Below are 101,955 nucleotides of genomic sequence, written 5' to 3' on the forward strand. Positions count from 1 at the left end.
AGCAAATCTATCATTACTGTGACATCACTGCATCCTGCCTGCATTCAAACTGATGATGGCCTTCATGGAGAGCTCAGATGGAAGTTTTATTCAAATGATACGCCTTGCGCAGAGGGGAATCAGCCATGAGAAGAAATTTGCCATCGTTGAAATGTGGACCTTATAGCTAGTGAAAATTAATTAAATGAAGCTTCTCTTTATAAATGAGTATCACAGTCTCATATTGTACACCCATTTACATCTACATACAGTAGGGTCCAAAAGTCTAAGACAAGACCATATAAAAAAAATGAGTTTTTTATATATAATTTAATTTAATTTAAAAAAAATTACATTCATGGATATGGACCAATTTAAGAACAAAGAAAAGTTAAAATGGAAGAAAAAAAAGAAAAAAAAAACTCCCACTGGATAGGCTTAGATCTCCATTCTCTCCTAATTGTGACTGATAAGCGGTGCATCCCGGTGGTCCACTTTCAGCACAAACACATTTATAACGACCATCACTGCCTGTATTCAACAGCCCTGCTGTGATGACTGTGAATAAGTGAGGTTACTTAAGTTTCTTAGTGCATAGAAAAGCCAATTAATCTCGTCTTATTCAGCTCATCGATTGCATCAAGTGATAAGTCTGAAAAGGCAATTTCAGAAACTAATGCTGACAGTTGCTGTTGGCTCATCACAACTTAAAACTGCTTAATTGTATTTCAGTATATCACTAAATACATACTGAACAATATCTGTCTTGATTGTCTGTCATGGACGGATCGATAAATCCTTGGAGATTCAGTTTTCATGTGTACTTGTATATTACATATGGTAAGGGAGAGGTTTTATTGCCCATCTAAATCAGTCTCTCCATTTAACAAAGTTTCACCGTGAAATCGTTTAGACACCGCTCATCAAAAACTCCTGTTTGACTTTATGATCTATCAAATACACAGTTTAAGATTACTACACAACACGGAGCAATATTGGGCAGCTGATACAAGACAAAAAGCCTGCAGCCTCAAAGCACCGTGACAAAAACACACACCAACAGATCAACCTCCTGCACTCTCATGTTCTCATGCTGCCTGTGGGCTTTGTTTTAATGGGAAGTAAGGCAAAGATCAGTTAGAAACCAAGAAGAGCTGTTAATGAAAGCATGTCATATAGGGCAATAAGTGTATGAACAGTAGAGTTTCAAAAAAAAAAAAAAGGTGATGTGTGTTTTTAAAGTTGAAGGTTTTTTCCTTATGCTAAACATGGTTGTGCATCATTTAGCAGTGAATGCCCTTTTAAATTCCACTTCAATTACTTAATTGAATTAGAATTTAAAGTCATTTTTTTAAGGAATTTAAAGTAGCACACAGGATGCAGAATTATGAATACAAGTAGACATTAAATACATTTAAATTTAAAGAAACTTAATTATGACATTTTAATTAGACGAACCTTTTAAAACAAACTTTGAAAGTTGGCTTATTTGTAAAGTTAAATGTTATTTTAAAGGTTCCTAATTTTGTTTTGAAGGTCTCCTGCAATAGGTTTACTTGCATCCAAGGTCAAAAAACACTTTAATTTTCTCATAATATACATTGCAGCAGCACTGCATTTCTCAACATGTCTGAAACAGTTTGATAAAGATTTCAGTCTCTCTAAACACCTCCTTCAGAGCCTACTCTGCTCTGATTGGTCAGATGTCAAAGTTTGTTGAAGATTGGTCTACCTCTTACAGCATGTGTCTCCTAAAAGAACCAATTCTGAATTGCCTGAAATGAGTTGCCAGTAATTCCTGTCTTAAGGCCCGTTCACACAAAGGATGATAACTATAAAAAAATCATTCTAAATATAAAAGAATAGCAGAGTCAACACCACAACTACAGCAATAACAGCACAGAGAAGCAATATCATTGGAATCACTTTAAGAACATTTTCAGCTGATAAATGATAAAAACATTGACAGCCAATCAGAATCCTTTCTGCTTTAAAGAGCTCGAGTATTTAAAGTGCCATGCGACATAATTGCAGCACGTACTTAGAATAAACAGCACAATATCGTCTGCTGGTGTTGTTATCATTATAGTTATCTTTATAGTTAGTATAGAACAGGCCTTTTCCTGCACAAACCTACGTAGGTTTTTAACAAACTTGTATAATGCCAACCTTCATTGGCTGCCCACAAACAATGTCTACTACTACAGCTACACTGATACACTGAGAAAAGCTTGGTTCGTGTTATGTGCTTTTCCACTGCGTGGTACAACTCAGCTCAGCCCGGAACGGCACGGTTTGGCTCACTTTACTTTCGGTTTGCTTTTCCACTGCAGTTTAGTACCACTTCAAAATGGGTGGGATTATAGACTGATTGTATAGTTGCGCCGCCTCTACTGCCGTGGATCTGCTCCTCATCTACCAACAAGTCTGCACCTCGTCTGCTGACTACAATACAGCCATTTCTTTATTCAAGTTGCGTGCGATGGTCGTTTAAAGCAAGTCGTTTAAAAAAAGTTGCTTGAACAAATGACACTGCGGTGGCTGTTACTGACTTTGGTTTGGTGTCTCGTGCTTCAAATCCAGTGACGCTGGTAGTGACGATTCTCTCTGACCAATCAGTGATCTGCAGTGTTTACACATCACATTTAGTATCGGTAAAGCATGCTTGGAACCTCCACGAGGTGGTACTATTTAAGCGAGCCATACCGAGCTGTACCAAGCAGTGTAAAAGTGCCAAAATGTGAAAGCCATACCGTACCGAACCGTACCATACAGTGGAAAAGCGCCATTAGTGACATTTTGAGAATGCGCTGTGAAAGCAGATCCACTAAAGATGAGACCAAAACTGACCTTTTTTTTAACTGAAGTCCAAGCGCTATGTTTGGATGTACTGCCAAGTACATTTAAATTCTTGAGGAAAACCGGCATTCCCTGTGCTAGACAGCTGAAGATGAGCAGCTCATTCACCTTCCAACATGACAATGATCCTAACCATACCGGCAAAAGAACAACGCAATGGCTTAAGGAAGGTGAATGTCCTTGAGTGGCCAAGTCAGAGTCCTGAGTCAAATCCAAAAAACTGTGGATGGACTTGAAGAGAGCAGTCCATTGCTACTCACCACAGAATTTAACTAAACTTAAGCAATTCTGTAAGGAAGAATGGGCAAATATTCCCCAATCTAGGGGCCCTATTTTAACGATCTAAACGCAAAGTGTAAAGCGCATGGCGCAGGTGCACTCAGGGCGTGTCCAAATCCATGTTTGCTATTTTAACAACGGAAAAACGGTCCGTGCGCCGGGGCGCATTTTTTAAATGGGTTGTCCCTATTCTCTTAATGAGTAATGGCCGTAACGTTCAATAAACCAATCAGAGTGTCATCTCCCATTCCCTTTAAGAGCGAGATGCGCTCGCGTCATGGCAGATTGCTATTTACATGGCGTACACGCGATGAGTCAGTTAATATATATGTGTGTGTATTGGCACGATTGTTCAATTAATTAGCCAATTTCGTTCATCATTATAAGTAGTAATAGGCTGAATTGAAAATAGGTAGCCTAATTCTAATACACGCAATGACTATTCATCATTACATTTTTATATTTATGTAGCCTACACAATAATATTCTTTTACAATGTAATCCTTTTGTTTTTAAAGGTGCCCTCGAATGAAAAATTGAATTTATCTTGGCATTGTTAAATAACAAGAGTTCAGTACATGGAAATGACATACAGTGAGTCTCAAACTCCATTGTTTCCTCCTCCTTATATAAATCTCATTTGTTTAAAAGACCTCCGAAGAACAGGCGAATCTCAACATAACACCGACTGTTACGTAACAGTCGGGGTGTACACCCCCAATATTTGCATATGCCAGCCCACGTTTCCAACATTATAAAAGGCATTAGACAAGGGCAGCCAGTATAAACGTCTGGATGTGCACAACCAAATCATCAGACTAGGTAAGCAAGCAAGAACAATAGCGAAAAATGGCAGATGGAGCAATAATAACTGACATGATCCATGATAACATGATATTTTTAGTGATATTTGTAAACTGTCTTTCTAAATATTTCGTTAGCATGTTGCTAATGTACTGTTAAATTTGGTTAAAGTTACCATCGGTTATTACTGTATTCACGGAGACAAGAGAGCCGTCGCTATTTTCATTTTTAAACACTTGCAATCTGTATAATGCACAGGATTTAAAGGGGCCGCAGCATAAAATCGGCGCGTTTATAATGATGCCCCAAAATAGACAGTTAAAAAAATTAATAAAAAAAAATATTACATCTTTTAAAAACATAATCTAGGGCACCTTTAATATTTGGCATGTTTGTGTGATGCGCATCCCTGTGTGTAATAAGCAAAGTCAACACGCACTGTGGACGTGCCCAGAGGCGCAGTTTCTACCAACGCGCTCTAACAAAAAAATATTGCGCCATTGACTTTAGACTTTAGACCAGGTTTGAGTTGGTCTATGGCGCAGTCTATTTTCAGCTCCTTAAAATAGCAATGCGCCAGCAATGCGCCTGAACACACCTCTTTTACTTTTAGACCAGCACGCCCATGGGCGCACTAACTGGCGCAAATGCATTTACTAATTTAAGGACGAGGCGCTGAACGGGAAAACGCGAACGGCGCCGGACGCAAACTAGCAAACACACTTGCGCTGCGCCTTGCGTCGCATTGCGCCGGGTGAATTATAGGGCCCTAGGTGTGCAAAGACGTATCCAAAAAGATTAATGGCTGTAATTAAAGCAAAATTTGGCTCTACCAAGTATTAAATCAGGGACTGGTGACTTTTCCGACCCTGTTTTTCAGAAATTTTCAGAAATGTTTCTGTTTCTTTTTCTTTCATTACTTTGATGTTGTAAGGCAAAATTTGTAAATAAAGCTGGAAAAGGTTGTTGTTGTTTTTTTTGTTTTGTTTTTTTTTAATGGGTTTTTATTTCAGGCTGTACAGAAAATAAAGTAACAATTTCAAAGGGGTATGATGATTTTCTATAGGCAATACAGACAGACAGACGGACAGACAGACTGACTCTGTAATATCTTGGCTGTCCCTTAAGCAGAACTCGATTATTTGCCTGCTGTTCTGTGGGTTTGCTGGGTCCCTCGGATGAAGCTGCTGAGACTGTCTGCTCTGGAAGTCTGTGCTCTCTAATGATGGCAGGTTAGCATTAGAGTTTGACAGGCACACCTGCGCCAGGCTCACACGATGCCAATTCTGACTCTTTATCAGCTGAGGATACCTCTCTGATTGAGGGTACCTCAGATTGTTAAAAAGGTTCAAGCATAAATACCCACCAAACTCCAGCTCCATTCATTGCATTTTTTCAATGGTATTTTTTTCTCTGCCCCCCAAGTCAGCCTGCAAACACCTGGCCTTGTTAACTACACAGCAAAGAACATTCCTAGTTTAATTTATCTTCTTAAAAATGAGCAACTATTTGAATTTGTCATTGTGGTCCTTGAGTTGGAATACATCCAGAGCCTCTTATATACCCTTTCATTGAGTCTATTCTTCTTGCACACTTTTCTCCGCTATTCATTCAATCCATTGAAGCTTTAATAACATGTTTCATTTTACCAGGTGTGCCTCACGATAAATGTGAATGTTTCTCATCTATAGCTGCACCCGTTAATTCTTTCCACTAATTATTATACTGCGGCTTTGCGGAAGGAAAATCGCTACTTTCCTTTATGTCTTTGACTATGTTTGCTCTCGCTTCCTTTACACAGTAGGGACCAGAATTAGCGACTAGATTTCAAATTATCATGAGAACTTTAGCACTGCATGAATCAAAATTGACTCTGTCAAGCATAAATATTTGTTTCATCTGATCAGAACCAGAACAGTGTTTCAGGCTAAAAAGTACTATTCTCAAAAAAAAAAAAAAACATAATCAATGAGTCATAAGCTGAAAGGGTTACCAATTTCAATAAGCCATTATTGAAATTATTACAGAATACCATTAATTTATACAATAAAACTGTTGTGAATATGTATCAAATTACATCATATGAACAATCAGCAAGTCAATAAACAGTCTCACAAACCTAAAACACACATCACAATAATCGGTTCTGATTAAAAATCAAACGTCTGGAAAGGTAAGACTAGATTCAGCACCACTTCACCATATTTCTTGAACTTTACCAGACACCTCCAGAGTGCTGTTAAATGTACTTTCTTGGAGATAGCTTGCATTCGGAGTTTGTTGACATCTACTAAAGTTGATTTTAATTTCACTATATTACCTCTGAGAGATATCCTGTCATGTGAGGTTAAACTAACCATAATGAAATCTACAGACAGGCAATTTGCCAAGCCACGGGGTACATTGCTCCTAATTCTACAGGAGGATGTGAGACAAATCAAACTTTATAGACATTAAAAGAAGGAGAGCCGTTCTCCACAAGTCAAACTGTGCTGAGTAGATTTTAATCAAAAGAAAGAAGCACAACTAAATTGAATAAAACGTTATCCAAGAGCCAGAAAATGGAAGTGGAATTTATGGTACATTATGTTGCCCTGATAAACAGAACTGATATGGAATTTAGCCCACACAAGTCGTTCATCACCCACCGCTCAAACTCTTCTCTCCTACTCCTCACCTTAAACCAGCTCGGAACATTGGCCAAATTGATTTTGTGTGAACTTCTACAATACACTGGAGATGTTCAGAGCGATGAGAAGCACTTTTCATTCATCAGGCATTTCATTTTCATTTTTGCTTTTCATTCTTCAAGCACAACAAAAACATTAGTGTCATTATATACCGAAGCATGAGGTCTAGCAACAGGGTTTTGTTCTTTATTACGTAAAATGCTTCAATTACGGTTCTCTCTTTAAGTATTTTATTATTTCTGCTCTGTTGGAATTTTATTATTATAACATTACTAAGAGTTTTTATTCCCAGTGTAGTTATATATTGCCACTTTCTGCATGCAAAATAATAATGAAAATGACAGTTCCATTTATATGATTCCAATTCTTAACTTTTAAAGTCATATTTTGCTTTTAAAACCAAAGACAATTTTTGCATTGTTCATTTCCAGGGATTCCATTAATCTCACTAAAGGTCTCAGACCCAAAACTGGCCATGGCTGGGAGATGAGAACAAAGTTAGCACACAAAGCCATAACTAACAGCCTAGCACCTCTAGGGCTGATATTTCATTATAGTCTACACTACACTGCGTGTTTATTTTCTCACCCATTGCTTTGCTTCACATTTGTTTTATTAATCCAATCAAAACCATGTTTGGTTCTCTCTGAAAATGTCATTTTAAAACTTAAGGTCACTTCTGCCCAGAGGTCAGTGGAACTCAGAGTCCAAACAGTAATTGATGGTCCAGAGGCAAGATATAAAGATGAAGTTCAAATGTTCAATGCTCCAGATAGGTTTTCCTAGCGGCAAAAGACCACCCCCCCACCCCCTCCCACCAATTCACACATTTCCTTTCCTTATCTTCATTTAACCTTGAATCAGAAGATAGAAGCCCACGTCTGTGGTCTCAGCCCTGTTGATAGACACAATTTATTATCTTGTCACTTGTTCATGCACTTTCATATTTCCCCCCACCATCATTTCTTTTCTTCTCTCCAAAAATAAATTCAACTCAAAGCCCAGGCTCAGCGACAGCAACAAATCAATGAGTTTCTCATATTGGACAGTAAATTCAGACTTTGTTCGGAAAGCTATTGCTTAATCTAATGTTAAAAAGTGCATGGAATGTGTTGAAAGAGCAGGCGATGGATGAGGCCGTTTAGGTTTGATGGGATTCCTAGATCATTAAGCTGTGCTGGATTTCATTGGGCGAGCGGTACTGAACTCATCTCCTTTTCATCTACCTTTGATATTCACCACCAACGTGAGAGTCTAAAATAGACTCTTGTAATTTAGCTGGAAACTCTGGAAATGCCATTTTATTTAAGTAAAACTGTGGGCGGTTTGAATACATTTTGAGTTTCTGATATTTTAGTGCAGTGGCTTAACTGAATTTGCTTCAGGACACACATTTACATTGGACATCAATTAGTGACCGAACACTAATATCATACGCAAAACTGCCAAAGTCACATGATTTCAGTAAACAAGGCTTTGTTACGTCATAAGTGTTTTGAAATGTCAGTGGTTTACTACTGGGGTCTGACTTTGGCAGTTTGATACATGCTCCGAACCACTGATTCGAAACAAAAAGATTTGTAAAGCTTCAAAGCTTCATGAAGCAGTGTTCTGAAATCGCCCTTCACTAGATATTGTTGAATAAAGTCGTTATTTTGTTTTTTGGCGCACAAAAAGTATTCTCGTCACTTCATAACATTAAGGTTGAACCACTGTAGTCACATGAACTGTTTTAAATATATCTTTTGTACCTTTCTGTGCATTTGAAAGTGTTAATTATCTTGCTGTCAATGCAGGCCCCACTGAGCCATCGGATTTTATCAAAAATATCTTTATTTGTGTTCTGTAGATGAATGAAGGTCTTACAGGTGTGGAATGACAAGGGGGCGAGTAATTAATGACAGAATTTTAATTTTTGGGTGAACTAACCCTTTAACATTACAGTCCTGGTTTTTAAATGTCTTAGGGCCAGATTTACTAAACAGGACAAAATAGTGTGAGACCGCAATCCCATAAAAGTGGCGATGGGAGTGAAAATCTACTGACAATTAAAGAACACAGAAGCAGCTCATTTCCATAACGACCAAAGCAATCTACCAAGAACAATGCAAATTAGTGTAGGGTCACAGCAAATTAAAAATAACATGGCTTGGCAATCGATATGTTCGGATAATGTCTTCCTCTGGCATTCTAAATAAATTAACACAAGTGGAGAAAATGCTCTACCCTCTACCATGCGCTTTATATGTTTGCTTTGTTGTGGTGTGGTGTGTGTTAAGAGTGATTGAATCTGCTCGGAAGAACTTCGGGACTGCTCCGATCTCAAATCGTAATACAACATGTTGAATACTTCCGATTAGAAATCCTGTTGTGTGGGGGGAACACTGAGGACAAACGCGCACTCTCTGTAGATTGTCATAATTGACCATGAGAGATTTTGCATGATTTCCTGAGTTCACAGTCGGGACTCTGGTTGGTTGTGATTGTGAATTGAATCTGTTAGTGTGGTGTGCTGTCTTGGTCGCATCATGGCACTCCACACACTATAGGAACAAAAACAGTTAAATCTTTGATTTTTTTATTTATCATCGTGTTCGTGGTCTCTCACATTTTGAAAATCAAAAAAGATTTTAAAAATCGTTTAGTGTGGGACAGCCTTTAGTAAATCACCTTGCGGGATTCATTTAAATACTCTCCTCCCATAAATTTTGCATCAGAAAGTGAAACTCCAACAAATGTATATGCAATAAGGTCAGCTGCAAAAATAACTGTGTCCATGCCTTTTCATCAATAATTTCTGCATGTCTTTAGTAAATCCTGACAGTAGTTTTTAATGCCAAAAGAGGATTTGCACTGGTGCAAGCTGTATTTGGCCCTTAAAGTCACAAAACTTTTTTGCTCTAAAGCATCAATTAAAAAAAAATATATATATATACCATATATATATACCATAAATACCAATCCAAATGTGTTGCTTTATAGGACAAACTCTCTGCACCTGATTCCAGTTCAGACCATCTGTCTGAGTTTATGAAGAAACCTCTTGACTCTTGATTGGTTTGATTTACGATTGATTTGATTTACAGTTAGGTCATTTCATCCTGTGTTATCCACTATTATCACAAACACTGAATGTAATTAACACTGACAACTATGTTAGAATGATTTGGTCACTTAGAATTTGCACGGTCTTCTAAACCATTCAAAACGGTCCACAATTAAATAATCACTTGCTGCATCACATCTTTGCAGTTCAGTTTGCTTTGATTAAGCATATTCAGCAGAACGAAACATTTGCAAGTTGCAGAATGGCTCGGATTTTGAATGACCTGGAGGTAAAAGATGGCACATTACATTAGATGACTCAATTTGATGTTTGATGATTGAGTTTAACAACAATCATCCCCAATATGGGGAAAAATTGGACCCCAGCCACAACATTTCAATAATTTTCTCAAGTTTTCATAAAAAGGTCCAAGCTTTAAAGCCACCATTACACAACCATTTGCTATTACGAACCTCAAATCTCACCAGTTTTATTCATGTTGACGGGTAACTATGGCGTTAATTAATGCAGCAGATTTGATTTTCATCAGACAACTGGGCAGTTCCATAATGAATTTTGAGTCTTCATAATAAAGATAGGAATACTTAAGAGCTCATGAATATCACAAACAAAAAGCTGGCACTTGAACAGGCACTCGAGTTCTTATGGTTGACCCCTTTATCTACTGTAATAAATTTCCTCTTAAAGAAATATTAAAATACCATGAAGCTCTACTCAAGCCATCAGAACAAAGTGCTCGGAAAAGCCCCAGCATTCAAACAGCCATTAAAAATGACCCCACGGTTTAGATGACCTTTGAGAGGAAATTAATTGGGAAACGTTAGTGGGAAAATTATTGAATGTAACTGCCAGGAAATTTTAGTTTCAGCAATACGCCATCTCACATATAACATTTCAAATACTGCCTAATCATGTATATATATATATATATATATATATATATATATATATATATATATATATATATATATATATATATATATATATGTCTTTGCATAGTGTATTTCTAATAGGTGCATTGTGAATAAATGGCTAATCAATAAAAAAAGATCATGAAAATAACAAATTTCATTATTAGCATCACTGTGCTATGTATGGAGAAACATCACTTTATAGTAATGGTATAGTGAACACTACAAACTAAACTATATTAAACTTAATTACCAAAATAAATACTCATTGCAACCCAAGCATTTAATTTGGGAGAGTTGTGGAGACACATGGATCCTAGATTCAAATCATCATAACACTGTTCTCATGTCGGCTCGGCATCTTTCCATGTGGGTGAGCCAAGACCCACAGGGTTTCTTATTCTTATCCTTAAACACCTTGTTATTCAAGCTACCACGGTCAAATCAGAGTCAAAATGTGTAGTGTTTTTACACTGACCTCTACAAGGGCAGGGCTGTAGAATTTTTTATGTGATCACTCGTCATCCTTGCCCTGTCCTCGTGCCCTTCTATTTGTGTCCCATCTTTTGTGCCAATCATCTTTCCATTAGTATTCATTTATCTCTTTATAGCTTACTCCCTCTTGGCCTCAGGGAGGTCTCGCTCCCATCTTTCTCCCATTGTTTTTATCTGCCCACATCGACATGCTTGGCAACCTGCCACTCCGCCACATCTCTCTCTCACCAACACACACACACACACTAAAAGCCTATCAATTAATAGTCTGCTGGCACAGGGACGAACAAACATGGACAGGTACTCTCCCACCATATAAAGGAATATAATTGGCATGTGTCATCCATATACTTTATTTATTTATTTTGCTGTGACTTAATTTTAACTCATATTCAGCAGCTTGATACGCTAATTGTTATTTGAAAAAATGGCACAGATTATAGTATTCCTTTGATTACGCAGACGGTGAAATTGTTCTTCAAATGATAGTTTTTTTTTGTTGTTGTTGTTGTTGTTGCGGCACCCTGGCCTGTTGCAAAGCACGGTTTGATGAATAGAAATCACATGTCGATTGAGCATTCATTTGAAATAAATGACTGCAAAACATACTTTCCGTCCCTAAAAACGCTGCCGTGTGACAAAGATGTTTTCGAAGTTTCTCGATGACTATTTTTGGGCAGCGCACCTGGTTTCATTTAAACTAATCAAACATCCCCCTGTTGTTAAAGTTCATTTTCTGTCTTTGTGTTTCAGTTGGGTGAAACTAGCCTTCATACGGACACACTTTTTTCCAATCTGCAAGTGACAGCTTTATTTCTGATTGATGGCTTCTGCTCAAGCAGAAAGAACGTGAAGAAGAAGAATAGAAGGACAAAATAAACGGATCAGGTTGAGTATACTTCATCTAAAGTTGTTGTGTTGCTGCTTAATTGGCTGGAGTTTGTACAAGAAATTACAAGCCACTTAGCGTTCACAGGTGACAACACTTCACATAAATAGATAATTTTATGCGAAATTAAGAATATGTGTGGTATGGCTGTGTAAACCATTTCTTTAAGATAAATCTACTCATACTGTAATATAAGCCATACCACTCACCCCTAATTTGCCAAATTGAAGATATTTCCTGTCGCAATTGGCACCTAGTGGCAGTCATAATGCACTTTCAGTTTGTTAGAATTTGTAACATATGTATGGCTTGTTTAGTTGTGATGTAGGGGTCATACACGCAAGACACTTTCGTGGATTTATCAAACACAATCTCATGGATATTCATAACTATTTTACATTTTGGTGAATTGGTATAAATTTGTAAGCTCTCATTTTAATCTTTTTACATGATCTACTTACTCCCCAACACGGTTTGGTTTAGGAGTGGTTTAGGAGTGCTTACTTTTTTTCCTAAAAATACATTTTCATACTAATTACATTGTACAAGTTCATGCGAAATCGACACCTGGCGAAATAGTTTTGGTTGGTTTATCTGTTTTTTATCTGGGTTTGGTCCATGCCAGACAGACTTTTGCTCTTCCAACATGTTTCTCTGTCTTTTCAGATGTTTGGATTAGAAAATCAGGTAACACTTTAGTATGAGGAACACATATTCACTATTAACTATGACTTTTCCCTCAATAAACTCCTAATTTATTTGTTTATGAATAGTTAGTAAGATAGTTGTTAAGTTTAGGTATTGGGAATAGGATTAAGAATGTACAATCAGGTCATATAGAATAAGGCATTAATATGTGCTTATTAAGTACTAATAAACTGCCAATATTCTAGTAATATGCAAGCTTATAAGCAACTAGTTAAAAGACCCTACAATAAAGTGTTACCGAAAATCACACATACACTCTTCACAGTCACTGTACGGAAACAAATTCCTTCTGACCTATTTTTTTTTTTGTCAGAAGCAAACGCAGCATTAGATCGAACCTTACCAAAACCTGAAAACCCTCCAATCGCTTTTCTTTTTGATTATCTATTTAATTTATTTTGTCTATAATTATAAACCTACAACCAAGCAAACCTGAAGTTATGCAAAAGCAAAAACTGACCTAAACCCAAAGCGTATAGCCTATGGACAATGCGTTGCACCAGCTGAATTGAGTTCACCTAGTACCCCAAAATTCTATTATTGGTTGAAAGAACTTAAAGTGGAACAAAATATGCCATCTAAACTACACTTATGTTCAAAAGTTAGTTCAAAAGAAATTATTACTTTTATTCAGTAAGGACACATTATATTCAAAATTAAGTGACAAAAGTGACATTTATAATGTTACAAAAGATTTCTATGTCAAATATATATGCTGTTCTTTTAAACGTTCTATTCATTTATCACTGTTTCCACAAAAGTATTAAGAAATGATCAATTCAAATCAGAATATTAGAATGATTTCTGAAGTATAACGTGACACTGAAGACTGGAGTAATGGCTTAATAAATGGGATTGCTAACATATCTTACTTCACAAAATATAGACCTTCTTGACCTGAACCCACGCTGAAACTCGACAAGTTTCTCTAGTCACTCTAGTCCCCTACACTTACATATCTACATACAGTATCTCACAGAAGTGAGTACACCTCTCACATTTATATAAATATTTTATTATATCTTTTTCATGTGACAACACTGAAGAAATGACACTTTGCTACAATGTAAAGTAGTGAGTGTACAGCTTGTATAAAAGTGTAAATTTGCTGTCCCCTCAAAATAACTCAACACTCAGCCAGTAATGTCTAAACCGCTGGCCACAAAAGTGAGTACACCCCTAAGTGAAAATGTCCAAATTGGGCCCAATTAGCCATTTTCTCTCCCCGGTGTCATGTGACTCATTAGTGCTACAAGGTCTCAGGTGTGAATGGGGAGCAGTTGTGTTAAATTTGGTGTTATCGCTCTCACTCTCTCATACTGGTCACTGGAAGTTCAACATGGCACCTCATGGCAAAGAACTCTCTGAGGATCTGAAAAAAAGAATTGTTGCTCTGCATAAAGATGATGTAGGCTATAAGAAGATTGCCAAGACCATGAAACTGAGCTGCAGCACTGTGGCCAAGACCATACAGCGGTTTAACAGGACAGGTTCCACTCAGAACAGGCCTCGCCACGGTCGACCAAAGAAGTTGAGTGCACATGCTCAGCGTCATTTCCAGAGGTTGTGTTTGGGAAATAGACATATGAGTGCTGCCAGCATTGCTGCAGAGGTTGAAGGGGTGGGGGGTCAGTCTGTCTTCTAAAGATGATGCACAAGAAAGCCTGCAAACAGTTTGCTGAAGACAAGCAGACTAAGGACATGGATTACTGGAACCATGTCTTGTGGACTGATGAGACCGAGATAAACTTATTTGGTTCAGATGGTGTCAAGCGTGTGTGGCGGCAACCAGGTGAGGAGTACAAAGACAAGTGTGTCTTGCCTACAGTCAAGCATGTTGGTGGGAGTGTCATGATCTGGGGCTGCATGAGCGCTGCCGGCACTGGGGAGCTACAGTTAATTGAGGGAACCATGAATGCCAACATGTACTGTGACATACTGAAGCAGAGCATGATCCCCTCCCTTTGGAGACTGGGCCGCAGGGCAGTATTCCAACATGATAACGACCCCAAACACACCTCCAAGACGACCACTGCCTTGATAAAGAAGCTGAGGGTAAAGGTGATGGATTGGCCAAGCATGTCTCCAGACCTAAACCCTATTGAGCATCTGTGGGGCATCCTCAAACGGAAGGTGGAGGAGCTCAAGGTCTCTAACATCCACCAGCTCCGTGATGTCGTCATGGAGGAGTAGAAGAGGACTCCAGTGGCAACCTGTGAAGCTCTGGTGAACTCCATGCCTAAGAGGGTTAAGGCAGTGCTGGAAAATAATGGTGGACACACAAAATATTGACACTTTGGGCCCAATTTGGACATTTTCACTTAGGGGTGTACTCAGTTTTGTGGCCAGCGGTTTAGACATTAATGGCTGTGTGTTGAGTTTTTTTGAGGGGACAACAAGTTTACACTGTTATACAAGCTGTACACTCACTACATTGTAGCAAAGTGTCATTTCTTCAGTGTTGTCACATGAAAAGATATAATAAAATATTTACAAAAATATGAGGGGTGTACTCACTTCAGTGAGATACTGTACAAGACATGTTATATAAATATTATAAGCAGAACCACCTACAACCACTCAAGCAATCACACATCAGACATGCAATATGATGAGGCACTCCAGATTCATTACATACGACTACATGTAAGAGTGATTAAACGTGGCTTCTGCTGTGGGTTTGATGGAGACCCGTTTCATTGGGGGGAAACACAGTGTAAATCGAGTGTGCAGAGCAATTTAAAAAGTGCCTTCTCGTGCAGGCTGACACTGCAGTGAGAGGATAAAATATAAAGCGGACCCTGGAGCGCTTGGCAGCACTGCGATAGAAGTGTCAAACACGCTTATGAGAGAGTTTTTACTGCCTCTCTAGCCCCCGCAGTCAATGCAGACAGACACTAAAGGATCCACCAGCTTGTGTTCCTATTGTGCCTCAGTGGGACTGGGCTGTCAATTCATCAGAGATATAAATATACATTCATAAAAGTGCAACAAGAGGTGGCCTCCGTGGGTTCATCAGATGAAGGCGTAGCTGGATGGAAATACGTTAGGTGGCTGAGTTCACAACATACATCTTCTTATTATCATCAATATATCATCTGCATCAAACTCTTGAACTCTGATGATTTAAACTATAACTTTTATATTCCCTGCTAACCAAGCTAATCAAATAATGGAGAAGCGGTAACACCCACACCTTTTTTTTTTTTGAAAATGTGAGCCTAAAAATGACATCCAAAGTAAAATCGTAGCAGTTCTTGATTATTTCAAATGAATCAAAGTAATTAACAATGAGTTCAAAAATGTATACAGCATACAGTATACAGCAAATATTGAATAAAATTATTATATATGAGACTAGGTGCTAGACTATGGCTACTCTCTGCTGTCTCAAACTACATCTACAAACTATAGTTCCAATTAACGAACATTCGTAAACAGCATCACAAAGTTGTGTGCTTGGAATGACAGCACTTGAGTTGTAGAAGCATAGTTTCTTGTTTGCATGACATGGACATAATTAATCCTCATCTTGAGCCAAATAAGCAAGCTGGGTAACACTTTATTTTAGGGTCTTTTATCTAGTTGCTTATTAGTATGCATATTACTAGAATACTGGCTATTTGTTAGTACTTATTAAGCACATATTAATGCTTTGGTCGGCATGACCTTAATCTACATTCTTAATCCTACCCAATACCTAAACTAAACAACTACCCTTCTAACTATTAATAAGCAGTAGGAGTTTATTGAGGGAAAAGTATAATTAATAGTTTATATGTGTTCCCTATACTAAAGTGCAACCACAAGCGGACATTCAGTACAATCTATATCTTTCAATTCGAACATATACTAATTATTTTACATCTTTTAGTTTTAGTAGTCAAGAGATTTAAAGCGCCGTTTTTGAAAAGTGTGCATGTGCGTATGTGCTCTAGTTTGGAAGAGAGAGCCTATGACTGAATATGGAAATAAAGCAAAATAACTGAGAAAAATGAGAATTAGTTCTCAGATGCCCTGTACATAATTTATAGCAAAAAAATCTGGCATTAACTTAATCTCAAGTTATTACTCGTGTCTGCGTGACATCATTGACCAACGTGGTTGAATGACAAATTTTTGACAGTACGGTTTCAGGAAAGTAGGGAAACTTGGGAAGCTAGTTGATTTCTTCAACGATACATTGTACTATGGTAGTTAATAGGGGTGTGACGAAACTAAACTGTGACGAGATTTCTCGTTGAGGCGAAAAGTAGTCTCATGATGTTGCCATGACAGAGTGTTAGGATGATTAGGAAAGAATATGCCACCGCTACGTTTACATTACGCCTCCACTGTCGTTTTGCTTTGTATTTAAATAAAAAACATTAAATTCAGTTGGATAACGGTCGCCGCCGCTCCATATTCACAGAGTACGCGCGATCGCTGAAAGTGAAAGTAAACGCAAGCGCGCATTCAAACGCGATTTCAATACCTCGCATTTTGAAAGCGGCTCCCTGATGAATGCAAGTATCTCTCAATATGAAAGCTATTTTAGGCTGGGCAGTGTAGTTGTAATCATCTCTCAGCTCTGTATCACAGACAAATTTGGTCTTATTTGCACTTTGAATATTGAGAGAGTGCGATTATGGTTGCACTTAATGTAAAGTGTTACCATGAAAACGAATAACAGTTTTCTCTTAATCTTATTAAGCACAAACAACAAGGTTTCATTTGTTAACATTAGTTAATGCACTGTGAACTATCATGAACTAACAATCAATGACTATTTTTATTAACTAACATAAACAAAGATTAATAAATACTGTAGCAAATACAGTAGTTGTTAGTTGATGTTGGTTAATACATTAATGTTAAAAAATGAGACCTTATTGTAAAGTTTTAACATTTTTATTTATACTGTTTTTATTAAGTAGAACTGAAATGACATTCATTACAAGATGATTAGTTAAAACATTTCAAATACACCTGCAGAATATTTTTTCTAGTCATGTATTTCACCATTGAGGATTTCTTATAAATAATGTGTAAAAATCTTGTCTCGTCTCGTCTCGTGAACTCAATCTCGAGTCTCGTCTCGTCTCGTCTCGTGAGATACCGGTCTCGTCACACCCCTAGTAGTTAAGCAGTGAGTTACGTCGTTGTACAGGAAACGCACCCCAGAGCAGTATTGACAGAATGGGAAGAGAATGTCCAATCACTTAAAAAAAAAATAAATAAATAAATAAGGACACTCATTTTGTTCATAAGAACATGACATTAGGGTGGTTTTTGAGCTTTTAAATAAACTGCAATACATTATAATGATACATTTCCCAGTTAAACATGAATTAAATGCATTTTGAAAAGCCAATTCAGTTGCCTGGAATGCAGTGATGGAGTGAAGCTGTACAGTAGCAATAAATTACACTAGATCATGGTAGTCTGCTGCATCCTCTACAATAAGCACTCAAAATCAGCATGCCGTTTTTTTTCTATCATTACAATTATTTCATTAATGAGTTGGCCACTAAAACAATACACAAAAATAAACAATGTTATTAGTGGAAACAGTTCTTTTTTTAGGAGAATTCGCCTCAGAGTTTGTATTCTAGCAAGTCGTTTCAGTAGGGCTCAGCTGGTTAACTTCAGGTCACACTCAGCATGGAATGGAAGAAACTGATCTTTATACTCAGTGCAGCTCTGGATAGCTTATAGCACCCAGAGGCAGGGGGAACTAATATGGTGTGACCCCAAAGTCGTGTATACATACACCAGAGGAATTAAAGAAACTAGCCAACAGCAAGAGCAGACGCGTTGCCAGGGAGATTAGCCCAGCAAGCTTTTATGCGCGCATCAATGTAAGCAGGAAGATGGCAAAATAAATAAATAAATGCGGCAAAATGGAACATTATTTGGTGTTAAATCTGTAGAAATGAAATGCTAATGCCTGCTCTCTCTCTCGCTCTCGTTCCCTCTCTGTCTTTTCTGTCTCTTTTTTATTCATACCTTCCTCTAAAAGCTGGGCTTGTTTGCCATGCTGGGATCATTTAAAAGTATAATTTATTTGTAATGAAGTTGAGAAGCTTTGATATGACACTGTGAGTTGGAATGAGCGAACAGTGAAGAGAAAAGCCACATTTCTGTATTACATGAAATGTGTTCAGGAAAGTAACTGTCACTTTCTCTGCCCACCTAAAGGCATGTGCTAAACCTATTAATTTGTGGTGAAATATGGTGAAAGTGAAGGGAAAGTGTGGAATATACCATTTATGTCATAAACATGGAATCTAAACTGCAAAATGGTGACGAAAATAACATGCTGCAATATAAAAGACACTCGGCTTTTGAATAGTTTGTTTACTCAAGAATGCATATAGAAAGCACTTTAGTTGGACCTTCTTGAAAAAAATTCTAAAATTTATGATACGATTGTTGTCAGATTTTATAGTTAATTTGAAAATTGTTATTAAAATATTATCTTGAAAAAGTTATGGACATTTTACTCTTTCAAGCAGATTGTACTTTCTTGCCTATTGCTTACACAGAAAATAGCTGCCTGGGGGGTTTCCAAAACAGCCACGAGTGAACTGAATTGCCTTAAAGGGAGTTTAGACATAATATGTGAGCAGAAACTGTACTTTCCACCTGCATATATTCTTTGAGAAAAATCTCAAAGCACAGATCCTGTAGGCTATTACATGCCATATTTGCTTTTCTCTAGGGAAAAAGAAATGTGTTTTTTCTCTTTTCAGTCACCACATTATGTGTTTTAATTTCACAGCTGTCATGTTTTGAATTGAATCAGAGCTGTTAGGATTAAGATGAATGCATTTTGATAATTTATAATCCGGAACTGAGACCAGGCAACAGGGCAGAACACATCTGTCATGTAAGACTTCGCATATTTAACCACTTCCTCTTAATAGATAGGGTGAGAAAATAAGCCAGAAAACGGAGCTCTCAAACCAAGGGCTCACACTCTGAAAAGACTCTATACGAACGCAGTTAACCTCACAAAATATCCACAGCCTCCTCAAGACATTTCACACCCACGTTCTGCTGAGTCATCCAGGTAAATTAACATGAATATGTCTTAATAGAGTATGCTATTTTTGCTGTTATTCTTTGTTTAAAAAAGCTCAGCACAGGTTCCAAAACCTGTAAATGAGATGCAAGTGAAAGTGTCTGTTCCTGTTTAATTTAAACAGGTTTCTGTCTAGATATATAACAATACCAACAGGTAAAGCAGGTACAAGACAGTCTTTTCATGCCAACATGATAAAAAAATCTGTGATAGAATAGAAAGGGGAAAAATGATTGTTGACAATATAAATGTCAAGAGATTTTAAAACAAGTACATTAAAGAAACAGCGATCGCAGATAATTATTTGCAAATATTATTCCCATATTATGACATATTTCAGTGTGAAACAGGATATTCAAAAATACACATGGGATGCACAACATAGGTATCACATCAATTATCAGATGATATTAGAGAACTTTTCAGTAACTGTCAATGTTGTATATATCAGCCAAATTGCATATTAAATTGTGTGTGCTCTTTATTTACATTTAAATTAGCTTTTTCTCGTACCGGCTAATCTTTAAAAACACTGATAACTTAATAATAACAATGTTAAATGTAATCTTTAGCCATCCACAAAGTAAATATCCATTTTGGATATATCCTAAATGTACTTGTAGCATTATCTACCATAGAATCTTACTACTGGCAATATTGTTGGTGCATCCCTAAAAATGTAGACTTTTTTTAAGAGTTGGTTAAATCATAAAAATGTCTCTTTATTCTAAGTGGTTAGATAAGACCAGGACCAGCTAACAAAATATGTTCTAAAAATGTTTTGCTAATATTCCCATTAAGTTATGAAAATTTTATTTCTGAATGTTCTCTGAACGTTCAAAACGTCCAGTTTTTTAAATGGGTTACACTTTATTTTACCGTAGTTACATTGTAATTACTCAAATAAGTACTGAGTACTATTAATTAACTACATGTACTTAATATAGAGTAACAGTTAGGGTTAGGGTTTGGTTTAGGGTTAGTTACTTGTTTTTATGCATAATTTACTGTTATTACTATAGTAAGTACATGTAGTAACGTGTAACTACGGCACTGTAAAATAAGGTGTTACCAAATAATGTTTTAAAAATGTTTTTTCATGGTTATACAAACATTAAGGTAACATTCCATTTTATTATTTTGCAAACATTATGGGAATGTTACTTTTGAATGTTCTCTAAACAAGTAAATTTCAGAAAAATTACAAAAAAAACACTCCAACGATGTACAGTACTGTGCAAAAGTCTTGGGCACATCAGTATTTTCACCCCCAAAAAAGGTTTTAAGCCAGTTATTTATATCTTTTCCTGTGTCAGCAGGAGATATCAGTTCACATTTCCAAACATTCATTTTGCCATTAATTGTAATAATCCAGTGAGATTTTTGAATACACAAGGAGTCTGACAACAGGCTGGTGCTCCAAACGGTGATCTGATCTCACCATCATTGAATCTGTCTGTGATTACATGAAGAAACAGATGAAACTGAGACAAACTAAATCCAGAAGAACTGTGGCTGTGTGTCCAAGATGCTTAAAGAAACCGACCTGCAAAGATACAGTACTGTGAAAAGTTTTAGGCACTTGTGTAAAAATGCTGTAAAGTGAGGATGCTTTCAAAAATACTGTCATAAATAGATTTTATTTATCAATTAACTTCTATTACCTAAATCAAATCAATATTTGGCGTGACCACCCCAAAAACAGCTTTTGTCCAGGCACACTTGCGCATAGTTTTTCAGGTAGCTTTGCAGGTCGGATTCTTTAAGCGTCTTGGACACACAGCCACAGTTCTTCTGGATTTAGTTTGTCTTAGTTTCATATGTTTCTTCATGTAATCACAGACGGATTCAATGATGGTGAGATCAGATCACTGTTTGGAGCACCAGCTGTTGTCAGACTCCTTGTGTATTCAAAAATCTCACTGGATTATTACAGTTAATGGCAAAATGAATGTTTGGAAATGTGAACTAATATTTCCTACTGACACACTACAGCAAAATATATAAATAACTGGCTTAAAACCTTTTTATGGGGTGAAAATACTGACGTGCCTAAGACTTTTGCACAGTACTGTATATATAATGTTTTTGTGAATGAACGTTCTCTAGGTGCAATATGTAATATTTTAGCAGTAAAATATCCAAAAACCACTAGGCCAGTGTTATATATTTTGTTCACTTGAGTACTTACAATATCCCAAATGTTTCCAACTATTTGTAGATCGTGAGAAAATTGCAATTTTAACCAAGGCTCCGGGACATGTGAGGAAGTCGCCTGTCAATTGCTTCACACCCGCATTACCCTCGGTTTCTGGTTTTATTTTGTAGAAACCATGGAAACCAAAGACGCTTTAAAATATTACACGTTTTAATAGACAAGGGAACATCTGTTTTGATATATTTATAGACAGAAAATGAATTGTTATATAGCTCACGTTTAGTCTTATTGTTTAAATAATTTTTCTTGATTTCTTTTTCGAGTACCATTCTTTACCGTGCCTCAGAGAAAAACACTATTTTGTCAAATAGCTAACATAGCATAATCAGATGCAGCTTTATTTTTATTAACAGTAACCTAATACAGAATTTTCTCCATCATATAATACGTTTTAATTAATTGCATTCTGCCATTTATCAACACAAGCCAACCAGCATTTAATATGATATTCTAAAATCGATCTATCTTACTGCAGTGTGCACCAAGTGTCTCACAGCAGCCGCCGAGCGAACGCACAGAAAAACGTTATAACATTTTCAACACACTCAAATGTATCTAATACTACAGTAACGTTAATAATCTCATCCATGAACATGAGTTCTTCCCGACTCCAAACCCTATTCTTTTGCACCATCCGTTGAGATGGAGACCACATGTCCCAAAATTCTGCTCTAAAACTTGGCGTCATCAAGCTACGCCTTTGTTTTGAATAGGCTTCTAGCGACCTCTAGCAGACAAAATTATGACATATTGTACCTTTAACGTTACTAGAATAATGTTTGTTCATAACTTTGAGAAAACCTTGCCAAAACATTAACCAAAGTTCTGAGAACATTTCCTGTTAGCTGGAAATGTGCATTAAGAAAGTAAATAAGGTGAATTGTGATTTCATGTTGACTTTAAGGCTTGTAGTCATCTTTTCCAGCTGTCTCATTGTCTCATCTCATTCTCCCTGCAGACTGCAGAAATGATAAAACATTTCAGTGTTTTGCTTGCCATCTTGGTCATCGCCATTAAAACATTAAACACTGAAGAGGAGCTGAAAGAGACTGGGTTTGGATATCCACCACCCCGACACGGACTTGCTCTACTTAAGTGGTATGTGAATAATTGCATTGACAATAACATGGTGGCTCTCTGTGATCCTGTGGCTGGAGAGTTTGGGTTCCATGTGTTTCGAAACATTGGGTCACTGCTCCCTCCACTGAAGGACAAACGGACATATACGTACTTCACCATAGGAAACCTTCACTACCCGCACTCTGAGGATCTTCCCTATGAAGTAAGGAAGTACTATGATCGACATAATAAACAGAGCAACATGGACAGAGTCATTGTGAAACTCAACATGAACAAGAACAAAATCGAGGAGATCTACATATCAGAGCACTATAATCCTCCTAGAACTTTTCAATTAGGAGCCTCTCTCATCGATGACTTACGATGGCATCAGAACTCAATGCAGAAGGTTTTTCCAATAATCTCTCAAAACATTTTTACCTGAGATGTTCTATTACAAAAATAACTGTATTACCACATTAGCTTCCTCTATTTCCCCACAGCAGGTGCCTTTTGCACTTTCAGTTTACTAGATTTAGTTAAACAACTTTCACTTCTGAGTTTTTCTTCTTTTTTCTTCTCTACTAGCCCATTTTATACCACTTCTCAAATTCCTTCTCTCCATCACATGCCACAAAACAATTTAGTAACTTCCTCCATGAAGCTGAATGTGGACTTTGAACCTGGGTGGGTTTACTGTTTACTGCAATGATTAACATTTGCCTACCTTTGGTCGTATCTATTATAAATATAGGCTTTAAAGGTGAATTGTGGATTCTGTGCAATTTTTTCTTTGATAATAAGTTTTCTTCTATCCCAGCTTAATATGCAGTCTGATCTCATAGTGTTCATAGGTACACTTAGCATTTACATGTACATTTTTGTATGTTTAAATATACATCAAAAAAATAAAAAAATTGTACAGATCTGTATTACTCCTTTACATTATATATAAAAAATATAAATATATTGAAAAAAATTTTTGAATTTGGGGTATGACTATCTGTATGTCCAACAAATTGGGTATCAGGAACCATTAAAATGTCTTAAAGCATTTATAATTTCTGCAATTGCATTTGGTGATGTAGTGGTGAAAAATTACACATTTCACCTTTAATTCTGATGTAATTCAAATGATTAAAATCACTCTTTGAAGAAGGGATAATGGGTTGCATTATTCATTAATTCTGTTTATAAATGCAAATGCAAGACAATTTCCTTTCTATGAATCTAAAAAAGGACCTCTGATAATAAAACATTATACAGAATTTTGCATAATGTAAATATCTGCCTATGCATGTGCCTAAAACTAACAGATAGTGACCGATTAATGTAATGCTTACTAATGGACAAAAGAAAGTGTTTATTGTGATGTAATGTAATGTGACAGATGTAAATGCATCCAATCTGGGAATATTAAAGATGTCACACACCACAAATGTTTAAATTTTCTCATAATGGAACCAAAGTGTTTCATTTGTTTTTCAACTTTAGTCAGAGAAAAACTGTCTCAACCTCACTTGCTTCAAGAACTAAGACATTTGCTAAAGAGCTAGATAAGCATTAAAATATGAGTAGACAGTTGATATAAATCATGGGACAAAAGTGTGAACATGTCAAGAGTGGACATTATAGTTTGCAAATCAAAGATTTGCATATTGGGGTGAAACTAATGATGTAAGAACATGAACAAAGCAGCACTGCCACCAAAAACAAAGAGTGCTTATGGATATACTGTAGTCAGAAATCAGAATATATATTCTGAAATATCTTTAGCTCATCACCGTCTAATGTGCTTCTGCAATTTAAAATACATTGCCATAAGACAAGATGAAAGATCTCACAACGCTTCAGTGTCTGCACAATGAATCTTTAAATAATAATGTCTACACTTTGTTTTAATCAGAGGATTTGCCAGCATGCAAAGCATTCAGCGCTGAACAAAAACTCCAGCATTTTGAGCGGTGAGTGGATCCTAACATCTCATTGCGTTCCAGAAATCAACAGAATTGTCTGTGATTGGCTACACTGCTCAAAGCAGCAATATTAGAAACTCTGTCAATGCTTGAGGCCGCAAAGCGTTTTTATTTGATCTTAGTTCTTTAAAAAAACAGCCCTTTTAAAGTGTTTATTACTAATAAATGTAACTGAAAACACTTCCTGCGCTGAGATATAACAACTGTCATAAAAAACACCACAGCCAGAAAAAAAAAAAAAAACAGCCCATTTCTTTGACAAAATCTATATATAGCATACAGACTCTGAACAAATAACATAATTGCCTTCAGTTTATTTACGTATTCCTTCATGTTAAGATTAAAATTACTCTGCTTCAGTGGCGTTATTTGCATAACGTTAGTTCAAATGGAGAAGACTCGATGGAGTATGTGCGTCTAAACGGTGCTGGTTTATGTATGAAGTAGTACTAGGGTAAATTATATGTCCAGAAAACAATTAAACATGATCGGCCACAGTGGCCCATATGGTGAATGTTCAACTTACCGCGGTCAAAGTCCCTTTAAGACAAGTCATTTCACTCGGCGGCCATCTTTGAAATGCCTCTTGGGCATGCAAGTGCAGCTCCTATCTCTTTGAATAGGGAAACATCAAATTCTCCAAAACTTTTTGCCAAGCTTTTGATTAAATTTCATATTTGAAATCACCAATGAAATCTGACAACAACTGTCTCATACATTTTGTTTCTAGATGCTCAAATCATGACAAAATGGTATTTTCCAGGCTGGATCAAGCTAATGCGCATAAGCAATGCTAAATGCACATCTCTTGTGTCTCATTTCGGAGGCTCGCATCTGACTGTTTCTATAGGATTTGGAGCTTCTAAGGGCCGCTGCAGTGGCGCGGTGACTTTACCAATCGGCGATTGGCTCTTATTTAGAAGGCGGGCCTTATAGACCCCTTAAAAGTTTGTAAACATTGCAACGTTTCCTGGTGGGCGGGGCTTAGCTGGAGGCAAAAAGAGACGCTGGACTCAATGTTGACAAGCGTAAGCTAGCATGTTTTAGGAGGGATTTATTAAACATAGATGCAGAAGGTTCAGAACTGTCCGAATATGTACAGTCACTGACTCTGCGGGACCGTGACAGCTATTTTTGTAAATTAACTTAACTTTTGGATATTTCCTAGACAACATATGAATTACTTTCGGGTGGTTCGGGGAATTTTGTCAAGGCTTATTGTCTAATGTAATGCTGGGCTAACTATGATTATGGCTAGCAATGTGGATTATTTTAAGAGACCATTCAAAGGATGGCACACACATCTATCGCCGTATGTTTGTTTAACATTTATGCTAGCTAGTGCGCTGAAAGTTGGCGACTTTTCACCTATAAAACAGAAACGTGCTGATTTGTACTAGAAAAAACCAACACACCATTACATATGCATCGATTATTTTACCTGATATGAAGTGTGCACTGCAAACACAAGTATTATTTATGATCGTCTCCGTCCAGTCTGTACGCCGTATTGCTTTCAACCACAATTATCTTTTTGATTTCTGTGAAGGAATGTCTGCCGGGATCTGGTAAAACTTTAGTTTTGAACCAAAAGTCCTGTTCCTTCTATTCTGGCAGCCAAAAACACAAGAAGACGACATTTTAAAGTCAAAACCTCAAACTTTTAGCGCGCCTGCTATTAGTTCTTATTTATGTTTTGCCTCCAGCTAGAGCGCTGATGTCACAGTGACGTAGGCAATTAAGGGGTCTATTCGCCTGGCTGCAGATCATTCATAATAATACGAGTTAAACGCTGTCATCGTCCACTTTTCCATTTTTCGAATTCCTCGCTCACTCTGCCCGCACGCTTCCATATTATACAACGCAGCGATTGGATGCTAATCAATTGGGGGCGTTTCCTCTAAGTTCATCATACCAATCAATCACAATTTTATTCACTTTAGACTTTTATTTTATTTCATTAAAAAATAACAATTTTCCCTATAATATTAAAAATATTGTGCTGCATCAGTGTTTATATTGTCTTCTTTATGTGTAAAACTTTATTTTTATTTATAGTTGATGTAAATTGTAAATCCTGTTATCATTTTCATACCCTATTGAATGCATTTTCAACTAATCATTTTAATCAGTACACTTTTAAAGTCTATAATTTTATAAATTATTATAATTAAGTGTAACTCTTATTTTATTCTTACATTTTTTCATGTTTGAAAAGCAGTTTCACTCAGATACACGTCACAATAGAGTAAAATTAAGCTTGCTGTGAACATAACTTGACTATACTATGACGTTTTGTTCAATTTGATGTCATCCCTCTGATGGCATCACTTTGTAGGGAAGAAAAGACTATGGCAACTTCCGTTTCATGCCAACTTTAAATGACTCAAGTAAAAATGAATTGGAATTTAATGAGATGTGAAGATCATAGACTTAAAGCTAATGTTTCACTCAGTCTGTCCATGAAAAAGAGATGACAATTTTTGGCTTTTTCCGCCAGTTCTCTTTTTTTTCCCCCCATTTTTCTGTGCGGCTATAGGGGGGAAGTCAGGAGAGCTTTGACAGAATTCTAAAGCAGCAGAAAGAACAGATGTCTTGGGATGATTAATGTGCCTCTCCTCCTCTCCACTGAAGAGCAGTGAGTCTGTGCCTCTTGCACCCTCCTCTCCAGAGTTACTGTGCAGAGTTCCTCCCTCCCGTCCCCCAGAGTCAGGGCCACCTTCCAGCTCTGCGTCTCACCGGCCGTTCCACTCTTAACCGAGGGATGATGGGAAGGTGAGCTGCAAAGAGCCGGTCAATTGAGAGACACGATAATGTGCCATCTGAAAATCCAATGCTTGTGAACGTTGAGGGCAGGATAGCTCACTGGAGACAGGGTTTTAGGTGAAGGGCCTCTGAGAGATGAAGTGATTCTGTGAAGATAATGAGCAATATTAAACGTTGCAGTTTTGTTTTCTCATAGAGGGTTATATTTTGACACCTTTGTAGTGGTCTTGAAAGAGATACACTTGGTGATCAATGGGCTTTGGTCAGTTAAGGAGGAGTTTGAAGGGCAGGTTTGTATGCTCAGGGGATTACACCTAAATCCCACAGATAGAGATGGGCAGAAAGATGAACAGAAGCCAAGTGTGACTGTTTCTAGTGGTCAGGGGATGTTACAGCTAAAAATGCTTGCATAGAGCAATCCTGCCCCCTTCTGGAAGATGTGCAATTTGTCCTTACTAGCAGACTAAACTATGGCTGCATCAGATATGCATGCAGTAGGTAAAAACAGAATGTCAAAACAGTGTGCGAATTCACAGTAAAAGCATAGTGCTAGCAACACCAAGGTTATGGGTTCGATTCCCAGAGGGTACACATACTAACATTGTGACTTTCAAATGCAGTGTTCGATTTTTTAATTCCCTAGAGCAGGGGTTTTTAAATGTTTTAGATGCCACGAACCCCCAAATATGATCATCCTCATGCGAAGGACCCCCTGACCCATCCTATAACTGAACAAGCATTTCTCCCCTAAAAGTGATCGGGCAGACCAAACCAAACCGTAAGTCGTAGAGACTTGAAACTTGAAAGGCTCACCCCGATTGGCCTGATGGGGGTGCTACATCGGTCAAAAGTACGAAATGGCTCATAACTCCTGAACCGTTAAGGCAGGAACACACCAAGCCAATGATCGGCCATCGGGCAGTTTTTGTTCATTGGCTGACTAAGTTTTCTCAGTGTGTTCCACACTGCTGGCTGAAGTTGGTCGTCGTCGGCTTTTTTTCCACATGAATCGGCGTCAGAGCTCGTTAGTCCATTTGATCACTCTGATTGGGTGTTCAGCTACTACCACCTGCTGAGACGAAAAGGCATTTCATCTTACGCAGGCATATAGCTGACGTGCTACTTGGCTGTCAGGTGTTGAGCGTCGGTTTGGTGTGTCAGGGCAACTTTGGACCCAGTCACTGCCGACGTGAGCCAACCCCGCAGTCTGCTTTCGTCGCCACTAGTTTGTCGCCGTCGGCTTGGTGTGTTCCTGCCTTTAGGCCTAGGCTCAAGAGTCTTATATTGTTGAAATCCTTGGCTCTGGAGACTGATTGTCAGTAATTATCAAAAAAAAGTTGAAATTCCGATTCACAGTGCCCAAGGACCGCCAAAACATTTGAGGTGGGTGGAGCCACTTTTACTAAAACTGTTATAACTCGTGACTGGTCTAAGATTAGTTATTACCTAGTTATTATGTAGTTATTATCTATCTTAGGTAATAACTAGTTAATAACTAGGTAATGAACAATCTTAGGTAATAACTAGGTAATAACCAAAGATTAGTTATTACTTAGTTATTACCTAAGATTGGTTATTACCTAGTTATTACCCAAGATATGTAATAATGAGATAATAACTAGGTAATAACCAATCTTAGGTAATAACTAGGTAATAACCCATCTTAGGTAATAACTAGGTAGGTAATAAATAGGTAGTAACTAGATAATAACTAGTAACTAGTTAGTTATTAACTAGATTAGTTATTACCTAGTTATTACCTAAGATTGGTTATTACCTAGTTATTACCTAAGATTGGTTATTACGTAGTTATTATCTAGTTATTACCTAAGATTAGTTATTACTTAGTTATTGCCTAGTTATTACCTAAGATTGGTTATCTAGATAATAACTAGGTAATAACCAATCTTAGGCAACAACTAGGTAATAGCTAGGTAATAACCAATCTTAGGTAATAACTAGGTAAGTATAACTAGATAATAACTAGGTAATAACCAATCTTAGGTAATAACTAGGTAAGTATAACTAGATAATAACTAGGTAATAACCAATCTTAGGTAATAACTAGGTAAGTAATAACTAGGTAATAACTAGGTAATAACTAATCTTAGATAATAACTAGGCAATAACCAAATATTAGTTATTACCTACTGGTTATTACCTAGTTATTACCTAAGATTCATTATTACCTAGTTATTATATAGTTATTACCTAAGATTGGTTATTACCAAGTTATTATCTAGTTATTACCTAAGATTTGTTATTACCTAAGATTGGTTATTACCCAGTTATTACCTAAGAATGGTTATTACCTAGTTATTACCTAAGATTGTTATTACCTAGTTACTACCTAGTTATTACCTAAGATTGGTTATTACCCAGTTATTACCTAAGAATGGTTATTACCTAGTTATTTCCTAAGATTGTTATTACCTAGTTACTACCTTGTTATTACCTAAGATTGGTTATTACCTAGTTATTATCTAGTTATTAACTACGATAACTAATTTTATGGCACCTACAGTAAATGCTGTATTGTTTTATATATTGTTTATTTTACCAGTTGTGGAGTCCAACCATTCATCCATCTGAGGTAACGTAGTTTGCCTACTTTATTGAGTACTTCCATTTTATGCAACTTTGCACATTTATTAATAGTAAATTAATAATTAATACATTTAAGATAAATCATATTTGCAGCGAACAGTATATTTCAGACCTAGTGGAATAATAGTAAAAATAGTATCAAGGTCTGAATTGAAATAGGCTATATTCGATGTTTTAATGGATCATGCTACAGACATAATGATCTTATAATACATGATACATTGCTGTGTCCGTTATCGCATAATTCCCACTTTTGGACACTTTTGCTTTAACAGACTTTAGACAACACTGCAAAATCAAGCTGTTATATTCATATATTTATAGTCCAACATTCCCAATTTTTCTGATGCATGTCCTTAATTTAATTTTATATGTTGGTATTAATTCAGTGTTTATACGTCTAATACTAATACTAGATCTTTTAAAGAATTTTAACCCAAACAGACTGGGTTTTGAGAGAGCAAAGGTTTTGTGAAAAAAGTGGAAGACTTAAACACAAAGTGTGTAAAATAAACTGTAAAAAGGATTTGATGATCACTAGTGATAGTATTTTATTCTGTGTTTTCATCATTCAAGTTGGATTTCAGCTTTAATGTATGGTTTTTTTTTTTTTTGTTTTTTACAAAGCAGCTGATATTGCCATAGAAACTAGTGGGCTGCCGACTCGCTTTCACCCCAAAATGGCAGAAACGCAGGGCCACTGCTGGGTGTTACGGTTTGCTGTTGTAGAGATGAGGCGTTTACGGATTTCCACAATCGATGGGTTTTTATTGACACAACGAGGAGACAACAATCAAACACTTCCATATAACATTTAGGACAGACAAGGAGTGGAGGGAGTGAGTCCATTATAAAGGGTGTACTGACAATCAGGAACAGGTGCAGGCAATCCGTGATGAGGAGGAGAAGACGAGGGAAGTGAGTGCAGGTGAGGAGACAAGAGGATCATGGGATTAGGAGTCCGGGAGACAAGGGATCCGTGACACTGGGCGCCGGTGTTGCAATGGAACGTTCTATTTAGTGTCGCTTCTTGTTAGTGTATATTCTTTGAGGTCAAGGTGCTGTGCATTGTGGTAATTGATGCGACATGACGTCACTTCCAAAGGACCAATGAACATTTCTGACCAATTTCATGGAATGTGAAAATGAATCTCATTGAATAAATAACATTTAAATTAAACTGGGCATCAGCGCAATTCAATTGGTTTGGTAATAGCAAGGGAAAATAGAATGATCTCCAAAAAATAACTTTTTGACTGTAAATAAAATTGTAAGGAGTAAAAAGTACTTTTTTCTTCAAAAATGTAATTAAGTAAAATTAAAAGTATTGATTTTTAATTGTACTCAAGTAAAGTAAAAATCCCCCAAAATAATCCTTAAGTACTCAAGTAAAATTACTCAAGTACTTTACACCTCTGAGAATGAGATATTTTCACCAAACTCAGCACACCTATGTGGGAGCTCATTCTGTGGTCTCGTGAAAAAGGACGTGGCGACTGGCCACTTGGTGGTGCTATAACAGTAAAAAACATGAAAACAGCTATAACTACTTCACCATTAGTCTGAGCGACTTGAAAATTGCCATGCAGCGTCTTTGTCCGAGGGGCCACTATTGTCTATGAGGACATTGACGCATCTCGAAAAACATGTCCACCGTCGGCCACTGAAGTTTGAGCAGCTATCAGACTAAGGCCGATCTGAACAAAACTCGCTGGGCCTGTTTGACTCACGGCCCAAGAGGCCTGTGTGAAATTCTAAAGAAATTGGCCACGGGGCGCCATTGTGTTTTTCATGTGCGTAAAGCATCGTGTCTCGCAAGATTTTTCGCATACGCCAACGACATTTGTACCACATGGTAGAACTCCGCACTCTGAGAAACTTTGCCTCCTGGACCGGCACTGTCCATCGACTTATTTCAAAAACCAACTTTGGTGAACTAGTCTTAGGTTTTTGGATCAACCTCAAGAACTTTAAAAAACATATATTTTCAATGGTAAATTGCCTGTATTGGCTGTAAATGGTCTTTTACTTTTATAATTGAAGTGGTTACATGCGTAACAAGGTGGGACATGAGGTGAGATCCATATGCAAGCTTTATTAAACTGAGTTCATAGTTAAATGGTGGAACAACAGCAAACAGGTATGGCAGAATCGTAGTCAAGGAACAGGCAATGGGTCAGGGCTGGCAGATAACAATCGTAAATCCAAAACAGAGCAAATAGTCCAAGGGGCAGGCAGCAGAGAATCATACACGGGGAACAGACAGGAACAGTAACAGGCAGACAGACACAAGGATAAACACTCAGAATCGCAACAGAGTATACAAGACCTCGCAATGTGTGTCAGGATGTGACTAGCTTATGTAGTCCAGGTAATGCGTGGCAGCTGGGTGTGGTGATTAGTGTTAGCTGATTGGTGGAGTGAGTGCAGGTGATTGGCAGGGAGGGTTATGGGAAGTGTAGTCCGGGAAGTGTAGTGTAGTTTTTGCGCAAGTACTTAAAGGCCTTTAAAAGGCCTGAAAACCGTAGAGAAAATACCTATTAAATTGTGACCATTTGACTTTGGTAGTTGGCTGGTATTAAATATTAATGCTTCAATATTGTATTTTACATCTAATATTTTATATAAATACAATAGTAAGTGCTCTTAAACATGAATTCAGACATCTCTGGATATTAAAAGTTTAGGTTCTCCCAGTCCAGCCTTCATAATCTTCCATTTATTATATATATATATATATATATATATATATATATATATATATATATATATATATATATATATATATATACATCTGCCAAAACACTTGGTTTTTGTCAACAGATGTTGCAGGTCAACAGGGCCTGGAACCTAGTAAAATTTAGATCATGAATCACAATTATAGATAATATGAGTCTGTTCAGGAAGGAATTACAGTGAAGAAGCCCTACAAGTGTGTGTGTGTGTGTGTGTGGCCTCAGCATTGCAGACCTCAGGGTCATGTCAGGAGCAGTCACACACATCTCAATAGCCAAAGTCCACACTCATACCATCATAAACAGCTTCTTCTCCTCCTCTATGTGGCAGAAATGGGCCTGAGGCAACGAGCCCAGAAAGCTGATGATGAAGCGGGCTGCCAGGCTTGAGTGTCCCCCGCCAAAGTGTTTCAGGAGGCAGTAGTAATTGATCGGCAAGGAGAAGAGCACGAGTGAAGGAGATGATGTCTGGAGAGACTGCCAGCCTTAGTGTCTAATGGGCCTCATCTCTTCTCACACGTGCGGGCTCATTTTTCTTCACCACTTCTCAATCTATCTGAGCCGCATTTAAAGAAAAATCTATGTTTATAGCCCTCTTTTCTTTATATTTAAGACTGGAGAGTGGACTAGAAATATTACTACTAAAAATATTTAAAATATATTTATCAAGGTAATAACCAATATTTTAAAATATAAATTAATATTATAGTACATTTAAAAAAAAAAAAATATATATATATATATATATATATATAAAATATATATATATATATATATATATATAAAAAAAATATATATATATCACACACACATATTAATTAATACTACTATATTCACACTATAACTGAACAACAAAACAGATAGTACTAATCATTTTTGTTTGAAATAATCTCCCTAAAAACATTTAAATATATCAGTATGACAAAGTTTGTGTACCTTAGAAAGACAGCACTACACATTGCTGTAGCATCTGAAGAATTGGTTATCAATCCGTTGGATTTATTCAAAGTTGCCTGACAAATTAAACTCAGAGCCATTGCAATCTCCAAAAAAGCTGAGCCTGATGAAATGTATTCCATGTGGCTTTTAAATGTATAAGTTTGCTAAAGGACAGTCAATGTCAGTGTACTGTATGATGCTGAAATACATCTGAAGGTCAGTCCAATTATCTGTAATGGAGCCCATCCCTTACAAGATGCCCACCCCACCAAAATATTAACAGGGCCTTACATGAATATGAATTACACTGAGGGTGGGGTAGAAAGGGTGATCCTGTCCGGCTCCTATCAGCGAGTACACCAGCATCCCAATGTCAAGTCGACGGGAGAGGACACTGCCTTCATTAAGGTATGGGGTGCGTTTGGTGGACGATGGGGGCGCATTTACATGAGAAACGAGGCAGGGAAGCATTCACATCCTAATCACTCATTCACTTATCTCATTCAGACAGAGTCAGATAGAGCTCTGATGACACCAGGGTCACGATTAGAATGCATTAAGCATTCATTTAGAGAAATCGGAGACAAAAATGAGCATGAACCACACTCCTAGATGTTCACTTTTCTGCATTCCCGGCAGTGATTTGCTGATTGTCCCATTCAGGCACCCATCAGGGGGCTAATGCAACAGAAATGACAAGGAAAACGATGTGCGATGGATGGAGCTAAAAAAAAAATTAAGGGTTTTATGATTTCACTCACTTAAGGTTCAGATATTCATAATGCATATGCTTAATTCTGTCACACTTCAGATGGTGGCAGTAGCAGCAGCAGTTGGTGTGGGGAGACTGTTATTATTTGTTATCTGCAAATGTTGTAGCCTACAGTATATTTGTAGCCTATGCAAAAAAAATGAACAGACAAGAGTGACTAATCTGTGTAGCAATACTGCCCCTCGAGGTCACTTATAGTCAGTGCTGTACACAATGTCAGAAGAAGGCTTGAATACTGTACGTTGAAAGAGGTTTTGATTAGTCATATGGTGTGTGGAAGTTTTATTGAGAAGAAGGGAGGAGTCTGATCATCTGTCCAGCGAATAGTGTAAAAAAAAAAAAAAAAAAAAGTTTTTGTGAAGTGATGACATTTACATCACTGGATTAGTTTAAAACCACTTGGTTATGTATACAGGGGGTTGTGAACAGATAAAACACCCATTAAACACCCTTTTATTTTTATTTTTTTTTTCTGCAGGGTTATTAAAAAAAAGTGCCTTTTGTGTCCCTTATGCATATATATGACTTTAAAGGGTTAGTTCACCCAAAAATGAAAATAATGTCATTTATTACTCACCCTCATGTCGTTCTACACCCGTAAGACCTTCGTTCTTCTTCAGAACACAAATTAAAGATATTGTTGATGAAATCCGTTGGCTCAATGAGGCCTCTATTGAGAGCAAAGCCATTCAAACTCTCAAGGTCCATAAAGGTACTAAAAACATATTTGAAACAGTTCATTTGAGTTGAGTGGTTCTATCTTAAAGGGATAGTTCACCCAAAAATTAAAATTTGATGTTTATCTGCTTACCCTCAGGGCATCCAAGATGTAGGTAACTTTGTTTCTTCAACACAAATGATGATTTTTAACTTTTAACTTTTTTCATTTTAATGCATGTCAATGGGAACACAATCTATAAGAGACAAAAAAAAAACATGCACAGACAAATCCAAATTAAACCCTGCAGTTCGTGAAGACACATTGATGTCCTAAGACACGAAACGATCGGTTTGTGCGAGAAACCGAACAGTATTTATATCATTTTTCACCTCTAAAACACCACTATGTCCAACTGCCTTCAGCATCCGGTTAGTGAGGTCTGATCGCGGTCTGACAACAGAAGTGATGTCTTGCACTCATTGAAGTATAAGCGCGAGAGATCACTTCCATCATCAGAACGCATTTTCATATGTTTTTAGTTTTTAGTACCTTTATGGACCTTGAGAGTTTGAATGTCTTTGCTCTCAATAGTGGCCTCATTGAGCCAACGGATTTCATAAAAAAATATCTTAATTTGTGTTCTGAAGATGAACGAAGGTCTTACGGCTGTAGAACGACATGAGGGTGAGTAATAAATGAAATTATTTTCATTTTTGGGTGAACTAACCCTTTAATGACTTGAATAATGAAAAGTTCACTTTTCTGTGTAATTATAGGGATTTTCATAGGCTACAACAAAAATGTTTTTGCACTTTTTTTATCTTGTTTTTTTTAATGGTGATGCTTTTTCTTCATCTCTGTATTAGGAAAGATTTATATTTTGTTTGGAATAAATGGAAATAAAAGATGTCATTTGTGTTTATTCTATATATAATAAAGATTTTAGTGTTTCAAAAACATCATAACTATCACAATGTCAAAAGAAGGCTTGAATACTGTACCTTGAACGGGACCCAAGATGAAAATTAGATTATGCTATACTCTCGATGTATAATACTGTCCAGTGTTGACTGGAATCATGTTTCTTTGTACTACTGTCCCTATTTAAATAAACTTATAAATAAATAAAATCACTTACAATATTTTAAACAAATCCCATCAGTTAAAAAAGCTACACTTAAAAGCATTAGGGTGAGAGGCCCTGAGCCTGAAAGAGAAAACTCTCTAAGCATCACCTGTGTTGAGTGCATTTCTCCAACATGGCAACCCAAAAACACACGGAACTGAACCACCCAATCAAATCCCCGTACCCATGTGACGTGACACGGCCAATAAGCTGTCAGTAATCCCACGGTTATTGTAGCGGGAAACTTTATGATAAACTGTATCATTTCAAACACAATGTGAACATTAAAGGATTTACTGTATATTCATATTCCAGCTGTATTGGTGAGTCTTTTGCGTCCTGTGTTTTCTCCAGTTTAGCAAACATATTGACCGTTTCTCTCGGTTACCATGACAAACGAGCTAGCGAGCTAATAACGAAACCTCTGTAATCACAGGACAGCATATATGTGTTAGATCTCATCTAACAAATCAAACAACAACCTGTTTGTTTATAATGCAGCGCGAGCAGACTTTCCTGTCTCTCTCCCAGAATCTTTCTGTTTTAGATTGCAATATTTAGCAGATATTTAACATAACTTTTGTTTGTTTTAAAGGAGTTATTCTTATAATAACACGTTTATATAAAACATATAACGTTAGGTCTAATTCTAATACGTTTGTCTCACAGTGAATTATGGCTCATAGACTGACTAAAGAGGAGTTGGATCAACAGTTTGAGCAATTCTTGAAAGAGGTAGGCTACTGTTTATAGTCTTTTGTTTACTACTTCTGACAATTTTTTGTTTAATTACGTTTGTATATGCTTTGATATGCTTCTTGCGGTGTGACATACTGTAAGTTACTCCATCTAAAATGATTTTAAGCAGGTTCATTCAGCAATTTTTTTTTTTTATAATTCTTCCATATGCAGTGTAATAATAGAAAGACAAATTAAGTCCAGTATTGCAGGTAAACTTTATGTTGTTGTGTACCTATGCTTTTTTCCAGTCTGTCTCTGATGACTCTATTGATTTGGGCTCCAGCACCAAGCACCCTAGTGTCCTTGACAGCTTGGGAAAAGCACCTGTCAGGCCAGTGAAGAAGACTGCAGTGTCTGTGCCATGGTGGCAGGATGACGACGACAGTGAAGAGGGAACAGGTGAGTGCTGGTGTTGCCTGAATTAAAAGAGAGCTTGGGTGAAATCTCCAGCCTGGCTGAAAGCTTTAGCATAATCTTTGTTATGGGCTCAAAAGCCAAAGGTTTACATTCTGGAAAGTTTTTGAGATCCACTAACACTATTGTGCCCTTTAGAAAGACACTTTATCCCAGACTTCCAGGGATGCATGCTGTTCTTGTAATAAGTGTATTGTAAGTACTTTTGAGAAGAGAAGGTGTCAGCACATACAGTATATCTAAGGCCATGTTCAGACTGCCAGCAAAAATCAGATTGTTTGCATATCCAGATTTTATTCAGATGGGTTTTTGAGAATCTGGACAGCAAAAAACACAGGAAATTGGATTTTTTCAAATCTGATTCAGACCACATATAGAGGTAGTTTGAAATAGGATTCCAGTCAGATTGTTTCTGATGTCTCTCAGTCTGGATGCTCTGGCTGCTCAAATTGTCTTTTGCATCACTCTTAAAGGATTAGTCCACTTTTAAATAAAATTTTCCTGATAATTTACTCACCCCCATGTCATCCAAGATGTTCATGTCTTTCTTTCTTCAGTCGAAAAGAAATTAAGGTTTTTGATGAAAACATTCCAGGATTATTCTCCTTATAGTGGACTTCAATGGCCTCCAGACGGTTGAAGGTCAAAATTACAGTTTCAATGCAGCTTCAAAGGGCTTTAAACAATACCAGACGTGGAATAAGTGTCTTATCTAGCGAAACGATCGCTCATTTTCTAAAAAAAATACAACTGTATATGCTTTATAAACACAAATTATCGCCTTGCACGTGCTTCCACTTTCCGCATTCTAAAGAGAGTGCCTATTAAAATTAATTTGAGCCAATAGGATCACTTGGGGTCCTAATAGAGACCCGATTATGAGGAGGAACTGATTTGTCCCCACACCGGAAATATGGAGTTCGAATGGCATGTCCAAAATTTCTGCAATTTTCCATTTGTGACAGAGGAGTTCTGCACTGCAACTCAACAGGGAGCTTATTATGTCTGGACACACAAATCTTATTCGACCACTTGCAATTAATAGTGCGGACAGTCTGCCTGAAAACATTTGATTTGAGAAAAAATATGATTTGCTTGCAGTCTGAACATAGCCTAACTGTCTTGGGGATTTTTGAACAACAATATTGTAGTTTAGGTGTTTGTCCACTCGAGGGCAGCAAGCACAAAGCAGTTGACAAAATAAATTATGCACAATCAGTTCAAGATTCAGATCAGATGTGTCATCAGGAATACCTTAAAATGCAACTATGAATTGCACTTGCTTTGTTTCTAAATTGCTTGAATTATCCAAATCTGTAACTTGATTGATTCCTTTTTTTTAGCAATTTGATCAGCAAATTATATTCATTTTTCTGAATAGAATCAGTTGAATAGGATAGCTGATTAGAGCTGTTGTTGTCTTATGTTGTTGGCTTGCACATTATAACACAGACAAAGCTGACTGGTGTTTTTTGTTCAGCACATCATTCTAGATATGAACTGATGCATGTTTGTTTTGATATGATTAAACCTGATTTAGTCTTTACTCTTTACCTGATGTTATTCATCTAGGCAGCCTAATTACTTTCTCTTCTGCGGTTGAGGAGTTGCCATTTTCTCATTATGCTCTGCACTTAAAGTACTTATTTTGTTTTTTGGGATTTGGGCTTCCCAGTGCTTTTGCACTTGCGTGCCTATAAATTGGCTTTGCATTTAGTCATTTATTTAGCCAATGCTTTTATCTGACTTAGCAAATAAGGAACATGAAGCAATTTATCATAGGTGCCTATCAACACTTAACACACAATATTGTGGGAAGGTCTATTGAATGTCACAAGTGCATTTATTACTAAACAACAGTAAAGCAGTGTGGCATAATAAAATATTAGGAAGATACTTAAAATTAATTGTACATTGTTCTGCCATAAAGGCTTGCTGCTATGTCCCTCAGTGATTTGGGTGTTTACTACATAAATATTTTTTTACTGAAGTTATACTGAATTTGGCAACAGAATCAAATAAATTGTTTCTCAAAATTGCTCTGTAGACTTCACATAAGTTGTCTTCATTTTCACTCTTTTTTTAAGAGTAATGTGAATGAGTCCGGATATTTTTACACTCAATAAAGAAATATTGCTTTTCATTTACTTCCAATGCATTTTGAATGAAATAATTTATCCCCCAGTTTCACAGACTAGGCTTAAGCTTAGTCCCAGACTAAAATGCATGTTTGAGCATTGACATGTCTTAAAAAATGTCATTGCCATGCTTTGTCTCAAGATACACACCGGTAATGTTTTTTTTTTTTTTTTTTTTTTTTTTTTTTCCTAAGACAGGTTTATAAAAGCTAATTAAATGTCCTAACCTAACTGAACTAAAGCCTAATGTTCAAAGGTTTGAGGCCAGTGAAATTTTTTTTAGTTTTTTTGAATAAATTTTTTTAATATGATTTATAATAAAAAAGAAATGTTTCTTGAGCACTAAATCATCCTATTAGAATCAGGATCATGCTGTGACATTGAAGACTGGTGTAATGATGCTGAAAATTCAGCTTTGCCATCATAGGATTCAATTTTAAAATCTATTAAAATGCAAAACAGTTATTTCAAGTTATTATAACAATAATAACATTTCACAATATTAACAATCTCGTTCTGTTTTGGTTTCGTTTTTTGTTCTGTTCCTGTTTGCCAGTGTTACCTGTTATAGTTTCCTTGGTTACTGATTATGTTATGCACCTGTTTCAGTTTCTGTTAATTAGCCTCCCTTGTGTATTTAAGCCCTGAGTTCCTTGTCCAGTATTTATTGTTATGATAGTTGTTTGGTGTATGCTCTCACTCTGTGTGGTAATTAAAAAGCATCTAGTCATTCATTCTGTGCCCCACTCCTTGTTCCTTGAATTATACACAGCAGCTTGTAATAATTTACTGTGTCAAATAAATGCATCCTTGGTTGAGCACGAGAGATTTCTACCTAAGACACTTAAAAACATATATATATATATATAATATATAAAAAAAACTTAATGACCCTAAACCCTTTGAATGGTTATATGTGTGTGTGTGTGTGTGTGTGTGTGTGTATGTGTATATATATATATATATATATATATATATATATATATATATATATATGTGAGTCATTCCACGAAACCGGTACGATTTGAGTCCCTCTGACCTTTTTTAGTGTATTTTATCTATTGGGTCACCAAAATATATTTTTAAAAGCTTTTTGTATTAATTGAACAGTAATTTAAAGTTAGTTGAATTCTGTCTGAAATGTTCAGAGCAATCATAAGAATACTGATTTTAGTTCAAATTCTGAAGTTAAGCCTTTGATTAAAACTTTTATATATTTTTTTATATATTATAACTTTTATATTTGCAATTACTGAATTAGTGTGAGGGACATCTGATTAATAGGAAAATGTTGATTTTATCACAAATACATTTTATAATAACATTCAGAGAGCTCCCGTAGTGTCCATAACTTAAAATAATGACCAATAATAATAGGGATTTGATGCCTGAGATGGGAAAATATGTTTTTCTGGAAGTTAAATATGTCATTTAATGTTGTGGGGTGTTCAGAAAAGTAATACATTTTGGTAAAAAATCTAAAAATGTGTAAGTCAAAATTGTATTGGTTTCATGGAATATACACACACACACATTACCATTCAAAGGGTTTAAGGTCGTTAAGTTTATATATATATATATATATATATATATATATATATATATATATATATATATATATATATATATATATATATATATATAATTAGCTTCTTTAATTAAAAAGAGCTTCATAGTGAGAACTATGGAAGATTTTCTATATGTATATACTGTATAGTGTGTACTGTATACTGTATAGTGTGATGTTTACTACTGATAACAGAACATTGTGTGTACAAGTATTGTGTCTGATAAATAATAATAATTCCAAGAATGTTTTTTGTACACTGTTCCTTGAACTTCTGAAGCACTGCTCACAGAGATGTGTTTTTTTTTTTTTTTTTACTGCTATTACTGTTCAGCATTTCAATGGATAAAAAGTCTGCCCTGCAGGCACCACTTATGTCATTTGTCCAATTTCACATTTTTTTCTGTCAAGCTGTAGTCTTTCACTTTTTCTTTGTATTTGACATAATCGTCTTGTTTGTACTCTCTCTCTCTCTGTCTCTCTCTTTATTCTGCTTTTCTCTTTGTCCATCAATATTGCAGAAAAAGCCACTAAACGTCGATTTGCTAAAATTCAAAAGTCCCAAGCTGTGGACACTCAGGTGGGATCCAGACAGAAAGAAAGCCCCCCTCTGGGTATATCTCGCTCATTATTCAATGAAGTGTGTAATTTCTGCACCAGAGAATTGGTTTCAAACTGGTTTCCTGAAAGTATTGTAACATGGCAAAACTACACACTTCATTCCACAGTATTACTAGGCTATTTCCTTATATTGTGTGTCAGATGTGTGTCCCTAACTTACAGTAGACATATTCTGGATCTACCTAGGGTTTTTTGTTTTGTTTTGTTTCCCAATTGAAAAAAATAATCTATATTAGTTGTCCAAATCTTCAAGTGTCATTTTCCTATTGCTGAGCACTGTATGACTTTTTAGTGTGTAATTAGGCCTACCTGTTTAACTTTTTTGTGTCGTTTCTTTGTCTGATACCCTTATACACCGTAGTCCCTATTAAACCCATCCCTAAACCTCGTAGCAAAGCTCTTGATAGGGTGAGCCAGCTGTCCAATCAGAGGGCATCCCACTACACAAGCCATCAGAAGAGTCCTGAATATGATGCAGTCGATGAGAAGATACCATCACCTGAACATAGTTACTGTTCAGAGGAACAGAGGTTCTCAGAGGAAGACTCTTGCTGTGTACCAAGTCCAGCACCTGATAACTCCTCCTGTACATCAGGACAGAAGAGTCCCATTCACACTGATTCTAATGAGTTTTCTGTGGAAAGCAATGCTAGTGATTCAGTCGAGAGAGTAGATGGTAAAGATTCAGAATGTTTAGAACCAGAAGGTTGTGTTTTGATTTTTAACATGATGTTTTGTGGATATTTACTCACCATTATTGACCTTTATATATATATATATATATATATATATATATATATATATATATATATATGTGTGTGTTTTTGAGAATGAACTCTCTCACTGGGATTTTAGTTGGGAACCAATCTTTTTGTTTTTTTCCCTTATAATTTTACCTTAATATATAATTATATGCAGTACTTAAACACAACAGACCAGAGCTGTTGTTGTGGGGTTATATGTAATTGCAGCCGCAGTGTTTTCAGCACCGTTTTTTGCTGCAAACTAATTCCCTGGAAAAGTACCTGTTTGAAGAACATGTACTGTGCCAGTTAGTAATTTCTCTGATGTCTAGTTAATTAAATATGTGCAGCTCAGAATGATAATGTACCACACAGAGGGCCAGTACATGAAAAAGTGGATTTAAAACCTGTTCACACCAAGAACGCTAACTATATTAGCGTCCATGCCAACAGATGATAACGTTCTGTTTATTAAAAGCACGCTCTGCGGTTAAGCCATGTGGCTCATTAAATGCTCTGCCTTATTGAAGTCTGGTGGATTCTGATGTCTGCTGTCAATGGTTTTTATCATTCATCAGACAGAAAATATCGTTCTGAGAGTGATTCCAACAATATCATTCCTCGTTGTTAGTGTTGTAGTTGTGGTGTTATCATTACCTAATTATTATTGGCACTTCAAGAATTTTTAATAATTATTAAAACTTTACACTTACAGTAATCATTATCATTTTTGGTGTGAATGAGCCTTTAGTCAAAATAAGTTTGGTCTGGTGTGGATAATTGGCTTGTTTAATACTTACAATACGTATATTTGCTTGACATGCAGGGATGTCGTCAACTGGGAAGTCCTTCCTGAAGTCTCTGAGGAAGACTCCATCCATTAAGGAGGTGGATGAAGAGCAGCCGAATGAGCTACTCTTGGAGGATGAAGGGAATAGAGACCTAGTCATCTTTAGCAGAGACAGTCTTGAGCCTGAAGGTCAGTCTAACCTATTTTCCTTCAACTCAGCCTACCTCTGAATTCATAACATCCAAATATGCTCTGTTTGTTTGACCATCAGCATCTGTTATTGCTTCTTTACAAATTCTGTGATTGTTTCTGGAACAGTACCAACTGCAGTTTCTCTAAATCTGGACCTGTTGGATGAAGATGACAATACCAGGTTTTTATCCAATCTAAAGAAAGAGTCCTCATCCTCCATTGACTATTCCAGGCCGAATCAAGAAAAGGAGCCATCCACCCCCACCAGCCCACAAAAGTGCCTGAAAAAAGCTTTATGTGACTTGAAGGCATAATGAATTATAAGGATGTTCTTTGTAAAGGAGCATTTGCATAGTGTCCTTCTTTAAATTTAGTTTCACTGTGTTCCTTTCAGAAGAGAAGAAATGGATTCAACAAATGAAGAACAGAGGAAAAATAAAGACACCGCTGGTAAGAGCAGAGCAGAGAGAATAAGAATTTGAAAGGGATGTGTTTTGTTATTACTTTCTGAAGCAATAAAACGCGTGTATATTGCTTCTCTGTCAGCATCTCCTTCATATAGTGAAGATTTTGAGGAAGAGGCAAGTGAGAAAAGTGATGAGGGGCTTCAAGAGAAGGTGAATATAAATTTTTATATAATATGAGCCCTGTCTTAGAAACTGGTGAATTAGTGAAGTAGTGAGTTATGTAGAGATGAAGGTCCCTATCTGCATTTTGTATCACATGCTGGTTGGGAAATATAGTGTTAATATTAGGCAATATTTTAAAGAGCACTAGACAACTAATCAAAGTAGAATCAAAATTGTAATATTTTTATTTGACAAAATTGCTTTCACAGCAATTAAATTGCAAAAGACTGCAATTTAAAGTCAGTTTTTCCAAATGTTTTCAATGGTGTTTACTGTTAAAGTGATAGTTCACCCTAAAATGAAAATTAAGTCGTCATTTGCTGTATACAAATGGACCACAAAAGGAGAAATTCGAAAAAAAATCTCCTACTCAGCAGAAGAAGAAGCAAAAGCATCACAGAATGATCTCATATGACACGTCGTATATTCCAGGTATTCTGGGGGTATACCATTGGTTTGGTAAAAAACAAAAAACAGAAATTTAATGTATTATTTAATGGAAATCCTGGCCTTGGCTGTTGTTATTTGCTATATGCTATATTATTATTAAATTATGTTTGGAATTTTTTCACTAAAGAAATCAATACTAATCAATCACTAAATTAATAGTAAATTTGACATTCTTAAAATGACAAGATGAATACTAAGTCAAATTAGTGGCCAAGAAAAGGTTTTATTTTACATTTTGTCGGTCACTCTTATGGGGGGCTGCTGGAGATGTTTTGTAGAATATGATGATGATGATTATTCTTATCTACTGTATTAGAGAGAGAACAAAAACAGTCTTGGCTGAAAAACTAAAGATTATAGGACATGCTAATTTGCATCTCAGGTCCCAAGGTATCTTGAGTCAAAAGTTTCTCTAAATGTTGTCTTTGTTTTTTATTTGTATTTTATTTGTATTTTTTTGCTCACTCTACACGTCAATTGCAATATGTGTAAAAATAAATATAATGTGATTTTATGGCAAAATCTCTTAGCCCCTAATTTTAACCATTCTTTTATCCTCTTTTTTTTTCAGAAACCTGAAAGACATGGGATGCTGGCCAAAGGTAAACGCCATCCCAATTTACAGTGTATAATAGTGTAAAAGTTTAGATCAGGGGGTGAAAAACTCTTCTTATGTCTCAGTGTCACTACATGACTCTCTAAATTCTACGGATGGAGCATTGCCTCCTGCAGTTCCAAATTTGGCAGGTGGAAAAGAAAAATGTCCAGAAGCCAAACAAACAGTGACGCCAGCACTGGAACCTGCAGGTTTGAGAACCAGTTTCTTTTCTTAGAGCTTGTATTGTTAAAGTAAACTTCCAACAGGTGATGTGACACATTCTCTCCTCCATATCTTTGAAGTCCAATCATACGGTCAGAGTGGAGGGAGTGAGATGGAGGCGCTGCAGGAGGCGTACAGGCAGATCAGCAACTTAGCGGGGGAGTGTGAGGACGGACGAGCCGAGGGCAGCAGGACTCCCCTCTCTCTCACTACACTCCAACCTGTCTCCACTGAGGAGTCAGGTCAGACTCAGCACCTAGCTAATTTTTGCCAGTCACTGTAGGCATGCCTGTGCTTCTAACCTTTTGATTTGCAGCTTCCCCCCCACAAATGCTTCCAGTTTTGCTTTAAACTAAATACGTGAGGTTTTTAACAGCCGCGTTGTTTGCGCCGTCGGTTTAGGTGAAGTCCTGTGAGCCGACTCTAAACAACTCGATTTTGGATGAGGGTGTCACACCAGCTGTTTTTCCTGAAATCTCACTGTCTTCTGTTGGAAGTCTGTCACCCTGACTGAATAAGAATGGAAGGGGGTGATGGACTTAAACAGCTGTCTGTGACATTTCTGTCTGATTCCTTGTCACATGTATCATAGTGCCTCGTTTTAGCAAATCACTTGATTATTGGATATTTTTCAGCTAATATTTAATTGTAGACTCTTTTTTTCCCATATTTTAAGATTTATATGACTTTTATAAATATTTAGCACTAACTTAAAGGGACAGCAATATATAATGACATATCTGCCTCTAAAAAACATCAGAAAGACATCTTTAGTTTTAAAAGCAAAATTAGAGCATTAAAGGCAGGGTAGGTAAAAAATGTATAAAAAACTTTTTTTTAAAAATTTGTTTAAACTTTATTTATATATCAATACATATTTAAAATGTAAGTACTCTGAAAAAGAAAGTATAAAAATCGAGTGTCTGTAGACCTCTCACGACTGTTTTAAAGACAGCTCATTATTTCCATTCACTCCACCCCCTCCCTTCTGGGCTCCTTCCAAAGCCACGCCCCCAAAACGCATGAACGTGCGACTCCGACCACTGAGCTGGAAGACGCATTATTTACCTGAGACGAGCGGAGAGGAAGGAGCACAGTGCATGTAGTGACATCATGTCAGAATCACATGTAATAAAAATAACTTTATAATTATGAAGATAAACATAATTTATTTCGCTAACGAGTTAGTTATCTATAAGGCAAAGCTAAAAACAGGTTGCATGATACACGTTTTTCCATTACCATCATTTACACTGTGATGAAGATGAATTTCGTGTAAGATTCATAACATATACGTTGTTCTACAGATAAACAGAGTAACATACACTCAAATATCAACTCACAACTGCATTGCAGACACAAAATAATAACACACACATACAACAAAGTGTGTACGACACACACAGATACAGAGCAATTCCAGCGTTATGGACGTGACATTTGGAGTCAAAACTTGAAATATAAACGCTCAAAGAATGCATTTAATAGCAACATATTGAACCGTCTATTTATATATTCATAATCCCTTACTAAAGGAGTCCAGACATTAGAAAAATGTCAGTCTATACAATTGTTTTATATTTTAGATGAGGGAAATATACAGCGTTACGGACGTGACAAAAAAAAGTCACTAAGTTTTGGGTGACAACATATTTTTTAAGAATTCTGCGAATTATATTGCGCAAACCAAAAGTAATACTGCCCACCGAATAAAGAAGGGTTGGCTTTCCACAGAGCATAAAATAATAATTTTATTTCATTTTTCGTGTTCGCATAAATGAGGAAAAAACAACGTTACGGATGTGACAGTTTTCCGTTACAGACGTGACCGGTCTGAAAGCGGCACATGAGACTGCTTTAAAAATGCTTTAAAACTTTCACAGAGACCTCAAGCAGGCATTTAAACTACCAAATATTGAAATCTGGGATACCAGTATAAGACTGCACAATTTATCAACATTTTACTAAACTTTATACCAGGGCTTAAAAACGAAAAAATAATAATAATAATAAATCACTCCACTCCGAGCAGAATCGGTATTTTAACGTTTATGTTCCAGCGTTCCTTCTGTATTATAAACGTTCTGAAACTGGTTTGATTAGAAAAAATAAAGGTTAATAACATTTGATGTTATTATTGAATAACATTAGGCTAGTAGCCTATATATGCTATAATGTTTAGTGATTTTGATATCGCAGACTAAATACCGGCAGGCAGGAATAACTATAGGCTAATTTACTAATTAAAACCAAAGGTGTTCATCAGTGATTGTACATCAAGAGCAAGGACACGTTGTGTGCATTTTGTTTTGTGCTTTTACCAGAACGAAACGCTCGATTGTCTGTGTGAAAACTGCGCGTGTGCACGAGAGCCAAGAGAACTGATAACTGCAGCAACGAGCACTGGCCATGATTTCAGAAACAACACATTCCAGCGGATTGATCGCCTTATTTAAACCAGACCTATGAATTTCTCATCGAAAAATGTTTTTCTTTTCTTTAGGTAGCCTACAATTATTCTCTGAGTTTAAGTAAAATTTCTGAGACGTTCCAGAAAGATTCTAGCAGAGAGACAGCTGAAAGCGCACGCAGTTTTTTTTATTTATTTTATTTTACAAAAGTACAATGGTTTGTTGTTATTGTGAGCGTACACAAATAAAAGTAGACCATCTGTAGTCTTGCATTAGTCTAGGCTATCGCCTAAAATGAGGGAAGGCCTGTTTTCAGCTGTCATGGAAAAAATCCATCAGAAAGCGCCGGCGCGTTCGTCGGCCAGAGGGATAAAACGTAGCAAATTTAGTTTCATATTTATAGTGGGCTGTAGCCTATTATTATTATTATTATTATTTTTTTTTTTTTTTATTTATTTATTTATTTATTTATTTATTTTTTATTTCATCTCGTTGATTATGATAATTGAATTGCATGACGGATGCGCAATGTTGGGAGACATGCAGCGGGTCAGACATAAGTTCGACCACTTCATTAAGTTTTGTTTTATAGTAAGTCTTTCTTTAAAGTGAATTTCGTTTTGTAGAAATTGTATCTTAATTTCAATCAATGTTTCATCAACCAATTGCCTATATTTAATAAATGGGAAGAAAGCCATGAACGTCGGGTGTGGAATGGATTGCGTAAGAAACGAACTCATGTTTCCGCGGCCTTTGAAGGCTGAAGCAATAGACGGTTTTTTTTTTTAATTTATTTATTATTATTATTATTTTTTTTTTCTTTATTACTTTATTACATGTCTTTATTACTTAATTAATCGATAAGATATTTTTGGTCTAACAATATATTTTAGCTGGTCTAAATTCTAAGTTAGACAAATTTGCGTATATAAGGTTCCCTTCTAGACAAGCGCGTAAATTGCTGTTTCGGCTGCAAATTTTCAGGAATTTGCATCATGATAATTCATGTATAGTAAAAGAATAAAGAAACAACTCTAGACTTATTGGCTAGGCATGGAAAACTTCAGCCATCCCGGTAGCTGACCATTAGCAGAGCTGGCGATGGGGTAAATACGCTTGGGCAATATATAATAATAATAATAGCCTAATAATAATAATAATAATAATAACAATAATAATAATAATGTCTCAGCAAAGACCGGACATATTTATTTGTCTCGGCACACGTCCGCTAACGGTAACACAGCGCGTCAAGGCTTTCTGTTGTCTTGGCTACCTTACAAAAGGGCGATGGAAACAATAGTGAATTTTTCCCCCTTTTGTAATTTACACTGTAAAAAAATGAATGTGATTTTAACGGTGAAATTTTGTAAAAACACTACGGAAAAAAAAAACTGTAAATAGATTAACAGTAAGTTCCCATAATACAGGGAAAAACTGTAAAAGCTCTTACCAGACATTTAATGTAAATTTTTAGACGTAAAAATGAACAAATCAATATATAATTTACAGTCAAAAACTGTAAACTGATATTCCCACAATTCCCTGTGTGACACTCCACATTTGAAAGTATTTTGTTTAAATAATCATGTTTCTTAATAGTTTTTGTTATCAGTTATGTACATTAGGGTTTTATGTTACATCTTCTGTTGTTTAATGAATGTTTATTGCATTATGTAAGTGTTGTGGGTTACCATGATGGTGTATTGTGTTTGCGTGAATGACTCTTTGCACCTTCTAAATATTAGTATATACTTCAGCTCGTGGAAAAGCTACTTGTGATGAACTCTGATTCTTCATGTGGCTTTCTCTTTTACCACCTGCATTATTATGGTGGTTGTCAGTATATGTTAAAGGTACAAAACAGATTTTAATGGTAGTGTGCATTGAATTTACTGGTTTACATTCATATTTTCTTGTTTGTACATTACAGTTTTATACTGTAAAATTTACGTTTTTCTGTATTTTTACAAAATTATTCTGGCAACCACAGCTGCCAAATTTATTTTGTAAAAACTATGGAATATTTTTTACAGTGTAGCACTAGCCTATTTTCTATGATATTCTGCTTTCATTTTTGGGCTTCAGTTGGATGCTTTATTTTCATCTTTAGTCAACTGAGTTCAGTTCTAAAAAAAAAAAAAAAAAAAAAAAAAAAAGCAACGGCTACATATAAATAGGTGAATCTGCGACGGGGCCCATCATAGGGTGGGGACCCCCACGCACCGCGGGGGCTGCGGGGGTGTCCCGTACGCCCATGATTAGACCTATTTCTCACGTTGACAAGCGTGTGCGTTGTTCAAGAATCAATTCAGAGACCATGAGTTCTTACAGAACTGCTTGCTAAAATACATTGACAAATATTAATGTTTATCATAAAGCAGTTTAAAATCGCATGTTTCCACACAGTCAGGTGAACCGATTGACGTACACTATTGTCAATCGCAATCATGTTTTGTCTAAATGATCACACGGATTTCGGCTAGCTTTAACAGTTTAAAGCGGAGTCTTAACCAACAGGTAAAAACGCGACATCCGAGGGAAGTGTCCATGAGACACAATGCTCTTCTATAAGTTGTACTGTATCATATAGCCTACCTTTTGATGTTCATATTTCGTTCTGTAACCTGCAAGAGGAAGAGAAGATCGGTTCAAGCGCCTGATCCGCTTGATCTGAGGCGCTGCAGTAGCTAATCTGTCACGCGCCGTAGCTATTAAAGAGCGACATCTATGGTTTAAATTTTGTTATAAATCGACTGAATTTGAAAGTTAAACCTTTTTCATATTAAAACTAACAAAGCACAAAGAGTATTGCGATTATTGGATATGTTCTGATATGGTATGCCTGAAACAGATGATGGCAAAATAAAGAAGCAAAGTCAAAGGATTTAGTAGCGTCCGTAACGGTCACGTCCGTAACGCTTTTTATGGTTGTTCAGAGCAACGTAGTGAAATGAATTGTTTATCCTAATAAGCATAAACATAATTTAGCTTTGCATATAAAGTTTCAAGTTATTTGCATAAATAATTGTTATATGACATAAACTTAATCTTTAAAACGTTACGGACGTGACAGAGCACTGAAGCGTCTTGACCTCTTTATTCCCGCCCATATAAATTAATCAGGCAGTGCTGTTATGACAAAATGAGTGTATTTATTTCTCAGGCATGCCTCCATCTTTCTGCACAACGCTTACTGTTAAAATAAAGTTTAAAAAAGGGTGGTCTTTGATCCCTTTTTTGAAAGCATGAAATATGGTTGGTTGAAAATGTAATTTAAGCATTGTTGCTTACCACATATATTGTGGATAAACATGGCAATTTTCTTAAAATTTCTGTTAGAGCACATTAATACAGTATAATACAGACCTAAATGGATAATTTAAAAAGGGTTTTGTGCTTTTGGTAAAAACGTTTTTTTTTCATGGTAAAGATGACATTTGCGTGGAATTGCCCTACAAGATAAAGACATCAGTAAACATAGGTAGAGAATATAAAAACGAAACAAAGGCGAAAAAACGTGCAGGTAAACTTACAGGTGAACATGGTAAAAGAGTTAGACAGAGGGTAAATATAGTTCTAAGAAAAGTTCCTAGATGCGGAGTAACGTTAGGCCTACTATCTGTTAAACATGTATTTAGTTATCTAAAGCAAAAATATGCACAATTCAACACTATAGCTATCATCTTGTGCTAGGCCTATAGATTATTTATCGTCTCTACTACGGCTCGCTAAGTAATGTTATGTTAGCTATATTACGCAGCTACGTGTGCTAATGACACATGCTTCATGAAAAAATAAACAAAAAAATATGTATGATCAAAATACAAAAAGAAAGATTTACCTGTCCAGCAGAAATAAAGCCATCAAGGAGTCACTTTTCAGCCCCTTGAGTTCCCTCAGTTCTCGCCATCGCTGGAGAGCCACGCCGATATTAACTCGCGTTTTATTTCTTTGTTTATCCAAAGACTTTTTGTTCATTGCCTTTTCTTGTACTGTTACTGACTGTCTTCCTTTTTTGCCTGGTTTGCCTTCACTAACTGCATAGGCCGGTACTGTGAATTTTGCTTGCTGTTTCTCTGCCATTGTTTTGGTATTCCTAGGATCCATGCCTCTTGAATTCCCCAAATCAAACGTGCGCGCGCAAGTGGGCAGGTCATGTGTGGCAAAAGGGTGGTTGCCATGGTTGCGAGAGAGTGACAGCCGCCTAAGCCAATCCTATGTTTCGTCCCGGATGGAAATAATGAGCTGTGTTTAATACAGATTAAACGGTCTAGAGTCACTCGATTTTTATACTCTTTTTATCAGAGTTCTTACATTTTAATTATGCATGTATATATATAGAAAGTTTAAAAAAAATTGGAACAAAATTTCTTACCTACCCTGCCTTTAAATTAGCTTATTTTCTGGAAAAAAGTACAACCACCTTTATTAACGTTTAGGGGTGTAACGATTTATCGTAGTACGATATTTTGCGATGCAAACATGTTACGATATGAATCGTAGAGTGATGGCGATACTTTTACGATATGACGGCAGTTTAATCTTATTGGTTGAGCTGCCGACGTGACCTACTCTGCAAGGTGGCAGTGAGAGAAGCCGGTTGTCACCGCATATAAATGTGTCTCAATCAGCTCTCTAGTTCAGTAAGTGTTTCGGGCACACATTGAATCTTGCAAGCAGGTTTAAACGTTTCTCATGTCAGTCTCTTGCATGGTCGCGTGAGAAAAGTCGTGGCTTTCTTTCACCGCAGTGCACAGCAACAGCTGTGCTCACAGAAAAGCAAAAGACGCTTGCGATGCTTTGCTTTAAGAAGTTTTGTGGGGCCGTTCACATATTGCGTCTTTTCCGCGTGCAAGTCAGTTATTTTTTTCAAATGTAGCCGCGCGGCATGCGCGCTCATAATGGGATCAACGCGGTCGCGACGCGCATGCAATTCTCAACTTTTCAGAATGCCGCAAGCGCACCGCAGGTCGTGTGACAAGAATCAACCGATCAGCTATGGCCTTTCCGTAACAACATCAAAAGCTCAGCCGAACAGCTGATCATAGCTGTACATGGTGGTTTTTATATCTTATCTCCATCAATATATCTCGTAGTAAAACTAATGCAAGGGCTAGAAATCATTTATCCTTTGCAGAAACATCCTGATCCTCTTGGAGAGCTCAGTTCATGGTTGCATAGCAACGACCGACGCCACGGGAGCGCAAGCGCTTTGGAAAGAAGGAGAAGCGGTGCGGCTGCGCCTTCCACGCGTTTTTAGACGCGATATGTGAACAGCCCCTATTCATAATAAAGTTCATGTTAAATTTAACATTTTTTTTTCAGTGACAGACAGCCCTATTCAACTGTTAATTTGAATACAGAAGGTTTTTATTAAACCTTGAAATGTGATCTTGTAGCTATGTACAACAAGGAAAATTATTGAAATTTGTTCATGTTTTTTTAATAAATCTTGTTTGAATTTCAGTTTCATTTTGTTCAAAATATCGTGATACGTATCGTATCGTGAACTCCGTATCGAGATACGTACCGTATCGTGACCTGAGCATATCGTTACACCCCTATTAACGTTACTTACTTACAACTTTTTACTACCGTTCAAAAGTTTGGGGTCATTAAGATTTTTCAATGCTTTTATTATGCAAGGATATACAATATAACAAAAAAAATATTTAAAATAAATGCTGTTCTTTTGAATGTTTCCACAAAACTATTAAGCTGCACAACTATTTTCAACATTGATTATAACAATAAATCAGCATAATAGTATGATTTCTCAAGGATCATGTGACACTGAAGACTGAAGAGTAATGGCTGATAAAAATTCAGCTTTTCCATCACAGGAATAAATTACATTTTAAAATATATTAAAGTAGAAAACAGTTATTTTAAATTGTAATAATTTTTTTTTTTAATCGTTTTTGACAAAGAAATGTAGCCTTGCTGAGCATAAAACATTGAAAATCATTTAAAAAACCTTTGAACAGAATTGTATGTTTGAATAGATTTTTCATACTCTACAATATAATGCTGTGATGTCTGAAATCACCTTTTCCAGCTTACAAAACTGTTTTTCGTGTGTTTTTAATTTCCTTTTTTGACAGCACTAGGATGGATTTATGATATCCATTTATTGATTATGGGACAAAATTAGTTCATCCATACAATGACTCATGCTCAATTTGTTAGTTATTTAAGTTCAAGTGAATCACAATCAAAAGCTTGGTTTTAAATTTGCCATGGATGACAAACAAAATCTGTGATAATTGGCTTTGCATTTGCTGAGGAAGTCTGTATCTGATCACACCAATCCCTAAAACTCTAAATAAAGCTTATAACTGTAAATCGGCCAGTGTGACTCCAGCCTTAGTGAAATTTTGTCACCAGGGTCTCATTTATGTACTGTAGATTTACCCACTGCTGAGGAACTGATGCGGCCAATTGGACCAGACTCTGGTTTCACCCGTGGCTTCTCTCTCCAGCCTATAATGTGAGTTCACTTTTTGCCTTCAAACACTGAGTCATATATTCTCAGTATAGCAGCTTTAGATGAAATATTTGTCTTTCAGTGAGACTGTGCCTCAAGGCAGCGAAATTCATAGTCCATTAAGGATATGTTCAGATGAGAGCCCTTTCAGTTTCACTAATGAGGACTGTGGAGGGGGTAATACAGCTAGTCTTACAGGAGGGGAACATCCAGCCTCCCTTCAGTACACTCGGAAGAGCATCGCTGAGGAGATCAAACGGCTGATGCAGGAACAGGACAGCTCCTCTGTGGAACCTCCTCCTGTCAAACCAAAGAAACGCCAGGTCAGAGACTCTGCTATTATGAGTCATTTGCCTCATGAATTTCCTCTGTAAATTAGATCCTGTTATTTCTGGGGTTTTGAGAAATGAAAATCGAAAGAGAGAGGCACAGACTCTGCAAAGTAAATGAGGTATAATTTTTGTGGGTAACTACGTGCCTTCTTTATTCACATGGTGATGATAGTCAAATTTATGAAGATAATGATGGAATATTAACTTCTTTCTCTCTCAGGTTCCTTCTAGAACCAGTGCATTTGCATCTGCTTCCTCTAGAAAAACTCCTGTTCCATCAACAAGGGCCAAAAAACCTGAGAGCAGGCTGTTACCCAGAGGACCTGCACTTAGCAAAACCGGCCAAGCTGCCAAACCTCCGTCTCCACTAACACAGAGGAAAGCTCAGAACCAGACCCTAAAAACGACTCACGACCTCAGTCAAACACAAGCAGTCAAAGGTACCTGTACCTGGGTTAACCTCACCAAAACTGAAGCTATATTTTGCATTAAGAAAATTGAACTGATTTTCATTTATTTTTTTATTAACATTTATTTGATAAATTTTCATTATTTTCCTGAAATTATAACATTTTCATGACAGCTGACATGATTTAAATACTGTCTACTGTAATGCAAAAAGAACTTATCAAAATAAAGAAGACAACTATTGTGTTATTGGAGTTTTGTAATGTAATGAGAAATTAGGGGGATATGCAAAATCTTAATATAACACGTTATCTTTTTCTTGTAATTTTTTTTGGTAAAATATGATAACTATTCTTTGTAAATTCACAGCCATATTTGCATGCTTGAAAATAAATGGTCATCTGTCTTTCTTTACTGTTTTGCACCCCTTACAGGTTTAGACACAAGTTTAAGGCTAAGCAGTGAACTGGTGACATCCGTGCAGTCCTTTGCTACATTCTTACAGCATCAGGTAGAAGCCATCAGTCTGAAGGATAATGGCCATCTCCGAGCAGACAGGATCACACCCGAATCAGTGACAGGAGTGAGTTAACTGGGACTGAATCAGAGCATTGAATCAAATCCTCCAGCTCATTAACTGCCTGTTCTGTTTGTCTGTCAGCTTGAGGTGATGCAAGAGAATATGGATGGTGTTACGTCCTTTCAGCAGGAGCGCTCATCACTGGAGCGTTTCCGTCTTCAGCTCGCCCAAAAAGAGAGAGAGCTCCATCTGAGGGAAAACCAGTTACAAGAGGAGCACAAGCAAGAGCTGGCAGCACTCAGGCAGGAGAATTATGTGTTACAGAGCAAGGTAAGCTCTTGTGTAGTTGTATAGCTTAGATGATATTTTTAGAAATTTCTCATGGTTTGAGAGAATTCTGTACATCCATTGAAAGTCTGTTCACCCAAAACTGTGACGCTTCAAAACGTTCGTAAAGAGATTGTAAAATAAATCCATATGAATTGATCAGTTTAGTCAAAGAAACACAATTGCCTTATATGATGAGCAGATGTAATAGACTTTTTATTTTAGAAATAATTTAACAGAATCTTATTCACATATAAACATTGATTGCTCAGCAAATGTACATAGAGCACTCAGATTTGGTAAACAGAGACTCAAGCATGCCTAACTTTGTGCACAGTAACAAACCTCATTGTTTAAAGCAAGTAAATTTGAGTTTCCGTTAGCCATATTTGAGTGCTCTATGTATGTTAGCTGATCAATGTTTATATGTGAATAAAAGCCTGAATTAAATCTGTTTATTGTATAAAGTGATAGTGAGAAGAGTTGGATTAAACTGCTTGATTAATATGGATTGATTTATTTACTCTTTATAAACCTTTTGAACTGTCAGAGTTTTGGGTAAATAGACTTTTCTCTAAGATTTCACTAAAAAATATCTTAATTTGTGTTTCGAAGATGAGCAAAAGTCTTATGGGTTTGGAACAACATAAGAGTAATTGATGACAGGATTTTCATTTTTGTGTGACCTATCCTTTTAAAATCTACTCAAGTTCATCTATTTTCATGGCCTATTTAACCAGCCTTAAATCACATCGGAGCTTCTTGTTAAAGTTCAATAGAAAACCTTCTGCTGTCTGGTAGCTCTCCTTAAGTAGGGTATGTTTTGAAACATGCTGCATAAGTGCGTTTGGTAAAAAGGGTAGTCTGAACTTTCAGGTGAATGATAATGCAGTCAAAAACGTCTATAATGGCAGACATATATTTCAATGGCTGCTCTACCTATGTGCATACTGTAGATTTTACTTGTATGCCGTTTAAATACTCTTAGAGATGATGAGTTGTGCTTTTAGTACAGGTGCATTATGTAAGGTTTATTCAAGTTATTTGTTTTAATACCCTCAAAGATTTATTTAAAAAAAAAAAAAAAACTTTTTTAAAAGCAATGCTGTGATTCAATTTGGAAGTGCTTTTTTTGTACTGGCAAATAATTAGTCTCCTTTTTAAAACTCAACTTTTTAATAGGAAATGAATGTAAAACAGGGCACATTGGGGCATGCAACATTTTATCCCTTCTGGTGAAGTGTAAATATTGATTATTGACAGCAGATAACAGGAAGAAGTATCAATTAAATTTGAACTAATTATTACCATAGAATATTTCTCACCACATGACCGAGGCTGAATTTGTTTTCATGATTTATACACAGTGTTGCCATACAATGGCACCATAAACGTATTCCAAGGACAATTGACCATATGCATGGTTACTTCCTGGTTTTAGTTAAGCCAGCTTTGGCATTTCCGGTGATCTTGTAGCTGTCATTCTGTACTCGCTGTACTACGACACAAAAACATCAATGGATCAATGATTTTTTTAATGTTGTATTTATATTTTAATGTAGTTATCACACTTTGCCAATTTTACCACAATTTGCCAATAAACCAGTTTTATTGATTGCAGTAAAGGCAAAGCTAATGAGTACATTTGAATAAGAAATGTGATGTGATGACCAAAAACATTTTTTGTTTCAGTATGAATTACTCTCAAAATCTTATGAAAAACAATAACTTTTCTTGTGAATTAATTACACAGAAAGCAAGCACCACGCTAGCACCATGCTCTCCCTTTATAATCACAGAAGCTGTCAGTCAGTGCAGCGCAAGCTCAACGATTTTGGCACACTTGTGAAAACTACATTAACGTTAGGCCTAACTATTTAAGTGACTATATTCTGATTATAAACTAAGTATTACACTATTGATGCTGTTAAAGCTACCTCAGGACATTGAAGATACCGAATCACCAACAAGTGACATTTCACTAGACGTTTTCCAGCTGGCATTATATTATTGCGGAACTTCTTAAGAACGTTCCGTGCATATGGTCAGTTGACCTCGAGCATCCTGGGGTTAAGGGCACAATGAGGATGACTCCTTACAGGGTGCCCAGAGCCACTTAACTACACCATTAGACCTTTCTGAATTGTTGAATAACCACCTAATCATGACTATTACATCTAATCAGGCCTATTTAAAATAACCATCATTATGCACTTGAATTTCTAATTACATAATTGTAATTCAAAATAAAAGAACTTTGTACTTTGTGCTGCATTTAAGACCATGTATATGTCTTTCCATTTATATTTATGTATTTGGCAAATGCTTTTATGGAAAGCATCTTACATTTTCAGTAGGTATATTTTATTATTTCATACATTTCCTGTGAATCAAACCCACGACCTGGCTTTGCTAGTGCATCACTCTATTCTTTAAGTCCCCTTTCCAGTGTTGTAGTGTCTGAGAGAACAAGAAGATTTGTGTTCATTTTTACATTCACATAGTTGTTTTTGCCAGGTTACCAACTTCGAAGGAGACGATTGTTTCTTCACATTTGGAGTAAGCGGAACATTAAAAGACTTTTCCAACTTTCTTCCTTTGTGTGAAATAAACCTTACATTCTAACTGACATGAACAAAAAATACAATTAAATCATTAATCGTAGTTATTTTCATGACAATTACCTGCCATAGTGAAATCATTGCTTATGCAATTGTTACATAAAAAACAATTTAGCAATGTCACAAAAAGAAAAGCTTTAAATGGAAAAGCTACACCATTATAAAAAACGTAACTATTTACATACTACTGAAAAATGCATTTAAGTTAGTAGCATCAATATTTTGTTACCGCACCTAATAAACTGATCAGCCTTGGCATAAATTCTGAGCAAACTGTTCCATGTCGTTTATCAGAGTTAGGTTCTGACCTGTTACATGCTAATTCCATAGCTACACTGTGCCGAAGAGGCGAGTAACAAGCGAAAGTGGAGTTTTGGCGAAGCTTCGGACCCTGTGACTGAAGAGAAACTCAAGCTCATAGAGAAAGAGATGAAGGAACAGGAGACTCTGATTCAGGGTTACCATCATGTGAGTCTCTCTCCCTATCTTTGCTCATTTTCTGGCATATATTAGAATGAGCCATGTTGAAACATGGCTCACATGAATGTGCATTTATTATAATTAGGTTTTTTTTATCCCTTACCCTGTATCTCTTCTTATGGAGAGATCTTACAAATGTCAATGAATGAAACAACACAAGACTCTGTAGCCTCTCGTTTTTTAGATCATTATACACCATTTCAGCATAATGAGGTACATAATTAAACACAGTGCTTTAAAAATGACACCATTACCACTCAGAATTTAGAATAACCTTGGTAATTACTTCTCACATTTCCTGTAATTACAGAAGAACTCGTGGCCTTTCCAAAAACCAAATCCAATTAATTCTTATCTGGGACTATATTCAATATAATGCATCCACTGAATACATTTGCATTTTGGTCATTAGTATTCATATGCTACAAATAGGTTCAGAGCAAAATGTGTGGAACTTCTTTCTGATGGTTTTAACAGGAGAATGAGAAGCTATATCTGCAAATGAAAGCACTCCAAGCTCAAAGCAAACAAAGCGAGGAGGCTTTGTTCATGGAAAACCAGAGACTTCTCACTGAGCTTGCCCTCACCAGGTCAGTGCTCTAAAAGTGTGTCAGTAGTGTTATAATACATATCACAGCGGGTTTTCACTATTCATGCTGTTCTTTGCAGCAGCTGATATAAAAGCAATGAATATTCATTTCCCAGGGACCGATTGAACATGAACACCATTCAAAGAACCGTCGGAGGGAGAAGCATTGCTGACCAAAGCTTCAGCATTGCAGAGTTGACAAGTCAGGTACAAGCTGCACAGGTAAGAGAACTACATAATATCAACAGTATCAACATAATATCAAAGCCTACCTAGACAGCATTTTAGGTGCACTCGTGATGCAAAGTCTTTCTGTTTAGAAAAAGGAGGAACGACTGCAAGACGAGATCCACAGGTTAAAACAGGAGAAACAAGCCCTGCACGTAGACCTGGAGATGATGAGGAAAGAGCGAGACCTTGCCAGAGTTCAGGCTGTCTGTACTTCAGGTAAGAGCTTCAGATATGAAAATGTTATGGCGACAGTCTATTTTTGGTGATGTAATTATCATATTGACAGAAATAAGCATCTAACAGGTGATAAAGGTTTTGAGCTAAAGATGCTCCAGGAAAAACATCGGGAGGAGGTTGCAGATATGAAGAAGAGACTGCAGTGGTATGCCGAGAATCAGGAGCTTCTGGACAAAGATGCATCCAGACTCCGAGCCGCCACCGCTGAGACTCAAAGGCTCACTGAGCAGGTGGAAAAGCTAAAAATGGAGGTCAGCAGGAGGGCCAATGAGCAACAGAGAAAGGCAAAGGAAAGGGCGGGTGAAGCTAAAAGAATCCAGGACCTGGAACGACAGGTCAGACACAACTTTCTCCCTCTCCACATATTCTTGTTGCCTTGTTCTGCAGGTACATCTCATTCAGGGCACGTTCTTCTTTGTGCTCCACTTCCTGAGAGCTAGAATTATCCAACTGTGTCTGTGAGTAACAGACCATCTGTCTGGATAGTCAGTTTTCCAACTACCTTCTCCTTACCACCTCCTCTTCATGTTAAACTCATTTCTTTGACAGATATGCATCTGGTTAAGTAAATTAACAACTTTGTATGCATTTGGCCCAGTGGTTAGCGTACATTTTCTATTCGGTGTGAGCCATGTTGCTCATGTAGCTTTGAGTTTGGCTTGCAACATTTCACAAACCCTTAATAGTTTCCTGTCTCTGCTTCTGTATCTATCTAAAAATAAAGCAAAAAAATAATGTTATGATAATGATTTTGAGCTCCACTCCCGAGTATTTTGTAATATTTATTATTGGCTGCATCAGTAATAAAACTTCTTAGATTCTGTACCATCTATCACTCATGTTCCCATTTCCTCTCTCAGCTTAAACAGATGGAAGAGCTCTTGAAACGCAGGCATCCAAACTCCCTGCCCGCCCTGATTTTGGCTGCTGCATCTGCTGGCGCAGATGTTGATGGATTGGATGTCCATCCCCCAACTGCCCCTCAGTCCTCCCAGACAGCGGCTCTTCTGGAGAGACGTGTACATCGACTGGAGGCGGAGCTAGAGGGCCACGATGAAGCAGCCAAACGCAGTCTCCGAGCAATGGAACAACAATATCACAGAATCAAAGTACTCATTTCAGATTTAGTACTGAATATGTCACAGGGAATTTTGTGTAAAATAGGGGTGTAACAGTACATGTATTCGTCCCGAACCGTCACGGTACGGACATTACGGTTTGGTGCATACAGTTAGACGATGAATACAGCTAGTCACAGGCGATTCACACTCCAATCCAGAAGGGGGAGCGCGCAGTAATGCAATGCTGTTTGCTAACCGCCTCAACAGTAAAAAAGCAGAAGAACAGATGATCTATGCATAGATATGTTTACATGTAATCTCTCAACCAGTGTTTCAACCGCAGAAAGACATCAATAAAACAGCTTGAGAATAATATCTCACGTAGCATTACATTTACCTCAGGCAAGTCATTTAGTGTCCACAGCATGTTTTTTTTTTTTTTTTTTTTTTTTTGAGTGATGGTTATTATTTCTAAAAATTGTAACCTTTAATATTATAGTAATGTGCAAGAAAGGGCTCCCTGTATATAGTTTACAGCATTAGCTGAAATACATTTTTCTATTCTTAAGAAAATGTTAATTATAATTTAATTTATTTAAAGAGGGAGAGACATGATTTGTTCAATAAACCACTGTTTAATAAAAAAAAGAAGTAAAAAAGAAGAAATTTTATTTTTGGTTTTCTCCCGCCTGCTGTACCAAACCCGTACCAAACCATGACTTCAATACAGAGGTACGTTCAGAACCGTGATGTTTGTGTACTGTTACACCTCTAGTGTAAAAACATTGAACGTTAAATCTAATCTAAATTTGAGACTAGGTTACGAAATACGTTTGAGCTATTGGAACTTGGTAGCTCTGATCTCACTGACTGAAGTGCTGTGTGTCCTTAATTAGTATGGGAAAAAAGCAACTCAAACTACTTTTCTTTTTTCAAAGCATGTTATTTACCAGAGCCCACAGCTGGATCGATCTATTTCCAGAAAAACAAGTTTGCCAAGAAAATTAGGTTTCTATTTTAAGTCTTAAGTGCACAGAGCTTTTAATATGCTTTCAGAGTGGCAGCATTTCTCTCATTTCTAAACCCTTCTGTGTGCCCTCATGACTTGAATGTTAGAAATAGAAATAGAAATAGAAACTGAAGCAAAGTAAGGATGGGTGATGTATTGAAAATTCACTATATATTTGCTGATATACACAACCCTTAAAAAACCCTTGGGGTCAGTACGATTTTTTTAATATTTTGAAATGAACATCTTATTCTCACCAAGGCTGCATTTATTTGATCAAAATACAGTAAAAACAGTAATATTGTGAAATATTATTACAATTTAAAATTACTGTTTTCTTTTATAATGCATTTTAAATATGTAAATGTATTCCTGTGATGGCAAAGCTGAATTTTCAGCATCATTACTCCAGATCCTTCAGAAATCATTCTAATATGCTGATTTGGTGCTCAAGAAACATTTCATATTATTATCAATGCTGAAAACAGTTGTGCTCCTTAATATTTTTGTGGAAACTGTGATGCATGTTTTCAGGATTCCTTGATGAATAGAAAGTTCAAAAGAACAGCATTTATTTGAAATAGAAATCTTTTGTAACAATTATAAAAGTTTTACTGTTGCTTTTTTGCATCCTTGCTGAATATAATTATACATTTCTTGAAAAAATGTTCTGACCCCAAACTTTTGAATGGCAATGTAAAATAAAGCAATATTGTGAATGTGAATATTGTAATTGTTTTAATGCGTCTTTTATTAGTCCATTAATTTTGCTAAAGACTCTCAAGACTCATTAAGACTCTCAAGTCAGTAAGTTTGATTCATTATGATGAATCAGTTCATCAGGTGAATTGGTTCAAAACTCATTCAACTATATAAATATATATAATAATAATAATAATAATATACAAACAAATATAAAAATAATAAAAATGATTTATTAATTAAATATAATACACATTTTATTTTTGTTCTTATTCATTTTTTAAGCTATATTACCCAGCCCTGATGCAGTCATTTTTTAAAGAATGATATATTTAAATGCTATTTTGAGCCAGCTCAGTTAACAATGTTTGCATTTCATGTGTGTTCTTCTCTTCTTTTTCAGCTCCAATATGAACAGCAGATCACAGATCTGGAGCAGCGTTTGGCTGAAAAGAATCAGAACAATGAGGCCACCTCATCAGAATTGCCTGAATCACAAACTCAGAGGTTAAAGGTGGAGCTGGAGGAAGTGAAGATGGCCCATCAGAAGAAAGAGAGCACCCTCCAGGCAGAGGTGGCCTATCTGCAAGAACAGCTCCGCCAGGCCCAATCTCTGACGCAAACGGACAAGCCTGCCCGCAGCCCCTCACGCCACCAGCTCAATGCAGAGGCGGCACAAGCATCACGCATCGAGAGACTAACCCAGGAGCTGAGCTCAAAGAGCCGCACCATTCAGGAGCTGAGTCGCACTGTAGAACGTCTGCAGAGGGAGAGGAGAACCATGCTGTCGGGTCCTGGCTTCGATCGTGATGAGCCCAAGCGACATTTGGGTGCAGCCAAAGAGCCCAAAAAACCCACAGCTGAGACTTTCCCCCCTACCCAAGATGAGAAAGACTACCACCCCGGAGCGTTCTCGGGATCACACATCTCAGAGGTGCAACTGGAGAACGATAGTTTGAAGATGAGATTGGAACATCTAGAGATACAGAGAGATCAAGAGAAAGCTTCCTTGCAGGCTGCAGTCACACATGCACAGAATCAGCTCCTCAGGTAAAGTCTTTTGGAGTGGTTCAGTCAGTCAGCTTCTAAACAACAGATAAACAACAGTGGCCCTACTACATGAAGTGATACCATAAAGGTACAATCTGTAATATTTTTTTCCGATAGAGGTCTCTAGAAGCCTATTCAAAATAAAGGCGTAGTTTGATGACGCCAAGTTTTAGAGCGGAAACTTGGGACATGTGGTCTCCATCTCAACGGACGGTGCAAAAGAATAGGGATTGGAGTCGGGAAGAACTCATGTTCATGGATGCAATTATTAATGTTACTGTAGTATGAAGCAGAGCAGGACCGAGTGTTGTGGAGCTGAACGAGGCCGCTGGAGCGATTGATCAACACACGCCCCACGAGCAGCGGAACTTTTATTATGACACAGTCGCTGGCGCCGCTTCCGCTTTTCCGGTCATGAGTATGAGGTTTACGGGAGCTGTCCTTGTCGACAGAACCAGCGGCAGATGGTAAACAGTAATTATGTTCCATAAATAAGTTACACAATCCACCATAAAACGTGCAAGAAGTAAATAAGGAACTGCTTGAAGCAAGCTAGTGGTTTGCTGGACGCTAGACACTACTTCCACATTTGTCCACGACACTGTTGTCATGTGGTTTCTACGTCAGTAAAGGCGGTAACAAAGGGTAACTGACGTCATTGACAGGCGACTGCACTGCCCCGTGTCACTGTTTAGAATGGGAATTTTCTCATGATTTACAAGTAGTTGAAAACATTAGAGATATTGTTAGTAATCAGCTGGACAAAATATATAACACTAGCCTAGTGGTTTTTGGATATTTTACTGCGAATATCTTACAGATTGTACCTTTAAAACAGTCCTATAATTCTCTTCACATGATTGCCTGTCAAACCAACAATCGAAAGAAATGAGAAACTGTATTTTTCTTAATGAAAATGCAGGCCTCTGTAACGGTAATGAAAATTATTAATGACAATGAATTATTGAATTATTATAAAATGGTTAGTTCCTGTCCTTGATTCTGATTGGTCAATAGCTGTGCTTTATTCACGATAACCGTTTCACCCAACGGTTCTGTGTATCACTACACAACACCCTTAGAAACCACTCTTAGCAATGAAAACTGTATGTTCTCAATTGAAACTGTTCATTGAAGCTTACTGTATTAAGTAGAAGAGTATTGTGATCGAGTGAGCGAGTTTATTACCTGAATTCAGATTTAGCATTTTTCCTTCAGGTCAGTCCTATGTTCATAATAATTATCCTGTCCTTTTAACAGTTAGGGGTTTTTCCCGTGACTGACAGCGCTAGTCAAAGCATTTGTCAGTTGCGTCTTGTTCCGTGTTCACAACAATTCAGTCTTTTTTTTTAATGTATAAGTCTTCACTACTGACTGACACACTCATAAAGATAGTGTTTGTCACCATCTAATGGCGTAATAATGTAACGTCTCTTGCTGTTCATGGTCAGGGACTATTTTTTCTGGCGGAAGGAAGGCTTTAGTGAAAGTTTACTTACATGAAAGTTGCATTGATACATATTTTTGGTTTTAATAATTGTATTATGTGGTAACCATTTTATAAAAGCAATAAGGTACTCGAGGCCCCTTCAGCCGTGACTTATTCACGATACAGCACTAGCCTCGAGTACCTTATTGCTTACTTATGAATTATTATTATAATCAGCATCAATTAAATTCAGTACAAGAAGTGATCATGAGAAAATATATAATTTTCTATACTTTACAGTAAAATTGTTCTGTTTTGGAAACATATATATAGTTTTTGTAAAATTAACATACTATAATAAAAAATGTATGTAAAATAAAATAAAAACTGAAGAATTGTATTGCACTTTGGGATGTATAGCATTTAAATAATTTTCATTAACTCTTTTCCCGGCAGCGTTTTTTTAAAAAGTTGCCAGCCAGAGTCAGTATTTTTGATCAGCCCCCAGAATATTTTGTTTTATGAATATCTGAACATGCAATATATCAAAAGAAAGAACACAGCCTCTGCTTTTAAACAAAAAAGATGTAATTTAAACCCTTTATTTTAGCTTAATGCATTCTTTTTTTTAATCAACACTTGACTATAGGTAAGTTTCATTAAGCTGAGAAAATCGCGTTTTTGTCAAGACTACATCTGGATCAGATTCAGAACGATAATCAAAACATAGATGGAGTAGATGGAGTAGTCCTATACCTCGTCCTGGGTTGACATTTAATTTAGTAACATTAGGCAGTTCTATTGCTTGTTTCTGCTTCCCTTTCACCTGTGTTTTGATCCAGAGATTCTGTACTCTTTCAGAAGATGTGTAATAGCGCCCCCCTAATGTATAACAGCGAAAACAAGGATTGCCAGAAAATTATGTCAATGGCGGGGAAGCGTTGTGTCATAAATGGCGAGGAAAGAGTTAACATGATGATTCAGTGTAATCGTATGTTTATAACATTATCAAATATTACTGTTTTTTCAGGATTCAGGAGCAGAATGCTGAGCAACTCGCCTTGGTCAAGGCAGAGCATCAAAAAGAGATTGAACGCCTTCTAGCTTGCCATGCCCTTGAGCATTCCTCCTCCAAAGTGGCTGAACTCACCAATCAAGTGAACACACAAGAGGTTGGTTCTTAAACGAATTAATTTGTAGCTGTTTATGTCTCTCCAACATATCTATTTATATGACTGTGTGCATTTATTTGCTGCCAAGTGTTTCCTTGGCACTAGAAACACCAAGGTCATGGGAAGAAAATTCAATACTTTGCTTGCATTGTAAGTCATTTTGGATAAAAGCTTAATGTATTCTGGATTCTGGATTCATATAACTTTTCTATTTAGATCATAGTGCAGCATTTACAGGGGCAAATAAAGGAGCTCCAGGGAACCAAAGATGCTCTGGCTGTGTCTAAAATCAGAGAGGAGACCCTGCAGAATCAGGTAATGAATCAGTAATTCAGTTACCGTTCTTCTTTAAACACAGGTTTTTTAATTTTCTCTCCATATTTCCTGTTATGTGTACGTAAATAGCTATCAAAGCTTCTGGAAGAGCTGAAACAGGCCAAAGAAGCCCACAGTCCTGAACTAAGACACTTCACTAGCCTGGAGCAGAAGATTCAGTCCATGGAACTCCGCTACAATCAGCGTGAGAAACAGCTTCAGCAGGTAACACACTCACACACGCCTACACACACTATATACATACACCCTACCATTCAAAAGTTTTAAGTAGGGCTGTCAAGCAATTAAATTTTTTAATCTAATTAATTATTGATGTGCCGATTAATTAATCACACTTAAATTTGGCTGAGAAATAACCCCCAAAAGATCATTTAAAGTCATTATTTTGTTAAAGGTGCAATATGTAAGAATTTTGCAGTAAAATATCTAATAACCACTAGGCCAGTGTTATATATTTTGTTCACTTGAGTACTTACGATATCCCAAATGTTTCCAACTCTTTGTAAATCGTGAGAAAATTGCAATTTTAACCAAGGCTCCAGGACGTGTGAGGAGTCGCCTGTCAATTGCGTCATACCCGCGTTACCCTCGGTTTCTGGTTTTATTTTGTAGAAACCATGGAAACACTAAAGACACTTTAATATATTACATGTTTTAATAGACAAGGGAACATCTGTTTGGTTACATTTATAGACAGAAAACTAATTGCTGTTCTATATCGCTCAACACGTTTAGTCTTACTGTTTAAATCTAATTTTCTTGTACCATGCTTTACCATGCCTCAGAGAAAAACACTATTTTGTCAAGTGGCTAATATAGCATAATCAGATGCAGCTTTATTTTTAGTAACAGGAATACAGAATTTTCTCCATCATACAATACATTTTAAAATTAATTACATGCCATTTATCAACACAAGCCATCCAGCATTTAATATGATATTCTAAAATCGATCTATCTTACTGCTGTCTATCTTACGAGTCTCTCACAGCAGCTGCCAAGCGAACAAACAGAGTAACGTTATAACATAATTTTCAACACACTCAAATGTATCTAATATGATAAACAGAGCTGTGTTACTTCATACTCATGACCTGCGTTACTTCATACTTTCAGACAAATTTGTTGAATAAAGTCTTTATTTTTGTTTTGTTTTTGCACACAAAAAGTATTCCCATTGCTTCATAAGATTAAGATTGAACCACTGTAGTCATGTTGGCGGTTTTAACAATGTCTTTAGTACCTCTCTGGACCTCAAAAGGTGCAATGTCATTGCTGCCTATGTGTGGCTCAGATACCAGACCTGCCAACATGTACGCATTTTGCGTACCAGGTACGCATTTTGACCTCAAAGTACGCTGGTACGATTTGTCACTCTATACTACGCAAAAACCCGGTGACTCCTCTGTGCACGACTAGTACTCAAATCCAGCAAAAGAGTTCGACCAATCAGCGCTGGGTTTATTTCCCCAAATAGCAAGCGGGGATGATTGACAAATGCGTACGGCCTATCAATAAAAAGAGACTGCAAATCGACAGCAACACAAAATCACGCTCAATCCCTCCTTCCACTCCCGCCGTCTCAGTGACTGAATTCTCAAGCGAGGACAGCACACTCACGGTTTTTTAACTTCTTAAGGTAAACGGGTATAAAATGCACAGGTAATGTTGAACAACAAATCTAAATAAAATTGAAATCGCTGATTATGAAAATGTTGTGATGTGTGACTGACTGACAAGCGCGAGTCTGGAGAAACAGGGGTTTATTTATTTATTCTCAGTGTTCAGAAACGTATAGCCTACATGTGTTGCATTATTGTGTTATTACTAACTAAAGTAACTCATTATGTTACATAGCCTACTTATTTTGTATGAAAACTAGCACATTAGTTACTTATGCATTTAAAATGACCGCTGTTTCAATGCTGCTCGCGAGCCCTCTCTCATAAACACAAACGCGCGCGAACACAGAGAGGTAAAATGAAAATTGCCGTGCTTGGTTTAAAATTTGTTCTTGCTTGTGTTATTTTTTGTCAGAAAACATTTTGAATTATCCATCCGTGTTTTTAATATTCGGTAAATGACGGACGCTTTAGTTAACACAACCCCTCGTTATATGTCGAACTAACTTCTTGATATTCTTGAATACTCGATTCGTTTGCTCTTATTGGTCCTTTCTATTCATTGTCAACTGTTTTCTATCAATATGTTTGTATTGGCTTACCTTTATTCAGCGGATGTTTGTCTTGTTTATAATTCAAAGACAGCACGCTACAAATAGAAACCCTTTTTTTTCTTTGGGATTTAGTATCATATTTGGATATTGTAATAATAAATTAAGTATTTGAAATGAATCACATGTAAACTCAATGTTTACTGTTTTCTAAGGGTTTCTTAATTGTAGACTAGTTTTCATTACAAAACCTGTAGCCTATAAACGACTCAACTGTCAGGTTAGTTGTAGGCCTATGTAAATATAGCCTTCTTGAAATTGCAAACAAAAAATTTTAGTCCATATTAAATATATGAATGTGATTTACTTGTGGTTGTCAGTTTGTATAAGAACACATTATGCAATGCAAGATTAATCATGTATTAAAAAAATGCTTTTGAGCAGGTGTAGTAAAATTTTTAATTGTGTCAAATTAAAAAAAACTTTAACAGTCAAAATTAGATTAACAAAGATGGGTGTGTGTGCTTTGTGTATTGTATTCTCAAAAATGTAAAAAATTACAAACGCCCGACCCCCCCCCCCCCCACCCCCGTCCCGTCCCGTCCCGTCACACTGGTACTCAAAACATTTTTCCAAGGTTGGCAGGTCTGAGATCTTAATTTGTGTTCCGAAGAAGAACAAAGGTCTTGCAGGTTTGGGATGACATGAGGGTGAGTAATTAATGACAGGAATTTCATTTATGGGTAAACTAACCCTTTAAGTGATTCTCTAAATAAGAAACTAAAACTGCCAGTAGGTGGCGGCGTCTAAATGAGTAAGTCATTGAGTTATTCATTCATTCGATTAGTTTAAACTGTTGATTCATTCAGTAATGAAATAAATTGCTCTCTTTATGAATGAGTCATTGAATAATTTTTCACCCGATTGATTCGCTCAAAACGCGGATTCATTGTGTTGTTCGGAGATGCACAACAGTTCTACTTTGGCTTTACAGGTAATATTATCGTTGGAAAAATTGAGCAAAAACAGTCAATGTTGTGTCTAAAATAGAACACAGTATTAACTTCTTATTTATTGAACTTATGTAAAATCAATAGGCCTATCACATTTGCACTTGTGCTATTCAGGATAAAAACAGCACTCGTGTGATATTGCTTAACTATATCATATGATATAAATATGAGACAAAAACTCATACAGGGGTGTTTTTGCCCTGATTCATGTCACCAGTCAACTGTGAAATGTAAGATGACCTACGTAGGGCTGGGGTGAGAGGCAGGTGCATTAATTGCGTTAAATCATTTTATTCACATTATTTTTCCATAACTAATTAATTAACGGGTTAAATCAACAGCTCTAGTTTTAAGCTTTAAAGAAATTAATACTTTTATTCTGCAAATACCCATTAAATGATCAAATGTGACAGTAAAGACATTTTTAATGTTACAAAAGATTTCTGTTTCAAATAAATGCTGTTATTTTGAGCTTTCTATTCATCAAAGAAACCTGGAAAAAAATTTACACTATATTGCCAAAAGTATCGGGACACCCCTCCAAATCATTGAATTCAGGTGTTCCAAACACTTCCATGGCCACAGGTGTATAAAATCAAGCAACTAGGCATGCAGACTGCTTCTACAAACATTTGTGAAAGAATGGGTCGCTCTCAGGAGCTCAGTGAATTCAAGCGTGGTACCGTGATAGGTTGCCACCTGTGCAACAAGTCCATTTGTGAAATTTCCTCACTACTAAATATTCCACGGTCAACTGTTAGTGGTATCATAACAAAGTGAAAGCAATTGGGAACAACAGCAACTCAGCCACGAATTGTAGGCCACGTAAAATCACAGATCGGGGTCAGCGCATGCTGAGGCGCACAGTGCGCAGAAGTCACCAACTTTCTGCAGAGTCAATATAGCCACAGACCTCCAGACTTCCTGTGGCCTTCAGATTAGCTCAAGAACAATGCGTAGAGAGCTTCATGGAATGGGTTTCCATGGCCGAGCAGCTGCATCCAAGCCTTACATCACCAAGTGCAATGCAAAGCGTCGGATGCAGTGGTGTAAAGCACAGCGCCACTGGACTCTAGAGACTTCTCTGGAGTGACGGATCACGCGTCTGGCAATCCGATGGATGAGTCTGGGTTTGGCGGTTTCCAGGAGAACGGTACTTATCTGACTGCATTGTGCCGAATGTAAAGTTTGGTGGAGGGGGGATTATGGGGTGGGTTTTTTTTTTAGGGGTTGGGCTTAGCCCCTTAGTTCCAGTGAAAGGAACTCTTAATGCTTCAGCATACCAAGACATTTTGCACAAAGCAAGGTCCATAACGATATGGATGAGCAAGTTTGGTGCTGAGGAACTTGACTGGCCTGCACAGAGTCCTGACCTCAACCCGATAGAACACCTTTGGGATGAATTAGAGCGGAGACTGTGAGCCAGGTCTTCTCGTCTAACATCAGTGCCTGACCTCACAAATGCGCTTCTAGAAGAATGGTCAAAAATTCCCATAAACACACTCATAAACTTTGTGGAAAGCCTTCCCAGAAGAGTTGAGGCTGTTATAGCTGCAAAGGGTGGGCCAACTCCAATTAAACCCTACAGATTAAGAATGGGATGTCATTAAAGTTCATGTGCACGTAAAGGCAGGCGTCCCAAAACTTTTGGCAATATAGTGTATCACAAAAATATTACCCTAAACTTTTGAAAGGTAGTGTACTAACATGTTTACTAACTTGCAGTTTGACACATACAAAGAGAAAACAACCAGCGCATGTCTGTTTTTCTGTTGCTGTACAGTATATAGTTGTTCATAATGGATCTCAGCAGCAGTCTGCTGATTGACAACCTCTGCACTATAATGTGATAAAGTACACTGATGTTAAGTGTGTTGCAGGTGATTGCAGACACACGGCGGGTGGTGGAACAGGAGCAGCAGGGTGAAGTGGAGCGCTGGAGGAGACTCGCTCACAGCAGGGCTAAAGAGCTGGATGCCTTCAGACTGGAGCTGGACTCTATACTGGACGTGCTCCGAGAACTTCAGAGACAGGGTGTAGTCATCCCCCTCCCCGAACACACCACCTCCTCCACCCCCCACACATACCTGCCCCTCCAATCCTGAGCTGCCTTTGCAACACTTTTTTGTAAAGATTATTTATTGTCAAGGAACATGCTGGGTATGTAACATGTTAGTAATTGTAGCATAAATCCAAATGTTTTTTGTATTAAAGTTAATTATTATGTGCACAAATATTTGTTCTGTTTTGCTGCTCTGTTGTTTTTACAACATCCAACATTGAGCAGAATCCAAAACCCCTGAACAAACAGCAGTTGTTGATACACCACCCACATAAGAGTTATAAAAATGCGCATCTCAAAAGCTTAACATAAAAGTACGTTTACACAACAAATATTGCAGGCGTCACGATTTATTACTCGCCTTAGAGCTGGCCTCAGAGGACATGGTCTGAATGCTAATGAACTACTAAAAGAACATAAATCACGTAAGTGACTGGAGATGGAGCTGCTGCATTGTGTGATGATTATTAAGAGCTGATCAGCATGCAGAACTGTTTATAAACACCAAGGGTCCTGACAAAAATATAATTTAATTGGGCACATAGGATACATTTGTGGAGAGGCCATGAAGTCTAAAGAAATTTAAACGAGAAATAGATTTGCATAATCACAAAAAAAGACAGTTTAGTAATGAGTCAAAATAAATGCAAGTACTGATAACCTAAGCTTCAGCTAGTGTCACTTATGATCTTTGTTCAAAGCTCTCCTTAGCTGTCACCTGTCTAAATTATGAATTGTTTGTCTGCAAGTTTGAATGTTTAATAATGTCACTCTGTAGATCTGGAGTCATTTCTATTAGAATTTTTCCTCAGGCAAAGTTTTCATCAGTGCTCGTTTTTATATTTGTTAATGATATACTGTAGTAATAATAATAATAATAATAATAATAATAATAATAATAATAATATGGGTTTTTAAAGGTTAAAACATTGTAAGTTATCCCATAATTCTACACTATAATCTACAACAGTATTTTCAGCTAAATTTTACACTTTTCATCACATGACTATTCTCAGTAGTTGCCAGGACATTACTATGTGGTTGCTATGGTTTCTGAGTGGTTGCTAGGTAGCAACTTTTTAACCCAAATCAAAAAATGTCTTCATTCTCTATATATGATCCTTCAATGTATATATGGTCTATTTTCACCTGTTTTATCATCATCTGAAAATCGCCAGGTTAAAAAAGTAATAACACAAGCTGAATGATTCATTCATGTTTGGTCTTAAGGTTAGGGATTTGTTTGCGTCAGTCAGTATCACCACAGGAAACTTTGCTCTGAATTTTATTGGCATATAGGTGTTCAATAAAACAAGAGACAGAACTGAAGTATTGAATTGCTCCAGCAGCTCAGGCAGCTGTATTCAGACAATTACAGAGAGTTAGTATGCAAGTATACTGCAGATATTCTGCAGAAAGCCAGTGATTCAGCTGACAGGTGCTGATAGCGAGCTATTTTCTACTCAGGCATTTGCTCACACAACAAACCCAGAGAACCAGGCAGTGCGATCCCAAATTGCTGCAATTTTGTCATTAGGCTACACAAGTACAATGCTGCATCAACGTCTTCCTACTGCACATAAAGAGATTTTTTGAAATAATGCTGATAATAGGAATGAAGTATGAACCAATAAGGCATTGCAATCTGCTGGAATGTCTTCCTACAACCAGAAAACCTGTTTTCTTTAAATATCACTTCATATCTAATCATAGGCTCCCCAACAGTCTTTGAACATGCTGTCGAGAGCACATTCGCAAAGTCCCATTCGTGCCATTCAATCTTTTTCATCTTTTAGGCTGATGCCGTGCCTCACTGTAGACCCCAGATGTCAGAAAATAGTTCAGCCTTAAATCTCACTCTTCAAAAGCTCCACTTTTGAAGTGAAACCCATCACTCTCCACTTTCAGAGATAATAGACTGAGTTGAGGAGAGTGATGGAGCCATAATGAGTAACTAAAGGCATCTAACCATCTTCAAACTGGTGGTTTAGTCAATGATGTGATGGGTGCAGCGCGGACGGGCCTCCTCCATTATGATCGGTGGATCGCCCAATAGTAAATCTTCGTCTCCAAGTGCGGAGCTCAATTCTGAGTTCACAAAGTTGGGGATATTGAAATGCACCAGGAGCGCCGCCTCTCGTTCCTCCCTGGTCTCCATACCCATGCTTTGGACGACAAGGCCGACCGCTTCCACCTGTCCTCTTGAGTTGCCGCTGCCCGTACGTCCGTGGGCGGCACCGCCAGCGTTGCTCGTTGCCCGGCCTCCATCTCGCTCTTCTTCATTAATATAACAGTGAAAAAGAGACCGGGACTCCTCCAGCAATGGGCGGGAGAGACCCGTTCGGGTGTCCGCCTCACGTTGGCGCCCCAGACCCTCGGCGCAACTGGTGAGACGCATCCGTTTCTCGTAAGGCTCCGCGGCCCTGTGGGATTGAGAGGAATATTGAACTCAAAGCTTCATCAGCAAAGTTTAAAGAGCTTCATTTCCCTTTTCTAATATAGAGGTGGAATGAGCAATGGTGCTTCTGGAGTGTGGGCGTACCCTCATCTTATATTCAATAATCCGTGTGTGTGTGCGCATTTTCCTCTTTTCAATGATCTGGAGTGTAAGAGGTTTCTGCTGGGCTGTGTTAATGGATGACTCACATCTATAGAGCAGTTTAATTAAAAGAGGTCTAAACAGACTCTCAGTCTGACCCCTGAGCTTCCTCACTGCTCCATTAGACCAGAGGATGGGGGACTAATAGTGCTTTACTATTATAATCAAGTGTAATTATATGCAATAAACAATAAATGCCTGCAAAAGTATTTGTCCAATATATTTGAGTGTAAAAAGAGGGCATTATTGGACATTAATTTGCTTTTAAATGAATTCTGGTTATCTACCAGAACACCGACAGAGATAATTGTTGTTTATGTATGTGCATGCATATGGGTGCATTTGTGCACATTAATAAACATGAGCATGCACCGATGGAAGAATAGATTGGATTAAAATGGCATGAAATAAAATGGCTGTATGTTTGAGTTAATCGAGGATAAAGTTGCCAGACTTCATGCTAATTGGGCCAAGGTTGGAGATCGTTGTTGGTTTAATCAAAGTTTTCTGAAAAGATTCTTTGTTGGTCTAAAGGAGTGCAACATCGGAGACACTGACCTAGCAGAGAGCTAATGAGAGTGAGGGAGGCCGCAAACACACACACAGCTCTCTGAAGCAAAGGATAATGAGGCAGCTAGGTGGCCAAAGCCCAGGCAGCGGGAAACAGAAAAACCATGCTGAAATGCTGACTCGCTCTAGTACGTCGTGCTTGTGGTGCAGATGTGAGAGAGATGATTCCACTGGGAATTTGTACTGCCTTGACATTTGTTTGTTCTGTTCTGTCCTTGCCACAGCTGATTCACAAAGCTTGTATTTCACAGTTTAGTGTTTAAAAATACTTACTCTGGGTGTGGGGCTCCTGTTTTGGTCAGAAGAGTCAGAACAAAAAACATAAATATGACAAAAACTGCAAGACCCACCCAGAAGCCAATCACAATGGAATCTGCAGGAGGAAACAAAGCTGAGTGATGTAAAAATGCAAAGGAAATGCTAAAATTTGTCATTAATACAAAAAACAATATAATAATAAATAAAATTTTATTTATATATATATATATATATATATATATATATATATATATATATATATATATATATATATATATATATATATATGTTATATTAACATTACATTATTTTATGTCTATCACTGTATGCTGGAAAAACTTTTGTTATACATTATTTGCATTATTTTTGTTTCTAAGCATAGCCTATATCTTATCCTTGTGTCATAGTTAACAAAAAGATGACAAAAAACAGGATAAAACACATCAAGCTATAATGGACTTAGACAAACAGACTTACATCGATGTGCTTTGAGTCCTTCAAAAGACACGGGCTCTTCGTCGTCGTAGTATTCGTAGCTCCATTCATAATTATGATTTGGCATACTAGTACTGTTTAAAAACTGGAACCTCGGCATCCTAAATCACAGGTCAGAACTGATAATAACAGCTCTTTGGGAACGAAACATTACAGTTCCTCACAGCAGTCAGTGTGCGGTCCACGCGAGCGCAGCAATTATCTATTGCATCCAGAGCTGAGAACAAAACCAGCTGCTTTAACACCGATACTGACAATGAGTTCATCCTTATCCTGCGAACCTCTCGCGTCTCCGTGCTCCAAGACGAAAATGAGGTATAGGTGGGCGTTCTGTAAGTATCACCCCTATTCGTGAGGTCTACTGTGGTCTCGAGAGAATCTACTGAATATATTATGAGATCACGCATTTCTCTCATCCATGAGCTCGCGTGTGAATGGAGAGATTTCACGCGCCTCGGGGGGCATCCGAGAGCGGTTATTTCTTTCTTTCTTTCTTTCTTTGTAGTCACATACCTTGGTCTTTTTAACGATAAATTTTTCTTTTTTGAGTGCTTCGGCAACCATTTTTAAAGGAATACAAAACAAATCATGCAACAAGAAAAAGGAAAAGCTAATATAAATATCAAATCAGTGTTTTGGGCAACATAAACTACAGATTAATTAATAAATTACAGGGCTCGACAATAAGGATTGCCCGATGGCCCGGGGCCAGTGTGAACGACGCTCAGGGCAGTTGATGGAACTGTCACTTGCCCGATCGAGCCAGTGCTGTATATTTAATAAATAATGCTGTATATATCGTTATATATCGTCTGTGATATCGTAGTTCTTGATATTACACGAAGAGCGCATCCAAATTAAGCATGATTAAAAATGTGATATTGATTTTATACAGTGTAGCCTACAGTTTATTAAACAAGTAGTTTATATTAAATGACTTACATTTTAGAAACCAAATCGCTTGTTTCGCTCTATTTCACCAACGAAAATAGTTCCAAACAAAGTGCACAGCATTGTTTTGCGTGCCTGAGCAACACTTCCTGAATGAATCAGCCGTTTGAATGAATCGGTTGAATCTCAATGACTCGCTCATTAACAGTGATTCGCTGCCACCTACTGGCGGGTTTAATTTCACATTTAAAGTATCTTTTCATTTTATAAATAATTTCAAATAACAGTATTTAACGTTTTATATTTTCAACCTTTCAAAACATTATTTATGCTTCTGTAACTGTTCTTGACTGATAAACTTTAATAAAGTTTAATCTATAATTATAGAGTTTTACATTATATTACATTTTCTGTACCTGAAATTCTCATAACCTGAAAAGCACCGTTTATTTCATTTATGTTTATTCTGTTGTATTTATTTGTGCTATTACTTGTAATTTGATTATTTGTTCCTATTTTATCACTTATTGTTTACTTGTCTAACAATATTTAAAATTTAATTGAGTTAATCTAGTACATTTTGGTGTCATAACCTTATTTATTAAGGTTACATGTATCAAAAACAACAACTAGGCTTATTTTATAGGCCCATTTTCTTTTCTTTTACTTTATTTTTTTATTTTTTATTCTGTTTTATTTGTGGGACCGGTGAAATTTTTTGAAATTTTTGAGATTTTGGCAGGGCAAGTAAAAATTTGAACCACAGGCCCGAACGGGCATAAAATTACAGCATTTAAAAATAAAGGTTCCAAAAGAAAGTTTTCACTATGATGCCATAGTAGAACCATATTTGGTTCCCCAAGGAACCTTTCATTGGACAGTTGCAAAAAGAACCATATTTTAATATATACATATAAATATACATAACATTTAACATATAAAGTACCTTTTGTTAATTCAAAAGGTTCCGTGGATGTTAAAGGTTCTTCACAGAAACATCAGGCTAATGACAAGTTCCAGCTGTTAGTATTTAAACCTTTTAAACACTAGTTTATACTGTAGTGGTTAATACAAGACATTCATTAAACACAACCTCCATTTCATCATGTCTGTCATTTGAGTGATGTGCTGTTCATGGATCAATTATTGATTGAAAATGCAAGGTGACCCTGTTTTATGTTGCTGAGACAAGAACATAGAGAATACTGCACCCTGTTCAGGAAACTGTCAGGCATATTTGTGCATTAGTGCAGCAGGCAGACTGATGCTTAATGGGAACCCTGGGACTGGAGCTCTGGGACTTGTCTCACAGTAATTGAGACAAATGTTCTTTATGATGCATGCTAATTAAAGCAGAGTCTACTGTCTACAGATCGGTCAGAGGTCAGACATTTAGTTTCGTTTAATAAACTGCACCCAATAATCAATAATGGTGACAATTTACAAAAATCACAAATATTCACATTTCACATTATTATTATTGTTGATGTTGAATACATTGTTTTAATTAGGCTACATTAAATATAGTTCTTATCTTGCTGAATCGGTCTGCTGCTTTTGACATGGTTAACCACCAAATTCTCCTGTCAACCCTCATGACAATGGGCATCAACCGCACTCCAGTGGTTCAAGATTTACCTCTCAGGTAGGTCCTTCAGGTCTTGGAGGGTGTCGGGCGTCTAAGTCGTAACAGCTACTGGGGTGCCTCAGGGCTCTGTGCTTGGACCAGTTTTCTTCTCCATCTACATGACATCACTAGGATCTATCGTTCAGAAACAAGGCTTTTCCTATCACTGCTAAGCTGATGACACACAACTCTATACCTCTCATTCCAGCCAGATGATCCGATGGTAGCTGCTCGCATCTACCATTTCTGACAAACATTTCTGACTGGATGAAGGATCACCACCTTCAACTCAAGCTTGCAAAGACAGAACTGCTTGTGATCTCAGCCAACCCAACACTTCATCACAACTTCTCCATTCAGCTATAGGTTTGTCAGCTCCTTCCAGGACAGCCAGGAACCTTGATTTTGATTGATGATCAGTTAAACTTCACAGACCACATGCTAGAACTGCCTGGTCCAGCAGATTTGCCTTCACAAGTACAATTGTAATGTAATCATAATTGTGTGTGAAAATGATTAAAAGTGCTTACTGTTTTACTGACTCCATAGTGTTCATTTCTGTTAGAAACTGAAGTGATATGTACGTATTGGTACGTATTTTGCGTTTTGCAAAAATGTTGACAAATCCTAAATAATAACCTCCATATTTTGTTCTCCAATTATTATTTTGATACCTCATAAAGAATTTGTGAAATATATGAATATAGTTCACACTTAGAGCTGAAAGTTGCAGACATGTAAATCAGGCCACCTTGTATTAAAAATGATTTATTTCAACATTTTTTGCAAAAGCGTGACAGTGTGAGAATAAAGGTTACATTTTTTAGAAAAATGTAGATAATGAATAGACCCAACAAAGCATCTAAAACAGTATACAATCTGTGATCATTTCAATTCAGATATAAAAGTTTCAACAACACAAATTTTTAGTACAAGGATTTTTTTTCAGAGCTCCAGACTTTAATTCAGTGAAAATGTCAGTATTGATGCCACAGTGTGCAGACAGTGAAAGGATGTTCCAGTCCTTCCTCTTAGATGACATCAGCAGCGTAATATCTTTGAAATATAAAACAAAACATGATTGTAACGATCTTATCTGACATGTAGCACAATAATAAATGATCGTCACACTGCTGCTCCTCTCTAGACTATAATGGTCTACTAACAGTGCAGAACGGTGCTCTCAATTTCCTCAATCTCTGTGACAGATAGCTTTGACTAAATGTAGATTTGTGCATGAACAGTGCATTTTTATTAGACTAACAGTCATTCGAGGCTGTGAATCATAGAGGAGAAATAAATAAGAGCCAATGAAACATTACTTTTGCAGTGCACTTGTGATTGGTTGTTTCAACTCACCATTGTCGACTGTCATTTTCATGTTTGCTGGCAGATCTGCAGCACCAGCAATCCTGCTAATATTCCATAGTGTTTATACACTGACACTGAATTCTAAAAAAGAGTTCAACAGGGAGTCAGTAAGAATATTTTCTCGCAGTCAAGACAGTTTGCTCTTTGATTTCCTATTTGGCCTGCAGCACTCTTGGTAAAAACAAAGCCATCAAGCAGTTGCTTGTTCAAGAGATGTTCTAAAGTTTCCTCTGACCCATTTTTTGTTCTGGTAAATCTTTGCATCTTTCCTGTCATCATTCCTTTTATGTGTCTGTTTAATTATTTATTCCTTCACTTTTATGCAGTGGCATAATTTAGTTCTATTCAGTTTGATTGTCATAAGTACCAAAGAAAGAAGGTGGTTAATTAGGCTTTTAGAAATGTGATGCCTGGATAACATTAATAGAGAGTGTGCTACTGTACCGTATTCCCTTGATTTCCAGTATTCTCTTGAATTCCATCATTCGGGAGAATTACCAATGATTCATATGTTTCATCTGAAATGGAAAACAAGCCATAAAAAACAGTTACATTTTTGGCAATACATGTATTTTGCTATTTTTTGCAACCAAATGGGGGAATGTAAGGCTTAGAATTTTATCCATTGGGAATTGTACAAATTTTATACGACTGGATCATAAAAACGAAGTGTCACATGCCAGAATCAAGCCAGACCAAATCTTATTTTGACTTTAAATAGTTTTGACTATTGGTTAATAATATCCATAATTTTTTATTACACAGACTTCTGGAATGCTCGATTCTGATTGGTCAAAATCGTGGCATTGAGAGAGGTCAGATATTTCTGTCGTCCATGGCAATATTGTTTGTCAGACCATCTATCCGGTACTTTGTATCTTGTATCATACCGCAGACCTGCAATCTCAGATCTTATTGAAAATGACCTCAGAAGAATTGTCAAGAATATTATGGTAACTTACTGTACATATAGTACTCATGCGTAAAGTTGTAGTCGTAGTCTGGTGTTGTTATCATGATTTCATCCTCTTCATCGACAATTGCAGTACCTGAGAGGATTTGACAAAATTATTTCTCTTTCATTGATTATGAAGGTACTCTTGGGAAATGTCTATCGGAGAGCTTTAATTCTTTGCAATGCCTTTCTGATTCTTTTGAATGAATCTTACAACAATAAGCATATATGCAAGGGATAATGTACAATTAAACAGTCTTTATAGAAAAATGAACCCTGTCAGTAGATAGTTTGAATGAGGCCAGTGTTATTTTAGCATCATTGAGATACTATTAGAATTTTTAATCATGTTTTGATTAATAAAATGAATTTATTTACTTTTGTTTTCATTTTATTTTTAAAATTTTAGCAGTTTTGTTCTGTTTTGTCATTTTTTTATGTCTATAAAGTTAGTAGTTTTTGTTATTTTAGTACATTGTTAAACTAATTGAAAATATCAAGTAACTAGCTGACATAAATGTTTACATTTAAGGGTTTTATATATATATATATATATATATATATATATATATATATATATATATATATATATATATATACAGCTCTCTTAGAACTTTTAGCTTTAAATGAAGAATACTAAGATTGACCAATTAAGTAGAGAACCATGAAATTAAAATAAAAAAATACATCTTTGATTTTGAATTATGTTATTACCATTGTAACTTTATTAATTAAAACTATTTGGGTGTTGGGTAACTATTATTTATTTTGTTGATAACATCTTTAACTCCAGCCAAGAATGGAAAATTTATGATTTCTCTGTTCTGGGCATGTGTTCAAGTGATGCTATTATTCATTTTAAAGAATGATCAGTGAGAGAATGAGAGTCAGATAACAAAACAGATAGAGGATTCATGTTCCAGGGCAACAGCCTGTGGAGTCTGTATTTTATAGGTCACCCACAAGATAAAAACCAGTTTCTGTCAAGATTTGGCCTTTTGAACACACTTGAGATTAGGGTCCAGTTCTCACTATTAACTCATTATTAACTACAGCTTTAAACTAATTTAATAATAGATAGTAAGGTAGTTGTTAAATTTAGGTATTGGGTAGGATTATGGGATGTAGAATATGGTCATGCATTATATCTGCTTTATAAGTAAGCAATAAGGTACTCAAGGCTAGTGCTATATTGTGAATAAGTCACAGCTGAAAGGCGTCAATGATACAGCACTAGCCTCGAGTACCTTATTGCTTTTATAAAAGTTACCACACAATACAGATATTAAAGACAAAAATATGTATCAATGCAACTTTCATGAAGTAAACTTTCCCTAAATGCCTTCCTTCCACCGGAAAAAAATAGTCCCTGACCGTGAACAGCAACAGAAGTTACATTATTATGCCATTAGATGGCAGCAAAGGCTGTCTGTATGAGTGTGTCAGTCAATAGCGAAGACTTTTACATTGAAATATTGAACTGTTGTGAACACGGAACAAGACGCAACTGACGAATGCTTTGACTAGCCCTGTCAGTCACGGGAAAACCCCTTAAATGTTAAAAGGACAGGATAATACATCAGACATTTTAACAAATTTTTTATTATGAACATAGGATTGACCTGAAGAAAAATGCTAAATCTCAATGCAGGTAATAAACTCGCTCACTCACTCTCTTTCTCACAACACTCTTCTACATACAGTAAGCTTCAATGAACAATGTTAACTGAGAACATACAGTTTACATTGCTAAGTTACTAATAAACAGCCAATATCCTAAGCAAATAGTTAATATTGAGAATTGGACCCTAAAGTAAAGAGTTATTTTCTGTGGTTATGAACGTTTGTGTCCTTCTAACTTTCTTTCTTTCATTTATTGTTGCTTTTTCATTTTATTTATTTAGAAAAAATATCTTAAAGGGATAGTTCATCCAAAAATACAATTCTGTTATCATTTATTTCCATAGTATGGAAAATGGGGCTCATCAACTGTTTGGTTACCGATGTGGGATTACAAATTTGTTCTATGTTATATTTAGGTTCCAATGTAATAGTATATGAACTGAAAACTTTATGTATATTGTGGCAAGGCAGGCAGACCAGGTGTCTGAGACACTAACCTTTTGTCTCATGCATTTCCTGACCATGTGGCATGACCAGCTCAAGATACAGCTGTGCTTTTGTCTCTATGATAATGTAAAGGTATAGGTGATACTGCCAGACTGATTGGATTAGCACCTATGCATTTGAATGACACATTTATGCTGATTAGATCATGGCTGGGAAATGTAGGCAATGATCTGATTCCTGTACTGCATTTGCATCCTTTGTTTAGATTGTCCACACCCCTACTCTATGTATCCCTCCCCCTTGAATGTATATGAACTACCAAGTCACTGCCTTAGTTAGATTTTGGATGACCACAGCGACGCACAGCGTGTTTCTCAATAAAGAGTAACTTCTGCTTCAAGAGATCCCAAAGTCTCCTGGTCTATGCTTCTGAGATTTCCAACAGTTTTGGTGCCGTGACCCGGATAGAGCTTCTCATCTCAATCCAGATTGAAACTTCAAGCACAACAAAGATCTGATCCAAAAGAAGATCCAGGCTGAATTTTCCTGTACACCCAAGGGTTGGTGAGTGATACTCTATCCAAAAGAATCATTAAGACCAGTACAAAGTTGTTATCCTCTGCGCCGTCAGAGAGGAGTTAACAGACAGCTGTAGGGTTTGGTTAACTAAGTTATCCTCTAAAAATGTTCTTTTAGAGATGAAGTTTATCCTCTGTTTAGGCAGGGAAGTTTAGCATCACATGCTAATAATTAGGTATCCTCTGTTCAGGCAGGGAAGAATTAGTGTAAAGTGCTAATAATTTGTGTTGTCCTCTGTTTTATCAGGGAAGGTGGTGTGTTAACAGAATAGCCACCCTCTACTTTGCTAGAGAAGAAGGTTCATCCTCTGTTAACTCAGGGAAGGTTATAACTGTTACAGTGTCTTAGCAAGTTGGTTCTACTCTGCTCACCAGAGAAGGTTGAATACATTACGATGTGTATTAACTAGATTAACCTCTGCTCTGTCAGGGAAGTGTTGAAGTGTATTGTTGTGCCAGAAAGACATTACACAATGTTGAGAAAGAATGCTAGAAAAATTCCAACAACTGAGAAAGGTGGACTAGCTACCCCTTTATGGACAGATAGTGAGTTCAAATCATTGTTAGGAAAGCACATGGACTCAATAGTGACTGAGTCAGTCAGACTGGATTTGACAAAGAAATCTGGGATTCATCCAGAAAAAGTTTGGTCTATTGAAGAATGCAAAAAGGTACTTGGTGCTTGTATTCGGAAGAAAAATATGAAGGGCATTATCTGCTGCCACAGAGAATTTACTCTATCCATTGCACAAGAACAAATCCAACGTATTACTAAGTTAGAAGAGCAGAACAAACAGTTGCACACTCGAGTGTCTCGTCTCACTCAGAAGTTGGGTCGTAACAAAGCATTAACCAAAAGTGACTCAAAAGACCAGCAGTCAGATGAAAGCTATCCTGACTTACAGTCTTTCTGTAGACTTGAGGATAATAGCAATACTGGATTGATGGATAAAGATGTAAATGCAGTTGAAGTGTGTGGAGTGAGACAAAAGGCTCAGAGTAGGGCAAAAGGGGTTGACACAGTTCCATCTGTAACCCCCATACTGCAGTTACAAGCAGTCAGTACCACTATAGGTCCTGAAGACATAGAAAGAATTGCTGAGAATTTGCCATCAGTGCATAGAAACTTTTCTGAGTTTAGGACAGAGTTGTCCAGAAAAATGAAGCTCTATGATATGTCCCTAGCTGAAGTCACACAGCTAATGTCACAAATCCTGAAAGAGTCAGAATTCAATGATTTTGAAAGTGCTGTAAATAATTCTGAGTTTCAGCATTCCAGCAAAGGTGAATTGAGAGAAGGAGTTCTGAGAGTGTTACAGAACCTTGTTGGACCAAAGGTAGACTGGTCAAAGATCACTAGTTGTGTACAGACGAAGGATGAAACTGTAAGTGAGTACACTGAAAGATTTTGTCAGTTAGCTGCAGCATACAGTGGAATAGCTGACACTCCAGAGAAGGTGTTAGAGGATAATGGACCACTGGTCCGCATGTGGTTTGATGGGCTTTCATCAGAATACAGAAATGCATTGCCTTTCTTAGACCTCACATGGTCCAATGGAACCCTGCAAAACAGCTTGGATAGGTTAGCTATTTGGGAAAGAGACTCAGATGTCAAGACAAGAGTAAAGATTGCAGCAGCATCCTTTAAGGTCAACACAGAGAATCGACAGAAACGTAAACGTCCTAAGAGAGAAGGCAGTTGTCATTACTGTGGTAAACCTGGACATTGGATGAAAGAGTGTAGGAAAAACAAAAAGACATTAAAAGAAATGAACAGCTTTACTCAGCTCCTACTCAGTCTACTTGCTACACTGAAACTGCCCCTCCCCTCTTCTCCAAACTCTTGGAGCAACAGCTTGCTGACATGCTAACCATTTGGGCTGTGAGTGCTTAATTTCCCCAGTAATCTACTAGAAAGCTGAAAGACTCATTATGAACAAATGAAAGTTGACTGTCACTTCCACTATTTGGGGGACACTGGTTAAGTACACTCACAGCCTTAAATGTTATGCTGCAGCACACTCCATTCACTTGTCCATCCTCAATGGGTTATGATGTCTGCTATGACTGATGTTTCAATGGAAGATGGAGATGTAGCATCTTAAATTTGGAAATTAACTACAGGGAGAGAATAGGACACACAGACCAGTGAGGAGCCCAGGGAAGAACCGAAGTGCATAAGGCCTCGGGGGTTAACCCTGTGGTGAAGACTTCCTCATAGGTTTCCCCCTCTCTCAGTTTATCCCAACCTTACTGGTCTATAGGTGTCAAATTGATTAAGAATAGGTTAAGAAAAAGAAGAACAAAACCACTATACGATCACTAGAAGTTTATGATGATCAGAGTTAGACAGAAAAACTATACGATGATCAGAGGTCTAACGTACTAAAGTCTATGCATGAATACTGCTGGTCTGCTGTCTCTTTGTTTTCTTGTGTGCAGGTATGTGTATATGCCATGACGTCTCATAAGCAGCACCTGGTGTAAAGCATCACCTCAGATATCCATGAACAACCTTCATGATGACGGAGTCATCAGAGCAACTCGGAGTTGCACAACGACAAAGAATCTTCTTGGGACAAACATGGAAATGGACTCTACAGGGAACAGACTCCACAGCTATTCAGGCGCCATGGACTTTTAGGACTTCCACGCTTATGCTACATGGTTTTCTGTGTCATCATGTAGTTTATACAACATGTTACCACCCTGCGTTGTATATGTGTGTCAACAGTATACTCAAGTTAAAGAACAACACTTATGTAAATGTTGGACACGACACAGAATAAGATGTATGTGCCTGTAACTGTTACAAGTTGCATGACTGGAAGATGGAACTTATGTTAACAAACATATGTTATAGAAGGGATTTAAGTGTCTAAATTTGTATTTTGTGAGAGTTATTAGAACTCTCAAAGGGGGAACTGTGGGATTACAAATTTGTTCTATGTTATATTTAGGTTCCAATGTAATAGTATATGAACTGAAAACTTTATGTATATTGTGGCAAGGCAGGCAGACCAGGTGTCTGAGACACTAACCTTTTGTCTCATGCATTTCCTGACCATGTGGCATGACCAGCTCAAGATACAGCTGTGCTTTTGTCTCTATGATAATGTAAAGGTATAGGTGATACTGCCAGACTGATTGGATTAGCACCTATGCATTTGAATGACACATTTATGCTGATTAGATCATGGCTGGGAAATGTAGGCAATGATCTGATTCCTGTACTGCATTTGCATCCTTTGTTTAGATTGTCCACACCCCTACTCTATGTATCCCTCCCCCTTGAATGTATATGAACTACCAAGTCACTGCCTTAGTTAGATTTTGGATGACCACAGCGACGCACAGCGTGTTTCTCAATAAAGAGTAACTTCTGCTTCAAGAGATCCCAAAGTCTCCTGGTCTATGCTTCTGAGATTTCCAACACCGACATTCTTCAAAATATCTTCTTTTGTGTTCAACAGAAGACAGAAATTCATACAGGTTTGGAACAAATTGATGGTAAGTAAATCATGACCAAATTTTCATTTTTGGTTGAACTATACCTTTAAGCATGCCAGTGCAAGTCCACTTTTTTATATAAAAAAGAATATTATTTCTTTGTATTTCAAGCTATAGCAATACTTTGCTCGAACATTCTGTCAGTAATTTAATTTTTAAAAGACTACATTATTCCTGGAAGGACACTTCAGTGGAACTGGCCTTCACGCAGGGTCCCATAGAAGAGACTTCTTTATAATATCTGTCCCACCAGAAACAAATCAGACTGGCCTTGGCAAACTCTATTGCTCACTTTTACCTACATTTTACAACAGGCAGAAACACGATATAGATGTGCTCTAACCTTAAAAAAGATTAAACAATGATTTTTTTTCCCCCTGATATCCTTTTCTCCATCCCTCCCTCTCCCTCTCTCCCTCCTGAGCTTTCTTTTGTTATTAAGACACACTACCTTGGGCTATAGTTTGTTGAGTGTAAGATGAAGCCAGTGAGGATATGTTTCTTCATGTTTTCTTGGTTATATCAGAGGCCAATACATTTAAAAGAACTGTCATTCCAAAACCTCTGTTAACACCATTTAAAGGAATAGTTCAACCAAAAATCTGTCATCATTTACTCACTCTCACGTTGCTCCAAATTCACCATTCACTTTTATTTTATTATTTTTATTTTATATTTTATTTTATACAGTTCATACAGGAATAATGAAAAAACTATAACATAATTGTGGAAGGAACTATCCCTTTAAATATCATGTTTGTTATGCTCAGGCACTGCTGTCGAGTGCTGTTGGCATATTGGCTTCAGTGCTATTCTGAATGTGCCAAGAACAGGGTTCAATCATTCTCAAATCCTTTGTAATTCTTGAGGATGAAGATAATGTCCACAATATTGTGGTGGAAATCCCCAGCAAATGCTATCTATGTGAACAATGCCAGTCATGCCCCCCTCCACAGATAAGGCCCAATTCTGGCTCATTTGTTACCCCTCCGATGGGCACACATTCAGAAGCAACTGTAAAATAGAATTGCACTCATAAATAAAAATGTTTACTTTTTTATTTATGGGGTACTGTTCAAAGTTTGGAGTCAGTTTTTTAATGTTTTTGCAAAAGTCTCTGTTCACCAAGGCTGCATTTATTTGATCAAAAATAATATACAGGTAAAAAAAAAAAAAAAAAACAGTAATACTGTTAAATATTATTAATTGATTTCTATCTTAATATATTTTAAAATGTAATATATTCCTGTGATGGTAAAGCTGAATAATCAGCAGCCATTCCTCTAGTCTTAAGTGTCACATGATCCTTCAGAAATCATTTGGTGCTCAAGAAACATTTCTTTTTATGACCAAATGTAAACAGTTGTGCTGCTTAATATTTTTGAAGGAACCGTGATACATTTTTTTCAGGATCCTTGAATAGAATGAATTGAAAACAACAGCATTTATTTGAAATATACATTTTTTGTAACAAAATCAAAGTCTATCCTGTCACTTTTGACCAAACTTTTGATGGATAGTAGTCAGCAATTTTAGTTCCTATTTAATGATGAACATTTCTTAGTCGTGACTAAAGTCTCTGCTCACCACATGTTTTCAGATCACCCTGTCACATTTTGTTCCTCAAATTGCTAAGAGAAAACAGTAAAACAGCATAAAAGCATCCTGACATTTCTTCGGTAGCCTACTTTTCTGCTAAGTAAACCCAAGTAGGCTTAAGGAAAATCCATTTAGAAAGGAATACAAATCAAGTTGAAGAGCTACAAAGGGAAAGACGTATTTTGCTCTGCAGAAGAAATGTAGAGACAAAATGGCATCCTATAATATGCATGAATGTCTGTGGCAGGTTAAGGGGGGCAGTTTTGTACTTACCCCAGTTCAGGGGCAGCAGTAAAGCCCCAGTCAACCAGAAAAAGAGCAGCCGTGTGAACATGCTGGAGGAGACAGGAGAACTGAGAGCTGTGTGTCTTACTATCTATATTTATGAGCATGTCTGAAGTGTAGGAGTGGGTGGGAGACAAGACTGGGAAGGGCTTGAAAACGGTTACGGGAAACTCCTGAGTGACAGCACAACTATTGCTAGATGGGTCATTCATTTTTATTTGCATAACATTCAGGCTAAAAGTATTAACCTATTTAATTTATTCTCTTTACTATTTCCCTTCAAGTATGAAGAGCATATTTGAAAATTCTTTATAGATGAGTTTAGGTTAATATTTTCCATTGGTTCAGTTATGGTCTTTATTGTTATAGTCTTGAGAGTTTTTGTACCACTAAAAGAATATGAAGCAATGAGGTTTGCATACTGACGAATCCAGACATGCTCTAGACATTTATCAGGAGTTTCATCTTGACATGTTTCGCTTGATTTAATTGAGCTTTCACACTTTTATGGACAGAGTGTACTGTCTTAACACAAACATTAGAATCACCCATTGGAATGAAAATAAAAGATTCTGGGAAGGTGAGAAGGCTCTACTCAGGTGGCTTTTTAGCAAATGTATTACTTTGAAAGGATTGTTTTCACAATCTCACAAATAATAACCACTCACTCACTATCACAAATGATAACCACTAACCATTTCTGTTTTTCTATTTTTCTTTTCTGTTTTTAAAAGGATTTTCTTCCATTTTTATTGTAAGAAGATTTTTATTCTCGTTTTATCCTCATCTCTTTCCCTAATACAACTTTACTATATTGTTTAAATTATTGTATTTTCAAATAATCTGGATGCAATCTATTTGTTTTTCAAGTTTCATAGCTGTGAGCAGTTACGCGGTGAACCTGTTAGCCAGCATCATCCGAGAAACTATACGGGACAAGTTCTGACAAATTCCACTTTCACTTGCCAACAATGACTTCAGTTTGTGATAGATTTCATTTAAACCATGCAAACCAAAACCAGCATGCTGACTGATCAGGTTTCGATGGTGAGTCCACATAGAGACTGAAGATCACAGATTATAATCTAGATGTGATGTGTTTGACAACCTGGCTAAAACCAGATGATTACATTACTTTAAATGCAGTATCCTCATAACTATGTTCATTTTTAGAAACAAATGGTATCTGTGAGGATTTCTAGTCAGGATTTAGACCATACCATAGTACTGAGAGAGTTACTAACGATTTGCTCTTATCATCAGATCGTGGTTGCATCTCTCTATTAGTGTTACTGGATCTTAGTTCTGCATTTCACTATCGACCACAACATTCTTTTAAAAAAAGACTCGAAAATGATGTTGGCATTAGTGGAATTGCATTGGCATGGTTCAAATACTTATCTGATTGATCGTTCAGTTCAGTAAACTAAGAGATGTCATACCAATCACAAGTTCAATATGGACTCAGTAGGACCGTTGCTCTTCACTCTGTACATGCTACCCTTGGGAGATATCATTAGGAAGCATGGCATTAGTTTTCACTGTTACGCTGATGATACTCAGCCCTATATTTCTTCACGCCCTGTCGAAACTTACCTATTCACAAAATTAAAGGAATGCATAGCTGATATGTAAAAATTCCTACTACGAAATTCAGAAAAAAACAGTGATTTTAATTATTGGACCAAAAACCTCTGCACGTAATAACCTTGTTTCTTCTCTCTTGTCTAACACCTGATGGCTGCTCTGTTAAGTCTTCATCGTCGTCAACCTGGGTGTGCTCTAGCATCTGTAAAACTTTGTTCCTCCATCTTAAAAATATACCTAAACTACAACCCATGGTGAAAAAAAAAAGTACTTCCATAATGTACTTGAAGTGCTCTATTTTTGTGCAATTATTTTGTACTTAATATACTAAAAATTCGGTAACACTTTATTTTAGTGCCGCAGTTACACGTTACTACATGTACTTACTATAGTAATAACAGTAAATCATGCATAATTACAAGTAACTAACCCTAAACCAAACCTACCCTAACTGTAACTCTAGTTAATTAATAGTACTCAGTACTTACAGTACACTCTTAGCCCGGATTTTATATTTACTTAAAAATATTACAATATACTTAAAATATTTAAGTTTGGTTGCATTACTTATAAAATATAAGTATATTCTACTAATTTGTGGGTGTATTTGAATGTGTTAATAAATGTAAGTTAAATGCACTTAAATTATCAAGTTTTTCTCCTGACTACGCCTCCTACACACTGGTTTGCTACACACATTTTGTCGTGGTGTGTGTGAATTCAAGGAGCTGTTGATGAGCAGTTGGAACATTTGTTTTGGCTGTTCTACAGACATTTTTTCCAAACATTTACCTTTTTATAGTTTTTCACCAAAGGAGAAAATCACAATTTTTAAGTTACCATCATCGAGGTCAGGGTTTGTTTTAGTTGAGCTCTTGACCCTTGACTTTTTAATATTAGATTTTGTTTGGGCAGTTTTAACTGCATTAAAACCAACCAGAAAAGCAAAGTTAAAAGATGATCAGGTGGTGTTGATTATGTTTTCACATAATCATTATTTGATCTGAATCACTGAACTCATTTAGAGCCCAATCTCTGAGTTAGATTTACATTATTGATTACAGCAGCACTGTGATTCTACAGCAGAAGATCAACTTTTACAATACAATTTTTTTTTTTTAAAGTTGTCCTTATCACAAAAATTATATATATATATATATATATATATATATACATACACACACACAGACATCAAGAATCAGCGTATGAATCTCAACAACGGTGACAAGCAACATATTCTGATAAACAGATCAACTCTGAACATTAGAAAACAAGCTACTAAAAAGTCACAGAAAAACAGCAAAATTTAAATAGTGAGAATAAAGAAAATTACTAAGACAATTCAGCTCATATTTATTCATGCAGCAATCCATGATGGGAGGCATGGATGAATTTTGATTGGTGGCAAGTTAACTTGCTTAGTACATTGAACTTAAATATACTATGTGGAATAAATACAAAGTAATTAATATTACAAAACATTTTAAGTTAAATGAACTCGAATTATTAAGTTCACATTACTTAATCATTACTTAATTTTTTTTAGGGCAACCAGTTTCCTCAAATTTTTTTAAGTAAATTCAACTTATCCGGGCTAACAGTGTATTTGAGTAATTACTATGTAACTACGGCAGTGTAAAATAAAGTGTAACCAAAAATTCTTCTTTAGTACTTCTTAAGATAATCTTACGAACATCTAAGTGTGCTTTTTCAAATTCAAGTGTACTACAAGTGGTAACTAAATAAATGTTTAATACAGAGATATTATGTTAAAAGCACATCTTAGTTCCTGTTCATGGTGTCTCAAAATAGCACTGTTGAGTACACTTAGATGTTCTTAAGATTATCTGTACTAAATAAGTAAGTACTAAAGAAGAATTTGTAGTATATTAAGTACAAAATTAGTGTTTGAAAATAGAGCACTTTAAGTATATTATGGAAATGTACTTTTTTCACCTGGGGACATATGCTCTCAATGACAAACGCGGAATAGTTACTTCATGCATTCATGAGCTCAAGGCTAGATTATTGTAATGTTCTACTCTGTAAACTACAGCTGGTCCAAACCACAGCAGCTAGAGTTCTTACTAGAACCAGGAAGAATGACCATATTAGCCCGGTTCTGTCAACACTGCATTGGCTCCCTATTAAACATCATATACATTTTAAAATCTTTCTAATTACTTAAAAAGCAATAAATGGTTTAGCTCCCCAGTCTCTGAGCGAGCTCTTAACGCATTATGTTCCAATGACTTCCGACCGAAATGCTGCCTGAATCATAAATTATGCATTGTTCGTTTGTTGGAGAACTGGCCCACCATCTGAGCCTGGTTTCTACCAAGGTTTTTTTTTCTCCATTTTGTCACCTGATGGAGTTTGGGTTCTTTGACATTGTCGCCTCTGGCTTGCTTAGTTGGGGACAGCTACTATTCAACAATATTACTGATCTGCCCTCATTGACACCATTGTATGCGAACTGAACTTAGGACTAGTCTTCTCCAGAGCTGCTGTGTAGTAGATAAATTAACTAAATTAATAACTAATGATTTTTACAATGGAAATGAATCAATACTGAACTTACTCAAGCTGGACAATGACACCGTTTTCTTCTTGAGCTGCTGTACAGCCAAAACAATCTTTGTTACATTATTTTTCTGTTATCACTGTAAAGCTGCTTTGACACAATCTACATTGTAAAAAGCTCTATAAATAGGTGTCTCAACTTGACTTTGTTCCAAGTGCATTAGTCCCAAGGACAGGATTCTGTTATTCAAAAACAATGCTCAATGTGAGCATAAGTCTGGTGCACACAAAATCAAGGCCTGTGTTGGTTGTCAAGGAAGAATCTTTCCACAAGATGGCGCTAAATACTACAATTTCTTGCAGAACCAGCCAAAACAGCCTCAGTAGTTTTTCCTCAATACTATTTAGCATGGAAAGTATTCACATTGGGACTCGGGAGAGACGGTTATGGGTAGGGTTAGGGTGTGGCTGGACCTTCAAGCTCCACCCATTACATCCAGAAAGGGAGAGCTGGACATCAAGCTTCACTTATTGGCTCTGCAGTGAGCAGCCTCTCCCATGAGTGACACTTCTGTCTGCAGGACTGACTCCGCCCTCTCAGACTGACTCCGCTCTCAATTGACTTCTTGCCTTATATAGATACCTTACTGAGGAGAAAGTGTTTATTTAGCTACAATTATTTCTTTGTAATTTACCATTTGATAACTAGTTTGTTTTCGTTCATTTAATAGTTTATTTAACAAATGATTTTAATTTATTACCACCTTGTGGTTTTATATTAATGTTTAATTCTGTAGTACAGAGGTCACAGGTTAGTGGACAACTGTCCATATTGGATCTTTCCAGATCACAAATCATTTTTCATAATGAATATAATTATAAACAGCCTTTAATGTGGACAAAAAAAGCATTGAAAGAGTACTTAGACTGTATCTCCTCTCTGTGCTTGTTGATGTTCTCCTCCAATAGCCCCCCTGTAGTGTCTTATTGGACCATATGGACAAGCTCAACAGCTGTGAGGTTCAGCCCCGCTGGACCCTTGAGATTAATTATTGCTTGGTACCACCAATGCATCCCTTCCCATGGAAGTAGCCATGGAAACCCTTCTTGCCAGCTTCAAAGTGCTGGTTTTGGTAGTAGAATTGTATAAATGATGTTTTTATACTATTGGCTTTATTAATCATTTGTTGAATGACATTGATCACTAAGCATTTTGGTGCCACAAATAATAGCAGATCTGTATTTCAGTTTTTCTGTATGTGATGTTGATAACTGAAGATTTTATAACTAAAATCAGCAGACTTAGTTTTCTCTCTCTGTAAAATTTGTTTTAAGGTGGTAGCTGTGTTTGACTGGGTTAAGCCTAGTCCCAGACTAAAATGCATGTTTGAGCAGTTTTAATTGAAAGGACATATCTCAAAATATCTCAGTGCCATTGTTTTGTCTCAAGATGCTAATGGTTTTACTACTTAAATATACTAATTTAACTAAGGCCAGTTCCTGGTTTAAAGGTGCAATATGTAAGAATTTTGCAGTAAAATATCCAAAAACCACTAGGCCAGTGTTATATATTTTGTTCACTTGAGTACTTACGATATCCCAAATGTTTCCAACTATTTGTAAATCGTGAGAAAATTGCAATTTTAACCAAGGCTCCAGGACGTGTGAGGAGTCGCCTGTCAATTGCGTCACACCCGCGTTACGCTCGGTTTCCGGTTTTATTTTGTAGAAACCATGGAAACACCAAAGCCGTTTTAATATATTACTTGTTTTAATAGACAAGGGAACATCTGTTTTGATATATTTATAGACAGAAAACTTATTATTGTTATATAGCTCAACACATTTAGTCTTATTGTTTAAATCAAATTTTCTTGTTTTTTTGCGAGTACCATGCTTTACCATGCCTCAGAGAAAAAGTGGCTAACATAGCATAATCAGATGCAGCTTTATTCTTAGTAACAGTAATACAGCATTTTCTCCATCATACAATACATTTTAAAATTAATTGCATGCCATTTATCAACACAAGCCATTCAGCATTTAATATTTTCTAAAATCAATCTATCTTACTGCAGTGTGCAACAAGTGTCTCACAGCAGCCGCCGAGCGAACACACAGAAAAACGTTATAACATCATTTTCAACACACTCAAATGTATCAAATATGATAAACAGAGCTGCGTTACCTCATACTCATGACCGGAAAAGTGGAAGCAGCGCCGGCGACTGTGTCATAATAAAAGTTCCGCTGGTCGTGAGGCGTGTGTTGCGCAATCGCTCCAGTGGCCTCGTTCAGCTCCCACAACACTCGGTCCTGCTCTGCTTCATACTACAGTAACGTTAATAATCGCATCCATGAACATGATTTCTTCCAGAGTCCTATCCTAATTCTTTTCCACCGGCCGTTGAGGTGAATACAACATCTCCCAAGATTCCGTGCTCAAACTTGGTGTCATCAAGCTACGCCTTTGTTTTGAATAGGCCTCTAGCGACCTCTAGCGGACAGAAAATATTACATATTGCACCTTTAATCTAAGCCCAGTCTGTGAAACCAGGCCGTTAGCTGTTTTCTAGCTGGTCTGAGAAGGCTTTTTTAAAGTGTATGGGATACTTGTTATTTTGACAAATAAATTCAAATCAAATCAAAATAAAGGTCAGTATCTGGTCTAAGGCGATGTTTGGAACAAGTTTGATGGTCAACCAGCTATTGGAGCAACTAATAACCAGCTATAAAAACAGCTACTAGTTTAACTTTAAGATGGATTTTACATTGGTAAAATGCTTTTACAAACATATAACAGGAGTGTTATTTTAATATTAGACAAACTATTATAGGTTTGAATGAGCTTTTTAAATTTTCCATTTTCATTTTAATTTAAGTTAAAGTTTTAGAATTTTTGTTGTAGTTTTTAAATGTCAATATAATTTTATTTCTGTTTTAGTTATGTTTGTACTATTCATCAAAGTAAACTAAATGGAAAAAGAGAAATCTTGTTTTGACAACTAGTGGAAATAAAATAACTAGTTAGTTTTTAATATAATTATTTCAGTTAAGGTTTATTCAGGTTTTGGTTAACTATAATAACCCTGGTCAGAGATGAAGCACACCTGGGGCTCATCCTACAGCTACAGACTGGCAGATTAAGAGCCTGCTAACACCTTCTCATTTCTATTTGGGGTGTGAGGAATGCATTGACACCTCTTGACACAGTCCTAACCAGGTGAAACGTTTCTATACTGCCATGGCAACACACCCTACTTGGCTCATAGCCAATCAGTAGCTTCTACTGTCACCAATCTGTCAGACTGCTTATGTTTCAGGCCACATGCGGTTTAACACACGCAGCACCTGCTGAGTTTTGTTGTGTTCTTACAGCTCCCTCAGTACAGCATATTTGCACCAATTGAGTTGTTCATGTTGCTTGCTTTATTTCAGTGTAAATGCGTAAACCACACATGGATTGTGGTTGTAATTAAATATTTATGGTTAATTTACAATAGTATTTCATTATTAAATTCATTAATAAAGAATACATTCATGTTCAATTCAATTTTAATTCAATACATAATTAATTAAAAAATTTTAGGTCCTTTCTAGGTTGGCTTGAATACAAAATTTCTGATTAACAATTCTGATTAATTTAATCATGGCAAGAGGTTGACCAATAGTGGATTTTACCGAAAACTAGGTTGGAACATGCTGGCCGATAACCGATTAATCAATCGATAGTTTTTAAAATGGATACTGAATGAACAAACATAAGACATAAAATAGTGCTGAACTTTATTACAAAAATTGAAAAACAGTACTGAACCATGAAAATGTACTGTTACTTTTAAAATATAAAAAAAAAAAAATGATGTATTAGTTATACCCTGATCATTCATGTTAATTCATAGTGCATTAACTATAACTAATGTTAAGAGATACAACTTTAAAAATGTATTAGTAAATGTATTAGTAATGTTGAAATTAACAGTTATGTTAGTTAATGTTACAAATGTTGTAAAGTGTTAACATTTCATATAAATCCAAAAAGTCATGCTTAAAGATGGCCATCTTTAAATATCTACACACAGGCCATACCATTGAAATTAGACACATAGGTATATTGTATGTATACTCTCACATGTTATATGCTTTTTTGTTTTAGAACACTTGATTATCTAATCAAAATAACCAAATATGTATTACAGTAACGATAAAAAAAAAAAAGAACTGAAACGGAATGTGTTTCTGTGGGCTGCATGGAACAATCGGTTATCGGCACAGATTAATCGGAAAAGCCAATCAATTGGTTGACCGCTGAACGAGACAGAAAAAAAGTCTAGATTTTGTTATGATATGAACACTCAGAATTCAGGGCCGTTACATGAGGATCACTTTAATTGCACAAGTGGTTGTGTCTCAAGTACATCAGAGATTCGCCGGTCCTGAGCTTACAAACACCCACTAACAGGGTTCTGCTCTCCACATTGCAAACTGACCCCCATTTACAATTAGCTACAGAAATATGAAATAATGTACACAGAGATTTACAGTTTTCCATATAAATGTGATTAGCAAGAGCAGAAAAGACAATTGAGTATCTGAGTTGTTTACCAGCAGCTTGTAATGAAATGTCCATCTGAGAGATTGTGTTTGTGAGGATGATGGAATCGCAAAATTCCAAAAACATTCAGATTTTCTTCTGTATAAATGTGCATTTCAAACCTTTAAAATAGCCAGAGTCTGTCATTTGAAGTAGGTGAAATTCATTGTTTGTTCCTTTCTGATTGCATAAGTCTTTTTTCCAGTGGCAGTTGTAGCACTGACGCACTAGCTCACACAAATTCAACATCACTATGCAAAATTACTAGTCCGGCCACAATAACACAGTCAAAAACCAAATGAGAGGTTTTCCCCTTCATTCACATTCACATTTTATCAAAGGTCTGGTGAAGTTCAGAAAAATAGCGACAACAGATGAACAATCTTATGGCATACATAAACAGTTCAAAAAAGCATGAAGGAAACATCGGCTCTAAGCAGTCACATGGTTTATGATGTCAACATAAAGTAAACGTGTCATAAATGACAAATTTAATGTATGACTATCAAAGTACAGGAGTAATTTGGCTGGGTTTCTGTTATCCTATGTGACAGGACCTGTGGGATAGGAAAGATGTCAGGATTGGGTTTGATGTAATCTAATATGAGCCCTGCTGATCCTGGCTACCTGACAGATGCTCAGGTAATTAGATTCACCTTCCGCTGGCACTGTCAGAAAAATCAGATCATAACACAGCCAGCTGACCAAACAAAACCAGTTCATCTGATTAAACCTGAAAAGATCACACAACATTGCTCTGTTTGAGATACGAGCGTATGAGGTACAGAAAACCTTTGGCATCTGTGTGGCGATAATATGAGAAGAATAGAACTTAAAATGTGAGGGGTAGTGAATAAAACTGAATCGTTTACCTGTACTTTTTTCAAAAAGCTAAGGACTGCCATAGGCTTTGTGCTTTATTACCTTTGGAAATGGAGATTTTCATTTTTTTTTTATGACAAAATTCCAGAAGCGAGAAATGTCCGGTGGAGTTGCGTTTCCAGGGAAGTGGTTTTCTAAATCAAGCGTTTTAAAAGCAAAAACTCTCCTCGAAGTCTTCCTCTACAAAAAAGCACTTTACAATAAAATGTACAAAAAAATATAACACTGTTTATAATCAAGTCTTCATAACAGAACAGGTTGACCTGTACCCATAGAATTGTGCAAACACATTATTTAGCTACTAACTGTAAAACAAGGTGTTTTATACTGGCAAGACATACCCTTTGGTCGTTTAACGCAATACCGTACTGCACACTGCCAGTGAATCCTGATACCTGTGAATTATTTCAAACTTATATGTGGGGGAATCTCATGAAACATGTCCAAGTCACATTTTACACCAAAAAATATATATATATATTTTGCATAATTAAAATGAACTATATAAGACCATTATTTTTTTACTTTTTGTCTTTGACAATTATGCACATTTCCCTACTTATAATTCTCATTATATTCTAATTTTTTCATAGTATAACATTAAAGTTATTTTTAGAACATTTTATAAGCATAAATGGATGCATTATGATGTTTGTAGGGTTAGTTCACCCAAAAATTCAAATTGTGTCATCAACCTCAAGACTTTCATTCATCTTCGGAACACAAATTAAGACGTTTTTAATGAAATCTGAGAGATTTCTGTCCCTCCATTGAAAGTCTATGCACCCAAAACTCTTGGTTTAAATTGTTCATAAAGAGATTGTAAAAGGAATTCATATGAATCGAGCAGTTTCATCCAAGTCTTCTGAAGACACACGATCGATTTAATTTAGGATTTTATTCTCATATAAATGTTGATAAGTAAACATACATAGAGCATGGCAAAAGGAAGCTCAACATTACTTGCGTGACAATATTTTGCATTACGATAATGAGAATTGACCTTTCGCCTGGAGTTTGATTGACAGGCGATCTAACCAATCATAACGCCAAATCTGCCATTTTATCCGACAAAGCAGTCAGGGGAGTTGAGTTTGATTGACAGGCGATCTAACCAATCAAAACGCCAAATCTGCCATTTTGTCCGACAAAGCAGTCAGTGGAGTTGAGTTTGATTGACAGGCGATCTAACCAATCATAATGCCAAATCTGCCATTTTGTCCAACAAAGCAGTCTGGGGAGTTGAGTTTGATTGACAGGCGATCTAACCAATCATAACGCCAAATCTGCCATTTTGTCCAACAAAGCAGTCAGGGGAGTTGAGTTTGATTGACAGGCGATCTAACCAATCAAAACGCCAAATCTGCCATTTTGTCCAACAAAGCAGTCAGGGGAGTTGAGTTTGATTGACAGGCGATCTAACCAATCATAACGCCAAATCTGCCATTTTGTCCAACAAAGCAGTCAGGGGAGTTGAGTTTGATTGACAGGCGATCTAACCAATCATAACGCCAAATCTGCCATTTTGTCCGACAAAGCAGTCAGGGGAGTTGAGTTTGATTGACAGGCGATCTAACCAATCATAACGCCAAATCTGCCATTTTATCCGACAAAGCAGTCAGGGGAGTTGAGTTTGATTGACAGGCGATCTAACCAATCAAAACGCCAAATCTGCCATTTTGTCCGACAAAGCAGTCAGTGGAGTTGAGTTTGATTGACAGGCGATCTAACCAATCATAACGCCAAATCTGCCATTTTGTCCAACAAAGCAGTCTGGGGAGTTGAGTTTGATTGACAGGCGATCTAACCAATCATAACGCCAAATCTGCCATTTTGTCCAACAAAGCAGTCAGGGGAGTTGAGTTTGATTGACAGGCGATCTAACCAATCAAAACGCCAAATCTGCCATTTTGTCCAACAAAGCAGTCAGGGGAGTTGAGTTTGATTGACAGGCGATCTAACCAATCAAAACGCCAAATCTGCCATTTTGTCCAACAAAGCAGTCAGGGGAGTTGAGTTTGATTGACAGGCGATCTAACCAATCATAACGCCAAATCTGCCATTTTGTCCAACAAAGCAGTCAGGGGAGTTGAGTTTGATTGACAGGCGATCTAACCAATCATAACGCCAAATCTGCCATTTTGTCCAACAAAGCAGTCAGGGGAGTTGAGTTTGATTGACAGGCGATCTAACCAATCATAACGCCAAATCTGCCATTTTGTCCAACAAAGCAGTCAGGGGAGTTAGTAGATTAACATCAGTGGACTTGAACTTGAAAAATGGTGTGTACTGACATCTTTCTGCGGTTGAAACAACATTCCTTATGATGTTCATTCATGTTTATTTGATGATATAAATCAACTAGTAGGAAGAGATGATCGTTTCACGAGCCGCTTGAACTGAGGCACTACAGCGATCCGTCACAACACATTAAAGAGCCACAAAACGGTATTTATTGTTTAAATTTCCTTAATAATGACAAAATTTGAAATTTGAGACCTTGTTTCATATCAAAAATAACCTGCTCTGTTTTGTCTGTTGATGCTTTGTCAGTGTCCTGTTTGCTCCGCGATGTATTTTTCACTGCGTGAGAACACAATGTGTGGTGTGAGAGCGGCATGGCTTGTCGGACATAGCAATAGTAACTAAAGGGGGCGGGTCTTTGCGAACGGTCAATTGGGGTGGGGATATGTGCTTCATTGTCAAAAATAAGCTTAATTTTCTTTAAGCAAAATATAACATCTTGTTTCTTTCAAAGAAATTTTGGGGTGAAATATGACACATGACATCTTGACTGGTTTTGTGAGATTCACCCATGCAACCTTGCATAGTTCCCCAAAGACAAAAATCCTGCAAAGCAAAACAAAATCATGCTTCAAAAGCTTCTCTTGAGGTGCAGGCAACTTGTAGGCGAACTTTTCGAAAAATTAAAATATACAAGCGTTCAGAGTCTTTGAAGAGTTTGAGATGCAGTTTGCATGTGCCCTTATGAAAATACGCTAAGGCAGCTTTTGATTTTGAAAGATACCAACATTTTCGGAAATACCACTTAGGTGTAAAGACTTAGAGCTACACAACCCATATTTCCCTGCCTACAGTAGATTGTCTGTTCTGCCTCTTAGGTTTGAAAAGATAGCTTGCCAGTGTCACTCTCGTTTTACAGCATTCTCCATAGTGCAAATGTGTAATTATTATTA

General features: G+C 36.8%; 4 protein-coding genes across 7 annotated transcripts in view; 2 read left to right on the plus strand and 2 right to left on the minus strand.

The window, feature by feature from the left end:
- The first annotated feature begins 19,543 nt into the window (after window positions 1-19,543).
- si:ch211-198c19.1 (uncharacterized protein LOC100151013 homolog) lies at window positions 19,544-24,479 on the plus strand. Its single transcript, XM_048154225.1, has 2 exons — window positions 19,544-19,735; window positions 22,924-24,479. Exon 2 carries the CDS (start codon window positions 22,933-22,935, stop codon window positions 23,467-23,469), a length of 537 nt encoding a protein of 178 aa, XP_048010182.1. The 5' UTR covers window positions 19,544-19,735; window positions 22,924-22,932; the 3' UTR covers window positions 23,470-24,479.
- A 12,315-nt stretch (window positions 24,480-36,794) lies between these two features.
- Window positions 36,795-72,536, plus strand: cep162 (centrosomal protein 162). Of its 3 annotated transcripts, none has more exons than XM_048153052.1 (26): window positions 36,795-36,929; window positions 37,276-37,341; window positions 37,596-37,746; window positions 43,657-43,809; window positions 43,939-44,089; window positions 44,207-44,262; window positions 44,359-44,429; window positions 45,463-45,493; window positions 45,573-45,698; window positions 45,792-45,953; window positions 54,534-54,615; window positions 54,695-54,935; window positions 55,165-55,384; window positions 55,787-55,935; window positions 56,014-56,202; window positions 59,151-59,288; window positions 59,778-59,890; window positions 60,006-60,111; window positions 60,210-60,336; window positions 60,424-60,692; window positions 61,218-61,466; window positions 63,533-64,179; window positions 66,639-66,780; window positions 66,997-67,095; window positions 67,186-67,320; window positions 72,183-72,536. In XM_048153052.1, the coding sequence occupies exons 2-26, from the start codon at window positions 37,282-37,284 to the stop codon at window positions 72,405-72,407; spliced, it is 4,092 nt and encodes a 1,363-aa protein (XP_048009009.1). In that variant the 5' UTR covers window positions 36,795-36,929; window positions 37,276-37,281; the 3' UTR covers window positions 72,408-72,536. The 3 variants fall into 3 exon arrangements, with proteins under 3 accessions (XP_048009009.1, XP_048009011.1, XP_048009010.1); XM_048153054.1 differs by having other exon boundaries at window positions 36,800-36,929; window positions 72,173-72,536; XM_048153053.1 differs by having other exon boundaries at window positions 36,800-36,929; window positions 43,939-43,993.
- Window positions 72,537-73,636: 1,100 nt separating this feature from the next.
- Window positions 73,637-76,678, minus strand: mrap2a (melanocortin 2 receptor accessory protein 2a). The gene is made up of 3 exons (XM_048153055.1): window positions 76,269-76,678; window positions 75,807-75,906; window positions 73,637-74,787 (listed from the first exon to the last, which is right to left on the minus strand). The coding sequence occupies exons 1-3, from the start codon at window positions 76,384-76,386 to the stop codon at window positions 74,352-74,354; spliced, it is 654 nt and encodes a 217-aa protein (XP_048009012.1). The 5' UTR covers window positions 76,387-76,678; the 3' UTR covers window positions 73,637-74,351.
- A 24,471-nt stretch (window positions 76,679-101,149) lies between these two features.
- plekho1b (pleckstrin homology domain containing, family O member 1b) overlaps window positions 101,150-101,955 on the minus strand; it is a 25,397-nt gene continuing 24,591 nt past the window's right edge. For both annotated transcript variants that reach the window (XM_048153167.1, XM_048153168.1), the window contains one exon: window positions 101,150-101,955. This exon is cut by the window's right edge and continues 1,413 nt beyond it. The gene's annotated coding sequence lies outside the window, so the exon portion shown is untranslated.

Source organism: Megalobrama amblycephala, linkage group LG13 (genome assembly GCF_018812025.1).
Source record: "Megalobrama amblycephala isolate DHTTF-2021 linkage group LG13, ASM1881202v1, whole genome shotgun sequence".
In the NCBI taxonomy this organism is placed as follows: domain Eukaryota; kingdom Metazoa; phylum Chordata; class Actinopteri; order Cypriniformes; family Xenocyprididae; genus Megalobrama; species Megalobrama amblycephala.

Coding starts and splice junctions, on each gene's coding strand:
- si:ch211-198c19.1 (XM_048154225.1), top strand. CDS start 22,933: ATGATAAAACATTTCAGTGTTTTGCTTGCCATCTTGGTCATCGCCATT.
- cep162 (XM_048153052.1), top strand. CDS start 37,282: ATGGCTCATAGACTGACTAAAGAGGAGTTGGATCAACAGTTTGAGCAA. Junction 37,747..43,656: donor CGACAGTGAAGAGGGAACAG/GTGAGTGCTGGT, acceptor CTTGACATGCAG/GGATGTCGTCAACTGGGAAG. Junction 59,891..60,005: donor ACTGAGCTTGCCCTCACCAG/GTCAGTGCTCTA, acceptor TTCATTTCCCAG/GGACCGATTGAACATGAACA.
- mrap2a (XM_048153055.1), bottom strand. CDS start 76,386: ATGCCGAGGTTCCAGTTTTTAAACAGTACTAGTATGCCAAATCATAAT. Junction 75,907..76,268: donor AGGACTCAAAGCACATCGAT/GTAAGTCTGTTT, acceptor TTCCTCCTGCAG/ATTCCATTGTGATTGGCTTC. Junction 74,788..75,806: donor ACAGGAGCCCCACACCCAGA/GTAAGTATTTTT, acceptor TCAATCCCACAG/GGCCGCGGAGCCTTACGAGA.